The 144,179-nt window shown below is 39.0% G+C and overlaps 5 protein-coding genes across 15 annotated transcripts; 1 reads left to right on the top strand and 4 right to left on the bottom strand.

Moving 5' to 3' along the window:
- Window positions 1-51,121: 51,121 nt before the first annotated feature.
- On the bottom strand, window positions 51,122-81,765 carry opa1 (OPA1 mitochondrial dynamin like GTPase). Of its 7 annotated transcripts, none has more exons than XM_044129613.1 (31): window positions 81,534-81,765; window positions 79,651-79,975; window positions 79,405-79,501; window positions 79,172-79,279; window positions 78,229-78,279; window positions 77,092-77,174; window positions 74,734-74,880; window positions 72,492-72,545; window positions 72,308-72,412; window positions 72,053-72,139; window positions 71,651-71,764; window positions 71,490-71,570; window positions 71,322-71,396; window positions 71,157-71,228; window positions 70,666-70,765; window positions 70,372-70,502; window positions 69,640-69,712; window positions 69,477-69,549; window positions 69,277-69,392; window positions 68,393-68,457; window positions 68,145-68,221; window positions 65,878-66,043; window positions 65,141-65,293; window positions 64,800-64,908; window positions 63,697-63,776; window positions 63,403-63,543; window positions 63,207-63,323; window positions 63,021-63,114; window positions 62,497-62,607; window positions 52,684-52,757; window positions 51,122-52,569 (listed from the first exon to the last, which is right to left on the bottom strand). In XM_044129613.1, the coding sequence occupies exons 1-30, from the start codon at window positions 81,560-81,562 to the stop codon at window positions 52,693-52,695; spliced, it is 3,099 nt and encodes a 1,032-aa protein (XP_043985548.1). In that variant the 5' UTR covers window positions 81,563-81,765; the 3' UTR covers window positions 51,122-52,569; window positions 52,684-52,692. The 7 variants fall into 7 exon arrangements, with proteins under 7 accessions (XP_043985548.1, XP_043985549.1, XP_043985552.1 ...); XM_044129614.1 differs by having other exon boundaries at window positions 74,734-74,877; XM_044129617.1 differs by lacking the exon at window positions 81,534-81,765 and adding an exon at window positions 81,260-81,449.
- Window positions 81,766-84,230: 2,465 nt separating this feature from the next.
- atp13a3 (ATPase 13A3) lies at window positions 84,231-115,014 on the bottom strand. 3 transcript variants are annotated; one of them, XM_044129610.1, is made up of 34 exons: window positions 114,767-115,014; window positions 106,538-106,618; window positions 103,704-103,790; window positions 102,986-103,159; window positions 101,672-101,899; window positions 100,501-100,571; window positions 100,221-100,304; window positions 99,503-99,572; window positions 98,894-99,028; window positions 98,170-98,242; window positions 97,746-97,877; window positions 97,499-97,678; window positions 96,975-97,132; window positions 96,472-96,660; window positions 96,314-96,375; window positions 95,934-96,084; window positions 94,944-95,063; window positions 94,749-94,766; window positions 94,309-94,462; window positions 93,954-94,074; window positions 93,680-93,804; window positions 93,362-93,522; window positions 92,911-93,039; window positions 92,713-92,792; window positions 92,521-92,563; window positions 92,314-92,423; window positions 91,370-91,466; window positions 91,205-91,277; window positions 90,940-91,117; window positions 90,661-90,839; window positions 90,487-90,575; window positions 90,098-90,178; window positions 89,257-89,349; window positions 84,231-87,778 (listed from the first exon to the last, which is right to left on the bottom strand). In XM_044129610.1, exons 3-34 carry the CDS (start codon window positions 103,752-103,754, stop codon window positions 87,584-87,586), a joined length of 3,804 nt encoding a protein of 1,267 aa, XP_043985545.1. In that variant the 5' UTR covers window positions 103,755-103,790; window positions 106,538-106,618; window positions 114,767-115,014; the 3' UTR covers window positions 84,231-87,583. The 3 variants fall into 3 exon arrangements, with proteins under 3 accessions (XP_043985545.1, XP_043985546.1, XP_043985547.1); XM_044129611.1 differs by lacking the exon at window positions 114,767-115,014 and adding an exon at window positions 109,184-109,265; XM_044129612.1 differs by lacking the exon at window positions 89,257-89,349.
- Window positions 115,015-117,034: 2,020 nt separating this feature from the next.
- Window positions 117,035-126,133, bottom strand: tmem44 (transmembrane protein 44). Of its 3 annotated transcripts, none has more exons than XM_044129607.1 (10): window positions 125,811-126,133; window positions 125,604-125,730; window positions 125,424-125,514; window positions 124,999-125,180; window positions 124,429-124,515; window positions 124,178-124,348; window positions 123,894-124,046; window positions 123,106-123,195; window positions 122,843-122,977; window positions 117,035-117,607 (listed from the first exon to the last, which is right to left on the bottom strand). In XM_044129607.1, the coding sequence occupies exons 1-10, from the start codon at window positions 125,993-125,995 to the stop codon at window positions 117,422-117,424; spliced, it is 1,407 nt and encodes a 468-aa protein (XP_043985542.1). In that variant the 5' UTR covers window positions 125,996-126,133; the 3' UTR covers window positions 117,035-117,421. The 3 variants fall into 3 exon arrangements, with proteins under 3 accessions (XP_043985542.1, XP_043985544.1, XP_043985543.1); XM_044129609.1 differs by having other exon boundaries at window positions 122,912-122,977; XM_044129608.1 differs by having other exon boundaries at window positions 123,106-123,168.
- Window positions 126,134-126,407: 274 nt separating this feature from the next.
- Window positions 126,408-131,855, bottom strand: lsg1 (large 60S subunit nuclear export GTPase 1). Its single transcript, XM_044129605.1, has 14 exons — window positions 131,601-131,855; window positions 131,305-131,431; window positions 131,009-131,129; window positions 130,842-130,928; window positions 130,583-130,669; window positions 129,220-129,280; window positions 128,800-128,976; window positions 128,365-128,682; window positions 128,151-128,252; window positions 127,927-128,070; window positions 127,728-127,851; window positions 127,557-127,636; window positions 127,154-127,327; window positions 126,408-127,057 (listed from the first exon to the last, which is right to left on the bottom strand). The coding sequence occupies exons 1-14, from the start codon at window positions 131,697-131,699 to the stop codon at window positions 126,878-126,880; spliced, it is 1,881 nt and encodes a 626-aa protein (XP_043985540.1). The 5' UTR covers window positions 131,700-131,855; the 3' UTR covers window positions 126,408-126,877.
- A 1,345-nt stretch (window positions 131,856-133,200) lies between these two features.
- fam43a (family with sequence similarity 43 member A) lies at window positions 133,201-135,412 on the top strand. The gene is made up of 2 exons (XM_044129604.1): window positions 133,201-133,282; window positions 133,400-135,412. Coding segments are annotated over exons 1-2 (1,062 nt in total). The 5' UTR covers window positions 133,201-133,281; the 3' UTR covers window positions 134,461-135,412.
- Window positions 135,413-144,179: the final 8,767 nt, after the last annotated feature.

The raw sequence follows: 144,179 nt of genomic DNA, 5'->3' as shown, positions 1-144,179 counted from the left end.
CAAAGACATTTATGAAGTTAGAATCTTTGAAAACAGGCAGGTACTGAACAAACATATGTCACTGTGTGAGGAAATATTTCATACACATAAAGCAGGCATGTTGCAAGCGGAAACACCACTGAATTTTATTGATGATAAAATTCAGTGTAGTAAACTTCAACAATAGCTGTTTTGATTAAGTCCTAAAGTTAATTGAAAAGACAGATTCAATCAGTTGATTGTTTTCCATAGTTCACAAAGTTTATATTTAATTTGGGCTGATAAACAGGACAGCAATAGACATACAATCTGCATTAAATGTGCGAAAACAACAAAAGGTGATCAGAATGGCAGAAGCTGGACACACAAATTTACCTACAATGACAATATAACATTAGATTTCATGTTAGCCACACCTCCAGCAATCTGCATGATTGCAATGTGCTCAGTCTATTTCTTAAAACCACAGCCTGTTTTCTTCTGGGTGACTTGCAAAGCAGTAGCCATCGAAGGCTATTGAAAATATTTTACAAACCTGAGGTTGTGAAATTGTATTTCACCCTTTGCAACTATGCGTAGAAGAAAAAAAGGAATGTCTTTCAGCCACAGATTCCTGTCTTTAAGTTTTGAAGTTTTAAATGATATTCTAGCTCCATTTCAAAATGGCTTTTTTGCACTCATCCAAAAGCCTGACGTAGCTGTACATCCATCCATCTCCATACGTTGGCACATACATGAAGGCTGACAACTCTTTGCCTGTGGGCCAAGGATGAAGAAGAAAGTGGTGACCTGGGTTTACTTGATGACTGATGCCCCACAACCAATCGATTTGCCAGAGATGGTTGGAGATAAGAAGCTGGACCTTTTGGTCAGCAGAGGTCTCTGACCCCTCAACCATCCATCTCTGTCCCCATCTCTTACTGCAGAACTTTTGGCTCTCTGCTCCTCCATTAGATTCTCTTTTGCTGACAAAGCAGGCAGATGCAGGCATCAGTTTGTCCAGATTGGCCCATTAGGAGAAAATACAGACCCACCTCCTCTCTCTCTCTGTTTCTCTCTCACTCTCTTTCTGCAGCTTGGATACTATGACCCTTGAGGGACATTGTACCAACTTCTTTATAAGGGCAGGTGCCTGAGCTAAACTTCTCCAAAGATGAGTAATGGGATCTACTGGCCCACACTGAAAATGCTTCAAAGATGGTCAACAAGGTTTTTAAGTTAATACAAAGGCCAATTTCATAGTAGGGTAAACGAAAGGGAAATCTGGTGAAGCCCACTTGTCCCAGAGGAAAGGCACTCCCTTAAAAATTTTAGCCATTCACTGAGAAATAAGCAGCAAAAGAAGACCATTAACCTAAAACTAAATTTCTGACCATACTCGAGGGGAGATTAGTCACAGAAACATGTTTACAAAACAAAGAATATTCCTTAAAATAAACTAATGCTGTTTATATTTGATACATATTTTCTTTCTATATGTTCAGGCTATTTGAAATGCAGTACTACATGATCAGTGTGTAGTAAAGGAGCAGCTATGCAATGTACATGAATTGATTGGCAACTAAATTATTTATGTAATGGGGGGTGTTAATTTTGAGGTACATTTAATTTTTCTCAATTTTGCCAGCAAACATGTATCCTTTTCATTCTGATTTAACATTTTTGCACAACTTTGTGTAAGTCCTTCACATTAATTTGTAAGAATATACATAAAATTTTGTGGTTCAAACTGACATTTTAGATAGGAATGCTGTTGTGAAACATTTGCAGCCTTTGTATCATAAAACTAATGTCCCAACATTCATCTATGATACATTTCCGTCTGAATCCTTATCTATATATGAAACCTCTAACACACCAGCTGGTATGTATAAACCTTCAATGTGGGAAGTTGTAAATCCCTCTTTCAAGAAGCCATCTTGTGTAAATTTAGGTGCGCTTTATCCAGGTGCTCATCTTTCTCACGGTGTTCTGTAATGCAAACGCTCCCAGATGTAATTCACTCTGCCTTTATGTAGGCCCAAACACACGCCGCTCGCTCCCCAAACAAACGATTTGCCTAAGCCGCCTGTCAGTTGGATGCATTTGTGTGCACTGAAAGTTTATCTCCACAGGGTATGGAAGATGTTAATTGCGTTAGCTTGGAGGGGGTTCATCAGGTGTATTTAGTTTGGCCAGAAGGGTGTGGGCTTCTGTATGAATGCAACAGTATGCCTGTAGTTTACACAGAGCTTGGCAGGGAATTGCTTGTACACTTTTTTTATTGACTGGTGCTCAGTGGTCCAGGTATCCTGCGGAGTCTTAGATGAATTGGTCTAATGTTTGTAATTATGCAAACAGTGTGAAGCTCAAGCAATTAATGCAGTGGCAAAGACAGAGGGCCGGATCTTCATCATGAGTCTGGATTTGGGCATTTATGGAGCAGGATATGACAATGTAAAGAAACTTAAAAGAAGAAAATAAAGGTCTATACATGCAGATTGCAGTGGTAATAAGTGATATCTGACTCTGGGACTTCGATTGAGCAACTCCAGGTCAATTTAACTCCTGGTTTCCCCATTTGTACATTCATTTTGCAACTACATGCAGTCATTTTGTTGATTTCTTGTTTAAGTTTGTACCTGTAAATAAATCATTTCATATGTTAACTGTATTTAATTGTCAAAAGTATTCTCTCACCAATTCAAATAGCTGAATGTTGCTGTTCCAGTCACTTCCTTGGCATCAGTGCAGCACTGAAGAATGCCGACTGGTTCTGCACACATTAGTGAAAGAATTTGTCACCTTCAGGATCTCAGTGAATTTCAATGTGATACTCTGATAGGATGAATCAAAAACTCCTGTCCTGAAATTTCCTCACCGCTAAATATCCCACAGTCAATTCTGAGTGATATTATGTCAAAGTGGAAGAGATTAGGAATGACAACGACTTAAAACCACAAGATGGTTGTGGTAATTACAGACCTACAAACTTCATGTGGTTTACAGGTGAACAGTGTGAAGAATGGAGTGGAATGGGTTTCCATAATCAATCACCTTCAGCTAAGCCTTATGTCGCCAGGAGCAATGCAAAGTATTGGGCACAGTTGTGTATAGCAAGCTACCTCTAGACTAGAACAGCGGATGTGACGAATCATGCTTCTCTGTCTGGCAAACAAAACAGACAAGTCTGGATTTGGCAGTTGCCAGGAGAACAGTACTCGTCTTACAACAATGTGTCAAGCTTATTGAAAACGGGATCACTGTGTGGGTCTGTTATTTTTCAGACGTTGTAATCAGCCCCTTAGCTTAAGTGAAATGAAATCTTAATACCCCAGCATGGCAAAACCTTTTTGGCAGTTTTATGTTCCCAACTTTGTGGAAAGAGTTTGTAGATTGTGCATTCCAGTTCCATCATGACTGTGGACCAGTGCACAGAGAAAGGTCTATAAATGCATGGATGAGAGCACTGGTGTTAGAAATCCACTGGGCATTACATAAACTTGACCTTAAAACAATAGAACGTCAGAGATACATTAAAGCAGTGACAAGTCGCCTCGTCAAACATATGTGTCTGACCTCACAGTCGTGCTGCTGGAAGTCCTTCAAAACTTCCTATAAACACACACTCCTAAATCTTGTGGGAAGCCTTCCTAGAAAAAGAGAAGGTGGTATAGCACCAAAGGATGGGCTGACATCACCCAAAGGATTAATAATGGGATGCCACTCTGGTTCATGTCTGTGTGAAGGCTGAGCAAATCATTTTGAATATAGTATAACTTCAAAAGTTATTGGGTGTTAAATGTTAAATCCCCTATTATATAATTTTATACAATCATTTTCTGAAAACAACAACAAATAAACTACAGTGACCTTGTTCTCTCAGACATTATTTAACAGTCATATATTTGACATTAGATTAAATGTAAAATTTAGAAAATTTCTTTAATTTATTGGTCCTCAAAGTAGATGTGAAATACTCTTCTAATGGGTGATGGTCAGTACAAAACGTCCCGAGGCAGGCAGTTACATTTTGTATCCCAAAATGTCTGGTATTAAATTAGCAAAACCACAAAGGTACAACATGTTGCTGGGGTGAAATGACCACCTACCTTCTTTAACGATCCAAGTGTTTACCTTGTCCCATGCATTGCAGCTTTCAGCCAACTTTAACGCACAATCTGTGTTAGAAGTCAAACACACATATAAAGGCATTTGTGACTTGATATGAAAAATCTGCTTTTCTTAGATTCAGTCAGATATGAATACAATCTTTCCTGCAATGGCCAAAATCAGCCGTTAGAGTGGTCAGCGTGGATAATTCGGTGTGCTCCATCATTCTGATGGCTGTGTCCAATTGCTTTATGCAAGAGCAGCATGTAGCCCTGGCTGGCAGGGTCACAGCTCTAGTGGCCTTGCCCCATTGGCCCAAGGGCTCCGGCCAAGGTTCACGGGTCAGGGCCTCTTCCGGACACAGGCTTGGCTCTTGGCCAATGGATCAGCAATGGGGAGCAGCGCTGGCTGTACAAATGATTTATAGACGCTGGATGAAGGGAATGCTAAGAGACTGCACCTAAATCTGGCCACAGTTTTTGTTTATATCCCAAAAGGCACAATATGTTCATGTTTTTCTCATTTCAAGCCACAAATGTTTGACTTGAAGTTTCAGAATTTTTAAGATTTTCATTATACATTTAGTGTAAAAAGGATCAGATGCCATTGAGTCATCTTTTATTTTTCTTTTGCATCTTTCTTTTGGAGCGTTCGGCTAATGGGCACAACATGGGCAAGATCATATCTTTAGAAATGTGGTTTCTATACCAAGTGTTGCCAAAAGTAAAATCTGTCATCTTGTCGCAAACTGTTAATCGCTTGCCAACATATTTAAGTAATTCCATCAAGCCAAGACATTTCAGAAATAAGTTTAAAGACTCCAAGGTTTTGTGCTTGTGGAAGACAGGGAAGCCTTGTATGCCCTGAAGGGCCTTTTGTTCTTGTTAGAGTATTATGAACATATGGACCTCTACCAAATCAAAGATGGCATTTGTTTTCTCATGTTGCATGATTTTAGGGCTGCAGAGACAAAGCAAACAAATCCCTTTTTAAAGATGATCTCACAAAAATCAAATCAAGAGGGACAGTATGATACCCAGGATTTGCTGATGACTCACTCTAGTCTCATTTAGCTAAACCAAAAGAAAGTCAGTAGGAAAAGTTAGAAATGCTCAACATGACAGTTAGATCTGCTTTGTATCATCACACAAAATAAACCATGACGCCATATAGCATCAGTGGAAACAGCTGCATGGCCCATACAACAAATAATGTAAACCATGAAAGGAACAAACTGCCTGACTCTATATGATCACAAAGACAAACTACTGGGCAACATTTTCTATCTCCAGTAAGTCATAAACCATCTTGTGAATGGCCCTGCATGTGGTTCATTTTTAAGGGACACGCTTAAAGGTCAGGCACTAGTCCACGGGAGTCTGCGCATGTGTTCTCCGGCCAGAATCAACAGCTGCCATCTGAACGTGGGTGGACATTTTGTCTAAGACCTGAAGCCTGTGGCCATGAAACCTTGCTGCCCTTTCAGCTAATTGTTTGTGGGTTGCTTTTAGACTTTTTGACAGTCTTAGTGATATAGTACTTCCATTGTGTCCTCACGCTATTGTGAAGAGCATTAACTAAGGTTCCTGCTTCTCAGTTCCTGTGCTCTGTGGCTGACCAAGAGGCCAGAGAGCAGCATGGTGCCCAGCGGGGGCGCCCTCTCCGTGGGCAGGAGGGTAGACCTTTACAGGTGCCCTGGCTTCTCTCTTAGCAACGCCCTGCTGCTGGAAATTTGTTGCCACCCTGTGGGTATCTTTCTGAAAGTGTCAGCCATGGGGCCCCTGATGGGAGATTTTCTGGTATGATAACTTGGTTAGGCTCCAGGATGGATGACATTGTGGCAGAGAGCAAGTCTGCAGCTCCCCGGGAGGTGCTGAGACTTCTGCTTAACCTCTCCTCAGGAGAGCAGCATTTTGAACGAGTCAACTATGTGGCTCCCAAAAGCTCTCTCTTAGATCCTAGTAATCAGCGTTGCAGGCACAAGAACAGTTTGGTAACTGAGAAAAGAATCCCAAACCTTCTGCAATTAAGATAATTTAAAAGACTTCAGACAAAAGAGAACTCAGTAATTAAGCAAAGTTCCAGATTAAATGGATTTCTCTTTCGCCTCGTATTCCTTGTTTTCCAGGTTCCGTCTCCCCAATTAACACAAAATTTGCTTGATTTTCACCCAAACTTGGCACCAGATATTGGCATGCAGCTTAAACTGCTTCTAATGATGATGTTATAGACTCAGTAAATTACTAATTAATTTTAAGCCATCAAAGCACATGTCTTTTGGTTGCTCAGAGAGGGATATGGAATGAATCCCAGGTAGCTGAGCGGGTATTATTCAGTAAGACACTAAGAATACACCAATGTGCTCCCAACAATGCTCCTCTTTTGGAATAATCTCTGCTCAGTGGTGTCAGCATGGGCTGCATTATGAACTCTTTTTACCCGGTAGTTAGGTTGGAGCCTCAAGGTGGATTTATATCAAAAGACCAGCTCTTCCTCTGTGAGGCGGGTAAAAGCTCTGGCATATCCACTCAGGTGAAGCACGGTCAATCGGGAACCTCCTGAGAGTTAATTAAAGATAAAGTGCATGCTAATAGAAAGGCTTTGTTTCACTCCCACATCCCATCAAACACTAAAATACACAGTTTCTTTACTTGCAAAGCACCTTAGATTTGTAAGTAAATATATGCATAACACACTGTGCAGAAGTTCTGGGTTATACCTCATTTCTTTAAATTGTGAACCAGATTTTCCTTTAGTCCTTTATTTTTAGGAGGTAATTTAATAACGTGTGTTTAAGTTCTTTACAAGTCTTTTAAAGTTTTTCACATTTTCAGTCCCAAACCTTGAACATTTTGTTGGTTAATATCTGTGAACTATTTAACACTCAGGTCCAAAAACATCTGAAACCGTTTTGTTTCTTCATACAGGAGCCAATTTTAAATGTAATGTTAGGCAGTTTTTTTTTTATAAGCAGCCAAAGAGCTAATTTATTATTCATTTCTATTAAAAGTAGGAAATCTGCTAAAAACAAGGTTTGTCACATAAAATTATATAGTAGTACCAGCAAGATAATTCCCAACAAACTTCAAGATGAAACACAGTAGATGATCAGCTTTGGATGATGCATCTGCCAAATCTGTTAGCTTTTCTCCCTCTTTCTTAAAACCATGACTTTGATTTTCGTAAGCCCTGACACTTTGTTTATCTTCCACATTACTCTTTCGGCACACATTGGCCAATATGTTGTTTTCATGAGGCCTAAGGACTGGACAGTCAGTACTTCAAATAAAAAGGTAGCCAAAATCTGAAGAAAAATATGGCGTACTGACAGAAAGGCTTGGTTCCAAAAACGACATCACATGTGCATTCTGTTTGATAGGCTTCCAAGCACTCTGAAATGATATCAGACCTTCACATGATCCACTTCTTCTGGTCTGGGTTGCTGCTCCTAACTCTTAAGATCAATATTTCACACATCATCCTCCTTCCTCATCCCAGTTTTACTGACCAAACAAAGCAATACATTTGGCCTCCGGTAAAATGGAGCAGAGTGACAGATCATCACCGCTGAACCACAGCTAGAAGGCCAAAAAGTGAATGTCGATTACAAGACAAAAGCATTGCTTCCCACTCAGAACTCTCATTTACCCTGGATGTTATAATGTGAGGATCTCCATCATTTGAAAGGTTGACAATGTTGAGCAGAGTGTACCATGCTCTTACTTAGATGCTAAGAGTGAAAGAAAAGCTTCAGAGCAGAGATTTTTCTCAATAAAACTATAACAAGTGATTCTGTCATTGGTACTACAGTTTATAGCTTGCATAGTCATTATAAACTCCATGGCAAGGAGTAGCTCTAACACATTTTAACTGGATTGTGCAGACAGGAACTTCTGTGTTCTCTCGCTTTTTAAACGACTGCAGGGGAGAAATAAAGGATAAGGACTACTATTGGGGTTAAAACATGTAATGATTCCCAAAGCTTTAAAATTGAGTTAATCAAAGAAGTTGTTAACATTCATCTATGTAGCACCCAACCCCAGTAGCTACATAGTAACCCTTGGTCATGGTCATGGTACTCTGGATGGGGTCCTTGGAACGTCTCATTAATAAACAATTACTGGTAAACAGGAGAAACAAATTTTAGTCAGTTTTTAACCTCCTACATTTATTTCTGATTTTTTAAATATGGTGGTGCCTCCAATAAACTAAAAAGAGCTACTTTATTTTAAAATATCTAAGACTAAAGAATATTATACCTGTAGCAATAAAATTAAGACAACTCAGAAAACGTTAAACATCAAAAGTGGAATTTAGAAAATAAAATATATTATTAGGACATACAGTAAAAAATATAGATATCAAGGACTATTATTAAAAACAAAAACACGGAATATTACAGTCCAATAAAATGGCTCCGCTTTAAATTCAGTAAATAACTTTACCATTTGAACAATAAAGCATTTCACTGACATAACCAAACTGGCTGCAGCTTTTATAGTAGCTCGTGCTTGTTGTGACCCAAAAACACAAACGGTCACTTCCCTTGAAAGCAAGCAGAAAAGAAATGCTCCTGCTTTAGTTTACTCACAAATCCTTTGGGTTTGCCTCTGTGAGGGGTGGATGAGGCCTTGTCCGTGACCGTTGGTAGCACTCAACAGCTGAGTGGGAATTTGCTTCACCACCAGCTACATTGAGTTCACTGGCAAAACTCAACCATTCAGTACACAGCAGAAGAGTTCAGAGAATTCCTCTCGGTCCACTGTGTGATAAAAGTCTCTGTTTAGCTTAATATGTCTGGCTAAGGGTTCTCTCCGGGTTCTCTGGCTTCCTCCCACAGTCCAAAAACATGACTGTCAGGTTAATTGGTCTCTCTAAATTCTCCCTAGGTGTGAGTGTGTGTGTGTGAATGGCTGTGTGTCCTGTCTGTCTCTGTCTCTGCCCTGCAACAGACTGGCGACCTGTCCAGGGTGAACCCCGCCTCTCACCCGGAACATAGCTGGCGATAGACACCAGCAACCCTCCCGACCCCATTAGGGACAAGGGTGAACAGAAAATGGATGGATGGATGGATGGGATGTCTGGCTAAGGTTAATACACTAATAGAGTTACCAATAGCTCGTGCAAAAATGCTAAATGCTAGCTCCTGATTAGCATAATCTATTCATGCACTTCCAGCACTTCATTTAGGCACAGAAATCACTTACAGGTGGTACTCACTCATTTGAAGATTAAATAGTCCAAAACAAGAATGTAGACTCTGGATAGATAGATAGATGGATAAATAGATTTCCTTGTACTTTTTACCCAAGTTACAGCATTTACCCAAGTTAATACAATTATTAATACATCAACACTCCAATAACAGTAGTCATATTTAAGCCTTCTTAGTCTGAAATAAATATTTTAGACAGTGCTACATCTATAAACAGAACCTCAGAGACAGGAGCATTAAAAACATTTCATTTGTAAACTCATGCACATACATTTTTATCTTTTGGAACTTTGCTAGATTTGTTCTATGCTGCCTTTCCATACTCTAATAACTACATATGTGACTGATTTTCTTATTTCAAATAACAATAATCACTGAATAATACATGGTATGATAAAGAACATTGCAAGGTACCTAAACTTACTCCATTTGACTCCCTAAATATAATCAGCATTTCATTTACACTTTGTAAAGATGTATGGGTGATGAAGCAGCCAAACCAACTATTGCTTGCAAAATTAATTAATATATATATATATAAAAAAAAAAATAGGTTAAATCAGTTTGCAGGGATACCTTAGTGAATAAGTTTATGTTAATCACAATTGTCTTTTTTTTCCTCAATCAATTTCTCTTATGTATTGAGGCTTTGGGTGAGCCAGAAAGATGGTGTCAGTGAATGGCTGATTCAAGCAGTGGCTCCAGTCTAGCAGTCAGAATTTCACACTGAAAAAGGATAAATGAGTATTCAACAACAAAAAGACAAAAGAATAGGGGTAGTGATTAATTACTTACCCACAACAATGGATTTTAAACCCCCATCAGAGGAATAAAACATTTATAGATACTTCTTCCACTCTTAGGTAAAGTCTTGAACTCCCTATCTCTAGAAGATACATGTGGTCTACACATAACTGGAAATTGCTATTCATAGAGATAGTGACCATCTTGGTCTGAAAAAACAACAATATATTGATTTCTGAGGTTGACCTCTGCCACTGAAAGCAGGCAAACATCAGACAATGACTGGTTAATGTGTGCCTGCTGTCAAAGGTCAGTAATCGGGTACAACCATTATAAAGAAGTTAGAGAAACTTATTTGTAAATTTATGTTGTCGTAAAGTTTCCAGATACATTTCAGAATACGCATTTGTACATTTAATACACCAAAAAAACAGGTAAGAACTGAGGAGGAATGGGTGAAGGTCTGCTGAACATCAACAACAGTAAAAACATTCAAGATAGACTAAAGGAACAAAAAAGAGAGTAAAAACTGGAAGATTGATTGTCCTTGGCTTCAGCTTCTATGCAGAAATCTTCCAACATGTGTAATAAAACACCAACTTACTTCACAATGATAAAAAGCACTGTCCTCCTACCTCACACTACAACACCTTCTGGTGTTTTCACACAATCACAACACTTTGGTTTGCCGTGTTAGAAGTGACGCAAAGAGGAACGTCGTCATTCAGCAGCAGACTTTAAAGACAAGATGACTCAAAACATTTGTTATCTGGCATATTTACATAAAAAGAGCAGTGTTACAATGGAGCCTCACCTCGGAGATGATGGAAGCAAAAATGTACAAAACTGACCTAGAGAGGGGTCTACTTCTCAAGACTCAAGTGAAAAGTTTAAAATTACTTATATATATTAGATTTGATAAAAAGCTGAAGCAGCAAATTAGTATGAACTAACCATGTGCTACAGATTCGTCCTCATTTGTTCAGCTGAAACCAAACAACATTAATGAGTTTGGACACTCACTTATAAAGCCTCCATACACAACAAGCATTTCTGTGACTCTTACTGCTTTACAGTTTGTTTTATTAGAGTAAAATGATGTTTTGCATGTGTAAAAGCTGCATAACTTCACAGCATGAACTGTATCTTCTACAACTAGTATGCAGTTCATTGAGGCTGCAAGAAAAAGAGCAAAACTTTTAGTAGATAACAGGAAGACTGAAATTATTAAAGCCAAGTTTTTCTCTTTTTATTCCTTTGAGCTTGGAACCTCATAAAAAAATTCTGGATTTGAAAATATTGGTAGCCTGAAATCTCCACATTTACAGGGTAATACACAGACATTGCTGCTTTTAGTAAGTAATGTCACAGATGGAAATCACTGAGTAGTGGTACTGAACACTAATACTTTGAAAGTTAAATTTAGGAGAGCAGTATTTATTACCCTTGGAAGCTGACTTGATTTATCAAAGAGCCCAGAGTTGTCATAGGAAATGCACAACTTATTAAATGCCGGTACAAAAAGCCAGGCACACCAATAACTCTGATGTCAATGAGAGATTAAAGTACTGCAATCAGTGCAACCTACATTTATTACTGTAACTATCAATTTACTGTAGTAAAAAACTCACTGACAACATTTTATATCTAATGTCTTTCACCTTAGGTTTATGACCCAAGTGGAAGGTGAGAGCATCGATGGCTGGAACATCTTGTAGTCCGTCCTCATCCAGCAGAGATTGTCTCTGTGGTATTTGAGATACTTGTTAAAAGGCCCCTTTCTTCACATAAATCCTATTACGTTTATTTCTCTGCGTAATCAACCAGGCAACTTAGCAAATTCTATTGGAGTACATGTTTAAATGTTTAAATTGCAACTATCACACCTTATCATACTTTGATGTCCAGCTTTTAATTGGGCCCCTTTATAAAAAGCTCAACTTTACAAGGTTTTTGTTTTAAAATCATTCTCAATACATTCTCTGATTTCAGTCGTAATTCATCCAAATGTTAAAAATGAAAACATTTAAATTTGGAGACAAGCTTGTTGCAAACCAGTGACGCATTCACACTATCAACTCAGTTTGTAGGCTCAAGCAGTTTGGCACCAGAAGTAATGCATGACTTTACCACCATTCATCCTGCAGCAGCGAGCGGCTATTTCAACAAGTACTTCACAGACGTCAACACCTATGAGCGCATCTAACCCGTTTAACGCGCCATCATCACATAGTGCAAGTTACATGCAGTTTGTGGTTAAATATTGCCTTCAGATAACACGAGAATGAAGAACGTGAAAATTCTGAATTTCTTCTCCCACAGCAGTAAATACATGCAAGTTTGTTATGCACATCATCTGACACTGGAAATGCACCATTAAGAGATTTTTATCACTGATGTACAGTCACTGGTTTTCTAAAGTTCTTCTCATTTCTCCTTCAGAAACATAAATGACAAAACAAGTTTTTTTCTCCTTTCTATATTAATTCAAATTCTAACCATCGTAACAAATTAAAAATTTATTTTTGTGGCAAAATAAAATAAATGGCAAAAGTCCCACTGCTGGCTCTTTCCGAGAGGTATACATTAATAAAAAATAAAAAAAATTAAAAGAGTTACAGGATATCTCCTTTACTCCATCATAAGACAGATCATGGATTTCTGAATTTTTGTAAAGTGTACCACATCACAAGGTATTCTGTGTATCCTACAAGATTGGTTCACAATCTGTATGAGCATTTATCATCATTGATAGGGTTTGCCTCACTAACAAGTCCAAAAACTGCCAATATTTCCTAATTCACAGTTATTCATAGCAAACAGAATCAAACTCTTCAAAACAGATAAAAAATAAAACAGAGAAAGATGTTCGGCTTCCTGTTATCTGCGAATGTCCATCTGCTTGTTGAAGCAGTTTGAATGAACAGACACGTCTCTGCAGGAAATACAGTTTGCTTCCCAGAGGTAATTTTTGATTTCTTATGCCAACTCTCATTTCATTACACCTAAGGAACTCTGAAAAAAGGAAGCTTCTTCACATTGTAACAACGTCCACACTGAAAACAGTTTTTGCTAACATGACCTCCTTATACTAATGTGTAACTCACCGACTGGAACGAGATTGGATTTTTAGTTTCGGGCAATCTGGACTGACACCAGTCACGATCAGTCCAGTATAAAATCAGCCCATTCTCATCATCAGCTGATTTTTAGGTGCATCTCTTTTTGAGAAAGTCCTTTATTTTGTATGTTATTCTAGATCTGTCACAACAATGGCTCAGAGATTCTGTAAAATTGAATTTAAGCCCTAAACACCCGTGAGCTTTGTTGCTTTCAAATGTTGAGAAACCCTAACATCTGGCGCTAACTACAACCCATGGACTTTCTGGTGGAATATAATGTGCGTATGTGTTATGAAGATCTAATCTTTTTCCTCCCCTCTGGCCTGGAAATGCCACAGGATGCCTCTCCGGGAGGCCCTGGATAGCGGCACAGCTTGGGAGGAGGACGTCTCCACTAATCCACTGAAATCCCAACTGCACGAAGTTGGTGCAGATGGAATCAATGGAGGCATTTTCATAATCAGTGTAAATCAATGTGGACAGGGCATCCTTTCAGTGTTCAGTCTGTGTAGGTTATGAGAAAGAAAGTGAGCTCCTGTAAGTGCTTCAGATTCCGGAGTTCAGTGTTACCGGGGGAATCCGTTTTTCATGTATTTCTCACATAGGTAGGCAGAAAGATCCAAATCCATTGTTTGCTGAGGAAGATTGTGTCTCAAGGTGCAGCAGTGTAAAACTTCTTTGAGACAATGCATTAAAAAAATCGTAGCCATGTCCCCTTTCATGATCCCTGTTATTAATGGCACCAGAATGAAGCATTTCAGCTCTGCATTAAAGACTTCTGCTATTAATAACATCTATCAAAGACGTTTCAGAAGTGGGCTGGCTCGTATTTAGACTTCAGATGGCAGAAACTGCACTGACACCAAACAAGTTAATCACACACAGACTATAACACATTTCCCTCCGTTGCCGCTTTAAAGGAACCCGTCATACTCAAAGAACCCAACAATGCAGAATGGTAAATCTGTTGCAAATGTTTCTATGATATTTAGATTGGAAAAAACCAAAAACAAAAAAAAACAACCTTTCATTCCTTTAGAGGAAGTCACACTAAGATTATTTACCAAAATCAAATTTCTCATGAAACAAATAAAATAGCTGCCTTTACCCAAGTGATGGCTTTTCCTCTGGGCGCATCCCAAATGAGGGGGGGTCAGACAAGTTAAGGCTTGTCCCAAAACGGACACATGTTCTCCATTGTCAAGCCAACCTCTTTCCCAGCCAGGAGATCAATGTGAGCTGTCAGAAGTCACCCACTTGCTGTCAGAGCTCAGAGTGATGCTTTTAGAGGAGCTGGGGTTAGCAGCGGGGGGAGGAGGTTGGCAAATTATGTGGAGGAATCTCTTGGGGCTGAGTGCATTTCTGCATTTTAATTTCAGGGGAGGTGTTAAGGGGTAATGTTTAAGAATTGAGCCCCCCAGGTAACACAGATTGGGGTCAGAGATGGGGTGGCAGATGTGACAGATGCTGTTTGCTGTGTATCTGTCCCTGTTCAAGAGTTCAACTCATGAGCAGGGATATGACAGTTCAGCTCTGGTTAGTTTTAGGTGGCACAGTTGAGTTCAACCAGTTCAGGTCTGAGAATTCAGGCCCTCATTTTGCATTCAAATGAGGCGGGAGTTTGTTTGGGTGCAGCGAGTCTGATGGACAGCTGCCCTTCCTCACGTCCCGGTCATCGCACCTGCTTCGTTTGTCAGCTGGGCTGACTCATGTTCCTCTTTGTGGCCTCATGCAGTTTCCTCACAGCCAGACTTGAGGAGGGCATGAACATGCAAACACACTCAGGGCTCTCACTTTATGCTGTTGACTGATCAACAGATAGGACATGGCTGAAGGAGCAAAGATGGCGTAAGAAATGTTGAGAGATTTGGAAGAGTTAAAAGAAAACAGTAGACAGAGGTACGGTCTAGTAAAGGTACTTATGGAGCAAGTCAAACAGCAACACTTAGGAGAGTTCAGCAGGCAAGCAGACTGAGTGGGTGGAGAAAAAGCTAAGTAGTACATCATCTGTCAACTCTACAGGCCCCTAACAGATGAGCAAAGCTGGAACAGAGAGGGCTGACTGGAGGCCAGAGGGGGCAGTGGGTGGGCAGCTGTCTGTCACCCAGTCAGGCAAAACCTGGGGCACACCTGTGTGCCTTTTCAACTGGTTGAATGGCTGCTTTAATAAGGGGTTGATACACAATAGTCTGTTGAGTAAAGCAGAATGAAAGAGCATATCAAAGAGGAGAGGGTACTCACTTTAGTGACAGAACAGGTCTGTGAATCAGAGGCAGACCTTTTGCATTTTGTGACTTTTATTGTGTCAACAGTTCATATACAAGAGAATCACCTCCTCTGGATGCTGTAAAGTTCTCCAGAGTCCTGCTCAGGCCCTCATTTTTTGACTCGGGTGTGTTGAAGCAGATACACTTTTAAAAGTTACAGGAGAATGTAACTTTGAAATGTTCAGCTCTAGTCTCCCTCAACAACTGGAACTGAATACCCCTGATCTATACATGTGATGTAGTTAAAGATGATGTCATGATTTGTGCTAGTAGAGGTTTGGACCCAAAAGCAGAAAAATGGAGGCAGCATCTGAGGATAATGATTTCATGAGGAAATCCAGTGCAGTACAATGTCCAGGCAGCACAGGAGCACAATGAAGCTAGGAGCTCAGACACTGGTGGCACTGGCAAATCTCTAGAGAAAACAGTCTACTAGGCAGCACAGGACCGACAACAAAGAGACTCAATTAACAGAAAACAACACAGAAACCTAAATCCTTACAGATGAATATGTTTTTAAAAGTAGTCATGCTTTTAAACTAGTACTTAGCTGCCTCTTCAGATTCACTGCCGTCAAGACTGAAACTGATCAGGGAGCGTGCCAAAAAAGACTGACAACAACAATTTCAGGAAAGCGCCAGCAGTGTACCACATGTGTCCAACAAGCTTATGTTTTCCATTATGTCTCCAATAGGAAGTAGGGCTGCAAGACAGAAGCCTTTCCCATCTGAAGAAAATATCCAGGCCTGGTCAAAATGTCCATAAGTGCTGTAGGATATTCAAACATTAAGAAACCCGACTTAGACTTCTTTTTATGCTTGGTGCAAAAACAACTCTGCAACTAAAGAGGAAAACACCTGCAGCGCAACAGAGGCTGAAATACCAGTCAGTTTGGACCCAAAATGTATATTAATAGAGAGCTGGAAATAGTTTCTGTTTTCAGCACAAGAGAGCTCCTTCTGACAGACTTGAAGAACTGGGAGAGAAATTGGGAAAATATGGGAAGGACTGAGAAATCCTTGATGAAGGCCACAAGCCGAAATGTGTTTGTTGGTATATTAAGCTGATTTCTCAGCACTTCAAGTGTTGCTGAAATCATCTCATTACCAAATATGGCAGAATCAAGCTGTGACAGGATGCACTCTGTGTTCCTTTTGGCCAGCTGTGATTATTACCTCCCATGGATCCCAGTGTCTTTGTCATTCTTCATGAACACTGATCTTGGCTGAGGGAAGTGAAGTGTGATGTGTTTTAGATGTTCTGGTTACATTTGTGACCTCCTGGCTGAGCAGCATCTGCACTCAGAGTACTTTTGGTACGGAAAGGTTGAACTCTGGTTGAGGTTTTTTTCAATTTGTGAATAACAATTATCACTGGAGTTCAAATGCTGTAGAGTGGCTTTGTGGCCATTTACTGATCGCTGTCTCTCATCTTTTCTTCAATTTCTTTAGATTGGGGTACAATCTGTCATTTTCTAAGATCTTTTAGCTTACTTTATGTTATCTGGTCATTTTTATTTAAGTGTTTTCTTGATTCTGCAGGTCAGGCAGCCATGAGTGTGGATAGTGAAATTGAACTGGACTGTCCAATAAATGTCTATTACCGCAGTTAATTCCTGATTTTTCAGATTTACATTTTAGCTTGAATGCATTTTTGTTCAAAGATCTTCAAAATTATTATTATTATTTTGTATTTAAACAGATTGATGGTGTTTGTTTGTTTTATCCATTTGAACTGTACATGATCTGTCAAATTAAAAGTGGCCAATATGTAGTTATGGATGGTTTCATGTTTTTGTGCATTATTAAAATCTGTCATTTTAACATCAGTGTACACATTTTACATTTCCACATAGAGTTGTTGCCCACAATCTAAAGAAGGATGATATAAAAAGACCTGCATAATGACACAAAACTGATCCAAATTAATAACGCTCTCTAAATGCAGTGCTTGTAACTCATTTTGAGTAACATCGTGTAGACAGTAAACACTTCCCCTCATGTGGGATCTTACTGAACAAAAGGAGCTCATTCAGCCGTCAGCGAGTGCTGAAGAACAACTGTACGACAGGGGGAGGTGTGGGAACGTGACCCGTCCATCCAGTACTCATCATCAGCAGATTTCCTCCCCCCACAGTTAAGGCAGCTGTTGCACGGGAACCTCTGCCGTGCAGCTCCCTCGTCGGTCAGAGCACTTTCCCCATTGTTAGGATGAAAAGCGCCGCAGCGGTGGTGGCCCCAGTTCTCAGGAGCAATGCCTGGCTGGAGATTATTATGGTTGGGCTTGCCCAAATAAACACACCGGGACCTCGCAGCCGCAGCTGTGGGCCTCTCCCTGGCTGACCTCCTCTCCTGTGAGTCCTCCCGCTCACACAGAGAAGCAAAGGGAAAACAAGTGAGGAGGAAAAGAGACAACTTGCCCGAGCCAAAGCTTGCAGAGGTTAGAGGGGCCAAATGCTGCTTATTATCAGAGTCAGGTCTTTCCCACGCCTGCGGGCCTGCAGCCGGCAGCGTGCCCGCTTGCCAGAAAACTGTTTAGCTAACTCATCTACAGCCATACTCCCACCTACAGAGGGGGAGGAGGGTTGGTTTTCTTGCTGCTGAGCGGAGTTGAAAGTTTATTCAGCAAGTTTCTGTACCAAGAAGTAAAACTTAGAGGGACAGAGGAATGCAAAAGGCCAGTCTTCCTTAACCTCCCTGCTCTCACAATGGAAGAGAATGTGAATTTGCAGTTTGACAGCTGAATAAATTGGACTAATGGGCTGAGCATACTGGTACTGGAATGAAGGTCACGGCTTGGCTGTTCCTACAGCCTCGCTTATGGGAATAACGCTATAAAGTTGCTCGTTTACTGAAGTAGACGAAGGCATGCTGACGAAACTCACTCCCCAAGGTGGCATCTAAATAATATGAAGAGTTCATCCAAAAAATATCCCACAGCTAAATTTTTCTTCTACTGGGGTAGAAACCTGACATCAGAACAGACACACAAACTTGCCTTGGAGGTTTTCCATTTTTCAAACGCAAGTTGAGGTTGCTATACATATTGTTCCCTTCAGGTACAAATAATTGCGCATGTTTTACATGCACATAAACACTGCAGAGATGACAAATAACTGATTCCTTAAACATTCAAACCTATTTATCCTTTCAAATGTTTGTTTCGAAAAAGTAACTCAATCTAAACTGGCATTAGACAAGGTATTTCATTCATTTTCACTTTTTAAGTAGTACAAAAGCAGTCCCTCATTCTATGCTTCACTTTGTACAGAAGGTCTGACCTGGACTATTGAGAAACTATGGCTTCCTGCAGTCATGGAGTCTGTTGAGGTTTTAAATTATTAGATCTGTTTTTACTCAATTGCTAACACTTAGCCGTGACGTATGTAATGCACCAGCTCGATTGTGAAAGAAGCTGTAAAGCATAAAGTTCATTGGAAATTTCATGCACTGTAAACAATCATTCCTGAGGGAAGTAGGATATCCATCCATCCATCCATCCATCCATCCATCCATCCATCCATCCATCCATCCATCGATGGATGGACCCCCCCCAGATCCCACTAGGGACAACACCCTTGTCCCTTGTGGAATCTGGAGGGGTGGTGGTGCCTATCTCCAGTGAGACATTTCGGGTGAAAGGTGGGCTACACCCTGGACAGGTTGCCAGTACATCGCAGGGAAGTATGAGAAATGAAATAAAAAATTTTACTTTAAAGGACTTTGATAAACTTGTGGCAAACGGATATAGAAACAGATTTAGCCAGGAAGTCCCAGAGAATAAGTGCTACTAATTACAGATTTCAATGATTAGCAATAATAAAAAGAGGTTATAGCTAATGTTATAAACACTTTGGTGAAATGTTGTAACTTTGCCTTGAAAATCTATATTTAACATCCAAATTTTGTCATGGTTGGTTATTTTAGGACGTTATGAGGAAAACACTCACTGCCACCCACTGAATTCCACCTGCATTCAAACCCACACGCACCTTCACACTCCTACGCAGTGATCCACCTACATGCATACAAACACCCACGCACACACACGCACCCATCCATCAGCACTGATGAATGCCTCAATCTCCCACCAAGTCACTCCCACACACACACCGACTCATTCCCTTACAAAAACAACAGCGGCCATCCTGGAGATCCACACAGACACGCATACACTCTTCAACCCCCTGCCTTGCTTCGTTTGCCCTGTCGGGCTGAGTCAGCGGTCCCCCGCTACTTTGCATGCGTGGAAGGCTCCAGAGGAGAGGAGGGACTCCCCTATAGCGCACGGAGGGGACAGATGGGCAGAGGGAGCTCCTGGGCAGGTAGTCATCTGTAGAATGTGGGGGCGTCTGAGGGGGTCTGGCCAGGGGCTGAATAGCCTTTAAATGCTCTCCTCCAACACCCACAGAGAGCAAACAGACAGAGGGGCAGAGAGATTGTCACTAAAGACTCCCCCACTTCCATTCTGCATGTAAGTCACAGAGAGATCGCCGCCCACAAACTCACCTGCAGGAAAACACCAACATAAATGTGAAACACAAAAGAATCTGAATTAATCTGACCTCCATGACGGGTTCTGCTAAACTGCAAAGACCACATGAACTTTTACAACTGTTTTAAAAGCTGCCATATAAAACATTTACAAAAAAATTATGTTTTTTTACATATTTATTAAAACTGTCACTGTTAATTGGTGAAAAAAGTTGAGCTCTGATGCCTTCTCCTATAGAAATAAACCCGAGGTCAGAAACAATCAGGAAGAGAATCTTTGCGCTGTCAAGCAAGCTTGTGTATGCACTACTCACACCTGCCGCCTTGCTCTCTGTTATGCAACAGCTGGTTCACCACAAGATAGTCTGCAATGGTTGCTGAGGCTGGTTACCATGGCCACCAACGATGGCAGATAAGCGGTCTTCGTGGAACTGCGAGTTGTTTCTCCGCCATTAGTACACTGAGTAGCGCGAGGTTGATTAACAGTGCTAAGATGTTTATTCTGGCTCTAATTGATTGCTTTAGACCTAGAGAGGTGTATTTCTGCAAATTGCAATAGTAGTTCAGTCTGAAGGTTGAGGAGCTCAATCGTTTCACATATTACATGTCTCGTGTTTCACTGTGACAACATGGTGACAGTTTGGATAAAAATAATAATAATAATAAACCCATATTTTTGTAAAAGCTACATTCTGCAACTTTATTTCTTGTTAGATTTGCTCTTCACCCAGAAATTTGTGTAAGTTGTCCAGAAAATAATCTCATCCAGAGACAAAGTTCCCTTATAGAGCAGGAAAAAAAAGGTTCAGAAGATAAGGAGAAAGTTTGGCCATTAAAGCTCCAGTTCCTGTTCTGTCAGCACAGGCAGAACCGTAGATCCATGTCAAAAATTACACATTAGTTCCAGCTAGGAAGCAATTACTGAATTGAGCCTGTAGCAGAGGCTCGTGTTGGTCTGACTGGCACTCTCCTCACCGATGAAGAAGAATTTACAGAATTAGAAAAAGAAAAACAACTAGAGACCAGGGCTGGCTCTCTTTCTTGTTTCTCATGGTCATAATGAAACTAAATACTATCATTCCGACCTACATTTCTAGTTAATGGCTGCGGTTGAACTCAGCCAGTGAGTGATAGACTCGGAGGAAAGGAACAAGCAACAGGAAGGGTGAGAAACCGAGAGAAATCAGAGGGAAGAGATAATAGTCAGAACTTGCCAGAGACTCCGTCTGGGCTCAGTGGCGCGCCTGATGGCACTGTGTCAGCATCATTACGTGGGCGTGCAGTTCAGGAGCAGTTTCACTCCAGACGGACGTGACATACACACTCAAACGCGTGTCATGAGGCCACCCACGCCTGACACGGGGACACTGCCAGGCCCTGACACATGAAGCGTGGTGAGGCGACAAGTTCGTCAGGAGACGGTTTGGTGCCTCCTTGCCACATGTCAGTCATGTCTCACTCTCATGCTTTTCCACACTTCGCCCTCCTTCCATCATGTGAACATACATGCATGCATACATGCACCCCCTAATATTGGGATTTTTGTATTGTGTTCAAGTCATTTTTTTTTAGAGAGAAACAACTGAAATCATTTAATGAGGATATTCTCCACACAGGCTTAGAATTGCTCAAACAGGATCAAATAGAAACATCTTCCCTCACAAAATCTGGGTTAAATTAGCAAGTTATAGGGAATTCTTAACTTCAGATGTTAACAGGTTATCAGAAATTATAGGACTCATTTAAATTGCCTGTTTTCCTAACTCAGCCGTGACTTTTATGCACCGCTGGCTTTATCCGTTTCGATGTGTGTTTGGGATTTCAACTATCTGACCCGAATTGTCACCTTCAAGGAACAGGAAATTGGTTGAGATCTTCTGGTCCTAGTAAGAGTCCAGCCTTAAAGTGGAAGATGGTTGAGCACTGATACTACTGTCCACAGTTATGAGTTTAACAACAACGTCTTCAATTGATACCTTCAATTTAGGTTGAAATAAGACGCTGCCATGTGGACATGCCAAATACCTTCTGAAAACATTTTCTACACAAAGGAGACACAAATTCAGCTACATGGCCACAATAAAGGGGAAGTAGATTTCGAGGAGTCCAGGCAATAAACATTATGGCTTGAAGGAAATCTCTAAAATGTTGATTTTACATAATATTGTCTCTTTAAGAAGTATAAATCAAATGCAGAGAAAACTATAGTTCAAGAGTTTTTTAATAGGTTGATTTTTTTCCATCCGTTCTGTCACAGCTGGTTCTTTCAGGACATTCATGATCTTGATGTGGCCCAGAATGAAAATGAGTTTGACACCTCTTAGTTAAACGATTTAAGTTGTTAGTTGAATAATCATCCCACTCTTACAAAAAAAAAAAAAAAAAAAAAAACAACAAAACAAAATAAACCATTCCAATAAATCACCAGAGGTTCCAAACGAAAAACATTCTTGCGTATATGTACATTTCTGACTGGGGCTGTTAGCAATCATTTATGTTTAGTGTATCTTCAATGGAATAAAATGAACATTATGTGACCTACTCAGAGTATCATTTTATGCTCCAAATCGAGATGATAGAAGGCTCATGTTGCACAATATGTCACTATGCATAATTTACCGTAACATCACGAGCAGAACTCATTTTTCAGATGAAATAATACGAGACAAGTCCCAGATGTGGACACAGGGCCAGCAGATGATAGCGCCAAGTGTTAGTAATTTTTTCACTCCTCGTGTAAGATTCCCTCAATTCAAAAGTGCTCGTGACTGTGGACTGAAACAAATTTCAACTTTGCGGTGTCTGTTGGGTTCTGTAGTGAAAACGTTAATTTTGAATCAGCTCACCTGATTATTTGTTCCAACTAGTAAAGCAAACAAAAGGCACACTCGGGCAGGCGTCTTAAACAAGCCAAGGAGTGGAGGAGGTTTCCAGAAATAAACCAGAGCATGCTGTAAAGTTCTTACCGAGGGAGGGTCAACTGTGCTGGATTTCAAAGGGAGCCCATAAAAAGAAACAATCTGCTTTTCACATTTCCACCAAAGAAGCGAATGTGGGTGAGATATCACGCTGCCCGCCAGCTCTTACAGTAACTTGATCTCTGTTCATGTGTGGTAATTGACTATGTTTAAAACAGCAGGACGAAAGGAGCTAAAAAAATAATTAAGGTTACAGTCACCAATTTCATACACTTTTGAAACTGCTGGTTCACAATTTTTGTTTTGTTTGACCTTTATTTATACAAGATCTCAATGAGACAACAGAAATCTCTTTTGATAAAACAAACACCAAATTACAATCACAGCAACAAAACAAGTAATTACTAAATATGAATAAGCTAATAAAATATGAGTTAAAGACAAGACGAAGTTTCATGATATTTCTCTTTTTGAATTAAATTTGCTTTCAAAGAAGAAAGTTTCTGTAGCACCAAGAAGCCCTTCGGTCACCTCTCATCTCCTAGAAATACCTGCTAACTTTTTTCCCTCACAAAGAGGGAAAGAGTTATGAGACCTCCACTCCTGAACTGACACACCGATGGGGATAATCCCTTGTCAACATGTTGCTGATCCCAGGATTGGGATGCCCTGATCTCCCTGGTGCCTACCTCTTCCCCTCATCACCGTGTTTCTTGGGCTGACATGGCTGACAAAGCCTTAATCCATCACCTCCTGTCAGGGAAGGCTGCATTGCAACACCCCCCACTCCTCTACCCTGGCCTATATTAGCCTAATCCACTGGTTCTGGCTTCCATAAGAATGCAGCGGCCACATGGCCTCACCCCGGTCCTGTTTACTCGTCCCATTTGAGTCAACAAGCCCCCCTGCCCAGGAGGACACACGCCACAGAGAAGACGGACACCATGGAGTCTGAGTCTGTCTTGAACCTTCTGCACCAATCAGAAGAAGAAGCTTTACCTCGGGCGATGATGCAGGCCTCTGCTGTGGTAATGCAATCACTCTCCTGGCTACTGAATGCTCTATACCTGCTCACTACAGTGATACATGATGAAAGTCAGAGTTAGGTAGTAAATGTAAATGTAAATGTAAATATATATTTATATTTACATTTACCTGAGTAACCTTCGGGGAAAAAAAATTTACTTTTAGGAGAGTTATTTTTTGTCTTTTTTTTTACTGTGCAGTGCTTTTTACTTTTACTTGAGTAATTTTAGTATAAAGTATAGCTACTCTTACTTGAGTAAAATGTCTGGATACTCACTTCACTGAATGAAGAACAGGTTTGTTTAACCAAAAATTCACTTTTGTCAAAGTTTCATAAGGTTATATTGAATAAAACTGATTTGAAAGAAATTTTCTTTTGCCTGTTTTTGTTATTTTTATAAATAATTTTCATGTTGGCTCTTAAAATTCCAAAATCTACACATATATATTTTGACTATGTAATTTTTAAATAGGAAACGATTGATGTTTTGATCATTTACTTGAATCCTTCTTAACAAATACATTTTTACTCTTATTTAAGTAATTTCTTGAATGGCTTTTTTTACTTTTACTTTTACTTGAGTAAAAATATGTTGAAGTAGAGCTGCTCTTACTTGAGTACAACTTTTGGTTATTCTCCTCACCTCTGGTTATAGTCAGGAAACACTTTCAAACTTCATCTTGTGTGAGCTGCTCCCAACACAAACTCAGTAAAACCAAGACTCATTAAACTCTTTATTTATCCGACAGAAAACAGTTTCAGCCAATAATATGTGTAACCGGAAGACATGAAAAAGAAAAAAAAAACATGAATGAATAAAAGAATTCAGCTCTCAGGCTCACCAGGTGTGAGCAATTTCACTAAGTGCCTGCGTCATATTAACTGTTTATAATGTTTGGCATGTTATTATCCGCAATAAAGCACGCGTGCTTGTTGGAAAGACGCTGCCATCAGTCTTTATCGAAGTAAGCATTCAGAGCCAACACTTCCCTCTAGTGGTGGAGGCGGGAACAGCAGTCACCAGTATTCAAAGTAAAGTCTACTCCTGCTGTTATCCTTATAAAAATGTATAATTGTAGCACTACTAATATATATAAAATTTCTCACCTTGAAAATGTTGCAAAGTTTTTTTGTTTTGTTTTGTTTTGTTTTTTTCATAATTAGCATGTAAAAATAAACAAGTTAGGGTCAGCCTGAAGTATAAGCAAAGTTTGCACCGGCTGGTTAGTGGGCCTCAAAAAGGACTTGAGTTCAGCTCAGGTTGAAAAATGCAACATTATTCACATACTGTTGAAATCTTCCATGTTACGGTCACTGTATCTGAACTGTGGTCAGTAATAAAAAACAAAACAAAACAATATTAACAGCTGATGAAAATATACCATGATGCTTAGAAAAGCTTTAATTCACCTTTCACTTACAGAAAAGGACATGCTACTATGGTTAGCACCGTTGCCTTTCAAGAAAAGGTCCCAGGTTTGAATCCCAGACTCTTTCTGCATGGAGATTGCATGTTCTCTCTGTGGCTATCTGAGCTCTCTCTGGGTACTCCTGTTTCCCCCAGTCCAAAAATGACAACTTTTGGGTTTATTGGTTTCTTTAAACTGATATAAAGTGTAACATACAAAATCTAGTTGCTATTAAAAGGAAGGCAGACAGATTAGAAGCTAAACAGGAGAGTCAAACTGACAATATGAAAGAAGAGACAGACAGAGCAATGTTTGAAAAAGCCCAGAAGCAGATGACACAAGCTGGACTGATGGTATGGTGGACACAGATAATAACACTTCAGAGTAACAAAGAGAACAGGTAGAAGGAATAGTATTTGACTGAATAGTGTTGATGTGTGAAGTTGTTAGCACTGTATGTTCCTGGTTTCAAATCCTGGCTGGAGCCTCTCGGTATGGAGTTTGTTCTCCTGAATTTGACAATGAATACTCAAGTATTAAATGTTAAAAATGAGCGGTTTATGAACAATTTTCTCAAATTAAGTGGCTTCATACTGTTACACGTTCTCTACAGGAGGAAAACTCACACCCGAGCCAGGAGGTGTGGGAGCCACGTGCAGAGGGAACTGTGCTCAGGTCTTATTTTCCTTGACAGAAAGCCTCTGGATGTCTCTCTCCATGCTTGAATTACCTTCCTTTCTAACATTGCCCACCCCTCCCTCCTCCTCATCCCAAACCAGTGAGATGAGGAAACGTCCCTCTGGGCACATCTGCATGGAGTTTCACATTCTCTCAAAATCACATACTGTCTGGTCCGAGATGAACAGACAAGGAATTCTTGCAGGAAAAAGGGGGTTTTGCTGCCTGAAGCCAGAAGAAGGAGGTGGTAGTCGAATATTTTAGGATCTCCCGTGGCTTTGTTGGCATCCCACACGGCTTTGTTACCGGCTCCAGTTGGGAGTTAACGGATATTTGAGGAGAATACTGGGCTGGGAGAGGGGAGGCTAAGGCTTGGCAGTGAGCTACACAGAAAATGTGTGTTTGATATTTTGTTGAATACTCAGGAAGGCTACATTTACAGGGGGAAAAATATACATCTGCTTAACACTTTTGCTGATAATATTATCAAGATAATCTGAATTTATATGATTCTACAAGTATGGAAACAAGCATCTTTCATGACTCACAGCAGGTGTGTTCATCATCTTGGGACTAGAGTCATACACCTGCTTTAGGAAGCTCTCTGTCCGGTGGACAAAGCAGGCGATACTAGAAGCATCGTCTTCGTTGGTTTTCCCAATGCATTTGGCAGATTTCAGCCTGAAAAATTGTGAAAGAAACTCCTGAAAATTCTGAGAGAGTAATTTTGCTTATTGACAAACACACCACAGCTTGTGAGACCAAAGAGTTGGTCAGCAGCACAGGAGCACCACAGGGGACTGTACTCTCACTATACTCTTTCTTTTCATTCAGTACATCATCTGCAGAAATATGAAGACCCTGGAGTCATCCGGTGTATCAGAGACCTTGAGGATATAGAGCAGGTGAATTGCTTCGTGGCATGGTGTGGGAATAATCATCTCATGCTGAATATGGACAAGACAAAGAAGACGACTGTGGATATTAGGACAAACAGGAATGAGGTCAAACTCAATTTTGTCATTGGAAAAAAACACCTATTTGTGGTCATACTCCACTACATGTTTATCAAACATAAACATGTATTTAAAACCTCAACAGGAGCTTAAGTCAGAACTGTGGGCTTTGGTTAGGCGGGCCTCAAACTGAGCTTTTTGGTAATAAATAAGCAATTATTTTTGCAAAATTTGAATCAGAACACATTTACCTTTGTTGCTCATCTTCTTTGAATGCATGACCTAGTGGTTTTTGTACAACAGAAAAACGCTTGAACAACAACCAGCTGGAGAGCAGAGCCGCTCCCAGGCAAGAAAACTCAGAAGCTAGATCTTTGATTTAATTAATGAACTGATAAAAGACAGGTAATTAATCACCAACGTGAAACCCAAGAAGCAAAAATCAGCACAATGGACAAGCAAGTAGTTCAGTAAAATAAAAGTCAAGCAAGTGCCAGCACAAAATGAAACAAAAGGTTGGCAAACATTCACACAAGTTCGACTATATATACAAAAAAAGAAATAAAAATAATGAATGACCTATGGAGCCTCTTCCTTCCAGCACTTTCACCTGTGAAGTGAAGGCACCTGGGATGATTTGGGATCACCTTGCATCGCCTGCAGCTTCTCTGAACACCCAGCATCAACTGTAATGTAATGTAACATCTAACAGTGTGTGTGGCAATGTGCAGATGGTAGAGGGGCTGTGTGTGTGCTTGGAAAAAAATTTGTGTGCATAACTCAATCTTCTCCTTCAAAGTGCCGCTTTGATCTGAGGGTATTGGGGATAATGTCCAGCCTCCCTTTTCTCTGTCATTCACAGGAATTTTCCCATTAAAAAACTTGCTCGCTGAGCTGCTCTTGTCCTTACTTTAATCTAGCCTTTAAAGTCTCTAATCGTTAGTATGGTACTCTTTGCGCACAATGAGAGCAATAGAAACGTAAAGCCTCTCTCAGCAAGCAAGCACAACACTCCAGGACAGAACCCACTCCGGCCATTGTTGGCTCCTGAATTATAGATTCATTTTTGCTGGACGTGTGGTCAAACTCGTCCCTGGGAAAAGCCCTCGGTGTTCCCCTCTTTCATCCTCATCTCATTTTCAGAGTATCTAATGGTCATAATCGAAGCGGCCATGCTGGGTGAGTTTGAAGGAGCGGTCAAGGAGCCACTAATCCTCCCTGTGCCCCGTTTGTAGTGGTGGTCCACAACACAAGAGCTGATTTTTGTTGCCGCACATAGACAGAGAAAGCAGGGGGGGAGTTATACACCCACACGTCTGCAGAGACACAAATACACATGCAGGAATTTCACAGATGAAAATAAAACTCCAACAAAAGGATATATTAACTTTTACTAATAACACTCTTAATTGAATCAGATTTTATTTGTTAGATATTTCATCAGACAGCAGTTTCATATAAGGTCTCTGCAGAATAATTGTGTATTAATAATTATACAGTGCCTGTATGATGTTGAAACCCCTTGAACATTTTCAACTGCTGTCATGTTTCGACTTCAAAACAAGTCTGTTTTCCTAAGACACGGAGTGGTGTATAATTGTGGAGTGGAAAGAATGAGATACAGTGATCTCAAACAGTTTCATTGATGAAACTCTGAAAAGTGTTTGTGGTATTTCCCCACCAGCTTTGCAAACTCAGAGACTTTATTTCCTTCATTCTTTGCAAAACAGGTCAATTGCTTACGTGTACTGTTGTCATCTCAGTCACAGAGAATGAAAAACACTAGACAGCTTTTTTTTTTTTACGGCATTGTCCTGTATTTTGCTCCATTCTACTTAACACCAACACTGCTCAGCTTCTCTGTCCCTGCTGAAGAAAAACTCCCTCATCATGACACCACCACCTCCTTGTTTCACCGTACGGGAGACATGCTCAGAAAGGTTTATGTTTCTTTTTTATCTACTCATTTGCAAATACTAGATCTATGAGATGTAAGACTAATATGTGTCCCGTTTAGAGATATTCTCTCCTCAGATGTGAAACTCTGCTGCTCCTCCTGAGTTACCATTGACCTCTTGGCTGCTTCTCTATTAATGCTCTGCTTATCTAGCCATTTATTGGTAGATTCACAGTCACATACTGTACACAAACTCCAGGGGTAAAAATATTTAAAACCACTACTCCTTCTCTCTCTCCACTTCAGAACTAAATACTGCTATTTGTTGGCTTATTGCAAGCAGCAACTAACCATAAAACAACAGAGTGAAAGTGTGGTTATGATGTGCCAAACGTGTACAACTACAATATGAAGGCTACTTGCATAAATGAAAAGAGTTACAATATCATGTTATGAATTCATGTCTTTAAGCATTTAGCTGATTATCAGGCCAGTTGGTCAGTTTTCACCCCTGAGCTCCTCTCTTCTCCCAGTGTGTGTGTGTGTGTGTGTGAGAGAGAGAGAGAGAGAGAGAGAGAGAGAGAGAGAGAGAGAGAGAGAGAGAGAAAGAGAGGACCCTCACTGCTGAAAACCTGTGGGGCCTCTTCAGACTGATAGCGGCAGGGTGTCTGCCTCCTAACTCTCACCTGTGGTGATCAAGTTCACCTTCTTCAAAAACATCTGGACAACCTGCCACTCACATCACAAAGGAAAGGAAAGGAAAGGAAAACAAGAGAAGAGAGCAGCTCCTCTTCCTGTAAATCTGCTCATTCTCAGCTCTCCCTCGTTTCCTCCTGTACTCCCATGCCTGCCCGTCCCGTGGGGCTGCTGGTTTCTGGTCCAGCAGACTGGGACAAGGCCACCATTAACTGCACGGCTGTGCAGAGGGCACGTGGGACAAAAGGCCCAACACGCCGTCCCTGCCCTCAGACAAGGCCTGAAACAAATGTTACAGGTCTGGCACAGAATGGAATCATCCGGCCGGTGTCACTGAATACATTTACCTACCTCAGAGCTCTTTCAGCCCCACGCTTTGTTTTAGCCCAGAAAGAAGGGTGGGCGTGAATGGAGGGGCGGGAGGAGGAGGAAGAGGAGGGAGCTCAGGGGATGTCAGCATTTGTCTGTGTGCATGCGAGGAGGGATGAAGGGGGGGCATGAAGGCATGAAATAAACGAAAGAAGCTCCAGGTTTCCACAGTGATGGCTCGAGCCCTGAAAACACCAGAGTTTTGTAAAGCATTGGAGGAGGAGGAGTAGGAGGTGTGTGTGTGTCTGTGCGTGTGCGGGTGTGCGTGTGCGTGTGTGTGTGTGTGTGTGCCTGTGTGTATGCGTGTCCTCCCCCACAAGGATGCCAGGAGGTCCTGTTGATTGTTGTGTTTTGTTTTGCTTTTGGCCTTCTTTGTTTCTCCTTTTGTCTCTCCTTCCCTTACCAGCTTCTCTTTAGGCTAATTGGAGACCTGGAGAGCAGAGCAAACTCAAGACGAGACGTCCTCTAAGCTCCTCGACGGCAGCTTGGCCAAATAATTACCAGCCAGAGAGCGGCATTCTCTGGAAAGAGGTGGAAGTCAGAAAGTCAGATTGGAGGTCTGAGTGGCTTGCTGTTGTTCCTCTGAAAGTCTTTCACTTGAGTTTGGATTCCTCACAAGCAGAACAGAACTGGAGCACTCCAGCAGATTCCAGTCAGGAGCTTTACAATAAAGAGCTATATTTAAAGCAGCATTCATTTCATAAATACAGTGAAAGACATGCAAGGTTTGTTTTTCCTCCACTGTTTGTTCCACAATTAATGTCAGTAAATTTGATATCTTGTAAAAAAATCAACCATTAGCTCCACCCTTCATAAATCTAGTCTTTATGGAAGAGTGGCAAAAAGCCTCTATCCCTTTCATGGAAAATGGTGGTGGCAGCGTCATGCTGCGGGGAGGCCTTTCATCAGCTGATGGATGGATCCGAATCCAAGGCAGTTGGCGTTTTATGCTTTACACCAATAAAAATATAATGAAGTTTGAGGTGAGAAAATGTGGAAACATTCAAGGGTCAACGACTAAGGCATCCATACAAGGGTTGTGCTTTATCCTGGCGCCACCGTCACACCCCAGATTGACTTTTTTTTTTAAAAGAAACATTTTTTTGCATCAGCTTTAAAACTCCTCTATAATGTAAAACAATAACTTGCTAAGGAGCTTGGACTCTGCTTTGGGTCTCCTAAGTGCATTAAATGAAATGATTGTGAAAAATTGCATCTAAAGCATTTCCCAAAATGTTCCCACCTCCCTTTTGGAAAACCCTTTTCACTCAAAAATCCACCGCACCCCAAGAGAAAGTAATTTGTGTGTCATTTCTCCTATAATCCCTTCAGCTAATCTCCTCCAATCCACTGGGTTTGATTCAGTCATCTTTTCTCTCATATTCTAATCCATTTTGCCTTTGAGTTTTTGTGCGGGTCGCAGTGCGCGGCCCTGTTCACAAAGAGCAGTCACTGAGCTATGACATTAAAGGTATTGTTGAGCGGGGTTTGGCCCAGCAGTTCCCTTATATGGGCTCACTGTGCAAGGAAGCACGTGTTTTCATCCCTGTTGTCATGACAATGGACACACACACTGACAGCAAATAACCAGCTCCTCCCCGAACTGATTTCAACGGACATAAATTCATTCCTTTGCGTAAAGCAGGCCTCCTCATCTCCAACCGTGTAGCTGCTTTCAGCACCTGAACCCTGAAATATGAACCAGGAAACTTTTTGTCATACAAGGCAGATGGGAGGGGTGGGCGATGAAATATGCTTTATGATGCTGCGGGGGCCTCAGAATGAGAAGAAAGGCTTGAGTATAACTCAGCCCGTGCCACCGGATCCGACTCCACACTATTTATCAGGCTTTCAAAGGAGTCACGGAGTCCAGATGAGAAACAGAGCTGACTGCATTACACGGTTAAACTTGACCTCCTCAAAGCACCGTCTGTGAGTGTGAATTATCTGTGAAGTGTGCATGTGAGCATGTGGTGCAGCATGCATTCACCAAACATCACTGAACGAGCGTGAATGTGAGGAAACAGTGGTATTGTTTTCACGAGACGTTACAGCGTTTGAAGAATTTTGCTCACATCAAATAATATTCGGTTTCAAAATAATCCGATTTTATCACATGTAATACACGTAGAGGAAAAAACAGGAAGAAACAATTTTGCAAAAACAACTGTCAAAATCTAAAAGGAGATCATTTGACATAAATGGGAAATTTTGTATAAGTTTTGGTTTGTAACAAGAGAAATTCAGAAGTTAAATATTTCCAAGATGCATTAAAATATTTGCTTTAAAAAAATCATTGCGTTACATATCCACCCATCTGTCTGTCCATCCATCTTCTGAAAATGTTTTTGAATGATTTATTTTTCAGGATTTTGTAGTGTCTAATTGTCCACTAATTCTCAAACTCCCCGTAAACAGAATGAAGACAGTTTTATGTAGCAAGAAAACAAAATCATGACTTTCAAGTCATTTGGACACAATGACCAGAAATATACAATTGCAATTATTTAGGCTTCAAATGACAAAAATACAGATTAAATTTAACATCAATTAAACGTTGCTGTGTTAAGAAATGTATTTCCTTTCATTAGATTTGATTGATTTTAATTGAACTAAAATAATTTGTTTGTCTCTGCTGTTGCTGTCACTTCACTTTCCTGCCTCCTGTCTCTCCCTCTCACAGAGTCAAGCTGTTTCAGAACCAAAAAAAGATATGTTTACCACGCATCCACTGTGGCCGTGTGTCAAATAGAGGCTCTATAGATGCATGAGACACCTCCTTCAGACCTCTGTGCCGGCTAATTGAGTGTGTCTATGAAGCATTCATTCACTGTCAGAGAGGAGAGCCAAGTCTCCCCCTCGTCAATCTTTCCCAAAAAGTCAACACAGGGCCAGACGTGCTCACACATGCACTGAAAGCACACCCTACAATGCAGCGCCGAGGGGTCTGGGACATCCCGCAGACAGCATCCTGTTCCCACTGAATGGCTCTTGTACCACAAAGGACAATTTGGCTTCTCCCTGACGCAGCTACCTGCGTGGGATCTGAGTGGCTCTCCGGCTGACTTCCAACCTCAGGTTTTTGTATTTTGCTTTGGGAACATCTCACCCTTCTTCCCTCGCTGGTCTTCTTTTTTTACGCTCTTGTTTTTCTCTTCATCTCAAGTGGTCTGCAGAGAGGTGTCCTGGGAACCTGGCCGGATGCCCCGCTGACAGAGCTACAAACCCAGACACCCTTCCCATGAGGATAGACGGCTGAATTAACCTCCATTTGTTATTGTGCCTTAAATATACACAATAACATGTAAAAAACAGGACCATTAACATGCATAGTGACAAACCAACATGCAAAATCCCAGCAATGACAAAGTTTTAATTAGCAGTTTTCCAGATTCGGTCCAAAAGGGATGGGAAGAGAACAGTCTGTCTAAGTGTCCCAAATAAAACAATCAGACACAAATATAACTTGTCTTTCTTTTCCTCTGTGGGATTGAAGAATGATTTCAAACGCTCCTGTTTTATTGGTTTACTTGATGTGGAAAATATCAAACGTCTTAGTTTTAAGCTTAAAGAAGAACTCGTGATATTTAGACTCACAAGCTTCAGTTTTTGGAGGTTGTTTCTCTTCAGCAATACATCCAGCCTCATACATAGCTGTACAGAAATGATTTTCACATTGGATACTGGTCATTTTCACCACTTAACAGTTTTCGTCATTTCCCATTTGGAGTTCTGCACAAGTGAGCATAAAACGTTTCATGGAAGCTTGTAGCTGTAGGTGGAGAGGCGAATTTAACTTCATTAGTCGTACGAAGGCCTAATTGATGGCACATTGGCAGAAAAAAGACGTTCCTTAAACATAATCTGACTGACAACATGAAATAGACTTAAAGATCCCAAAAAGCAACACATCATGCCCTCAATTGAGCAACAATAGATACAAAACAAAGTCATAAATATCTATCTGTGCTGAGCGGATTAAAAAGCCATGTCTATGGTCAGCGCTCAGGATTCAACATTAAGAAAGAGAATAGCCAAAAAGATATCAGAGATAAGAAAGAGTCAAATCAATAACATTTTTATGATCCTGAAGACTTATTGTAAAATATTCTCTAGACTATTATAATCAGCATAACACAAATGTTGCTTTTCATTTAAGCAACACCAGACCAACATACTGATTACAGTGCGACAGTCTGGAACTCTTCTGCCGCTTCAGATGCTTTGCTGTAATTGACAGTACAATGAATTGTGTTCTCTGCCAGAAAATCCTGAAGAAGAATGTCCAACCATCAGCTTGATTTCAACAAATCCATATGAGTAAAGATCTAAGTAAAGCCTCTGGTGGAGCCACAGCATTTTGTTCAGATTTAAATATGAACAAGATGCTGTGAGATGACCTTAAACAAGCTGTTCATTCTGTAGGAAAACCTTCTGGGAGTCTTCTTTTGAAATTTGAGATTCGGATTTATCGCTTATCTCAGTTGTTTTTGTGACACTTAACATATTTTCACTCTTTCTGAATCAGGAATCTGATGTGTTGTGGGTCCAGAGATGTTATTGTGTTGGTTTTAAAAAGCAGTGAGGCGACTGCTGCTTTCCTATTATCTCAAATAAGTCTGCCAAATCTCCAGATCTCTAACGTCAAAAGGTTAGAGTTTTTCCTTCCACAAACTGTCACTCACTAAACACCAAGATATGAGTGCGTGTGGGCGTGTGCGTGTGTGTGTGTGTGTAAACCTCAGCGGGTCGGCCGTTTCATCATAGTCACTCAGAAACCGTGCCATGTTCAAAGTCACATAAAGCCCTTTTCTCCTCATTCTGATGGAGCAACTCAGCAACTCATCTTTGCCAAGTTGCTGCAAAGGGATTGGTTGATTTGCTACACGAGTTAACAAGAAATTGAACAGTTGTTTCTAATAAAGTCCCAGTTTACAACAAAGGTCATCTCATACCTGTCTTTTATTCCATCCATCCAAGACAGAATTAGTAATGGATGATTGTATTACCCTATATTAGCACAGTTATATAGGCCTGCTAACACACAGCAGCTGTTTATTTGAGACCGCCGGGACTACCTGCTCACATTTGTTCCACTGTCTGCATGTTTTACTGTTTTACTGTGTCTGTATCTGTAAGCGGAGGAGAACGTGGCAGCAGTCCCTCCCGAGACTCCTCGCTCATTACCCAGAGGTCACAGCCCACGCCTGACCACTTCCTGCCTGACCTCCCAGTGGACAGCAGAGCATGCTGGGCTGTGCATTACACGTGCTGATCACAAACAATCCTACTTCCTGCACCGGATCAGCAGAGAGGAGCAGAGACAAACAGAGCGGGAGAGAGGGTCCTGGCTTCTTTCAGCCACTTGCTGTTTTCACTTCCTCCACTCTCACGCTCTCTCAGCATCTTGCTCTCTTTCATTAGCCATCTGACTATTCACCCCGGCCCAGCTCAGCCCGTCCCCGGCACTGGGAACAAAATACTCACTCCCCATCTCGTTCCAAACTTCCTCCCACACTCCTCCGTTTAAAGGCATGAGTCACATCGGCCTGGATCACGCATGAAAGGGGAGATTTGTTCATCGGGGACGTTCTCAACGCACTGAAGAAAATTTGTGAACTGTTTTAGTTGGCATCGTTTGATGTTAGCTCTGGAGTAGGACGCAGCCTGGCGACGGATCACTCGTTACAAGCCAAAGCTGAGATCTAGGTTTGACGTTGAAGATGCTGGGATAGTTCAGATTTTCAGGGAAAACCACGATAAAGGCTAGAACACAATAAAAACAATGGTACTAAAATTTAAAGAGTCTGTACACCTTGTCATAGACGTTCCAGCTAACAAATGGGAAAAACAAAAAACATTGAGTTTTTCAATGATGTCACCTGATTTTGAGTCAATATCTGCTAATCCTAAAAAGAATCAGAGTGGCTTCAGTATGTGTGCACGCTCAGTGTTTTAAACATTTAAAATATGTATTCAGCCCCCTTTACTCTAATGCTCCAGTAAAAACCAATTTGAATTGCCAAAAAAAGAAAGAACATAAGTTCACTGAGTGCACATATGTGTGATTTGACCTCAATAAAGCCTCTCTGTGAATACTGAGGTTTGTTTGAGAACAGTATCGAGCAAACAGATTCACAAAATCCAAGGAACACAGCAGACAGGTGAGGGATAAAGCTGTGGAGAAAGAAAGCAGGATTAGATTATGAAATATTTTTAGTTTACCAAAGGCCACGTAAGGTACACAACCATCAACAAAAGCTCAACCAGGTTTTGACAAATCTTTTCTTTCCTCAGTCATATCAGTATAAGATTTTAAATCTAGACAATTGATGCATTTAGCTCAAAATAATAGCAGAGTACTGCAGATTCATAAAGGAGAAATAAATGTGCTGCATAACCTTTCAGAACATCCTATTAATGACAGATGGGCTTTTTGAAAACTAGTGTGAACCCCAAGAAAGAGACCTTAGAAAAACATTATTGTTAATGTGGCATCTGTGGCTTACATACCACCATCCTGCAAATTAGGCTTCATCGGCAGGGGTGCGGCTAAACCCTAGCTTTAACTCTCCTTCGGCCCCTGTGACTTGACCACAAACCCTTTGTCATTGGCTACTGGCCGCTACAATGAGCCGCCAGGAGACTGACCCCCTGACTCACCGCAGGGAATCCAGCCAGCCCTGAGCAGGGTCAGACCAGTAGAGGCTGGGTGCCAGAGGGCACAGCACTGGTGTGGAGGTCACCCCAGGGTTGTTGACTCTGGTACCTGACCCTGGCTTGCAGCGTCCCTTGCAGGTCAGGCCAGGCGCTCAGAGAGCTGAGGTTGCCTGCAGAGACCAGGGGATGAGCAACCATTCAGCGCAGCTGATCGAGACACAGTGTCCCGTTCTGAGCTGACCACCTGGGACCGAGCAGGTCAAACCAACAAGACTCCTGCTGGTGGCCACAGAACAGAGAGTGAATGGAGCCATGCTCGTTAGTGAAGGTATTCTGCACCAGAGATATGTGTGAAAAGTCCCAATTAGCTGGAATTAGGTTGCATGGGGCAATGACTGACTAACTCAAATATGGATCAGAGATTCAAATAGAGAACAGTCCTATTCCAAAAGATCTACAACTTAGTGGCACAGGGAAGCTACACTACGAAGCCTCCAACTACCATATGAAAGCTTTAAAACATGTAAATTGTTGTAACTTGACAAAGAGAAATTCTCCACAACACACAGTATCCATATCTTTTAAAAAAATTTTTTTGGTTTTTTACATGTTTGACGTCACAATCATAAACGTCAATGCATTTTATGGGGAGTTTAATTGATAGATCAACAAAAACCAGCTTAAGTTCATATTGACTTGACAAAGACCCGCTGTCAACATTAATATTAAAATAACTACCATAGACATTAGATAGGTTTTATGCCTTAAGAAATTGAAGGCTGAGCTTATCTGACAGAGCGTAAATATCATGTCCAGAGCATGACTGGTTACAATAAATCTATCAATCAAGTTTATCTGTACATTTCAAAAGGAACTCCAAACAACTTCACGTAACACCAAACAGGACTTTTTGCTTCTTGGCCTGCTTAATGATCACCTTCCTGATCAGTCAGTTTAGGTGGAAGGCCATATTTATCAGACATTTAAAGATTGCAATATTGTTAAATAACTTAACTGTGCGTTAAATTTGTCTAAAGTGTATTAGATTGTATTTATCGGTATCACAGTTTGGGGATTTAAGAAACACTGTCCTTCTTCTGTCTACTTTACAATAATGCAGTAATTTGGGTTGATTTGTCATCAAAGAACTTTGAGTTTGTTGTATTGAGGGAAAATCTGAAAAATGTTAAGGAATATGAATACTTTTGAACCTTGGAATTATTATGCTTTTTAGTATTTCATTGTGATTTCTTTTAGAAACATTTCAGTCTGGATTGTGGCTGACGGATTGACCACGGCCTTTGCAGTTGTTTTGTCAGTGAGCCTAAAAATACCCAGACTAACATAAATGGCTCCACCTAGTCAAACTCTGCATCTCAGGAGGGATGGAAAAGAGTGCAGGGGTCATGAGGTCAACTGATAACACTCAAGGACAGGCTGTGTCTTGTTCCTGAAGACACCTTCACGTCTGTCTAGCCCTCATCCATCCATCCATCCACCCACCTACACATCCATCTCTCTCTGTCGACACTTTGTGACTGGGCTCGGGCTGGGAGAGGAAGCCCCTGTCAAGACAGAGTTTTTATCATGACCAGGGCGAACCTCCCCTACCCCTCCAACTCATCTCTGTTCCCCTTCATCCATCAGGCAGCCGGCCACCTGGACGACTACTGACCCTCACCCCGAGCTGATTGGACAGCCGGTCAGAGGGTAAGAGATAAGGTAGATAATAAGACAGTGCATTCTTCTTTCTTGGCTTACTTTCTTAATTTCAGAGGAAAAGTTAAGGACTTGGACTTTTTATCTGTTTCAGACGGGATATGCTGAAATTTTCAAACAAATGACAGTTTAAAACAACCCCTGAGATATAAATTCAGGCTGTTTAAATTATTTCAGCCTGCTTTTAGATGCCCTGAATGGTACTTTCTTGACCCATGGAGATCTCCTCGCAGATATCCATGTTCCTTTCGTGCTCTTCACCTCCTCCTCCTTTTCTGTTTATTGTGCTTCTATAAGAACCCTGTAGGACCGAATTATGGATCAAAGGAGGAACATTCATCTTTATCGCGCCTTAGTCCCCAGCTCATGCTAAAATAAGTGGCCAATTAACTTGGTGGTGACCATGCACGCTTGTCCCCATCTGACTGTAGATTAATGACCAGCCAACGCTTTCCCTCTCCAGACCCATTTATCAGAACCAGCAACCAGGTCGGCCGATGATTAAACATCCGGACTGCCAGAGCCCCCTGGGGCCAAGGTGCCAGGATTACCACAGGCTTCGATTGGACTTAATTGCTCTCTTTTTCTCCTTGCGTAGGGAAAAGAGACAATTTTCATTGGCAGGTCCCATTAGCCTTTGAGGGGACCAGACTGTAGGAGTGTGGGATGTCGCGTTTCCTGAGAGGCTTTGCTTGAAGAGAGCTTATCAGTCCTGGAGTACTTCATTAAAATGCTCTCATTTAGGGTAACTGGACCTTCCACAGACTCTTCATGTCACTGTCTCAGCTCAAGAGTTGACCTCCTTCCCAGAGTTGGTGCTGTAGGAAGAGGTCGGTTGATGAGAGGGCTGCTTTTCAGACTTTATTAGAAACAGTCTCACTTTTGCAGTTATTTTTCCACCATATATAACATGCAAATGGGAATGTTAGCTACTGATATTGGGCTTTCAGGTCATGCAGGTTTTTAGGATTTCCTTCTTTCGTCTCTGGAATATTGTCAAAATTAGAAATGTCCTGTCTGGGAGTGATGCCGAAGAACAAATCCATGCATTTGTTGCATGTTTTTTTCCAAGAAGGCAAGAGGCACACTCAGAGCGAATACAAAGCCAAACCTGCTTTGAAATTGTTTAGAATAAAGCATGTTCATGTTTTAAAATGTCCAAGTTAAAGTCCACAACTCAATCCAATTAAAAATCTGCTGCAAGACTCACATTGACTTTCAAAGATTCCTTCCATTTAATGAGAAAGTCTGACAAATTTTTTCAAAGATTTAGGAAAAACGTCCGATTGTCGACATTCAGAGCAAGTAGAGGCTGCTAGCTGTAATTCCAACAAAAGGTTTTTCTATGAAGCTATGATGCAGGGGTGTTTAACACTAATGTACTTCACAATTTTCTGATTTTTATTAGAACTATCTGCCAATCTGTTTTGGCCTACAGTGTTTCTAGCCCTGAAGCACCCATCAGTGCCTTTGTCCTCCTGCTAACTCCACTGACTGCTGAATGGTGAAGGTGCCAAATGGATGCTTGATAAAATGAATGTGACGGATAGATCTCATAGAAGCAACTCGTGTGAGGCAGTCTCGTAACATTAGCTGCATTGTGAGTCAAAGTGACTCAGTGACTAGTAATGTGTTTTAATCAATTTAGAGTCAACATGGAGAGTCAACATGGAGAGTCAACATGAAGCGGAGGCATGTCTTGTTATGGGACGAGACATGCCTAATCTGAACACCATTTTGTCACCAAAAAAATAAAATTTTCAACTAAAAAAATTTAAAAAGAGCAAGAACAGCTTCTTGAAAGCTGAATACCACATCTGGCATTTATATGTTTCATAGTTTCAGCCATAATCTGCGCTTTAGACTGGACTCGTATGCATTTATCCATAGCTGGATGTTTGCCATGCAGAGCTGACCAAAGCGTAGGAGGGTACTGATGGCGCTTGAAAGGCGACGGAGCGCTGCAGCCAGTCTGACCCTGTGCTGCCCTGGCCTTTCAGACCCAGCAGCCCTTTCAGAGGCAGCCGGACAATGCCGACCGGCCTCCGGCTGGCCTCTGAGCCGATTAGGAACTGGACCTGCAGCAGCGGCCCGGAGCAGTGCTCCGACACCACCCACGTCCAGCGAAGAGAGGGAGGGGGTGCTCGGCATCAAGGTCAGCAGCTAGATTGACCTCTGATCTCCCGCCATGTTGGGAAACGTCCATGCACAAAGGTGCGGCTCGGACATGCTCATTAGAATATGTGGCGATGAAAGAGGGAAAGAGGGCTGCGAACTGTTGCAAGCAGTTGTTAGTTAGTGTGTATGTGCATGGTTGGCATGGCGACCTGGTCAGTGGCTGTCGGACCACCGGACCTTCCCTGCATCCCCACTTCCATCTCCTCCCCCAGATGTGCAGCTCTGGTCTCTTTGTTGGGGGCCAGGAGGGAGGAATTACACCAGGGATGATCCGGTATTACTGGGCCCGCCTGCCTTTCAGCTCCATTTTAAATTTGTTGGCTGGGCCTGTTTTCATTCTCCTCCCAGTGCTGCCGCCACTGAACTGACTCCTTTGATGTCCTTATACGCTGACCACCAGATTGCAACATTTCACATTTTTACGGTAGATAGTTTTCTTTTTTCAATCAGTGGGAAAGTGTAAGAAATGGTCAAAAAGTCAAACACAATGCAACAGATGCAAAGATAATGTGAAAAATGATTTTCTATACAGTTAAAAATAAAAGGATGCTCAAGAAAATCCAAATACTGTGGAATACTGTAACCATATACTTTTATTCTCCACTGCAAACCTATGCCTTCTTGCACCAATGCTTACTGAATATAAGATTTGTAAGTAAGAGTTGTGTTTGTTGGTGTTTTCTCTTTTTCTCTTTATGCCGTGAGAAGACAAATCATGACAGTCTGCTGCTGGATTTTTACATCTTCACATCAGAAGCTCTCAGTTCAGGAGAAGTGTCATCCATGGAGGAGAATATGTCCTATTGATTCAGACCTCATACTAATCCTGCACATTATACATGCACTGGAGGAATTTTGAACATGATAAAATACATTATGACCTCTTTGACCCACAGTTTAAAAAGCTAAGATGTAAGCTAAGATACCTTCAGTTTAAGAGATATTGTGCTGCATGTGTTCAACTAAAAAAGTACATAAATGAGTAATATATATTCATTGCACATAAATAAACAGTGCCTTGACTCGGATTTTTATAGAATATGAAGTGAGGTGGTCAGCTAAGATTGGTATTTTTTAAAATATTTTACACTTATTTTACACAAGTCAGCATATTTATGTGGGTGAGGTTAGGAGTAAAACATGAGCCTTAAGAGTTTTTAAAATTAGTTTTCAATTGTCCGACTCAATGGGACGTGTTTCACCCAGAGGTCCAAACCAAGCCCTCTGAATCTTTGCAGCTGTTTTGTCCATTTGAACTGTATTAACCTGCGACCCATCACTAACCCCTCACCTCCCAGCTGCAGTGTGAGAGCTTGTGTGTGTGGGCATGCGCGTGTGCATGCATGTATGGATATGCCTTGTCTGTGACCAGTGGTGCATTTTTACTGTTCAATTTATTTCATACAACAAGGGGGGAATGCGTGTATGTTGTTTTTTTTTGTGTGTGTGTGTGTGTGTGTGTGTGCATATATGTGTGACGCTGTAGAGCAATAATAGCAGAAGGTCTCGCTCTGATGGCCCTCTGTGTGTATTCATTCAGCACAGGGGTTGTGTGTCAGGGGTCAAAGGGTCTGTGGGGGGTGGGGCACCTGGTGGTCAGTGGTGAGTTGAGGCTGGGGAAGGGGGAGAGATGTGGCCTACATGCCTGAAGGTAGATAGACTATCTTAATTGTCCTTTGGAGACTTCAGAGAGTGTGTGGACGTGTGGACGCAGATAAAGCTGCTGCATCTCTGTGGATGTCAGATTAGAAAAGAGGGTGATGATGATGATGATGATGATTTATGCTTGGGACAATCAGTGGCAAAGTACAACAGATGTCAATGTGACGCAATTAACAAATTAAATAATTTCTTTGATACATCTCAGTGCAATAAAAATAATTTTTTGCTGCAGATATCGTTTTGTATATGGGTTTTTAAATGTTTAATCCACCAATAGAAGGGAAGGAACTGAAACAAGTGCATAAAGAAGGTCTTCTGATTTCATATTGTTTAAATTAACACCTCAAACGGAATGGATTGTTTTTAGCCCCCTTTAACTTAACACACATGAAGATATTAAATTAACAAAAAGTAGGAATGGTTCAGAAGTTAATTAAATACAAAAACCAAGCAACAAAGCAAAGAAAGCAGAGAGAAAGTTATGAAGTTTCTCTCTGCTTTAGTTTATATTCAAAGCTTCAAATATCAGATTTAATCCATCACACAAAACTCTATGAAGTTTAGTGTAACTGTAAACTGACAGGAGAGCATGAATCAGAAAAGCAGCTAGAGATCCATCTACAGATGGGATAATCAACAACTGCTAGTTGTGCACGTCACAAAACTGGCCTCTACTGAGGAGGTTCAAGAAGAAAGCAACACTCAAAAGAAAGCCATAAAAAGTCCCATTTGAAGTTTTCCTACAACCCACAAATTTTACACAGTAAATATGTGAAAGAAGCTGATTTGGACAGACTAAATGTCTTTGATCTTCATGCAAACTGGAGAAAACTGAAAGTCCACATCCCAGTCAACACACCGTCCACACTGTAGAAATGTGGTCTTGGTGATATTATGGTGAGGAAATGCTGGGCAGATAAACTTAAAAAATAAAACTGATCACATAAACAGATAGTGAGATTTTGACATTACAGTCTTAGATTAGCATGCTGATCTTTATGTCTTTGTGTCAAAGTTCATATACTGAACTATGATGAAAGATTAAAGTTGCTGATTTCACTTCAGTTTAATAAAAGACTAAATATGCATAATTGTTCTTTACTCCCTACAGCTTTTGTTCTCAGAGATCAATTGGCCCTTTAATGTGTGCCATTCCTCCGTGTTTGCCCAGGGACAGTCAGTCTTGTGCCTTACAAGCACATTATCCACCTATTAAAGTCCTTTATTTACCCTCCTTCTCTTGAAAGGACAGGCCGTGTCTAGCTGATGAAAGGCAGCCGAGTTTCTGCTCCTCTCAAAGCTGGAGAGACAACTACAGTCAGTGAATGTTGGCAGAGTAAACATTCCTGATCACACACTTCCACACGCGCAAACACACATTCCAGGGGAGGGAAAATACGTGCACACAACTCGACACACATAATGAAAACTCAGGAAACAAAATAAATCTGTCTCAGTTTTCTTCACAAGGCTTAAACAGGCCGTATGTATGTAACTGTCCTTTAAAACATTTGATTCGTTCACATCTGGAGAAACTAGAAGCATGAAAACTGTAGAAATACTCAGTTCTACTCACAAAAACTGACCAAGGCATACCTTGATGACAAAATAAAGTTAGCAGCCTGTTTTGGAAAAAGGAAAACTGCAAAATCAGCAAGTGGGGGCTATAGTAACATGTTGGGGGGGGGTTAGTTTATGTCAGCTATAATTGGCACCTTCCACAAACTCCTCCCACACATGAATAAGTTAAAGCTAAGGATATATGTGCTTTTTACAGGAATTGTATTTTATAAAACATTAAACACAATAACTGAATGGATACTTGAGATGGCTGCAACAAAACACTAACCGCAAGCTTTAAAAATGAATTTCGATTCAAACTGATGCAGTACGAGCTTTAACTCCCTGACATGAACATCATCAGGGACCTGCCCCAGCCTGCTGATGCACAGTGGCGGTAGAGCTGCTCTCCGGCAACAGCCAAACACTCAGTGGGCAGCAAAGAAGACTTGACTGACTGGTTCAATATTTGTCGGTCCAGAGAGTAGGCGTGTGGAGGCTGCAGGAGGTCAAAAGGTCGGTGGGTAGAAACTGTGGCCTTTCGACTCAGATGCGACTGACCAGCAGGTGAACAAACACTGAGGCAGCAGCGGCTGCAGCCAGATGACCTTAAGGGGGAGCTCATCAAGAAAGTTCAATTTTAGACTCACTGTGTCACATTAGGAGAATACAGTACTTTACAAAAGTATTCAAACCCCTTTCACTTTATCACATTTTGTCACTTTACAGCTACAAACCACAGCATATTTTAATTGGTTTTTAAGTGGAAGGAAAAAACATGTTTCTTGTTTTCAAATAGAAACTGACAAGTGTGATCTGCAAATTTATTCAGCCACCACAGTCAATGATTTCTATAACTGGAAATTAACTGCAAATTTGTCTGCACAAAAACTGCTGATGTGCAAAAAGTTGGATGTCACGTTCAAATGTTCATTGGACAAAGGGCATCTTATTCTTTTTTCAGCCAGCTTTAATTTTGTTGGAATAAAACACAACATGGTTTGGGTTTTCAGACAAAAATGGAAAATTCTGAAAACATTTTCTTTGTGGCAATTTGGATGGAAAAAAAAAAAGAAGTTTGTGGTTGCAGTGAGATGAAGTGTGGAATACCTTTCCAGGACACTGAACGCACTGAAATCCAAAAGAAGGAATAAAAAGTATTTCATAAAATTCAGGACTAGATGCTTCATAAAATGTCTCTCTGTCTGTGCTGTCACGCAATGACTTCAACATCTTCTTAACTCTTCTCGAATCTGTTTTCCAGCTCATTCTTTCAAAGGTCATGTGAAAAAACAACCTTAAGAGCATTTTCTGTGTGTCAAACAGAAGTGTGAGAATTCCTGAAAGCAGTGACCATGTAACATGGCAATTCTCTTGTCTTAATCTGGTTTGACGCCAAGCAGGTTGAAGTCCAAATGCTCTGGGAAAACACACCGAGCCATTCATGTAGCATAAGCCTGTTTTACTCTGCAACACATGTAAAACAGGCATACTTGCATATGCAGATCTAATTAAAAACATAAGCTCAGAGAAAATGAGATCAGGACTTCCTGAAAAGAGACAAAAGCTTTATCACTTTCTCAAATGTGTTGTCATTTCTACTCTTCTTTTCACCGATAACAGAGCCTCGCCTGGAACAATCACACTCGGCCTTGCTGTCTGTTTACTTTAGGTTTAGTGCCTGCTAAGATACTATTGATGGCCAGTCAAGTAATGTCGCCTGACTGTTTTTCGTCTGGCCTCAGTGTGGCACTTAGGCGATGAAAGCTGGGTCCTCAGAGTCCCACCAATCCGGCAACAAGTGCAGCCCCCTCTCCACGCTTCGCCATGAGAGGAAGCAGCTCAGCCTGACTGACGTGAGCGGCGTGGACGGATACAATTTCAGCCCGGCAACACAGCCAGGATTTAGCAACCCTCCTCTCTGTTTACCTAAAGGCTGAAGTCAGCTGAGCCCAGACCTCACCTGCTGGCCTCGCTGGTTGCCATGAGAGACCACATAATCTCTCTGAGTCCACGCAGGATCAGAGCCGCTTCTGGTGCAAAAAGCTCCACATCCCTCCCTCCACTTGATTCACAGTTTATGAGACGACTGTGTTTTTGTTTTGTTTTTTTATGCTGGTTTTGCATATATTTAGAAAAAGTTTGTTTAGAAAAACACACACAGCGATTTTATTTAATGTCTGTAACTCCCCAATTTCAGACTTCTTGCCTGTTTAGGCAACAATTTTAACTTATAGATGTCAGATCACACCAGTAAACACACTACAGTTGTTTTCCCCAACAGATAAAAAGGTAAATATGTTAACAAATCAAAGAGCTTTATGATTAAATCTAAACTCAAGTTTCATTTTTTTTTGTGTTTTTATTGCTTTGAAAGTTATCAATAGATTGAAGATGAATCAGGTCACATTATTAATTAAATTATTGCCATTCAGTCAGAGTAGCTCAGCTTATATCATAGCTTTCTTTCAACTCCAACATAAAGGCCAGATTTATAAATTGCACCAGGTTCAAATACATGAGCTACAGATTTATGCAGCTCCCCCAAAGTCGCCATGCACTTATTGCCAACTTCTCTGATTCATGCTTCCCTTGCCCAACCGGTCAGTCCAGAAGAGCGTCCATGTCTTAGTAGGTTTGCAGTGGTGCCAAACTTTATGTAACAGGAATGCTTTGAAGGATATGAATTATAAACCTTCTGTAGCTTTGTGATCCTCCTAAAAATATGATATTTTTATTAGAGGAGTCAATGCAGTATTTCCAAAGACTGAAATATTCACTAAATCAAAACTTTATGACATACTGCTGAATTTTCTTTAAAAAAAAATGTTCCTGAAAAAAATAGAATCAAATTGATGATAATTGAACAGTGGTTAAAAGATATTTTAACCACTGATTTAAAATATAGTTTTAATATATAGTTTTTCCTCTCCTGTTGCTAGTCCAGATGCGATGCAGAGTAGGAGTGAGGTAGAAAAACACATCTCATCCTTCAGGGATTTACCCTCGGCGGTCTGTTTGGCTCCACAATGGCCTGATTCACAGACGACGTCCTGAGATACAGCGATGCGGGACGATGAGGTCACTTTATGGATGGATGTCAGCCGTGAATGGTGAGAACGAGCCACACACAACACACTCATGGAGATACAGGACCACCGCAGGATTCACACGCTTTACCCTCCTTAAGATCCTAAACTTTAGCCGCTGCGATAATTTATAGCTCTCACGGCGTAAGAGCAGGGCTCCGCATGAATGTGTGTGTGCAGGACAGGGAAGGTCACTGACCTCAGTGACTCGGCTAAAATCCCCACGGGCCCAGTTCAGCATTGGAATGGACCCCACAGCGCAATGGGAAGATGGCTCCAACATAATGAGCACAAAGGCCAATTGTGAAGCTATTCTCTGCGGCACAGAAAGCAGCGGGCCCCGGGGACAGTACAACGTTTTGTCGGCTGAAACGGAGAAGGAAGCCTGTTGCCTTAACAAGTCTCTGATAACATTCAGCAGAGGTGATTCAACAGCAGCACTTTGTCTCCTGGGACACAAAGTGTTAGATTTACATCCACTGTATTTATCTGCACTTGGAGACAAAAGTGCTGATAAGTGACTCTGAAGGGCCAAATTAGTCTTATGAAGTTTATTTTGCACCAGCTTCAGTTACTATCTGTAATAACTGTTACATGCTGCCGGATTTTTGGCTTGTCTTTGGTAGAAATCTGAAATGGAATTACATATCTTATGCACACACATCAAAATGTTTAATTAACTTAGAAAATATCCCTTATTTAAAAATAAAGCCATCCCAAGTCACACAAGGAACATAGAACTTTATACTTATGCTTAGTTACATTTGCAAGTATTTGGAAAAAAATTAAGAGGCAACTAAAAATGATCAGTTTCTCCAATTTTACTTTTTTATATGTATATGTTTGAATAAAATGAATATTGTTACTTTATTCTATGAACTACTGACAACGTGTCTCCGAAATTCCAAGCAAAAAATGTTTATAAAAATGAGAAATGGTCAAAATAACGAAAAAGATTCAGTGCTTTCAGACGTCAAATTACGGTATGCAAAGAAAAAAGTTAATATTCATTTAGAACAATAATACTAAGGTTTTAACTGGGGTTCAGTGCAGTAGTCTCTTTTTTTTTCAAAACTGTTTATATTTATTGATTGATTGATTGATTGATTGATTGATTGATATCAGAGCAATTAAAAGAGAAATTCAAAGTCCATCAAACAATATAAGTTAGGTTTTTTTTACCTAAAAACGAAGCGTCAAAATTCTATTTTCAACTATGTCCACTGAAATGATGTGGTAATGTTTTCAACATGTATCCAAACAAGCTCCTTTCTCCTTTTTGTATTTGCTTGATGTCTTACATTTATTGGGAAAATCCCTGCATTCTGTTATTAATGACAAATAATGTAAATGTCTTGACCAATCTTTGACCACTTGGTGGACACTAGAGGATGTTTTTGGTTCTTGACAAGATCTGATCTGATGGTGACCACCACATTCATTTATCTGGCCGCCTCAGTTTCTGCCTCTGCTGTGATGTCAACCATCAGGATGTTAACAGAGGAGAACAACAAATCTGGTGACACGGACAAGGAGGCAAACAAATGCTAACACCGCCTCTTTTGCCAGAAAACGCCCATTCCTGCGACTTATTGCCTCTTTTCCAAGACTTATTCAAAGTTTTTGTCTTCTACCGACCCGCCACTCCCCCATGCCAAAAAATTCTCGGTCCGTATGATTAGGTGGAGGGGATAAAATAAAATGAAACAACAAAATAAGGCCTTTCTTTTCCTTCCGAAAGACTAGAAATGGTGCTTTGTGTGCGTCCGCTGTTGTGGCACATTTGACAGGTCTAGCTCGGCTGCTTTTGTGCAGCCAGAATAAAGGCGATTGACAGAAAACACAAACTGAGCCACTGTGCTGTTGTGAGCTGGCTATTAGTCAACGTGATGGCCTTTGCAGATGCTAATGGCTTATGGTGCATCCAGGTCCAGCCTCCTCCACATAGAGCGTGGCTATCTGATGGCACAAAGACCCTTTGCTCGAGGTTGACTTCTCCCCCCTGCTCTTTTCATCACTGATACAAAAGTCATTAGGCTAAAAAAAGTCATTTCTGAGAATCAGGGGGATATAATAGAAGCGCACAATGAAACAATTTCATAAGAAGCAGCTATGCTCATGGTTAAGGCCCCAGGTGATGAAGATGAGGCTTGTGAAGCCCCTCTGAGTAATGTGGAGCTGTGGTAACAGCCAGGCTCTTGTGAAAGCAGAGATGATGCCCGGGAGTGTCGGACCTCTGTACTCCCGACTTATTAATCAGCCAGACCCTCAGCTGCGTGCCTGAGGCTGCAGCGTGCCTTCAGCCTGCTCTGGGACCAGATAACATCTTGAAGACTTACATACTGGGAGGTTTTACCCAGACCTGGAGCAGAGGCCTCAGCTCATCAGCACACAGTTCACTGAGTCCTGCAGCAGCAGCAGCAGTGGGAGGATTGCAGCATCCTCTTCTGCAGGGCTGAGAGCAAACACATCAAAGATCATTCTCTGTCTATTTTTTTTATTTTTTTTACTCATTGTCCAATCAGTAATTTATTGCTGTGAAATCAAGATTTAATATGTTGGAAAAGTAAACATGCTGTCAACCTCTATCCTACAACTTGCCATCTCTTGGTACAGTCGAAATGTGACAAAATGAATCAAGTCTCAAAAGTTTGTCTCTTGTAATCTGTACCGGTTTTGTATCATGTATATCTAAGAAACTCATCATCTAGGGATGTCTGTGATCTATTTAGCTAGTTGGCTTAATAAGTCTTAGCTGTATTAGTCAGGAAATCGGCAGTTCCATAAATGGAGTAAACCTGTATCAGTTCAGACAGAGCATCTGCATGGTGCAGCATGAGATAAAGCCCTTTTAGGCTACTGTCAGAAAATCCACGCAAACTGTTTTGCTTATGTGCCTATTGATGCATATTTGACACATACCAAGAACTGTAATGGATTTTGCTGTCCTCTGTTGGTCAGAAACAGCCATAACAAGTTCTACTAACAAGTACTTCATTACTACTGCATCAATAATTTATTACATCACCGAAAAAATTCCTCAATCAGCTGGATCAGTGTGTATGAGCAGATTACTTACATAAATGATGAATACAGATTCTCCTGCAATAAATAAATAAAGAAGTTACATTCTTTTTATATAAAATATTTTAAACAGTTGTTGCACAAGAATATGTGAAAGACAAACCAAGTCATAGAAATACACAAAACATACACCTGATGTAATTTTTTATTTTTTTTTTATGTTGCAAAGGTTAATGAGTTCAGAGTCAACATCTCTGAACTCGATGTATTTTTTGAAAATTAGATTTAAAAATGGCAAATTAAGATGCAACAAAAGCTGTCATCTGTGAGATTGCTTCCTTTATTAATTACAGATACTTCACAAAGACAGTCAGTGTACGCAGGTTTATAGCAGCTTTGACCTGACAAAGTAATAAACAAAAGAATTACAGTAAGAGAATAGAGAATTAGAATAAGTTTGTTTTGTAGAGCATTCATTTTATATTCAGAATTCTTCACCTAAAGTTGAGCTTAACTACAATTAACAAGAATTAAGTTTTAAAACAACCTGAACTGGGACCAAAGTTCATCTCTCCACCAGTCAGTGAGAGGGATGACTGAGGACATAAAAAAAAAATACTTGGCATAAGCTACAGTAAACGGTGGCTTCAGCCAATAAAAACAATCATTAGATATTATCTACAAGACATCCAGCTGCTTGTGAGGCATGCTGTGTAAAAAGCCCTTTTCCTACCATCACAGATATAAATGTGAGGCCTTTGCTACTCTTTATCTTTAATTTGTCAAATCAGGATAAACACTGGTCTGATATGTAAAAGAAAAAAAAGTATGAATTTGACCAAAATCATTTAATTGCCACTATTAAGTGATTAACCAGTCGAAATATTAGTAGATTTCAAAATAACGTCTGATGGCATCTGTCGCACCACTGAAAATGGACCATCAAATTGATTCAAAACATGGTTATCAAACCAGCAGTGTTTCATTTCAGGTCGTTGATCTAAATCTAACAGAAAACCTGTCGGCTAAAACGAGGAGAGCATCAGAAACAATGCATTATTATCTCGAAATTCTACAGAAATGACTCGTTAAAGAACCTTCTGTTTGCTCAGATCTTGTGAAAATATTGACAGATGGGGCGCCATGGAGCAGCAGTGCTAATGGCAAAAGCAATTAGGTACAAAAATAGGTGACTATAAGTTTTAATTTAAGGAATTTGTTTTTTAGCCATGTCAAAATTAAAATGTGCTTTTTGTCCTGCAAAGTTTTGACCAGCAGATATTGGAATATCAGCAAACATTTGCAAACTGCAGAGACAAATCAGCCTCTACTGAAGTAAAGCAACAATAAAAGAACAAACTGACAACATAAAAAAAAAAATGAAATTTATTTATTGACGTCAATTTTATTTTCATTTCAACACAAATTAAATAAATAATGCACATCTGTAAGGGGGAACACCATGCACACATTACTTTCTACAACATAAAACAGCTTCTTAGCTTTCTGTTGCGCAGGTGTCTCACTCTGGATCCTGGTGCTGTACATGATAGCGGCTCCCCGACTGCCCACTCACTTTGTCTGTGCAGGAAGCACAGTCTGGATATTTATGTACACATACCCATATAAACACATCTGAGTGAATGAAGGAGTGAAGGAATATGGGTAACGTATTCTCACTCCTCCATGCAGGCAAATACAGAAAGAAGAGAGCAGGGTGTCGGTGACGTGAAGATTCTTAAAGGTTCAAATGAGGAAAAGGATGAGAATCTGGGGAGCGAGTAGAACAGTGAGTCCTGAACAGTGACTGGAACGAAAGAAATTGTAGTAAGGAAGATTTTCTATCATTTTTCCCACTTAGAAACTATTCATTCACAAAGGTAATTTTAAGTACAACAGCTTCTGTATCGCATACATCTAGGCCCACTGCAAATGGCTGACAAAAGATGAGAAACCTGGTGCAAATTCAAAAAACATCTGGAAGAAAACCCAGTCCATTTGTAAATGAGCCCACTGAATCAAACAGTATTGAGAATTAGATCAGCTTTTCTAACTGGCTCTAGAGGCAGAAAACTAACTATAGTGGGACAGACTCTAAAAATCTAATCATATTAAACTGCACAGGTGTTGAATGGGCATTTTTAAAACCTCAATGACAACTATTTCACTTTTTAAAAGACATTTTATAATTTGTTTCCTCTATTTAGCGTTTCAGTAAGAGAGCAAGAGTTACATTTGGGACATGTATGAAATTAAAATAAAATTGGTTGAGAAGTTTGTTGTGCACTTTTGGAACAACGAAACAGATGTCTTAATAAGGGAATAAATTGAATAAAAATAGATCTAGCTTTATGAGACGCGGACGCTCACGAGTAAGGACAGTGGAGAGTGTTGGTGAATGGAGAGCTGGACACTCAGATGAGCTTAAAAGTGGAATCAAGTGCTGTTAATCCTAAATGCAACTATTCAATATTTTAGAAGATAACTGGTTGTAATTTTTGGATGAGACAGAAACTCCAAAATATCAAAAAGAGCATAGGACATATCAACAGTCCTCAGCTATGGGGAACAAGCTTTGCATTTCTCCTTCAATCTCAGTATGGTTGGGTTGTTGTGCTCCTCTGGTGTCAAAGCAGCCAGAGGGATTTGAAAAAAAGGAAAAAGAAAAGGAACTGTTCTTCATTTGTGTTCATATCTATCGCTCCATCACTGTCTAAGAGTCACTGATAGTAAAACCAGGAAGCTGTGGAGATCGTGCCAGAAAGGGGCGATGGCGGAAATTTACAGATGTGCTGTCTTTGTTCAGTGCAATAATCTGTAGGAATAGAAGAAAAAATAGTAAACTGACATGTCAGGATGAAAATAAACACATCAACACCTTTCCTGACACTTTACATTTAATTACAAATGTCATCCTAGAGAGAAATACCTGGATCCGTTACTTCTCCTTGTGAAGAGCTTCAATGAAAGCTTCAAGTTTCTCTTGAATCTCACGGACTTTCTCTGCAAAGGTAACAAAAAAAAATGGCTTCAATTTCAAAATCAAATCAAAAATAGTTCAGCGTGAAAATAAAAAAATAACCAATAAAAAAAAAACAGGACTGTGCACAATGTTGCTGAAAAACAAATAAAACATTTTGTTAAATTATTTTTGTTGCTGAACAAATAAGACATAAGGAAAGATTTGAAAAGTTTTTAATGTATTCCCTGAGTTAAGAATACATTTTTGCTATAATCAAAATAATTCAGAATCATCATTAATATGATTATGGATTTATATACAAATAAATACATATTACCTATAATCCATGTGTATATTTAACTTCTTTATTAATCAATACATTTTGCATTTTTTGTAAATTATAATAAACATTAAATTGTGCAGAATATTATATTTATTAATGATTATTTGACTTACAATCTCTGATACTGAAATATTTTTGTTTTAGTAACACTAAGATTAGACTTGATGCATATCAACTTATCCTCTTTTCCAGGATGATTAGGAATAATTATTTCTGGGTGTTAAGTCTTGGGTGATGAAAGAGACACAAAAGTAATTAAACATAAGTAACTCCAGGATGTGTAATAATTTCTAATATATAATATCTATATACAGATTTTTTTCCTTTGACGTTTATTTCCAGATAAGAAATTTTAAAAAATCCCCCATATTTTCACACAAAAAAACCAAACAGCTCTCTTTGACAGTGACAGCCAAACCTCAAGGCAGACCTACTTTACACATTTGATGATGAAGACTTATGAACCCACATCAAAGCTCTCGCACTCTCCTTTTTATGGCAAGTACCTCCTGGGTATATTGCTAATGGACGGAAGGCGACACCTTATCATCATCTCAGAGGGGAATGGAGGGGGATGAAACCGGAGAGGAAAAAAAAAAACTCTCAATTTTTTAATATAATCACTATTGTCCAGAGAGCATAATACGATCAATCCTTTCACCAAACATGTAGCGTCACGCGAGATTAGCGAGCCGTCTAAAGCAGTCTTAATCACTGACTAAACAGTGGCTGAAGGAAGTCTGTGGGCCAACGATGGAAGGAGGGGAAAAAAACAAAAAACTAAACCGTAGCTCGCAATGCCAGCTGCACCTCCAGGGCCTGGCTGACTCTCCAGCTTCCCCGTCACCCTCGCTAATCTGTCTGTATCTCCTCCAAGCACAAACTCAAACACTGGCTTTGAAGAACAAACCAGCACCGCTCCATCTTGATCAATCAGCAGCAAGAGATACACAGGAGAACTATTGTCGATTCTGAAAGTTACACAACTAAGAGTAACTTTCAGGAACATAAATCATAAAGGTTTGGACTGAGAGCAGCACCGCCCAAAGCATCCATAATGTCAGTGAGGAGGTGATAACACGATGTTCCTTAGAGGGAAACTGAATATCATACTCGGGGGACTTCTGTGAAGCCCTCCTTTGATAGGCGCACTAAGGTATCTTTTTCTTGATAAATGGATGTTTAGAGAGGGAAAGCCACCCCGCCACCTGCCTCCTACAAAACTGGCGTAAGAACAAGAAACATGGTGGAGAGAACACAAGAACCGGTCCAAACCGAGTCAGAAACGCTGGCTGTGAACTCCTGTCCTACAAATCTGGGAGAGCTGTACAGTCATGCCACTTCCACCTCCTCTCACCCTCCAACATGTTCCCGACTGGCAGGTGGCAGGAAAAAAAATTCCCAGCCTTTGATACTCTTATAACGCACTCAGACAAAATGGCAGGGTGTAAGGAGGGGATTACTACACCTTATGGAGGTATTAAAGGGGCCTGTGGAGGGGGAACGCCGACAAGTCACACCAGCAGGTGTGCAGCTGAATGAAACATAAACCTGTGGTACGGCACTGCGACAGGCAGCCCACCGCAGGGCCCGGCTCAACGCAGCAAACAGATTAGGCGACGAGCCCCAACCACAGGGCAACATGACTCAATCCAGGACCAATAAGAACAGGATTACAGACATCTGCCTGACCTGGGGAGAAGAGCTGCGAGGCATTGGGGGTGTGGAGGCGGATGGTGTGACGGAAGGAGGGTACCGACTGTCAAATCGTGAAAACATGGGAAATCCCCTGGCTCAGGCTTCAAAGTTTGTTATTGGCTTTAGATGTGGATGTTGATAAAGTGGCTCGACTTGGATTTCAAATATAGAACGCTCAAAACTGGTCGGCCTTTAATGATCCTTCCAATGGAGGGCACAGAGTGAGCTTAGAGGTTGAGTTAAGAAGCGAGAAAGACACAGCTTGGACAGGTTGTAAAGAGTTACAAAGGAGGATCTTTCAGGAAACTCGAGGTGCATCACCAATCCAATCCTGTCATACACAACGACTTCCTCAACGTCCTACCACATTAGTTTTTCCCCTAAAGTTTCAGAAAAAGTGTTTTCTATTGATTCATCTTAAAATGTGCAGAGGTCATCACAATCAGCCAATTGTTAGCTTGCTTGGTTGTGAAAAATGAGTGGCTTGGTGGGAGCTCAAGGAAAACAGCCACAAAATTCTGACTTCTGTTTGTTGTTTTATGTTACAATAGATGAAACTGAGAAAGGTAGAAACAGAACAAAGTATCACTTTTGCCTATTTCAACCCTAACTGAAGGATAAATCCATCAGGACTTGGCTCAGTCTAGGTGGGGATCCACTTTTGGAGTCCAACTGACCACCATGATGAGTTGTGGTATACAGGTTTTACCTTTGAGTCACAACATCTTGCAGAACAATCTTTGATACGAAAAATATCTCAATTAGTCTTAGACTACATGTAGTCTAGACTGTAATCACAGTGCGGTGTATATATCTTGTTTATGAATCGCCATTCCCCTCTTCTGTTATATTTATTGTTTGTGAATGAATGCACTTATTAATTAAATAAAAATATAGTTTCTCAGGAGCCCGGAGGTTGTGGCCAAGTATGAAGTGCTATCTGAAGAATAGAAAATGTGAAAGACTGATATTTCTTTCCCCCTAACAGCATCTGTTTGCGACCAAAAGACTGAAGCATGATAAAGAAGAGGCCATAAAGGGCCTTTCTTTTCACCGTCCTGTGGAAATGAAACAAACAAACAAAAAAAAATGATCAGTGGTCAGAGTCACTGCTGCCCGTTTCTCACTGTGCAAAAAGGGAGTAGCGGTTTAAGACTCCATTTAGGCTCCTGTTTACTTAAGAGATGAGCCCCAAAACAGTCATTCAGCCGCTCACCCCTTTATCTGGTCATGAATATTCCCATAATCCTCAACCCTCAATCCCAGAGGCCCTTTCTTTCAGATGGTTGGGTGTGTGTGTGTGTGCGAGAGAGTTGCAAAGGGTGGAGAGAAGAAAAGTGGGAAGCCTTTCCCCAAATCCTTTCTTTTAAGGCCTTTTCTCTGCTGATCTCCACATGAAATGATATTTCATTCACTGCCCCATAAGTCTGCAGCAGCCGGAGGAGCACTGGCAGAAAGAACGCGGGGCCAAAGAGCATTTAATTGACCAGTAATTAGACGACGCAGTCCTGCTGGACAAGTGACCAACACAAAATAAAGAAAAAGAGGCGAGAAAAAAAAAAGAAAAAAGAGGGAGGTCTGCAAACTAATCCTTCTTAACTGAAGATGGACAATCTTCCTCAGAGGATGTAGAAAGAATTGAAGACGAAGAAGTTGTTGAGAAAAAAGCCGCAGTTCGCAGAACAAGGAGCAATTTCTTGCCCAAACCCGTCATGATTCACGAAGAAACTTTATCTCCCATCTCTGCCAAGGTCAAACTAAACCATCACTGAAACCGGATCTTTTAATGTAACAAGCAGAAAAGCTTTTCCCCCCAGCGTGCTGCTTGATTCTTTACTAAATCTGGATCATTGTGCCATAAAATCTAAGCCACAGGAGAGGTGGATGCAGGGAAAGTGAGTCTGTCAGCAGCCAGAATACCATGTCAGTGGCAGAGCAATGAATCAGCCCCAGCACTCAGGGGTCTTATCTAGAAAACAGATGCCTGGGAGTGACGGGTCTGACCCAGGGAGAGGGACGCATAGGTCTGAATGGGTCAGCGCCTGGGGTCAGCCAAAGGTCGGACCAAAGGAAAACACCAACATTTATGGTGAAATTTTTTTTTTTGAGAAGAACCAGATGATTTAACTGGTTGTATTGACAAACATTGTTTATAGCTCCAAAGCGTTAGATGGCAAAACTTTAGTTGGGGTTGCAGATGGTGATGGTCGGAGGGTCATCTGGATGTAGCTGAACTCTGTCCAGTTTTAAGGAATTATCTTAAATCAAACATGTGTAAGCGACACCCAGACAGACCGGTTTTCTGTTTTTGGAAGGTGATTGAAGGTGCAGAGGTCAGCCTGTGACTCACAGTCGACGCTACAGAGGATCTGGGCTCTGAAGTTGCTCCTCTTGAGTCCCAAATGATCCTGGTAATAATCCACTTTTATTACTCAGAGGAACTCCTCTTTCCTTTGTACAAGTGTGTGAAAAAAAAATTAATTGATGATCTTTTGCAAAACATCGACATGAAACAAGGAACATGTGCTGGGACTGTGTGAACAGGAACCTGGATGAGTTTCCCTTCTGATTGCTCCTCATCATTTGTCTTTCCCACCCTTGACCTTCCTGTTTCCCTCTGCAGGAACGGAGAAGGCTTCAATATTTCTTAGATCAGTGTTTCCCAACCCTGGTCCTCAAGGCACACTGTCCTACATGTTTTAGAGGTTTCCCTGCTTTAATGTGCCTGATTCAACTGATTGCAGTTCAACAAATGCCTGTTAATCAGTCATCAATTGAAATCAGCTGCACTGAAGCAAAGAAATACCTAAAACATGCAGGGCAGTGTGCCTTGACACTGTCTTAGATGGTTTTATTCCAATTTCACCACCTTAGTCGTCACCTTTTAATGGCTCGTCATACAAAATACAAGCTACCCCAAGTCCACCCAAGTCTCTTTTTTCTGAAATGATTAACTATTCATGTGCATGTGTTGTTATAACACACTGTATTGCTGCAAGAGAAAGATGTTCCTAGATCATGACACCAGAGTCAGGATGGAGGGGATGAAGAAACAAGGGTCTGGGGAATAAAGGAGAAGAGACAGATGATGGAAACGATGGAAAGAGAAGCAGCTCAGGACTTTAGTAAATTCCAGCAGCCGGCCAGTCAGCACTCTGATGATGGAGGGCAGAGAGTGATAAATACAAGAAAATCTTAAATTGGTAAAGAAGTTCAAGAATGTGGTTAACAAACACAAATATAACTAAAAGCTCTTTCATGCTTTTATTTGAGAACTACTCTACCCAGTAGATAGTCACCTTGCAATTGGAAGTTTGTGGGTCTGATTCCAGCTTTCCATTGACACGTGTTGAAGTGCCCCTGGGCAAGACTTGATCTGTGTATAAATGTGTGCGCAGTAGAGAGTGTGGATGGATGTAAAGTGCTTTGAGTGGTCAGTATGACTAGAAAAGTGCTCTGTAAATTCAGTATATTTACCATAGAAGCATGTGAAAAGTGGAAAACAATACAAATATGGTAAATTTTTACAATTTTCAAAACAAAAACTGTGTATTAGTTCAGGTATACCTCAGACTGATCCAGATTGATCAAAACACAGTAATGCGGAAAACGGACAGTTTAAGAGCAGAAACTAATAAAGGCTCAATAAATGAGCCTGGAGTGCTCGCCTGCAAAAATTGCAAAAATTATTTTTGCAATTTTTAGCTGTAAACACTTTTGTGGCATCCGCAGAGATTCAATTTGGCGGTTTTGGTCCACGTGGCAAAAGGTCAGAGTAAACGTTAACACTCTCTGCTTCCATCTATCCTGCTCTCAGGAAGATGTTAACCACATCATACGTTAAGATCATGCGTCACCCCTAAAGCTGGGGCAGAACAGAGGAGCACTTCTCCTTGAGCCCTCACTAATCACTGTGAAGGAAGCTGCTCAAAGGAGGCGGCGCAGGGGGAGGAGATGAAAGGAGACAAAGTGAGCGTGAGGCTGAGAGGGCATTCCGCTGAGCAAGCCCAGACAACCACAGCTTTATTGTGTCCTGCTTCCACACCAGCAAACGGAGAAAGTTACTGCACGCACAGACAAGCCAAGCACTTCACACATTATTTCCATTTTTTTTTTTTTTTTAAAGGAACCTCTGTTGACACCTCTTGTTCCCTAACCCTCAGATAACCCCGCTTCACGTAAACTCAAATCCATGATTCTCCACAAATCGCTGCATTAATCAGTTCCAACAAGCACCCAGTCAAGATTGTGGGATTATGGTGAGAGGTTGTGCAGTGGCCAGGTGTTCTTCTGAATCAACTCTTGTGAGTTGTGCCAAAAACCCAACTGTGATACTAATTTTTGAGGTGTGAAAATGCAAGAAGCATAAAATCCTTAATTTAAACTGCTAAAATGATTGTACTTTATAATGATTCATATGCAAATATATTAAAATGTGAAAATACTGTTAAACAAATTGATTAGTCATTCTGTCCTACTTGAATCAGCCTTATTGTTAATTAGTTGAGATATTTATACCCAGCTTCTAAATGTCTGAGGAGGTACAGCAGCATTAAGAGCATATTGTTCATATGCCCGAAACATTTATGACGAGAGCATTTGTATTTCTTCTGAAAATACAAATGCTTTCTCATGTTCTTCTTTGATACATTTCCAGAGCTGGAAAAATTAAAAACAAGATTTTCCAGACTGCATGGAAACCCTGAACTTAAAGGATCGCAAGAAGATGAAATAATATCTGGCTGATCAGCTTTCATCCAGTAATAAATGTCACAGATAGCTCTTGGACATATTAATGAAAGCTATTCCACCAGGTTATGCAGTATAATTCTCTTAATATTATTAAATCTTGTTGTTTTGTCTTCGTTTATCTGCTCTATTTATTCTAGTGATTGTTTCTGTGAAAGGATCACAAGCTCAATTTTTAAATTAAAGCAGAGAAAACAATAAAATTTAAGAAATTGAGAAGAAAATAGGTTGTTCTTGTTCACACACAGTCAAATTTAGGTGACTGATAAGTAACATATTAGGAAGTTCATAAGCAAAGTGAATGGAAGCAAAAGGTCAAAATGAACACACAAAATAGTTGAAATGACAATACCTACAGGTAATGTGTTCTATCAGTAATACTTTGCGCTCTGTCACATCAGGCACAGTAAAAGTCACTGAAATCAAACCACACAAACACACAAAGGACAGTTTCTAAATTTGGGCAAAGGAAGCAGCAGCAGTGATTTCTGCTCTGGGTTTGTACATCACACCTGGGCTTTGCTCCAGAGGCGGCGCTGTGCCACGCAGTCCGTCTGGCACATGCTGACCGTCACACACATACGCACACACACCTCTCTGCAGCATACACTGTTCCTCATTCATTAAAAGGTGCCTTCACACTCCCTCAGTGACGCACGCACCTGACCTCTATTTGTAACCTGAGCAGTGTTGAGGCTGTCTGTGAGCAGGCAAACAGAGTTTAACAGGAGCCTGCCCCCGGGAGAATATTTCTGCCTTTGTTAAGTGTGTTTATCCTTTCCCCTCTGTCTCATATCTCTCCGTCTTTCTCCTTCTTTGCTCCATCCTTTTTTCTAACAGAAAGAGAAGTCAGGTGAAGGTATCCTTTCCGATATCCTACTCTTTCTGTCTAATTCTGTCAAGAGACGAAACAGAATCTAAGAGTTGCTGAAATAATGAAGGAGAATGTGGGGAGATAGTGTGAGTTAAAAAAAAAAAAAGAAAAAGAAAAAAAAAAAAGACACCTGGATTAAGTAACCCTTTGTGTTAACCTGCTGACCTGTGGGGGTGAAGCCATAGTTTGAGCTCTAGGCAAAGTGACCTGCTGTCTTTAAACAGAGAGATAAGCAACATTTCTGAGGAGAGGTGATTTCATAATGCCGGGAAAGCAGTTGCTTCTCAGACAGAGAAAGTCTCCTTTCCCGAAGAGCTGAGCTCACCTCAGAAGGTGTGGTTGTAAGTCCCGTCAAGGGCTCTTAACCCCGGATCTGAATAAACACCAAAAAACCACTGCTGTGGTTAATCTGGTAGCAGATCCAATGTCCGCTAACAGCTGACAATAAAACACTGACATTAGAGAGTAGAGAAGCCATGTGATGCAAATTTAAACCAGATGTATTTTGGTAAAATTAAGAATTCATATTTTATCTTACTTTTCATTTTAAATCTTAAATCTTAACACTAACAGACTCCTTTAGTAATTAGGCCACTTGTAAAAGGAATTGGTAGCTCTCAATTAGTTAATTTTCAAATCCTTAATTTTGGTTGTTACGTGTCAGAGCTTTAGTGAGAGACTGTAAGAAAGTACAGAGTTTGCGCTAAGGTGTGCTTCCATCTCATAAGGTTCCATGACAGAATCAAACCAAATTCCCACATCTATTAGACACAAGAGGCTTTGGTGGAGGGAAGTGGGAAAGCCACGCCTGTTTGGAAAAGTTTGGGATTGGCTTGTCTTTTAGGGTTTACAAGGCCAGGCAGGTTTAGGGGGTTTTACACGCAGTGTGGTACAGACACAGGACTGTGTGTGCTTGTTCTCTCCTTCTACTCAAATCCCTCCAAAGGAAAAACAATGACAATATAAATACTAGAATCTGTCTACATTATTTACACACAACTTTATGAGGCTGGAGAACAACTTGTTATTTTGGTTGTGCCATATTTTCTGAAATATGTTATGGGCTGATTTATAAACATATGAGTTGAGTTATAAAAAGGCTAAACATGTTACTGTGGAACTACAACTGTTCCACGTGAAAACATGGCAGCCAGAGAAAGACATGAAATGTGTGCAAATACAGCATTTGTCTCATTTGATAGATTTTTAAAACTAAATGGATAAAGCCATGACTGTTTAAGGAGTTACATTGTGAAAACATAATAGCTTTCTTAACCCATCACTCCTAATTTCTCTTGTATGAGAAGTAATAATTTTAACATTTCTATTTTTAATTAGGCTTTAAAATATTAGTTTAAATAATGACATGCATTTTTATGTAACCATTTTGATGTAACCAACATGAAACAATTAATATTTACTTTGAGTTGAAAAACACAATGAGAATCTCATTCAACACACAATTATTAAAATGTCAACATTTAAACCAAGTTTTCTGAAAGCAGTTAACCACATATAAAGCAGTAAGTACCATCAGTGATACTGTTAAGATACGAGTAACTTCTTTATATAATATGCAGCAATAAAAGCCTCCAACTATAAAACAGAAACTCACCTTCACATGTAATAAGCATGTTCATCACAGACATGTGAAGGTATTTTTAGTTTTAATTATACCCACTAGTTTGATATTTTGAAAATGTGCCTAATTTGAGGTGGTTGTGGCATATCAGAGATCAACCAAGAACCTGAAAGGACATCGAAGCAAACGCTCTTTAAAAAGCAACTGTCTATTTGAAACTGACTGCACTGTCAGCTGTAACTACCGTAGGATAATTCAGGAGAACTTATCTGATACACTACTGCCCCCTTCTGACCACTGAAAGAACTAAATTTTTTTATAGGGGTCTCAAAAACCAGTCCTCAAGAGTCAATCTTGCTACTTTTACATCCTCAGCATTTTAAAGGTTTGATACTCAGTCCATTATTTGATTTAGGTGTGTTGGAACAAGGATGCATCTAAAAACTTTTATTCGTGCGTTTAACAAAATTATAAAAAGGGAAGCAGAAATATTCCATTTTAACTGAACTGTTTACTGTGTGGTTTTTATCTTACTGAGATCCTCAGCCAGCTGGACTCTGCGGCCAGTGATGAGTTGAGTCTTTTTCTCCAAGTCTTCTCCAAAGTCATCCAAGACCTCTTTTACATTTTTCTCCAACCGCCGCACTGCAAACAACCAACAAACCTCACATAAAACCAATGCTAATTTAGACTTTTTAGGAGTGTTCCTTTTTAAAGACATTCTATTAATTAAAAAAAGGAGACAGGAAGGGTTTATTTGAACATATTGAGTCCAAAATCAATATTATTACTAAAGGAAAGAGTTTCAAGCTGCAGGCCTGATTTGGCTGCATACTTTTCCTTTTTATAATGTGTGTACAATGTAAATTTGTTCCGATAAATATAAAGCACTTCAATAGAAATAAACTACAATTTCCAAATAGTAAAAAACAAGAAACCATGTTTCTAGAAAATATCCAACACAAATAGATATTTACTGTCAATCAGTTTTTTTCCACTTTAAACCTTTTCTGATGAGTGATATTTTAGAGCCACTCTCGGTTATAAACCATCCTCACCCTCAGTATTGGTAAGCTGCTGCCGGAGTGTGTTAGCGGTGATGACCAACATCCTCTGGATCCTCCAAAACAACACCACATCATTGCACTCCAGCTAAGATGAAAAAGTACAAAAACACATGGATGTATTAAAGGTGTGAGCATAAAACAAAGGCAGGTACATTATCATTCACTGTCCCTACTGACCTCAGAGTCAACAAAGTGTCTCTGGTAGTAGTAGAAACCTCTCTTGCAGAGGCTGCAGTGAGTCAGTGCTTTCTGCAAGAAGTGTCTGCGATAAAGCTGATGCCACGTGTCTTTGATCTGAACAGGTAGGAAATATTCCAGTAGTTATAGATAATATGCACCTAAACTTGGTTAGATCATTTGTCTTGGATCCTACCAGCACTGGGTCCACTTCAACCCCCCGTCCCTCCAGGTTCTTCCTCACTGTGGTGACCTCATCACTGGCCAGGTAAGCAGTGTGGTCATCGTGCAGCTTCAGCAAGCGATCCAGCTCATTTTTTGTTTCATTACGAATGTGCTGCAAGACCAGAAATCATTTCATCATGATGCTGAAACTTGTTTAGAAATAGACAAAGTAATTGTGAAACTCTGGATCTGGATATTATAGGGCCCATTACAACTTTTCATGTTTCCAGCATCACATCTGTTTAAAACAACACATGGTTCTTACCTGCTCTGGCGTCCGGTTCACCCACTTTAGCCACCTCTCTTTCCAGTCAGGCCCCACCATGTCTCTGATCACAGATTCATCTTAAAGAGGAATAGCAAATAAAATATGAAGATACATGAAAAACAAATTGAGATCTTAATGCATGTTACAAAAACTCTTTAGTCAAAGGCAGGTACATTCTGACCTTGTCTTTGACTTTTCAAAGGAAAGGTTAGGACTAAAGTCCTAAAGAGTTTTTGTGCTAAATACCAGAATGTGCTGATTTTCATTTGGATAAAAATCAATCTAAAAATTGATTTTCAGATATGAAATCAATTAAAATTTTCAAAATTCTATCTTCAGCAAACACTGGTTTGTACTTGTAACAACACTCTTCAGTGTTAAAGTTGTTACTGAGGGAACAAGACTCAGTTATCCATTTTTACCATCAGTGAGGTTTTTAAAAATTAGGTTGATTAAAAAAATTTTCTCTTTTCACACACACCTTCTGTGAAGTAGCTTCATCATCTAATATAAGTAACTGACCATCTATAAAAATGCTGCTACAATAAATATATGAAACAGCAGTTTGTTATTGACCATCAGTGAATCCAATAGTATTTTTCCTCATATTAAACTGAGAAAAAAGCCATTATTTTAATTGGACATTGTTGAAAAATATTAAACGTCACCAAATACTAATCAATTTGTATGTTTCGATGTGTGCATAGAAAGTTAATCAGATTTATGAAGGAGATGCGTCGCAGCATAGAGAGAGCTGTTCAATAATCTGGAGGAGTGAACTCTATTTATAGATTTCCAGTGATGCAGAAGGAGACAGATATATCCTGATACAATACAGAAAGTAAACTAATCCTATGTAACAGCAATAATCAGTGGGGGGAAATAATCACATTTAAAGCATGAATAAATTATACTGGCTTAGAACAGTTTTCTGACTTTAAAGTATGTGGAGATTATAATTTGTTCTGTAGTTTCAGTTTCTTGCAGTATGAGGTTCAGGAAGCACTGACTGTTCTAAACTGAATTATGTGTAACCTTCCACAATCTATACAGATCTCTAAAACAGTGGTTCTGACAGAAGGACGTTGCGGCTAACATACTGTCTTTGAGGCGTGACTGCAGCGTTTCCTCCATGAACTGGATGGCAGCATCCCACTGAGGTTTGTCGGTGATGGATCGGTCTTCTAAGGTGTTGTGCTGGATCACCCTCTGACAAGTAGCAAGAAATATAAATACATTACAAAATGGGATGAAAAGTATTACAGTTTAAATATATATTTAGTGCTATATGTGGCCTTAGTCAGAATAGATCACGGCTATAAAGACCATCTTTCTTTAACAAATGCCGATTATCACAAATGAGTTTGATTTGAGAAGTTAAATCGAGAAGCGTGGGAGTTTCTGCATTGCTGCACCCTGGATGAGTTGACTTTCTGTTTACCAGACTGTCCATGGCTCTCTCATTCCACTTGTGCCTCTTGATGCTCTCGTCCTTCACTGCCTCCTTCAACTTGTCAAAGATGTCGTCCTGGTCTTTGCCTTTGTATTCAGCCATAAAGCGAGCAAACTCCTCCTGCAAAGTCTCCCAGGCAACCTGAAGGGGGGAGATTTGGCAAAGTATGATGGAAGAAAAGGCTGGGTCTGTCTGCAACCAATGCATTTAATGCTTCCTACAAAGTGCCAAAAGTGATCAGCATTAACTACGCAGTAGTAATTAAAGAAACAGGAGGGAAGGCTTGGAATTAAGACAAAGGAAGTTAACCAATCAATCGGCTACCAATTGAAGATAGTCAATTTTTTCTTGGATCAGCAATTGACTGATCAAAATCAAAAGTAAATGCATCAACCAACAGTAGTTCTATATTAGAACATCTTTTGATGGGAAGATATTGGTAAAAACTGCGATGATTATAAGATTTGTAATATATGTTCATTTTCTTTTTTCTCTGCTTCTCATTTGTGTCTTAAAAACTAGAAAAAAGGTTCAAATCAGATTTTCCCAGTCAGACCACTAAGAAAATCGGACAACAGCATTTGCAACAGCAAAAAAAACTTACATTTTTCCAAACTTAAGTATTAAATCAGGCTCAGAAACCCAACTACAAATATCAGATGAACAGCTATCAAGAATCAAAGAAGACTTTTTGCATTTATGTAGGTTTTATTTTAATATTTTACCTCCAGTGCCTTATGTGGAAGCTGCTTGTCAGTCCACTGCTTCAGCTTGATGTCTATAGTTGTGTTAAATGTCCCGGAGTCCATTGTTTGGGCAGCAGGCAGATAGATGTTCTCGATGACATGAGTGGAAACACGTTCCCAAAGCTTTTTCTGCAGAATAGACTCCCTGTGTGGAGCAAAAACATGGAACGCATTATTACTGAGCTAAATAACAGCTGATTTGTAACACAGTTCTTATGGCTGTTCCAGTCTCAATTTTCTGCTTAAACCATGTTAACATTTTCAAGATCTGAACTGTTCTTTTTAGTTGCATTTAGTAGCATTGATCCAACATAAATGTGCCAATCAAAAACCTGTATGTTTCCTGTACAACTCAGTAAAGTAACCCACTGGGACAGAAAGACAACAACAATAGAGAGATAACCCACAGCTGGGATGCTTTTATTTTTGTAGCCAGAACTACAATGACTCTGTTAGCAGCATAAAGTATCGCAACTTTCCTTTATGGCATGGCGACTCAGGAATAAAACTGAGTCTCCCTGTAACCACAGCAGTTTTGCTCGTTTTCTCATTAATCATAAACATTTCCTCATATTTCATGCCGTATCCCCTTTGTTCCAGCTGGCTCTGCTCTCTGTCAATAAATGCTATCTTCAATTGTGCTGGCTGGCTAACAGGGCCACCCCTGCTCCTGTCCACGGGCCATTCATCAGATTATTGATCAAAGTAAACGGAGGCACGCACACAGGGGATGGTCATAGCACAATGCATACATCTCATTAAAGGAAGCTTTTTCCTCATACTAGATTAGATTAGCTGTACAGTCATACAGAATGTATACACAAAGATAAATGACCAGTGGTGTATTTTAAAAGAAATCTAAAAAACATGAGATCTCCTTATGTGGGATAAATAACTTTCAACTTTGCTATTAGGAAGAATTTTGAATAAATGAGAGTCTATGAAGGGAGAAATAAATGCTAGGAGCAACGCAAGAGATGATAACCAGAATATAAATAAATGTAAAATATGTTTAAAAAGTAAAAGATAGTTTAATCATTCAGCTAACAAAGTGAAATTCTCAAAGTACAAGTCTTCACAATAATAGGAAGTTACATGAGAGTAGAAGAAACAATTTTAATGTAGAAATACAGAAAATTTAATATAGTCAACAGACTGAAAAGTGTCATCAGGTGCTGTATGGAAGAGGCTCTGGCCCAGCCTCTACAATAAACTGCTGGCTCTGGTATCTGCCATTTTTGTTTTGACAGTAATCCATTGATTCTCTGTGGGATTGGGTGAGTGGAGCTTTCTGGCCAATTAGGCAGACTGATAAAAAGATCACTGAACCAGCAATTGGTACCTTCAGCAGTGAGGGAGACTGCAAAGAAATACCAGGAAATGAAATCAGCACCTCTAAAACGTTTGTCAGCAGAAGCCTAAAGATTTCCTTGTAGATGGCTGCAACGAAATTGGACTTGATAAAACATAGTGGACCAACACCAGCAGATAACATGGATGAAAAATCATCTCGTAATGTGAAGACCTTAAGGAGCTTGGATTCTGTGCCTCCTCCCCGTTTGTCCAGTCTCCGAGACCTTGATTTCCCCAGAAAATGTACTTTAGGCTGAAAAGAGAACTCAGGACCACTGAGCAATAGCCCAGTCTTTTTAGACCAAGTCAGATGGTTCTGACCTTGTATACGGTTCATGAGTGGTTTAACAAGGGATGGCTGTTTTAGCCCAGGCACCTGCTATGTCTGTGTGGTTCTTGAGGCGGTGACTCCAGCTGTTGTCCACTCCATGTCCAAACTCTAAAATGGGATTTGTTTCACCATCCTCTCAAAACTGCAGTTATCCCTGTTACTGGTGCACCTTAATTTCAACCTGACTTTTTCCTTTCACTCAACATTCTATAACATACCAGGATGTAGCTGAGCAACCAGCTTAATTAACAATGATCTTTTGTGGCTGATTCTCCTGGTAGACGGTGTCTGGGACTGTCTGCTAGATAACTGCAAGTCAGCAAGCTTCTCAATGTGTGGCCATGACATAACAGGTATGTATTAAAAATATTTGTTGGTCTAATATTATTATAGAATTATGACTTTTCTTGGAAATTGTATCATGGTGTTTCATTAGTTGTGAGTCATATGTAACATGTTTCACATTTTTGATTGAATTTCTCAGATCCATTTTTGTTTGAGGAATATACCCATTCACATTTCACTATAAAAGAACGATAGCATAACTTTATCAACAACTTACCAGAGTTGGGGCGTCACTTGACTCAAACTAATGACTTCATCCAAAATTTCATTTTTTGCTTTTTCAAAGAGTTCATTCTGCAAAAAGACAAAAGACCATGAGGAAACACATTTCAGAAAGAAATCTGAGACCACTTTTTCGAGAATATTAACAGGGCAAATAACCAATAAAATGAGTTTTAAGATAAGTTTACCAAGAAGCTTTTGTATGAGAGAGCCATAGAGAAACATGGACTGTGTTCGCCCTACCCTGTCAAGTTCTCTCAGACGAGGATAGTTGTTCTTCCATTCAGTCTCCAGGTTGAATCGTGATGCTGTGGAAAGATGGGACTGTTATAAAGATTACCTGATATTTATCACTAAATGATGATTTCAAGATGAGTTGACATATATACCCTAATAAAGAACTTCCTCCAGTCATAAAAGGATTGACAGCCATTTAATAGCGTTCTAATTTTAGCTGCTCCGATGTATCAAACAGTAGATTTCCACAATCAACAAGCAATAACCATCGGCACACACAGCTCATTTTATTTCCACGTAGTGTGATGTAAAAGACACTTTCAGGTTGCTAATGGTGTCCATCCTTTAACAAGAGAGGCTGAGGACACTTTGCACACTCTTTCCTAACTGGTCCCTCAGGAGGTAAAGCAATGGGGCCAGTAGCCTACGCTTCATCAAAAGTCAGAGTTTTAGCTCTAACGTATGCACAAAGACACTCACACACACTCGCGCGCACACACAGGTGGAGCAAGCCTGGTGCCTTTTCCCTCAGCTCCCTATCCACACTGCAGATTAGTCTAATTGCAGCTTTGTGGCGCCAAGAATGGAGGATGAAAGCCGGCTGCATGTGATTTGATAGGATATAGATCGATATGCAACACAATGGGTCTATGGGAACTTTAGTCTCACAGCTATAAATCTCCTCTGCTGTTAGCAATGGCTTGTGATTGTCTAGACTAATTGAAGCAGGCAGAAGGGAGGGACCGGGAAAGTGTGGCAGGGTGGGCTGAGAAAGACCTGGAGACAGAAGACTCTTAGGGTGAAGAGGAAGCATTGTCTGGTTCATTTACAATTACTGCCTCAGAACCTTTGGTCGAGACAAACATTTAGCAAATGTCAGGCGAGCATACCTTTGAAAACATCAGCTTGCTGCTCCACAGACTCCCTGACCATCTTCCAGAAGCAGTCAGAGACAGCCAGACTCAAGTTCTTTGTGGTGACCTGATGAGCCTTCAGCATACCGTCCCTTTTGGCACAAAAACGTTACTTTCAATTTCACAATTATTCACATTAACAGACATGAAAGTTTGTTTGTTGTAGTTTAACTTGCCTCAGCAATCTGGAGTTCTGGAAAAAATCCTCTTCGTAATCTTTAATTGCATCTATGCTCTCCCCGGAGCTCCCTTTGAAAAGGGACATAAACAGTCAGTAAAAATCAGTGAAAAAATAGAAAATAAACACAGCAAGCCACAAAACTCTGGATGAATTTTTACCTTTTCCTGTTACCACAGCAAAATAACCAAGAGCTTTCATGGGAAACAGCCTTCCTTCAACAATTTGCTGAATCTAAAAGAGATTTTTTTTTTCAGAAAGTATTTTAAAAGGCACAGATCAAGCTGTAAGAAACTCCAACTTAGATTATAAAGTTCACTATACATAAACACTGTATAAGATCAGGTCTAGTGAATAACACTAATTATCTCATCATTGCATATGTTTGTGGGTCGTGAGGCAAAAAGGGAACCTTTTATACCCAAACCTGGTGAGTTAGAAGAAGGAAAAATGGGCAAGTGTGAAGATTTAAACAAATCTGCAATGCCTAAATTTTGATGGTTGGACACCTGGGCCAAAACATCTAAGTGGCTCAAAGATGGAGCAACTGTGAACCAATGGTAGCAAAAAGTAAACTAATACCCTATCAAAAAGGTGGTCATAAAGTTATGCCTGATTGGTGTACGGGCCATTAAAAGAGATTGAACTCCCCCTAGTGGATCACCTGGATGTAGAACAATATTGGTGACTTAACATTTTACTGGCTTAATAAGTGAAAATGCAGCATCAGCATCATTATCTTTAATTGAAGCAGATCAATAAGAGAGTGACTGCAAGGTTGGATGGGTGCCTCCACCGGGAAATGAAACCAAAATCAAAAATATTTACAGTTAGTCAGAGCATAATTATAAGTATAAAGCAGCACATGTGTAGGAACGGCACAGATCTCTTACTCTGCCTGGACTGGCCAGGTTCTTTTCAGCCAAGTCCACTTTAGTTAGAACAAAGATGGTCCTTCTGCCCTGAGGGTCCATCTGGCTGACCAGGTCTGTTACGATGCTGCGCTCTGCATCCACACTGCCGTCTGGGAACAAATAGATCAAAAACTAATCTAACAAACCTGGAGTCCAGCTTTTTGTTTCTTGTAGAAATCTCAAGATTCTTCCACAAATAATGTTCCTAGTTATTAAATTATGTTCCCACTACATCAGGCAATGGAAAAGCAAATTATCACAGTCATGTCTCACCTTGAATACAAAGAATGATAGCATTAGGGTTTTGCATGTAGGCCTTGCTCATGCTGAAGATGGTTTCCTTAGTGTCTGATGCCATGCCCGTCGTCACCGTCTAGAAGGTAGTTTAATTACATTAATTACATAAAATCTGTTTTATTAAAAAAACATGTATCTTAACTCTAGGGTTCCTACACATTTTCTTGGAAAATGTTCATCTTGCACCTTCAAACCCATATATACACACACATATGTTCATATATAAAAGTTGGGATCTTTTGCTTGTTGGTTCAATAAGTCATGAAACATGATAATGCAATTGGCTTTTAATTCGTCACTGGGATAAAAGGAAATTGGTTATTTAGATTTTTTTGGGCAAATGAAACCAGTTTTACCTTAAAAATCAACTGATTAGTAAAATGCTTTAAAGCACAGTTCATAAGAGTTCAAGTTTATCATGATTAAATAATATATCAGCGTCTATCTGAGAAAGTTTTATTACTCACACTGATGACACCAGGTAAGTCAACAAGAACCATCCTCTGAATACCCGGTCCTTTAACGTTCAAAGAGATTGTCTGTTGTGGAACAAATAAAAGTATTTTATCAAATGTTCTAAATATAAATAAGAGAATATTTTTGTTAACAATCCAGATGTAATTTTGTCCAACCTCAGAGCTGACCGTCTGTCCCTCCTTCACACTCTTCCTCATCCTCAGCTCAATCTCATGCCTCAGAGCAGCCAACTGCACACAAACCAAGAAGAGAAACATACATGTGTGAAAAAGCAACTAGTTTACAGTTAATCTTTAAATAAATCAGATGCATGTATGACCTACATCCTCCTCCTTACTAAGGTCGAACTCTCTGCCACTGTCTTTGAACATGGCCACATGATGGGGACCTTCGCTTAATGTTACCTATAAGGACAATATAGAGGTTATTCTAAAGAAAAGAAGGAATCGAATCCAGACATAAAACCACTCTGTCCTTCACCCACCTTCACAGGAGAGCGTGTCATCATCTCTCCTGATCCCCTGGGGAAGATCCTGGCCTGGGCGATCATCTCAAGCACGCTGGTCTTCCCAGCACTCTGATCGCCAACCACAACCACCTGAAGGACAGAGAGCAGGAGAGACGTTGGATAAACAACAAATTAGTTAGGAATTACATGATACAAATGACATCAGCTAAATACAATAAGACTGAAAAGAGAAACATGGGGAACTAATATTTAGTGTTTTAGTGATATAAATTACAAACAAAAAGCTAGTTCATAACTTTCAGGAGTATAAAATGCTAACATTATTCAACTAATAAGGAAATTTAACAAAAAAGGACCAACGTGTTACTAAAGAAATAATCAGAATTTTTTCTGAGGATTACAAATTGTGCACCTCACCCTGGGTAAATGGTCCTGGGTGTTGTAGTTGGAATCATAATCAGACAAGATGTCGAGGACTTCAGAATAGAGGTCAATAAGGGATTTCTGCAAAACAAATTTATTAAAAAAAAAAACCCTTTAAATGGCATTAATAGTGACAAATTTAACAGGTTCACAACTAAACAAACAACAGCCACACAACAGGCAGAGATGGAAACCTTAAAATATTGTCAGTATTGAAGTGTTTAAGGTTTGTGTCAATAAATGACTCACCTTCACCTTCCGTTGATGAATCCCCTTATCATCTTTTTGCAGCACCACTTTCCTTAACTCTTTGTTTTCCTTTTCCAGTCTTTCCAGCATGCGCTGATACTTTAACTGAGAAATAAATAATCATATTAGCAGGCATATCACAAGGGCTTTTTATTATTTTTGTTTGACTTTGAAGATGCACTACCTGAGTTCGAAGAAGCTCCTCTTGGAGCTGGTCAACCTTTTCTCTGTCTGATGACTGAAAGTCACAGCACAAACAAAGACAAACAAGAGAAATGGGTAAAATTTGTACTTCCTTTTAGCTTTTGGATTATAGCTTTCCATTATGCTCAGAGTATTATTTCAGGAGAGAAAACTCCCACCATCACCGCAAAGGTTCAATACATGCAAACTATATTACATAAAGAATCAAAAAGGAAAGTCATGTTAGTACATAAAGATCCAAACATTTCAAGCAGACAGTCCACATATGACTAGTATAAACCAACTTTAATTTCAGGGATCCACACATAGGCAGAAAGTAAAGAGTGAATCCTGTAAAAATCAAGCTAGGTTTATTTACAAAATCATTTTGTTCAAAAAGACTTGATTTTGTTAAACACCATTAGATTATAGTGTTATCTCTGCATGAGAGGCAAGAGAGAAACAGAAGACAGGAAACAAGAAGAAATGGAACTGGGAGAAGGTAAAATTAACTTAAAAGACACAGACACAGCAAACTACATGAGCAGAACTACTTCTTCACTAAAAAACTATTTTGAGATATTTTCCAGCAATATGCAGAAAAGTTTACAGCAACAAACCAGTTCCTTTTGAACTAATGGCTTCAATCTTGACTTAAACTTCAGTTCATCCCAGAGATTTTCAAAGAGGTCAGCTCACACCATGCAGCTGGTTGCCACAAAGGTTCATGCTGTGCTCCCAAATATTAAATGAGACAGTTGATGATCATCCAGCTACATCTGTGGTCATGAGAAACTAAATCTGCTGTAATTGTTTTAGAACTAGGCAGTAAAAGATTCATGCATGCCACGCAAAAATTACTGGAAAATCTAGGTGGTACGCATTTAGTCAAACGTGGAAACTGTTGTCAAGTGTTTCAGAGAAGGCTAATATGTCGAGATACAGCACCTTGCACAACTATTCATACTCATTTTACTGTTCAAATTTCTCACATTACAGCACCGAACTTCAACATATTTACTCGGATCTTATGTAATAGAAAGGATTGCGAAAACTGAAAATGAAAGGAAAATAAAGCACACATTTCAAATTTCTTCACAATTAAAACTCTGAAAGGCGTGGCATGCATTTGTAATGAGCCAGCTTGAGTCGAGTGACAGCTTCACTTTGCAATCACTGCTGCAGGTTTCTGCAGACAAACCTTTCTATTAAAGGTTTGTCCAATCTAACCCTAACCCTAACCCTAACCAATCTGACTCAAGCTGAGTCAGATTGGAAATATAAAATAGAAATTTGCAGAAGGTTATTGATTTAGTTCTGAACTTTAACTGGGAACACATTCTATTGTAGCTCTGGCCTCATCTTTACTGTTACAGCTTTGGTTTTTCACCATTATGGTCCTCTATTTTGCTCAATCCTTTTTTGCTTGCAGTTCTAGTTTTCTGCCATACAAAGAATGCTGCAATATATCGATAACAACCTTCTTCCAAAGAGGTCAGACTTGTGGAGCGTACAACAAATCGTTGTCATGTCGACGGATTCTTCCACCTGAACCTTGGATCTCTAAAGCAGCTCCAGAGCTCTGTGATGTGTTCTTAGTTTGAGATATGGCTTGGAAAAAACCTCCACACCTTCATCTCTGACCTGTCTGCTGTTATCTCTGGTCTCTGATAAACTTATTCAGCCTTTAATGAACCACTGGGTTTATACTGAGATAAAGTTAGGATGCCAATAATTGATTTCTTGAGTTCAAAAATCAACTACTAGATTAGTTACATGGTTTTAATCTTTTAGTTAAAAGAGACTAAAACCATATAAATGCCACATTTTTAAATAATTCCAATAAAATACACTTGAAAAGTATGGTTGTAATGTGAAAAGGTTTAAAGATATGAATATGTTTGCAAGGCACTCCAGGTTTGTGTCATCACTTCTATAACTATAACAAAAAAGGATAAAGTATCTTTTTTTTCATGAGACATGAAATAAATATCTAATCTGCCAGGATTAAAACCTTCCAGTTACAATGTTTGTTTTGGATGACAAAAGCAATGATTTATTTTTTTTTTTTCAATAAACACTGTTGAAAGTTTCTACATTTAAGCAACCAATCTATACAAAGCTTGGCTCCAGTCAAATTAATTTCACTTCACTTGAACCAAATTGTCCCTCCTCTGTCCTTTAGCTGGACGTTTTCGGGAGTTGTTGGTGGGATTGGGATCAAAGTGAGGGGGGACCTTCACCTGGCGTGTCTGTGTCGAGGGGTTGTGGTTCGCAGCACGCTCTTGGGGTGACGTACGCGCACTATTGGCTGCAGCGGCCCGCTGGACCTCCTCCTCGTGCCGCTGGATCTGCTGCTGAATAAAAATCAGCTCTCCGAGCAGACCCTGCTGGGTGCGTCAAAGAGACGTGAGAGAGAGGAAGGAGGAGGAAAATAATAATAAAAACCCAAGAACAACAACCGGCCACCGGGTTGATCCATGCCATGTGGACCGATGCTTGCATCCCACTGCAGGAAACCCAGCCGGGGCAGCTGGCACTGGCGTTGTTCAGGTGGAAGAATCAGAATTCAGTCAGGATTTGTTTGAAAGAATCAAGAAGAATCTTTCACTTTCAGACTCTTGCCACCATCATCAGTAAATAAAACAAAGTCTGTCTCGGTTCAAAACAAACTTTGCCAGACTGAGGGCAGAAAAGGCAACTAATACCACAATCAGTGCCTTCCAGCAAGCGGCAGCAACAGTGACTAGTGCTCCTTAAGCACTTTAGTAGATTAAGGACAACATCAGAATTGTAACTATTCTCTTTAGGTGTTTATGTATTAAAACAAAACGTTAAAGCGGTTTTAACTCACCTGATCTGTGAATGCTTAAAATGAAAACTAAATCTACAAAGCAAACATTAAAATCTATTGAGACGAAGCAAAAAGCAGGTGGGATCTGTCTAGTTTCAAAGATCCCCATCATGAAACACAGAGTTTGTCTCATTTTAGAGCTCTAGCTTTTGCATTTGGAGTAAGGCATAAAATCTAAAAGTTGTGTTCATGTTGGAGACTCCGATTGTAGGTAGAAAGAGGGAAACCGGCAGAAAAGTTTATTAAACCTCCCGCGGTCTTAAGAGATGGGGTCATTTGAACAGGTTTTTACTCTGTCACACCAACTCCACGTGAGCTTTTACGAGTCTGACACACTCCGCTTTCCGACCGTCATCGGCAGCGCTCCTCCTAAGACCGCGGGAGGGTTAAAATGCACCTTTTCCTAATTCATAGATTTTCAGGTTGTTTTTATTCGTTTTAACTTTGCACAGTTAACAAAAGACAGAAAAAGATAGAAAATGGTGACACTAAAACAAAACATGAGAAGGTGGGAAGGAAGACAGGAGGAATGAATACATACAAAAATAATATTTTTTTGCAGAGAGAAATAAAGGATTAAAATTCAAAAGACTAACCAAAATCAAGTATCATGTATAAATTACCAAGATGTTTTTTTTAAATTCACAATCAGAGTTAAATAGGTATGAATAAGCAATGGTAAAAAATCCTATTAGTGTTTTCCATCTCTCAGTAAGATTGATACCAAATCTAAGTGGTATGTTGTATAATTTCTGGAAAATGTAAAAATAATATCAGATTTTAGAAAGTGCTAAAAGAATAAGGACGTCACATCAAATAAACTGGATGAACCGAAAAACAGAAATTTTACTATTTGAGGCCCATTTTGAATTCAATGTGCAATATTCTAAGCACAATGTCTGAAAGTATTATTATAAAGTAACTTATTATAAAGAAACTTTTAAAAAATTTATATTCATGTATCTTTGATGGCCATTTGATTGAACTAACTATGGTTGAAATGGTGACAGACTGCAAACAGAAGTTAAAGGGTCTATATCATCATATTTCAGAGTCACAAAGGTCACAAATTTCAAAAGGATAAAAAATAAAAATCACAGTATGCTTCTCCATTGGTTTCTAAAAGAGCAAATACATTTAAAACTTCCTCTTCTGATACAACAGTCTTCTTAGCCACAGCTGCTAAAATAGGAACATGCTAGTATGATGATTTGTTGCCTGGAATTGGGATATGTATAATATGAGGCCACTAACTGGCAACAATGAAAAAATTACAATAGCAAACATTTTTACTAGTGTAGTTTTAAAGAAAGAGTCAACCAAAAGATGAAGTAAGAAAACGGAACACAGCTGATGACCAAAAGCTTGAGCAGAGGCAGCTGCCAGGCCACTGAACAACCAAGTTTTAAACAAGTCATCATTCATCTCTGTGGTGAACTACAGGCAGACAGGGCTCAACACCAAGAGCTTTTAAATCTCTCTTTAGGGTGTTTGTGTGTTAGGTCTCAAACCCTCTGCTCTCAGATTCCACACCAGTTAAGTCTTAAAAATCCACGCTCGACTCAATTGGGATTTGACTTCAGTCATCAAAATAAAAAAATTGGTAATGAGATATAAGCTTGCAGACAAATAATGATAAAAAATATATGTAAAAATGATGATACAGGCCCTTTAAATGATAGAGAGTGGTGCTGGGATTGAGAGAGCATAAAAGCTGTGAATTGTAAAACAGATTTTAAACACTTGCCTTTTTGTACTGCTTGTCACTGGCATCATGTGCAGCTCCAGTTGAAGAATCTGTAGCTTTTAGAGCAGGATCACCTGAACTTTCTAACAGAGGCAAAAAACACAAGACATAAAGAGGTAGTGACAAAAAAAGACATGATAATGCTAAAAGACTTAAAGGGGTGCTTGATTTAAAAAGCTCACAAATTTGTGATTAAGTTTTAATCTTTGAAACATTTTGCTGAAATCCTTGTGTTTGTAGTTAAGAAAAACAAACTTTCTAAGGTAAAATATGCATTAATTAGTCTAGATATCCTAATGACAACACCGATTTGTTTATTGCTGATTAAATAGTTTATTAAAGAGACAAAATATATGTATATCTAAATAAGCTTCCTCTGAAAGAAAACTGAAATCTTGAAAACCATATCTTGGGTTTATATTTAGATTAATATTATTTGACTTTAGATTAATATTAGTTTTGTGGTGCAATACTGTTCAAATCACACTTTGCTTAAAATAAAAAAAATAACTGACACTGAATTTTTTTTGGTTGAATGACTAAATCATTTTTAAATCTTAAAAGTTAACACTTTGCTTATCAACATAAGAAAAGTGTTTAAAACCCAGAATGTAAAATTAGTGCAAGTTACATAAGATATATTTATGAACCCATTGATAGCTATAACAACAATTAAGAGATAATAATAATTGCAAGGGACGCTGCTTTGTTTTTCTATGACTCATGACTAAGGTGTGGTCGGATTTGCCCTGGCTTCATAAATGAGTCATAAAATTCAAATTAAAACTAAATCTTTCAGAAATTTGAGTGTCAGAAACCAGAGACAGAGGAAGACTGCTGAAAGGTTAGTAATGAGCATGTAGTTAAAAGAAAACCACATAGGCCAGGTGAGAGGAGGGCTTGAAGTCAAAGGAGGCAAACGCCTAAAAAGGTTGGACAATATTCAGCTAGAGAGGCAAGTAGAAGATAGAGTAAGAAAGGAGGAGAAATACAGATAAAGAGAGTCTTTTAAAGTCCTTTTGAGAGAACTAAAGGAAGAAACAAATTCCTTCTGCACATTGAAGTCACATGTCATTAAAGAGTGACAGAAAGAAAAAGGGGTACGGACGGTTCTACTAGCATACGGGGTTTACACACCTAACAGATGCAGGCCAGAGGCTCCTTTGACTTCACTACCCAAACTCACACCTGTGAAGAATGTGGAGGACAGGAGAAGAGGAGAAACGAAGAACACAAGATGTAAATCATGAAGCAGACAGGCAGAGGGATGGTTGTCAAACCAGGAATTCAGCACAATAATGATGAGTAATGAAAAGTTGTGGATGAGCAGAAGCTTTAGTTGAAAAAGTCACTCAAGAAACCGATAAAAGAGTTAAATCCTGAACTGGACCTGATTTCTGACTGACCATTTTTTTGTTTACTACAAATAAAGTATGTCATTCAAAGTATTTGTGAACTCACAAAAGTCTGTGGAAAGCATCTGTGAATATTAAAGAAGTACCAATCAATTACATAATAATCTTCTTAAATGGCTCAGATCAGTAATTAGTTGGTCAAGAATATATTTTTATTTCCCCATTCTGATAAATGCATCAAAACTAAAGTCTTTACAAAAACATCAAAACTACTCCCTAATGTTTTTCAGTGACTCTGTAAATTTGAGCAAAAGCATTTGAAACAAGAAATCTGGAGTCTAATGACAAAGAAAACTTTGCAACACTACAAACATACAGTGATGCAAAAGAAAATTCAACATAGTGAGAGAATGAACAGTGAACTATTTGGTTTCATGTCAGTCTGTCAAACACAGCAGCAGTACATAAACACAGACTCTAGTAAGAAAAACAGCAGAGAGAAAGTTATTCAGGAAACAGGCTGAATAACATGTTTGTAATACTGAATGTAGATCAAAATATTCCCTTGAAGGCACCCAAAGCTAGGTGATAAATCAAACATTAAATTAAAATATCAACTAAAATATAGACAGCAATCTTCCTCTGGAAATTCAAATTCATCCCAAATGTGGCCATGAATTTATTTTCTTATTTTGCAGCATCCAGCTAATGTTCAGTTTACTCACCGGAGGAAAGAAGCCCTTTAAGAAAAGTGAAGTTCTCTCCAATCTTCTCAAAGTCAGGTAGAAGTTTAGCGATTTCTTCCATCTCTGGTAACGCCTTCGCCAGTTTATCTTAAATGCAAAAATGTCGGTGAGGTATGAAAATCTGACATGTGATTGAAGAACAACATCTTAAAATAAATTGATCCATTTACAATTTTGATAACAGAGATTACTGATAAAAACATTAAACTTACCAAGATCAATATGTTCACTCAGTTCCCACACAAAGTCAGGGATGACCCAGTTGTACTCACTGAAATCAGGCAGCATGTCTTTCCATTCTTCATAGGTCTAAGAATTAAAAGATACTTTTTATTTAAATTACCTACTGTCTGTTTACAAATATGCACCAAAATAAAATCAATAATGAAGGATTTTTGCTTCATTATCCAGAGAATGGACTTTGACACAACATAGTGATAATAATAATTAGCACTGACCTTCTTAGCTGTGTAACCTCCTCCAACTGCTGTTCCCAGCAGGATGTATCGGAGCCTCAGCAGCCGGGCTGCCAGGCGGGCCACCCAGAAGTTGCGCTGCTGGTGGTGCCTGTGACCGCCAGACCCCGGAGGGGGCTTCAAAGGCCGCATGGGCAACCGGGACATGGAGGTAAAATATCGCGCTGCTGTGCGATGAGGAGTCCGATGAGGGTTATTGTTTCCAGAGTAACGATGGTGAATGGCACGAGACAGAGGATGAAGTTTCTGCAATGGGATCCGGAATTTCACCCCCATATTGTTTGAGACGAGGCTCCTACAAGCCACACTGAAATAACAGAGGAATATGGCATAAAAAACAAAAAAAAGAAACAAGCAGCGTTTGTTTCCATTTTATGAGTCTATAATTTTGGAACTTTTATTATGACCACCTGCACCAACTGTAAAGACAACTTCTGATTTATCTTCTTAATAAACAACAGAAGAGGGATTATATTCACAACCACATTTACTCTTAACAAGTAGTAGTATTTGTGTACAAGTCTGCAGTGCAAAGAAAATCTAACAACTAAGTTGAAAATTGTTACAACTGTCAAAATAGTGCAAGACGCAGCAACATATAGGCCCCTGATTGTCAAGTCAATCCATGTCATTATATACTGAAACTGGAGTGAGGAAGATGAAGAAGTGTAAATGAGAACAGGATCTTGCTCAGTCAAAGTTCTCTCTTATAGCACTTATTATTTACAATATTAATTTGTTATCTTAAAAATTCTACTGTATATCCATTAGGCACATTGATTCACAAATGATCACAAATATTTCTTAGTAAAGAAATCAATACATAAAAAACTGTGACTGATTATTATTATGTGTTCATTAATGCTGTTGCACTGTTTTACTTTATGTGTTCATTAATGCTGTTGCACTGTTTTACAGTCAGAGGAGTTTGGTGTTGGCTGATTTATTCCTTACCGGCTGCCTTATTCAACCCCAATAATGCTGTTGGTTTTACTTTTTGTTAAAAACAAACATGTCTGGTGCCTGGGTGTCCTTACAGAAAGTAACAGCACTTATTTCTGTGCATTGCATAAAATCATTTAGACATTAATAGTTGATTATTATTTTTAGTTCAATTTTGCAGATTCTCTCAGTAATAAACTTTCTACATTACATTATTATAGTTAAAGTGTAATTACAGGTAGTTTCATAGTTGATTTGTTGATAGTGTATTCGTACAGCACATCTCAAATTCTTACAGTTCTGTTCTTTCAGATGAAATCATTTGTTCCAACATGAAACCCTTACAACTTAGCATGCTGATTATGGAAAAAGAGAATTATTACAAAAATAGATCGGCTACAATTACAAGAAAAAACGATTAATAGGAGAAGTATTTGGTAAAAGATTCTGATGCCTAATATACACAATACATTATCATAAGCCGTGCAACGCTAGCAACATACAATTACACATAACACTTAGCTACAGTAAGCAAAGAGACAATGTATACAAGTCATACTAGTGTATACTGAATAGGTCCATGAACAGGTCAGTTTAGTATAAAGTAACAGTAGGTTATTGAAGTCAGATTAAACAGAAATACACTCACCAACCATTCGGGTTAGCTGCTTACAGTCGGCTAGCAGTTAAATAAACTCAGCACCAACAGAACCAGATGGAAATTCGGTTTAAAGCACATTTAGCATAATACACAGCCGGTAAATCCGTGGGATTTCAGGCGTACATCTATTTAAACCAGGACATTAGTTACCAGTCTGAAAACAGATCTAACTATAATGCCATCAGCTGTCAGAGGACCCCCTCCGCTTCATTTTACCCAAGCTAGCTTGTGCTACCGTTACCTTCAGGAAAACTGGACTCACCAGGCGGCTGAGCTCCCGACACGCAACATGGCGCTGCTAACAAGTAAACGTAGCTCTCTGTCAGATTTTATCTCCCGTAACAAATCAATACATCTTTCCAATCAGGACACATTTGCCTGCCTCTAATGGCAACTCACAAGCCCGCTAGCTAACAAGGACACAAGCAGTGTGACAGTTCCACTTCTGGTGAGTGGTACTACCTCCAAATGTGCCCTGACAGCCACCGTAGTCCTATAGTTCCGGTGTATTAACGTATTTATTTGAGAAAAGCTATAACAAATTGGAGAACATAAGGGTCTCTGAATAAAAACAATTCTGACTTTAATTCCGACTTCTCAATGGAAAAAAATCAATTAAATTTAATATACACCTCCAAAAAGAGTTCTCCTCCTACACAACTCTCATCTTTGTCTTTGAAGCCTGTTTCTCCATGATGTCCACCTTTATTAAAGTAAGAATTCTGAAATGCTTAAAATACCTGTGTGTAATGATTTTATACAGGTTTCACTTTTCGAATTAAATTACTGGAATAAAATTACTTTTATTGATATTAGCCTCTGTCTTCCAGATAATATATCTTAATTTATTTAAATGTCTTAATATTTTTAAGTCCCATAAAACCTTCAAGTGCATTTTTGTGTGCACTCACGTCTATTGAACTTTGAAGTTAATTGGTTATTATTTAAAGTTTGTTAAAACTATATGGGTTTTAATGTCAAAACTTCTGATACAAGGACAACTTCTGTGCAAACCAAAGAAGCTCTAGTTAAACTTGCAAGGGCTAAACACTTTTCTGAAACTGGACATTTAAATGTGAAACACTGATAACACAACTGGTAGTAGTAATTTGAATAAACAGGTGCACTTCAGGTTGTTAAGGGCAAGCTACTAACAGAAGCACAAAACTGTCATGAAAATGTGTTGGTAGTTACAAGTTAATTTCATCACCTTGTTATAGGAAGAAGTTGACACTTATTGCATAAAGTAACAGGGGAAGTCTAAACTGTTTTCCAAGACCTCTGTTACAGTATATTTGGTGATGAAAGTCTTGCTTATCAATAGCAAACTTGTATCTAAAAAAAAATAATTAATTGGTGAAAAAAATGTGGGGTTCTTCAAATGTTAAGACCAACATAGGTGTGATTGATCTGACTCTTGACTGCCAATGACTCCAGTTTCATAAATTATATGGCTGATATTTCTTCTATACTCATTCAAGAAATCTGTGGTTTGTCTGAGTCTATTTTCAAGAATAAACCTAAACCTTCTCTTTTTGATTAGGATACAGAAAGACTGGTGAAAGGTCCTGAACCAGTTATGCTGCTGCGGAGTTCAGTTTCTGAAGGATGCACAGATGTGTCTGAAATTAGAATATTACTGAAAACTTCATTTCAGTAACTCAACCCACTGAGGGAAACATTTTACTATTTCAAGCTTTTATTTCTGTATTAATCTTTTTCCCCTCCCTGATATAAAACATTACTGGACCAGTTGAGGAGCTTTTTTTTTTTTCTTTTCTCCCAACTGTCAGTTTCTTGAGGCTAATTGTATTTAATACAGGTCAAGCTCACACTTGTGAACTAGAAATGTATATAAACATTGCCATATACAAAAAGTATATATTTCTGCACAACCATCTCATAAATACATTACATTAAAAGTTGATGGAAAAACTTAGATAAAAAAAAGTTGCTTGTAGAACATTTATTGTAAAGAAAAACAAATCAACATAAAGTTATAACACAATCTTCAGAGGGAAAAAAAAATCAAAATAAATACAAATAAATTATAAAATAGAAAATTGTCAAAATATTATACATCTCTGCCAATAAAAAAATACATATATCCCAGGCAAGGAAGCTGAAAATAATGAGCACAGAAAATAAATTATGAACTAAGTTGCAGGCAGACTGGTTAAAAAGATATAATTAACAGCATTTGTCTGGGTGAAGCATTAAGTCCAATTTATTTACTTCTAACATACAAGTGAATGCCAGGAGAAAACATGTTTTAACATTATTCTAATATGAACCCAATAGTGAAGGTGCTCAGAAGTTTCTGTTGAAGGTCAGTTGAATTAAAAAGAAAAAATGCAAAAGTAGCATTTACAAATTTATTATTTATTCTAAATAAATGGTGCAGATATGACACAGATGAGTGAATAATTTTGCTCCTAGCAGCAGTGTGATGCAACAAGATGATAAACAGCAATGGGCATTTTATTTGCCAGCTACATTTCACATGGAAGCAAAATAATGTGTTTGTTTTACATATTTCAGAGACAATGTTAAGACACATTGGATGATTAAACTAGAAATATGAAGCGGTTTGAATTCCCTTCTGGTTGGCTTTTTTCTTTTTATTAGTTAGAAAACTTAAAGAAAAAGAAAAGGGCAAACTAGACAAAAATCTGTTCAGACTTTTGGAACCTGCAGGAGCTAATTATTCAGGTTTGATTTATTTTATCTAGACCTCGAAAACAGACATTCGCTGCAATTTGTTTATCCAAGTGTTCTAACCAGACTGAAGTAAATGCCCAGGTTTGATACCCAATTAGAGAACATAGACAGTATAGTTACATTACACAAGTTAAAACACAAAACAGTCCAGAATAAAAAAAAAAAATCAAAGATTGACAGCTGATTGTGACAGTACCAAAAAGTAGAGAATAAAGCAAAAAATAAAACACACCAGCCCTTTTATAATTCAAAATCCATATACCTTTATAATTAAATCTTTAAACTCTTCCACAGACAAGAGAAATGTACACCTATATATACAAAAACAAAACCTAGTATTATTTTAACCACTTAATGTCTACTTGATGTGCTCCACCAAATCTCATTTGACACACCTGAAAACTGGTTAAAAATCTAACTTTTCTTCTCTCTCATTCACTCTTTTTTAATTTTAAGCAACCAGTAAACATATGAAGAAATATCTTTGGAAATAAAAATCAGTAATTGTGGTTTTGCATTTTGTTCTCAAATACATTCAGTCTTAGAAAAATAATGAATTTTCTAACTCATGGAGGACTCTTAATAGGGTTAGTGGCCAATATCTGGTCACAATAAATACTTTATATAGATTAAACAAAGGTATTGGGTATGAGCAATCTGCTTATTTGAACATGTCATTGTGGCAGCAAATCCATTTTTATTGAAAACTATTTCAAAACGTTACAAATAAAATATAAATATGTTTTCCAATCACAAAAATGGTCACAATTAAGCTCCTACTGCTGTTTTTTTATTTAACATGTTGAATAAAGAGCACTGAACCCAACATATAGCCCTTAACTCTATGCATGGAGGATATGTTATGGACATGGAGGGAGCCATTTAATCAGGCTTCATCATTCATAAATATTTTTTTTAGGGGAGAAGAAAAAAACAGGAGCAGCACACAGAAGAGACGCACAATTCTTTACCCTTTCACTAATTTCAACTGTAATCAATCTTCCACAGGAAGAAATGTTGCTTAAAAAAGCCGTACTTGTGATTTCAGGAACGTATCCAAAGATGCAGGAAGCTTTAAGTCATCTAGTCTCATGCTTTTGGTTAACATTTTATAATAACCAACCAGATGCATGCTGTTTCTGGGACTTTTGTACTATTATTTACGTCTCTAATATAGGATGTAAGATGATAAATGTTTCAATTCCTAGAGTTATGCCACATGCTTGAAGTTAAATGGCAGCTGGCTTCATGCAGGTCTCTGAATGCTGAAGAGCGTTTTCACCACCAAGCAAGCACCAGTTCAGTCTGCAAAGAGATCACTGCATACTAAACTGATGAAGGAAATGTTGAACCAGAAATGCTTTTCATTTTAGTTAAAGGGTAAACCGTTATTCTGTCAGAAGCACACAAAGTCACCATTTTAGCACTAAAAGTGTAAGAAATGACATACAGATTAATGTTATCGGTTGTTGGTTTAAAGATGCTTTCAAAATCTACGGAAAAATGCTGGGAAGCTATAATAGTTTGTGCTAAATTTGACATTTCTTGATCAATTATTCAATATTGTGGACAGAAGGCGGCCGATGTGGACATAGAATAAATAAAAGCTCTTTTACTCCCGTGTTTTCATTGCTCAGAGTTAAACTCCTACAAATAAACATTAACAATTACAGTGGACACCATGCCACAAGAAGGAGCCGAAATACTCAAACAGTTTGAAACTGTTATTAGAGAAATCTAGGAGAAATACCACACAAAGTGAATCCTGTTATTTATCTGCAATTGTTAAAGATAACATTGTTCAGTTTAGAGAGTAGGTAATTTTCTTAAAGCAAGAAGCATTTTTTCCATTCTCCAAGGAATTTAAATTAACTTTGCGCTCACACAAAATTAGTAGGCATTTGAGAGCAAGTATACAGTTCGTAAATCAGCTTTGTCAGCTCAAACTATTTTCTTTCCTCAAACAAGTTGTGGCATTTTAAAACCTTTCCAAATCTACACACTATGCCTTTTAAAGACAGGGGAAAAAACAATCTATTTTTCAACTGGCTAAAGAGTACAGGCTTTATGCTGGTCTAGAAGGAGATCATTCTGCACAAACAAATCACTTGCTGTAATGTCAAAGTACTTTTTCTTTACCTCATTCTAATAACGACTCAACGTGTCACTAAGCTAATGCATAAATTAGTTAGCATGTATTTTTTGGATATACATGTATTTTAGGGCTGCTTTGAGAAGTTAACAGGTGATCATTGTGCCAATTTTAGGCTCTCTACATCTAGTCTGAAACTCAGATTGGAGTTTTTTTCAATTGGTATGCACACTATACTTAAGAGCCAACAAGTGGCGCTCTAGCGCTTTAGAATGGAAGTTCTAATAGTGAAAAGAACAAGTGAAAAATTAAGGAAATTTGTATTTGGTTGATTATTTCTTTGTGGTAACACCATTTCTGAACATTTAATCCTCTACTGTTAGAAAGTCTGCTTATTTGCCCATGAATGGTGACATATTTGAATAATTCATTTTCGATTTAACAATGTATTCCCTCACCACAGAGGGCCCTATAACAACCAAATAAAGCCACAATCCCCACTTCCACTTCACAAGTTCCTTGTGGGCATAATTCTGCTGTGCTCCCTACAAATGACTTATAATATATTTAAATGTGTCTGTATGTAATGAGAAATAAATGGGCATTTCAACAGTATAAGACATACTGCCAAGATACACACTTGTATAAAAGGAAATATTCAGCCAAATAAAATAATTTCTAATTTTTTTATATAGTAGTTGTTGATGACAGTTACGCAATAGTAATCAGAGCCCATAATAATCAAATTACTTTAGTACATCTTCTAAAAAGAGATGAACCATTTTATAACAAGTCAATCAATAGTTTCATCCATTAACTTAATCTTTTTTAAAGTGCATTTCATTTCTTCTATTCTACAAACATTTCAACTACAACCTTTTTATAAAATCAATATTTTTATTCAGAAAAGGGTAAATCTGAAAGCCTCGTTCTTAGGGCAAAATGTCGTCAAACCATGCTGCACAGCTTCACTCAGTGTTTATCTGTACTTTTAAAGATTTTCACAGTTTCTGTCAATCACATATCGGTTATTAAAGTGTAAAATAGAACCTGACGTTTATAACAATCTTATGAAACATGTTTTATATTTGCGAGTGAATACACATTTCTGAGGTGACCTTTCACATGGTTTTCCTCAGACAAACTGACAGGAGGTTTAACCTACACCACAAGATGTCACCGCACAACTTTCACTTTGATTGCAAGTCTTTGTTGAATGCTACTCTGCTTTTATGAGTGAAAGAGCAATAATGTTTTTACAGAAATGTCAAATAATAATGAGACCTGAGAGCATTAATATGGAGTGTGACGGAGAAAGCAGGAGTAGTTTGAAAGTTATGAAGGTACTTGTTTTGGTATTTGTGATAAATTATGGAGTTTTTGCATGAAGAGTGAAGGTGATGGAGAGAATGAGAATGGGCACTTCCCTTAGTACTCCTCATGTGCAAGTTTCCTATGAGAGAGCTGGGGACTCCATAGTGTTTGGGAGCGTGGCTATGCTAGGAGTTGATTATGATATCATAGACAGAGCCGTTTTCAGGGCCAGGCTTGGCTTCTGTGGTAGTGGTCGGCTTTGGGGGCCAGTCTGGGTCCAAACTCAATTCCTGGGCAAGATGCATGTATCGAGCTTTGGGCGTCGTCTTACGTGGACACAACCTGAACAGACACTTGTATGCCCGCATGTCAATCACCCCCTAAAAATCCAAAGGTTGTAAAAAAAAATAAAATAGATGCATTAAAAGGAAAAAAAGAAGAAAAAGAAAAGGGCATTAATGCATGTTGAGTTGATCTAAACATCTGTGGATCAGGTGTTTGTAGCTTAACACATTTATTGCATGCCAAACATCAAACTCAGGGATCCAGTTCTGTGATAAATAGGTAAAATCCATACATGCATGTTTTTCAAACCAAAACTTAGCATGAACTTTAAGGAACTGGTTGTCAACAGTTGAAAAGGTTGAGCGAACTCCTTAAAACAAGCTCATGGAGACTGAACAAAGATCTTTAAAGATGGCCACAAAGACACACTTTAAAGATGCAAGCAAAGAGTATTTTCACGAGCTCTATAATGACAAAGGGTCAGGCTTTTTTGTTTGTTTTAAATCAGGACATTCCTGAGGTCATACACTGATAGTGGTGACTGACATGCTTGGCTGGAATCTAAGAGAAACTAGAATAGGTGCAGCAAACAAGCTTTAGATCTTCAAACAAGAAGCTGGCAGCACAGCAGAAGGGAAGAACAGAAGCAAGCATGAAAGGATACTCAAGTCTGGCAACAAATTAAGATATTATTTAAATATAAAACAGCCTTTCTCACAAAAAGTTTTGAAGTTAAATAATGAAAAAAGAACACAACTATTTGAACAGAATTTAAATCCATGTTTGGCTAAAAACTTTTAAAATGTTGACACTGAACATGAATTTTTGTGCAGTACAAAGTTTCCTCTGCAACCACAGATACTATAAGATGTCAAATCACATCTGACCAATCATATCCTTACTGGCCTCTGGGTAAAGCCCTTCAAACATTCCCCATATTTTTACATTTTTTACATTGCTGTTACAATTTAAAATGTTTGTTATTCTGTCAACATTTTGTCAATTAAACTGTTATCTATTCCAAATCATCATAATCCTATTGTTTTATGATACATAGGACTGTTACTATTTATTTTTAGAAAACAAGGCTGTAATAAAAATAAACAAGTCTCCATCCAATAAGTTTTCTCTGCAATGTGTACATCTGCATGGAACTTTTTAAAGGTGATGTATATTACTGAGTCACAGAAATAGACAGAGCACTAATTCAGGCTTTATAGTGCATTGTGGTGCAATGCGTGTCACCTCCTAAATGGTTCAATTCACAGAGGAAAAAAAAACACTTTATAGAGCACAATGCTAGGAGTTCAAACTCCTGCATCCTCCTAGTTTGTATAGAAACTTGGAGAAATAATGCAATATTTGCACTATTTGACTGAACTTGTATAATATTTCCTAGACAGACTGTCCACAAGGAGGTAATAACATTGGGGTTGCTCTCATGCATGTCTCAGGTAGCAGTTATATATGAAAGACGCGCTTCGTGACAAAGAAGACGATAGGACAGAAAGAGGAAACACCACACATGAGCAACAAGAAAGGGCTAGAGAAGAAGGTGTCAGATTTTCCCAACCTGTGGTGTCGGGGCGGCAGGGGTGACGCCATAGTTGGCCTGTTTGTCTCTGCTGAACGCAAGCTTCCATAAGATGATGTCAAGGATGAAGGTCTAAGGAATAACAGCGCATTGGGCAGGGAAAGGATTAAAGAGAGGCGAATTTGACTCCCCACTGCTCCTGCTTTTATTTTGGCACAAAGGTCTTCAAGCTGATCTTGCAACAGAACTTTAAGGGATCATGTATTTGTAAAGATGAATTCTCCAAAGGCTGCGAGACAGTAATTAAGTTCGGAATAAAAAGATTATGTGAGAAGGAAGCATATGTAGGGATTCTTCAGTGTTAGAGAAACTGAAAACATCTGATTATGCAAAGTCAGTAAAGCTTTATTAGTTAATTCGCTTCAAAGATCAATAGAATTTGCACTGGTAGCTCAGAGACGGGGAAATCTGAGATGTTTGCTAAGCAGTGCGTTTTTTGAGGGCAGCCATCTAAAGGGAAAGTGAGAAACTATGATGCTGCTCAGGGCAGGTTAGCATAAACTACTGATCACTGACTAAACTTTCTTCTATTTCTAAAAAGCCTCTACCAATGATTGAAACAATATTTACTCTAGATGTAAAATCCTGGGGGGAAAAAATGGATGGTCTGAAATGAACCACATTTATCACAAAAAGTCAAAGGGACAATTTTCCATTTCTAAAAACATTTTCTCATCACAACAAAAGATTGATCCAGCTGTAAGGTTGCATAAGACAAAGATGAGCACATTGCATGAAAAAATGAAAACCGAACATGGCAAAAACATCTATAACTGCAAGTGTTGGGGTGTGTGTGCGTGTGTGTGTGTGTGTACCTTACCTCCACCACAACAGACACAGCAGCATTGACTATGATTATCAGGAAAAGCTTTAGCCTCCATTCAAAAGGGACACAAACAATCTGCACGGAACAAAAATAATAAACTGATGAAAATATTTATGTGCAGAAAAGTTAACAGTTCAAATTACACATGTGACGAGTACATACAAATATGACTCCAATACTTGAAGAGAGTTTCAAAAAGACTTTAAAATAAATATTTTATTGCAGTAGAAAACTCTCACACTGAAAAAAGCATCTTTAATTTGATTACATTTATTTAATAAGGGAATAAATGCAGTGTGTATGAAGTATGAAGAGAAAATAAAAGTTGGCTTGCTAAAGCAGTCTGTACCAGAACTGAGAACCTAATATCCATCTTCACTTACCTCCAGAAACTCATCAATGCCTTCAACAGGATGAAACATGATGAACAGCAGAAAGGAATACAAACTCACAGCAGACAGAACAAAAGGCCCTGTTGAAAAGACATTCAGTCATCTACTAGAATATCTAAATGCTAAATATTACAGCAAAGCAGGACTGAGAAGACCGGTCCTCACAGTTCTTGTAGCTCGGTTGCCTGAAGGGTTTTCCTTTGGAGAAAACGATGGCGACAATGAGATACTGGAAGGAGGAGACATAGAAGAGACTGGTGTTCTCAAAGTTTTGGATGTTGTGTTCATCCACTTCTGTGTTGTTGAATTCGGACACGTTCAGGTGATTCGAGTGATTGCAGACGCTGGGAGTGGAGAGAAATATATCAAACAGTGTCATTAGAAACCCCTGACAGGAGCGATGTAGCATTATTCCTGATGAGCCGGTCTACGCTGGACACTTACTTTGTAGCAGGCGTCCAACGCTCGAACCACGGCTGCTGTTGGACCCAAAGAAACGTAATGGTCTGGAAGCCCAAGCAGATGAGGATTTGGGTCAGCACAGAGAACAGCAGAGGCCCTGAGATTAGTCCTGATGGGGGGCGACGTGACACCAGTTCTTTCCAAGCTGGGTTCAAACTCACTGAAGAGACAGGAGAAATATTAAGTACAAAGTTTATGTTTTTAAGGAAAAGTCAAGCTTTTTCTGAAATAATTTTCCAAAACTTACTGGTGAAAACAATTAGGAGGATGATAGCAATGTCAATAAAGAGGAACTGGAAATCTCCAAGGTTACTTAATACCTAAGACACAGAACAAACATGGATTGGTAAATATTTAGAATTTCTCCTGGTTTTCACCGTTGTCTTGTAACTGAGGCAGCCACACTACTTACTGAGTACAGGAGAGTGACGCTGATGTACTGGATGATGCTGTAGAGAGCCATAAACTTGAACACACAGAAGGAGGTGATCAGAGCAGCGCGTCCTTCCCTGTAAAGACAAAACAAACAATGTCCATCTATCCAGTACATTAAAAAAATGCTTCATTTCCCACAGAGCAGTATTTAATAATATAACTGAATTAAGAGAAAATTCTTCAATAGAGGAATAACGAAACATCAGCAGATTGTATTGTGGGTTTTCATGTAATTACTACATACATGTTGCTAAAATACTGCAAAGTAGTATTTCTTTTGGTGTTGTTCAGATTTGGGGTGGTGAACAAAAGCAGCCCAAAGCATGATGCTACCATCACCATGTTTCACAGTTTAGATAGTGGGTTCAGGATGATGTGAAGTTTCTTTTGCCACATATTTCATTTTACAAGCTTTGCTCTCATTTAGAAAATGCTAAACCAGCATGTTATTATATCTATTCTTAAAAACATTAGTTGTTTTTAAAAAATATATTATTAGATAAAGATATAAAAAGTCATTGTGGAAGCTCCTAAGAGACACCTGTGAATCTGGAGCTGCAGGTTGCAGCCCTCTGCTTTGCACAATGATTTTCCTTTTTCCAACCTCTCATGAAAACTACACTAGTGGTGTGTGCAGGACTTAATGTGTAACAGTAGATCTCTGCAGCAACATAAGTGGGCTCCATTTAATATTTTTATATGCCTTTTGAATGCAGCGGGTTCCAATGGGCTTCATTCAGAGGTATCAGAGTAAAAAGTGTGCCCTACTTTGTCTTTTAATCAGCAAAATCATTCATCCTCTTCTTTCAGTTATGCAGTACTAGAAAACTTTTGCAATAAAATATATTAAAGATTGTAGTTAGAATGTGCATGCTGAGAAATGACTTCCATGAGGCACTGTAGAAGGGAACAAACAGAAACCTGATCAGGCTCGGGACGCAGGAGATGTTGGGGGTCTTGGAGGTGAAGGGGGAAGCCACTGAGGCCTCCAGCTCTGACAGAGAGATCCCACTATGTGCCCTCTTCAGCGCCTATTGTTGAAGAGAAAAACTGCTTAGACGTGTTGAATTACAGGTAGAGCTATACCCAAGTTGCTGTTATAAATAGAACTCAGTCAGTCTTACGTACCCCACAGTCATTTGCACCATCTCCACACATTCCCACAAAGTAGCTGGCAGCAAATGATAGAGTCACTGGTTAGTATCAAAAAGCTGATGCAAAAAATCTAACACCATGATTTTAATCTAAAGAAATTTGCTCATTTAATCCAGATTCTGGCACCCGTGTTGTCATAATTCAGTGTAAAATTTTAAGACTCACTCTACTCCCTGTAGTGTCTCGACAAGCTGGGTTTTCTGGTCCGGCGCCATTCTGGCAAACACTGTCCCGTGCAGCACAAGCTGCAAACAATAACACAAGGCTCAACGTTCATGAAAAGTTGGGATCGGTTTCAACATTCCTGCGTCTTTTGCAATAAATACACACTGGATTTCCAGTTTAGCAGAAGATTTGTCGTACCTTCTGAAGTATGTCTGGAAAATGCTCAGCGATTATAGCGAATGATTTTCCATTCATTGCAAAGTGGTAGAGTGGTTGTGTCTTGGGCTCCTCAGCATGATCTTCATCCTCCAGGCTGATGTTAATTTCCTGTTGAAAGTCAGCGAGGGTGGATTAGTCACAACAGACACATTTCAGAAATACTAGGAAAAAAACTACATGTAACCCTTCACTTACATAAACCCTGACTAGAATGTTCTGCTAATGACAAAGATTTGGGAAATAAGCGGCATACTGTTACCACATGCATTAAAAGTAGCTCTAATTAAAAATCCAAGATGGTAATTAATTTCCCCTCAATTAATTTCATTTCAATAACAACTGCACACAACTAAAAGGCCATTTTCACAGAGTTTTAATTGAAGATGAAACTTTAGTCTTGATCTCAGTGGAGAGTTCTTTTTTTCTTGACCTCGAGTCGTGTGGTTGTCCTGGGCCTGTCAGCGTATCTCCATGTGATTTTGGCGGCTTGTCCATCGTGAGGAGGGAGGGCATCAGCAATGATGACCATGTCACCGGGAGGGATCATTCCACAGTCACGGGCCACAGAGACTGCCGTCAACATGTTGTCGCCTGAAAAGTGGAAGAAAAAAAAAAAACATTCACAAAACTCGAGATGTGTTTCTCATATTATCAAGCAGATATTAAGACAAAACCAAAGACTTGAACTAGTTTTCTATTGATTATGTGTTTTTTGTAATATTTTAAGATTTTTTTTTTCTGCTCTCACCAGTAACCATGACGGTTCGAATGTTTGCTCGATGGAGGTCTTGCAGCACTCCTGGAGTTTCAGCCTTCAGTTTGTTCTGCATGATGATGAGTCCCAGAAACTCCATGTTAGCCTCTATGTAATCCCTGGTAGCAAAACAACAACAAAAATTATACAACAAAATATCTAAATAAATACAAAATAAACTATGTTGCATCAAAAACTTAAACTTTTTGATGCATTTATGAGCATCTGATCTTAAATCCTTCACAAGTTGCATAATGTTTTTAACTACCTGTTGACGTTTTGGACTTTGTGCCAGTTAAGTTTTGATCCGAGTCGCCGATGAGCCAGAGCGATCACTCTGAATCCCTGCTTAGTGTAACCCTCCAAAACCTCTGCAAAGTTTTCCGGAACTGGGAAAAATGTTTGGTTAGACAGTGAATTCAAAGGAAATGCATCGCATTCTTTAGCACTATTTTATTGCAATGCTGCAAACATTATAAAAATGTACAGAAGTTGTATGAAAACAAATATTCAAAGAGTTATCAAAATCATTTCAAGTGTGTCTTTTTGTGGGAACTGTGTTATTTTCACAGCTTCATGATTTAATTCGACTCCTTAGCAGAAACTCATGTTGGTCACCTCACCTGTTTCTCTCTTGCAGAGACTGGCCACCACCTCTGGTGCTCCCTTCATGTAGGCATCCATGCACTTCTCCCCCAGAGTACGAGACACAACGCTCATCCTCTGAAGCGCCGAGGAAAAAGGAAACTGCCGCACGATACCGATCTCGTATAATGACTGCAGACAATCAGATACACATGTAGAAAAGTATCTGATTTATTCAGTATTTATGAGTAGAGGACATTTACACAGTTTTATGTATGTATTAAGGTATTAATGGTCAATTATTGTTTTTAGGCCGGGTGTTTAAAAAAAACAAAAAAAAAAAAACAACTATAAAACCTGACCAAGAGAAAAGCCTCAATTTTCAATTATTTAAATAATCCTGAAGAATCACTTAAATTCAGAGGAAAATGATTATATATAGGGATCGAACATTTCAAAATGTGTAGACACTACTTACTGAAAGCTCAGCGAGTTCCTATAAAACAAAAAAACAAGAGAAAATTAATTTCAAAGTCAGAAAGTTTGACTGCTGTCATTTTTATGGATAAGTTTGCAAATTTGGACATATTTTCTGAGATCTTCTCTATTCAGCAAGTTATTGATACATAACTGACTCGGCTCAGCTGTTGAAGTGTTAAGTTTCTGTACGTACCATGTCCTGCTCGGCCGATTCATCGGGCTGGGAGGGCAGCAGCTGCTTTGGTGGACGGACGACGGTGGGCATGATGCGGTTATGGAGAGCAGTTTCCTCCTCAGTGGCTTCCTCCAGGATCTGGAGAAGATGAAGTTAAAGAAAAATAAATATTTATACATTGATTGAGTGCTCATTTTCACATTCCAAACATAAGGCTAATTCATTTTTAGCAATAAAGTTGTTTTCATATGGACCTGAGCATTAAGGTTCCAATAATCATCATTCCTGGGTTGTGCCAAACAAAGCATCAACATTAAATGTTATGGTCACATGGTGCCAAAAAATAATAATAATAATATAAAAAGGATGGCACCTGGATTTAACTAGGCAAACAGATATAACAGATATATTATTGGATAATTACTGCACGGGTGATTATCTTCCAGGCGACAAAAAGTTGTTCAACCAACTTTTGCAATAAGTAGCTTTTCATTTGTGAAACAAGAACTTCAAAAGACACATATCTTAGTTGAGGAAAAGGATGTTAACCTGTTTAGTAAAGGTCACATCATTGGTATAAATCAAGCAGATAAAACATGTAAATATGCTCCCATCATCAATACAAGATTTTGGTGAAAAGTGAATGCAACATTGGAAGAAAATTTTGCAGCTTATTGAAACAATGTCCCAGAAGATTTGATCTACAATCAAAGTTAATGAGGTCCAATGAAATATTAAAAATATGACCTTTTTGTTTGGAGGTGACTTTTTTCTGATCAGGCACTATAAAAGCCCCTGTGGAAGGATTGCAGAGGTATCTCAGAGCAATTCTGGTCATTCGGCATTCAAAGGGGTTTGTTTTATGTTTTAATTTACACATAAACATAACCTCATCTAATCAAGTGAAATTGAAGTTGTAGTTCTTACTGACTCTCACACTGCAAGCTTTCAAATGGAGGAGGATTCTGGATCAACACAGTGTTACTGGATATACTCAGAGCAACTCACCCAGCCAGTAGCCTCAAACATTTTGAGGTCCAGTGGATCTCCAGACAGCTGGCCTTCTATTTTGGTTAGCGAGTGGCAGGTGGCCATGCAGGCCACAAACTGGGACTTGACAAGATTCTCCTTGTGGGCACTTTCCTCTGATAGGTGAAAACTGATCAAGGAAGAAAACGTGGTTATGGGAGAGGAAAGGCAACAACACTCTTATTAGCATTCTTGATTGTGACTTTCACTTCTGATTTGTGGCCCAGAAATACTCTCTCTTGAGCAAATATCAGAATGTGCCTAGGCTTTTACAACTGTTTTCAAACTAATCACAGAACAAATGGAATTTGGACTCAGGTCTCAGATTTTTCCATATTTCATAAATCAAAGCCACATACCGGCCTCCTTCAACTCTCTGAACTCCCCACATGTCCAATCCATCTTCTGTTAAAGTTCCCGTCTTAAAGAAGAAAAATGTAAAAATATATATTTTCCAGTCTAGCAACGGTTCATGCTGTTGTATTTTTGTTTTTCAGTGTTGTCTAAGAAGACTTACTTTATCAAAGCAAACCAGATTAATCTGTCCACAGATGTTGATCCTCTGTGGGCTGATACAGAAAATGCCGATCTTTTTAAGACGCCGCTGGGCGTATACAATCCCAGCTGTCATGGCTGCTGGCAGCGCTGGTGGCACCGTGATGGTTATGATGTCCAGAGACTCAATGATGATGGTTTTCACTGCCGTCTGGAATAGGAAAAAATGCAAAAGATTTAAGTTTATCCTGTTGGAGCAGATACTGACGATCATGCCAATCAAATTTAAATTTCATGTTTTAGTAACAAACAAAATGTTTTATAATTAGGAAAAAAGAATGGAAATTAATTGATTTGTTACATTGGTTTTGCTATTTAGATCAGTTTAAAGCTCAGACAAAGAACTGGTCAACTATTAGACTGAAATACTCTCACTTGTAGACCTGCTAGTAAAAAGACCTTTTCATAAGGAATTGTTTGAGAACCAAGAAAACAGCTTGCTCTGCTGGTTTCCCTGTGCATTACCCCTTTCATGACACTGAGGATGATTGAGTAAATGAAGCCGATTCCAGCCACGGCCACCAGACACAGCAGAAAGAGGTAGGCGTCACGATACAGCTTGAAGTCGGTGGGTTTGGGATAAAGGATGGAGCGCACCAGTTGGCCTTTGGCTGTGCTGAAACCTGCAAGAAAAACAATATATTTGTAATTATTCTAAATATTTTTTTCATTTAGATTTGCTTAAGAGAAAATGTACTGATGACACTATAATTTACAAAGTATATTGTGACTCATAGATTTAGAAAACTCAGGTAATATTTTGGAAACCAGAATTAAAAAGGTTTTCTTTAACGTTGAGCAGTAGTGTGCACCACTTGTGCTGCAAGCTAACATTTAAATTGTCTTTAGGAATAAAGATAAGTCAGTAGAGTTACATCTGAATGAATAGTATATCATTAAGTTATTTTTTAAAATAATTGATATTATTTACTCTGTATTACAGAGTAACAGCAAAAACATTCAGAAAACAATCAAGTTCCCCTGCTGACCTGTGCGGACCACCACGGCTTTGACCAGTTCTCCTGTGTAGAAGCGGGTTTGGATGACATTGGTGCCGCAGAACAGTGAGTGTCTCTTATGCTCCTCGGTGTTGTAGGCACTGTCTGCCCCCTCCCGCTCTCCTGATAGTGGGTTCGGGAGGTTGGTCTTTGTCACAGGAACACTCTCACCTGATGAAGGGAATCCTGTTATTGTGCTGTACGGAACAATGCACCTTGCTGTTAGACAAGAGTTTACCTGTGAGCATGCTTTCATTGACGATGCAGGTGCCGCTGATCAGCACTGTGTCACAAGGCATGATGGTCCCGTTGCTTGGAATGACCACCACATCACCAGGTACCAGATCAGTAGACAATATCTCTTCAACCTCTGCCAGGAGAAGCAGGAGTTAGAAAAAAAACACATTCAACTGCAACGCGAATAAAGTTTGGAGCATGAACAAAAAGTGAGCATGAGGATGCACAGAGGTGGTTAATCTGCATATTTGCTGATCATCCATAGAAATACTTTATTTACATCAAAACTAAAATTAAATTAAACAAAGGCATTTTAATTTCCAACATATGGGGTTGTTCTGGTTTGAATAAATCTATTTAAGAGGGCAATAAATAGATAAAAGTGTACAAAACCCATAAAAAGACAATATAACTTATTGACATACCATTATTGGCTCGGCAAACAGACACACGGACAATACTGTGAGCTGCCACCATATCATGAAGCATGATGTATTGCTGGAGAAAGGAGAAATTAACAGTAATAAAAACAATTAATTTGCTGCTTCTTTGTTTTGAAATGATGAGTAAAAAGACTTAATATTGTTAATTTATGTCATGTTGGAGTTGTTTCTTGTACCCACATGAAACTTATTAACTTAATGGATCTTTGATTTATTTAAGGCATGCTATAAATGTCTAATTTGGGCTTTTAAAATGTCTAAAGAAAATTAAAAAAATTAACATTTAAATCAGTTCAAGTGAAAACTTAATCAATAGATTAACACTAAAAGAAGAAAAATCTAACCTTTCTGACTAATTTTATAGAAACTAGAAGTCTAATGTAGAGAGATAAACAAATAATTCTGACTTTTGGCAGAGATACAAGAAATATAGGTGGATACAAAACTCCTAAATCCTCCTATCATTATGCGTTAATATTATGTAGAAGAAAACCTGACAAAAACTTTAGTAATAATTAGTGCTACAGAATTTGAAAATAAACAGGGCAAAATTCAAGATTACTTTCAATCATACATCATTAAGTTATTAGATGTTTTAAACTTTAAGCATTAGTATCTCCTGTGTGATTTCATAGTTGCATATTTACACACCAATTTGTAGAACACATCTAAACTGCATTTAGACAAGTTAATTAGTAAGTCTTACCTTTTTGATGGTGTACAGAGAGGTAGCTATGGATATAACCGACATGAAAACAATGGCCACAGCATAGTAGTAATACTCATCGACACTCCACAGGATTACGCTGAAGAGCTGGAAGATGTAAAAAGGGTTGAGGACCTGCAGGTGGAGATAGAGAAGAAGAGTTGCATCTCAACCTGAAAACAAAGACATCCTGCATGAAAAAGACCAAAAATGTATGTTTCATGGAATAAGAAAATAACTGGGGTTTCTACAGTCTCCTGACATCCAAGTTACTCAAGAGTAATCCACCATTTGATCCTCATTTAATCAATTGATTTCATGTTTATTAAAATAAATTGAAAAGAATAGAAGATATAGAGATAAGGTTGTTTCATGAGGTGGTCTTAAAGTAATAAAGAGGGAGAACAAAGAGAAAAGGTCCAGACTCTGAAGAGGATCACATATTCAGGATTTAAAGTCCAAATGTACTAAACTGCATGTCACTAGTAAAAACTGGTTTACCATTGTGCTGACTCTGCCAGTCAAGTTTTACACACAGTGAGAATAAATGGAAATTCAGACTAATTTTAAAAAAACATGCAGGTTATGTTGACTGAAACTGGTTTTTACCTCTTTGATAAGCAGCTTGAAAACAGAAGGCACTTTCACTGCGATTTCATTCACTCCGAAGAACAGTCTCCTAACAAAAGGAGAGAGAAACAATGAGTTCAGCCACACCTACGAGTTTAAAGCAACATACACAAAACGCAGCAGAGTGATGCAAATAATATACCAAAGAGCAGTTTTTATTGGGGTTTGCTACAGAAAGTAAAATATATCACAATATTTTCACTAGTTTGGGAATCCATAAATATAAGCAATTATTTTTGTGAGCTCAAAACCCTCAAATTAACTAATTCTCCAAAAATATTCGGTCTCCCTTTGAACCAAAGATTTCTCCAGGCTAAATACTTGAAGTGAAGTTCAAGTCTTTCAAATTAATTTCAAAATATACAAAAAATAAAAGTGCATTATGGACCAACAGGAGACGTTTCCTGAGTGTAAATGGTTTAAAAATAGCATAAGAATAAAACTGAAGCTGGAAGGACACGAGGAAGAATAAAGTGAATTATTTCAAGAAGGAAAGAATGACAAGAAAAGGAGGAAGCAGAGAGGGAGACTGGATGAAGGAATGACAAAAAAACATAAGAGAAAGAAGGTAAAAAAGACACGAACACAAGGAACAAATGAAAGATGCAAAGAAAGTAATAGAATAAAGAAAAGACATAAAGAAGGAAAGGAGGAAGAGTGGAGGTAAAGAATCCTCCTATGATTTGATCTGTTTTACCTGTACTCCTGCTGGTTCCTGGTCAGGCCTGCACTGTGCTCTGAGTGGATGGAAGAGCAACTGACTTCAAGATCCTCCAGGCCGCTAAATAATGCGTGGCCCAAAACAAAACAAAATAAAAACGGAGACAAAGTTGACACATTACACATAGGAGAACAGATGATAGAAGTTTCAAATGGCTGCGAGCAAAGCATTTGATAAATTTTCAGTTATGATTATCACAAACTGGATTCCAGCTTATTTAATACGATTGAGGTAGATTGTAAAAAAAATGTCTTACGTTAAAACTTTAAAGTTCTGCATCTCATCATTCCAGTAATACTTTGTGCTATGGAAGGTGAAATATCGAATCTAAGAGAGAAAAGGGAACAAAGGAAAACAAAATAAAGATGAGTTACTAGTAGCCACACACCCAAAGTGGGGAAAAACTTGCAAATTAATTACTTCCTTATTATGAGCTCATCACAATATGTTATGTAGTGAACAGAAAAACAACTGAGTGGATGATGGATAATTTAGGGTTAAATATGAACTTCAAGTTCAAAGTTGTGATATAAAATCTGCATCATAAAACAAATATCCACATGATTAAAATATCGTAAAACATCCCTGATAGACACTGGAAACCAAACACAAATGTGCGGTCAACATCACTGGCGCCTGATTGTGGTTTAGAGTGGCGGAGCAAAGTCGAACAGGAGAGAATCACTCCACCCATTAAAAAAGTTCATCAAAACTTATCTGATTGGAATACTGCTATTGTTTATGTAACATTAATGCACTTGCATCCAGCATTATGTATCTTCCACTGCCAACCTAATATTTCTGGATGCAATAGTGGCTTTTAATGCCAAAAATTCTGTGCCTGATCACTTGCCTATTTCCACAGAGCTCTTCCTGGGAGCTGCAGTCTCCAGTTGAGCTCCTTCCCCACACCTTCCCCACTCAGCTCCACTAGACTAGCGGCAGTGGTGGAACTGCGCATCTGATCAGCTTAAATAACTACTTCTCAGAATGTAAATGTAAAGAACGACTGGATACATGGCACCTAAATAATAAGTTGACATTTATTGCAAATTCCTGGACAATATGCATGTTGCAAACATCAGGATGCTTTGACATAGCATCTTCTCTGTGTCATTTAGAACCCTTCTAAGTGTTATTGCAGACCACACACATCTTTTCATGGCTGTGGCCTCTTTCAACAGGATTATGCACCCTGTCACAGAGCAGGAATAGTTCAGGAATGATTACAGCAACAAGTTTGAGCTATCGACTTGGCCGCTCCTCGCCTATTGGGTCTGCTGCTAACGTCTTGGTGCCAGATACCACAGCAAACCCTCAGGGTGAAAAAACTGTGGGAGCAGTGAGGGGCTCCTTTGCTCTATGTTCAACATCAGCTTCAAGTTCAGTTGGTCTTGTTAACCTGTTGCGATGAGAGATTTAGCTACCTGTGTGGGCTGGTAGTAAGAAAATCTTCTAATGAGCTCCTGAGCAGGGCTGCCATCGGAGGGGTGAGGTATGTGTCCGTTGGCCAGAGGTGAAGGGGTGGGGCTAGAGAAGGGGCAGGAAGGGGAGGAGGGAGGGGAGGTGGTCTGGGTCTCCAGGCTGTGGAAGGGGTTGCTCCCCGGAGCAAGCATCACTCGTACCCTGGCCAGGAACCAGCGCCGGAACTCATCCTGGTCAACAGCAGCAAGGAGAATCAGCAGTCAGTAAATACACCAACACAACATCTCACACACAAACACACACACACCGGAAAATAAAACTGATCGAACAGAAATAGGACTGAAAACACACAATTTATGTTGCATCTGTGATTGTGTAATAAACAGTTGGTCTCAATGAATCCACTCATCTGAAACTTGATTTCAGCCATCCTTTATCAGGCTGTAAGCCTATGGGCCTCAAGAATCAACTAATTAGGTGGAGGAAAAATTTGCGATTTAAATACCTGACATCCAACATATTACAAGAATCAAATAGTAGCAATTTAATCATTATTTTGCTGTGATGTTTTAGGTTGCAACCTTTGAGCAGTGGGTGTGTCAATACCATCAAAATGGCAACCCACACATATGAGGTAACAGGCTTTATCGTACATGACTCAGTGATTATCTCCAATTTTATCTTCAGTTGATTGAGTCAAATTATATTAGAGTCATTATTACTACTTTAGTTTTAATAAAACATAGTTTTTTTTAAATGTACTCCTCTGTCTGTGTTTTTATTTTTCCAGTAAACCCTTCCTGTCTTCTTAATCCCCAGCTGGTTGCAGAAGAAAAGCCTTCATCCTGAGGCTGGTACTGCTTCAGGTTTCTTCCTGTTAAACACCAGCTGTTCTGCTCCACTGTCACCACATGTTTGCTCAGTAGGAGGAGCATCAAATAGATGCATTGGGACAGCCTTCATTGAAGAGGTGACATTTTACTAAAAATATAAATAAAAAAAATAAAAAAAATCACCCCAGTAATATCATCTGATGATCCATTAGATCATCAACTGAATATGACTGTATTATATTATAAGTTAGGACTGAAATAGACTGGATACATTGCATTGCAATGAGCTGGATTAATCTGAAATTACTTTGTGGTGAATTGTGACTTTATAAATAAACTGAATAAAACTGATTTGATTCAGGATTCCTGGATCTCTCAGCACATGCCCATGCAAAAGCACATATGAGAAGGTGGCAAACAGTATAACAGTCACTGGATAGATAGATGAAAGATGAAATAGCACAGCACAAACTCGCTTCCTACCGTGGAGCGCAGCAACACCACTTCGGCATCACGGGCTGTGGTACGGGTGCAGGTGGACTTGACGCACCATTCTGGCATCCAGTAGAGCAGCAGGAGAAGGAAGCCTCCAGTACAAAGTACACCGAAGCCTACAAGGGCCAGTCGCCAACGGCAGAGACGGTAGCCTTGCAGCTCCTATGTAAAGACATGGGAAAGTTTGTAATGTGGAGAGAGGAAATTCTGGTATAGACAGTAACCATGTTGCCATCAAGATTTGTTTATGTGCATTTTGAAGTATCACATTAGACCTGCTTGATGGAAACAGTAAAATCTGAAATGATAAAAAAGGTTTCATGCTTGCTTGAAGTGATTTTTGGCTTTTTTGAAAAAGAATTAATGTGCTAAAGGGAAGACGGAAATATATTTGCCAAATAAGTTCTGTAAAAACTTTCCCATCCACTGGTAGATGTGTACCATGGCAGTTAGGTCTGTCCCTGTTTCTCAAATGTGCGGTTCATCTACTTTGAAACCTTTACTTCCTGTTTATTACAGCCATGCGTTTGTCAGTTGCACCAGCATCTGACAGAATTACACTCTGCATAGCCTGGTTGATTTTCTCCAGACAAGAATATCAAAACACACCTAACTCACATTTTTTTTGTTTTTTAAAAGTTCACTGAAAATTTGCATGACAATTGGATGGAAATATAGCTAGTGAAGTTAAATCAGATGGGCGTACCATCTCCTCCTCTTCCCCCTTGTTGAGGATCTTCATCTCACCCTTCTCCATGTTGCAGAACAGTTTGTCAAGCCCCTTCCTTAGTCACTAGAAGCAGCCAGAAAGATCAGAGATATCAGTAAAAAGCAACATTTCAGTTCCACTTGTTTGCTACTATAGAACTAATGATGACTGAAAAGAGGATGGACAGATGGCTCTTTAGAAAGTCCTTCAGGCACTGATTTTCTGATTTAAATAAAAAACACATATGGATGTTCATCAAAATTGTCATTAAAACCTTAAACAGTAATCAGGCAGATTATAAGTAATAAATACCACTAAACCATTGAAGGAAACAGAGAACAATAAATTACAAATTATGATATACAAAAATTTAATTTCACTTTCATTTGCTTGTTTACATAATCCTTTGAAATGATTCAAAGGATTATATGAAAACAATGGTATCAGCTATTTAAAAAAACTAATTAAATATCGACAATTGAAAAAACACTGAGTCTTGGAAAAAACTAGTAAGATAACAAATAATCGGGTGATGTTTCCTGTACCTCTGTGTTGTTCAAAAGCTGCACTGTGTTATATGAAACCTAGAATTAAAGAGTTTAACTCCCAGGAACTAACACTGGAGGAAGTTTATCCATAAAGTCCAAGCATGCCACAGCAGAAAAGCAGGAAATAAATAAGATTCAAATCAGCTTCTTGCTTCTTTGTTCACACACAAACTTTTCTGTGGCTCAAGACTGAAATGATAAAAAACTTCCTGCATTGATGTAATTGATATTACGTCAATGCAAAACGAAAAAGAACAAAACAAAAACCTGATAACAAATAAGAGTGAAGTTACAAGATAATAAAAGTTAAATGTAATGAAAGGAAAACACGGAAAGTCCTGGCACCGTCACCCATTGTAAGGCAGCAAAGGTTCTCCATGTCATATCTGGACATGTTTGCTACACGGTGACCACTCACTGTCCTCCACTCCCCCTTTAAAAACACCCAGAAATCCTGTGATTGGACTAAAACTCAGATCTTATCAGGCAGCTACACCCAGGAGAACCTTTTCAGTGGCATACTCTGGGATATTTTACTAAGGACCAAGCCCTTCCTTGTATTTTTCAATGACAGCCCTCCCCCTGGCCGGTGCTATGTGGTGGGTGCAACACAATCTCCACATTCCTTCCCAAAGTACTGCAATGAGTGGAAATACCAACAACAGTGCATCACCGATTAAGTCATTTGCAAAGTTTCTATCCAGGAATAGTGACTCAGAAAAGACTTCAAAACTGAATTTCAAAATATCAAGGAGTTATGGGCTGGTTGGTGGTATAAATGGAAATGAAGGTCATGAACTCACACTTTACATGCTATTTAATATTCAGATTGTTAAATGGAGTCTAACTGAAGCAAATCCTCACACTTGACAAAGTTGACAGGGAAAAAAAATACTAAAAGTTTGAGTATCTAAGACTACTGTTACTGTAGCCTCAGATACAGGTAGTAATTATAGAAAGTATTAATCTGTAAATATCGCATCTGTTTTGGTTCCCTAACATCATCCCATCCTAGCTGTCTATAAACTGAGGCGGCTTGGATCACAGAGGGATGGAAGCTGCATGCCTGATGGCTCACTGCTGGGACAGACCGCCCCTGGAAATACCTTCATTAACAGTAAGTTACATGTTAACTCAAGCTAAAGTTCACAGGTTCGCATTACTAGCAGAACAGTTCTTAGAAACCCTGAGCACATCTATCTATCTATCTATATATATATATATATATATATATATATCATAAAACTAGTAAGAATTAGTCATATTTGTTAATTTGCTCTAATAAAGCAAACAGTAAAAAACATGGCAAGTGCAGAGTGGAAAAAAAGCATGTTTGACTGTTTGACGTTAAAGCCCTTTTCAGACACACTGACGTCCATAACAATCACTCTGGTCTTTCACACAATTGTGTTTTACTCCAACAAAGACAAATTTTGAATAGAGTCACAGTGCACAAAAATTACTTTACAAGTTTATTAGGGAGTAATATATTATGACCAGTTAACTCATCACTGCTCATCTTCACTTTTAATGTTACTTTAGTAAATAAAAATTACTGCAAACACTAACACAGATCTGTGATTTCATAGATCTCTCACCTATTCACAGATTGTTCTGTAGAATGCAGCTACAAATTATTTGTCAAAATAGGCCTTTTCATAGAGTTTTTCATAAAGCATGTGTAAAACATAAAATTTTAAAAAGTACATTTAGGATAGCTGAAGTAGTTCAGCTACTTCTGAGTTTTTATTAATGTAAAGCACCTTGAACGGCCTTGCTGCTGAAATATGCTATATAAATAAACTTCACTGATTGACTGAGTACATGCTATTGGATGGCGTTTGCCAATCCAGGAGCTCCATTTTTACAGCACAAAATCAAGAGGATCAAATTATTTCATAATAGGTTAAAGTTTCTCATTGGATTGTTTGGATTTGTCAAAGATTGACCAGCATGGTTCTTTTCTGTGACTGATGCTGACTAAACTGAGTGCCAGGCAGCCCTTTGCTATATCAGTATTGCAATATTTTTTTTTCACTCAAGTTTATATTTTCCTCTATAAACTGAATAAAATCCTAAATGTCGGCACCACAGACAAGATGTATTTATACTACACATATTCTGTTCTGACCACATTGGACATTTTTTTTCAGTTCAGTCATTCTAGACTTATAAACTAACCATTTTACAAAGTAAACTATTAGAGGCTACTTATGTTAAAATGATGAATAACTGGCATGATTATTGGACCAACTCGATACTCGGTCTAAGACTCCCTCCTACCTTGAGAACAAGGGACACGATGCCCCAGGCAGTCCACCTCCCCACAGGTAGCTTGCTCTCTCACAACACCAACCTGGAACCCTGAGAGGGGAGCCACACAAGAGAATAAAGTGATTTTATTAAGGTTTCTTAACATTTCAGTAATAGAATTACATTTTCCATAGGCTTGAGTTTGACGTGAGATTTTCCTTAAACAGTAACAGACCAATCAGTGATTTATTGAGTAGTCACAAAACCTTTTTTAAACTAACAAGGCAACCTCAAAGCAGATACCACGGTGTCACGAATACATCTGAACAAGTGTTTTGTATGATCTGAAATTCAACTAGAGTTCAGTTAACTTCATTTTTGTCTTGACTGGTTAAAGTTAACAGGTTTTGAAAACCCAAAGTACTGTATGTCCTGCATGTCAAATTGGTTTAATCTATTGAACATTTATAAAACATTAACAGGAATGGGTGACAGTTTGAACAACTCTCTATCAAAAGTTAGTGTTTATCAACCTTTACCGTATTCGAGGAGTCAGACCCGACACCAAGTCTGACTCTGATCTAAAGTAAAAGTGATCATATCCACATACTTTTTACATTAGAGGCAAAAGACTTTTATTTCAGGCCCTATTGCAGAATTTCTAGTGTATGAAAATCTAATGAGATTAATGCAAAAACAAACAAAATTGTATAACATAACGTTTCAATTTATATAGAAATAAACAAGCGACAACCATTTATGAATAAAAATGAATGAATTACAAAAAACTTATTTTAATTTTATATGGTGCATAATGTTATGTCTTTGGAAATGTATTCTTTTAGAATAACTCTAGGAGAGCAAACGGCTGTCACAAGCAGATAATTTGTCAGGCTATCTGCTGTCTGTAGTCATCTGCTTAGCAGACAGCTGGTTAGCAGGTTGTCAAATGTAATTTGAAAAGGTGTTTCTTTAATAAGAGCGGAGTGTGTAACTCTAGTTTTCAGACGACTGTATTTTGTTTTAATTTTCTTTCTTGTAACTGGAAGAAAAGTGGAGCAGAATCAGTTGGCAGCAACAAGTTGAGGAGCAGCTGCTGTGCACCATTATATGCTGCAACAATCACAGAAAACCCATGCCATAAAGCAATAGAAAACTTGTTCGAAGCATACCTGGAAGATAAGTTAGATTTTTAATTTGGTGCTTGATAATTAAGAATAATCCCAATGATGACACTGCATATATTATTTTGTTCCACAGCAGAATAAATCCCAACATACTGATGTATTAAATAAACTAAGGTAGAAGTTTAGCTTTACATTCCGAACCCAGTACTCACCAATCAGGAGAACCTATTGATTGTGACCAAATGTGATTTAAAACATAGCAATAACACAAACGCAGCGTTACTTATAATGGTTCATTTTCTTTGTACTGGGTTATTTGGCTTCCCTGCTGGAAATGCACCAAGAACAAGCGTGTAAGCAGCCGTGTGGCTGCATTCCAATCAAACACATTGGAATGCATTAAATTAACAAAAGAAATTGTTAACAGCTTGTGTTGTGAATGTAGGAAGAATATAACATTAGGCAATCAATGCTAGTTTTACAATGAAATTAAAGAAATATGGAAAAAAAATTTATAGCTATTGTTTTTTTCTTCCCAAAACAAGATGACTGAAGTGCGCTGAAATCCTCTTTAAAATCCTCTTATACTTAGACTTGGTAACTTTTGTTTGTTTTCGTCCAATCGTTACCTAATATTAAACAGAGGTCGTATTTCCAGTGATTATTTCCCTAAAGGGTAAAATGAAATTATCTGCAATGTAGTTGCCAAGACGATGAAAGCTGCCCTAAGACCATAATCATGGGGCAGCAATAACGTGACAAAGGAAACTGTCAGGTGATTTAGCCCAAATAAGCCTTACAGTTGCTGTCTCACCACAACGCTACTGACATATTACAGAAATTTTATTGTCCTGCAAAGAAAGTCATCCATAAATAAGCTTTATATTCTACAGAAAAGACCAGCAGAAAAAAATCACAGCTTTTACTGGAACTGGAGGCGCCTGTTTTAGGTCTATAGGAGTCAGTGTGACCTTTCTGTTATTTATAGAGTCCTGCAGGCCAGCCTAAGGCTACATTGTTGCCTCTTGTTTGATTAGTCTACTACTGTATTAATAAGCAATGCTGGCCTGATGGAAATTTAGAAATAGACAGCTGTTTATAATTTGTCAAACACGATTCTTATCACTTTTCCTGAAAAGGGGAAAAACACCCACTACATGCAATCAGAGAAACTATCTGCTGAATATCAAACTTTTTGAGTTTGCAGGTTTTCGAAACCTTTACAAAAGATGAGATTAAATCAATAAAAACAATTAATTAGCAAAGACTGTGATGTCATTACCCTGATCTTTAAATCAACAAATGCCCACCACCATATTGTCAGCAATATATCTGGTCATTAAAGACCAAGTATATTCTCCTTTCCTTTAACTTAAAGACAAAAAAGGGAAAAAGTAAACAATGAGTTACTTTAACCAATGACAGAGGTCTATAATTCATGGAAGCATTTGGAGGAAAGTGTTTTGTTGCCATCATACTCTGCACTCAATGTGCTTTCTTTATCGCTTCCCATCTCGCTCATAGACTATTGCAGCCAAGCTTTGTTTACCTCCATGAACCAGTGAGGTTGTGATTTTCATCTCTGTTGCCTCTGAACTTCCTTAAAAGTTTCTGATCATCTGCCTTTTTACCATTGGCTACTGAGAAACTCTAACGGCTTAAACAGAAACAATAGACTGATGGGATTTTTCTCCAATTAACAAAAAAAAACATTACTTTTCGAAAGTAAACAATATATATATATATATATATATACACAATATCCCCTAGAGTTAATACTAAACAGTGCATTTGTTTATGAAATGCAACAAAACCTACTTTTGCAAACACATAATAAAGAGTTTACTTTGAAGCTCATGCAGTAAGAAGCTGAAAAGAAACTCACACATGTCCCTTAATGAAGCAGCACACTTTTTTTTTTTTATTCCAAAATAGGGATTTTAATTAATGGTTTTCAAACATTAAAGGGAGAATGTTAACGTCTCAAAATTTGACACCTTGAGAAAAAAACTGAAGGGAACGGTTTGGGAAAAAATTTTAATCCCACTGATCAAAACCTTTAAGTCTGACCACATGCTTTTGGATTAACAGAGAAAGTGCTGGACGATCTGTAAAAATCTGCTTTTCCCACTCTGTGAAAGATTAAACATGTTTTGATTTTTTAAAAAAGGGGTTTCCTGATGAAAGCCGATCTTGAGTGAGAGGTGCCAAGTCTATAACCAAAGCTTACTAAAATGTCTGGAGGTTTTAGCATTCAACAACCAGAAAATAATCATTAATCTAAATAAGACACTGTTTGAAAGGTCTGAAAATAAAGTTTGTCAGATATCTGGCCTTGTTCCTCTGCCAGAGAACAGTTACTGAATGCAGAGATCTATGAGGTGCAAACAGATTTGCACCTGCAAAACATCCCTGTAACTTCACTGCTAAGTACTTGACTACTATCCTATCTTTTTCCTCTACGCTGCTGGGTGGGTGCAGACAAAGAGTAGGCTTTTCCCCTTCAGTAAGATAACGGATGCACTGCAGTGGGAAATATCAGTAAAGCAAAAATCTAAAAACAAATACGGACTGCAAAGAATGATTACTAGTTGGTAAAACTTGTTAACTGCTTTAAGAAATAAAAAGGTTACCTCAACTTCAAAAATATGCAATAAAGTCTCAGGACTCATATGAAGCCCCAAATGTTAATCGACTTGCAATTTTTTATAAACATCGTTTCTTTGTCATTTGCAAAGAAACGCCATTTTTACTACTTTTAGGGCTTAAAATAAAGAAAACAAACTACCAACATTTTCTTGCATGTTGGCATTTGTGGAAAATTATCTAAAAATAAAGTGCATCGTTTTCAACCTAACAACAAGAAAAATAAATCTAAAAAATATTACTGGTAATTTTAGTGTCATACTCTTGTGAAAATTTAATGCAAGTATTAATTGAAAACAAAAACAGAAAATCTGCTACAGTGTGCACTGATTTTCACAGTTATATTTAAAAACACTATTAAACATATGTTGTAGCATTTATTAGTCAAAGTTCTGAAGAGCCATTATGGAAGGTTCAAAGAGCCGCTCTCTGCTCTGGAATCACAGGTTGCAGTTGCTGATGTAGTTTATACAGCCAGCTGACAGGCAGTATGCAGGGATGGGCAACACTGAACTAGTTATTTAATGTATTTTAAACCCTAGGGAACAGTGTAAGGAATTTTTTTTTTTTTTTACTTTTTAGGGAGACCAACTTTTAAATAGCTCTGTATTACTTGATACCAGTGGCTGGTCCATCCCTGCAGTGATGTAAATATCACTCCTTTAGCGCAGAAACTAGTAAGAAGCAGAAGGTTCCAAAAGAGGTGGCACATAGCAAAAAAAAAATACTAAAGGGACAATTGCCAACATCAAGCAAAAATGAGCTTTATTAAAACAATTAGCGAGTGAGGATGGTATTGAGTTTGAATCTCAGTCTGCCTGCAAACTTTCAGAGTAAAAAGTCTGCAACTTTTAAACATCAGGCTACACAAAGCCATAAAACTCTTTTACAACCCTGGAGTTATCTTTATACAGAGCTGTTACTTTTTGCAGCTGTTTGAGTTTTTATTGAATGTGTTTTTACTTTCACTGATGAGGCCCTCTGGGTTGTCCTGTGGAGGCAAACTGTGATACCAGCTCCAGAAAGATGTGTTGTTCTATCACCCTGCTCTGGGGCTCCCACATCAAAAACTGCCAGGTTGTCAAGAGGGCTTCTGTCATGTCAGGATATTTCTCATCTCTACTCTGAATCCACCTGGCAGATCTTCCCTCACAGGCTGATATGTTTGAGCTCAACTGAGAAAAGTCTTAAAGCGTTGGCCAAAAGGCCAGAGGCATATCGATGCCACAATTGTTAAACTGAGAAAACTGTTTCCAAATGCCTCTTGTGAAAATATGACAGCTCTCACAAGAAACTAGATCAAGTGTTAAAAAAAAAAAGTAATTTCAGCCTTTTAATCTTAATCTGTCTCTATTTCAGATAAGATAATAAAAACTATGTTGTAGCAGACAGTGTTCAGAAAGACCACAGGATACACTATGTGAAATATGAGAAGTTTAAATATCCTTAGGAAGACATCTTACCTACTGCTGTGCAGGCACAACTTGAGATAAATTGTATTTATGTAATTAGAGGCAGCAAGGGTGTAATATCTGGTTTCTAAATTGTCAAAAGACTTCAGAGACATGAAAGGTACTGGAAAAAAAAAATACAATAAAAAAAATTAATAAATGTAGATGTTGCAGTAACAATAACCTATCAGAGGTAAAACAACAATGTATATCTGAATCTAAGAACAATCAGGACAAGGAAACAACAAACCTACTAACTGGATCTATAAAGAGGTACAAAGTAAAAATGAGGGGAAATTCAAATTTTTAAACAGAATTTTGTCTGACATTTTTTTAATTTATTGTATTTCTATATAAACATGTTTGTAGCAATTTTTAATAAACAGTTAATTAAAATGGTATAGTCATCTTTCAGTGTTGCTTGCCTTTTGTGACAAATAATCAAATAAGTAGCCAAATGTATTACAGTTGAGATGCAGGATATTAGAAAACAAGCAATAATGTTGATAAATGTTGCAATAACACTGATTTGCGATCAACAAGCAAAGGCTAATCTGTTATGGGTTCGTTGCAAACATAAGACTCCAGCTACTGAGAAAAAAAACACTATTATTTCAATTTCAAGCTGTTTATGGCCCACACCTGTTTTGGAACTGAAACAACTTAGATGAAGTATTTTTAATGACTAAAATCACCTAACTACCAGCTAATCTTCTAAATCTGTTTGTGCTGCACTAAAGAAAACAAATTTATTACAAATATAGTGGCTGAGTGCATCGTAGCAGCAAACAATCAGTTAACGCTCATTTTAGTTCAGGCAGTACCCCGAAATATGTATATTTTTACAGTGATGTTGCAGTAAAAATACATTTTTAATATTTTTGATGTTACAGTCAAGCAGTCCTTTGTAACTGTGATGGTCCATAGACTGGCAGTGAAAGAATCCTTTTCACAATTGTCCCATTTAATCTTTTATTATTGCAATACAGGGTGGTTCAGTTATTTTGAGACCATTTTCAAGTAATATATCGAATATGTCAGTAGCTGCACTAAAATGAGAGCAAATCTCTCAGAATAACTTGGTCCTTTTTATTAGAAGTTTAGATGTTTCTTATTTTCAGTAATCACTTCATCAATTATTAAGCATCTAAAATAATTGTGATTATTAACCAAAATAATGGTGTTTACAATGTTTTTCCATAATGGACCAGCCTAAGTGGACTTAGTGAATCAAGTCCACTTAGGCCACTTAGTGGAATCAAAGTTCTAAATGGTTTTAAGAAACAAATTTATCAAGTTTTATTCTCTATTTACTCCCTTTATAAATATGTAGCATGACACCAGGCAGGTGCATGTTGGCAGTGAATCATTACCACAAACCACTATGAGGTAGAAACCTGTCTCAGAATAAATTTGAACAGTGGTTCCAAAACTTGTAAACATCTGACCCACAAAGTAAGAACAGGAGAGACTCAAAACTTCAGCTAAACAAGTACTGTCAATAAGCCAAGTGAACAAGGGCAATACAGAGATCCAATTGAACTGCAATACTGGTTTTGTTCATTTATGGACACCGTTTAAATCTGCCATAACAGATATGATAAGTGGCTGGTATCTTTGTTTCAATCACTGGACTTGTGATTTCACAACCTGGCAGCTCCATCCCCACTGTGGTAGACTAGATGTTTTTCCTCCATTCAAAAACCTTTTATCTTAAATTCCTGTAGAACATGATCCTCTAATCACACATGCTTTGAAGCTCCAAGAAAAACTGACATCTTCATTTAGTGCCTTTCAGAGGCATTCCTATGCAAGGTTCGGACTGAGTTTAAAACACGACATTCTTACATGATCCCGATGACATTTAAAAGCCTTTTTCTTCCAACAATTTAAAAAAAATATTTGCTAGTATTTCTTACAAATCTAAAAATACAAAAGGACCTAAAGCTCTACAATGCTTCAATATCTTACAACAGATATGTTGCAATCAGAAATTCAATTAAAGCTGCCATCCACCTTTTAATCACTGGATTAGTTATTTTTGAACCCCATAACATTCCTTCAATAAAAAAAAAACAAGGAAGGAAAAAAAGCCTGATGGCTGATAAAGGGTTGACATGAGAAGAACTTTTTAAAATAACCTAACAATCGCTTTCATAATGTGGTCAAAATCAAATTCAGCAAAATAAAAATACTAAATGTGTCAGCAAATATATTTCTGACTCCAGAAAAAGCTGGTGTCCATGTCATAAGCACCCTATTACTATTGTTATATTTCTGCTTTTCAAGTCAAGTATTAAAATTGAACTGATTAATATTGATCCTACTCACTGATATTTTACATCCTTCAAAAAGCGTTTTAATATTAAAAGAAAGCTGCTGAGCATTTATCCATTACAGCTCTAAAAGAAAAGCGGCAATAAACTAGCCTAATATTCTAATTTGGGTCACAAATTTGTAGAACAATTTTATAAAGACTGAAATCATCAGAAATTTCCGAGTTTCAGAACGGCTGTCATTTTCTTCATTTTAACCAATTTACATGTTGTTATTAACATTCAGAAGCTTTAAAGTTCTTTTAAGTTGTTTACTAAAATACCTAATTACATTTACAACAAAAAATAAGCTCAAATGTTAGCTTTTTATCGGTCAAATTAAATTTGGGTGGGATTTTAAGATCCCAACTTGGCGTTTTATGGCCAACATTGGGGTCCTGATATCAACTTTGAGACTCACTGAACTGGAAGACACCGTGCTAGCTGGCTAATGCTAGCCAAGCTAAGATGTTAGCCCTCTACTTGGTCCATGTGTCTTCCATGCTTTTATTACTTCTCAGTTTCATTCTCTCATAAATGAAATACCGTTTCAGTAACACATGCTCTTCATCAACCAAACCAAGGGGATGAGACAGACACCTGAACACTCATCGATGAGCTAACATTGCCGCTTTAGCCTTAGCTGCGGTTCGGAGAAAATAACACATGGTGGTAATGCAGAAGGCAACCCGCGAACATATTTCAGATTAACACACTTACCCAGAACCACCTGGAAACTCTGAAGATCACCTTCGTGTCATAGTGAGAGGAGAGTATCTGTTATCTGGAGGAAACCGTTGCTGAAACGTGAAGCGGTCCGAGTTTAATAGAAGAATGTTTCCACAGCAGCAGAAAGCCAGCCGGAGTGGAGGAAGATAGCCGCGCCGTGTGTTGACAGCTCTCAGATAGATCCAAGCTCTTTACTACAGCAACGGCGAACTGGACTGAACTGGCTGCGTGACTGCAGGAAGTGACATATCCTGACATCACGCATAACCACGCAATCAGCGACCGAAAGTAAATATTAGTACAGTCGAAACAGGGGGATCATTCATTCACTGTAACATGCGTTACAATACTGGATAAAAAGGAGAAAATTATGCGTAGCATTTCAACATTGTTGTTGGAAAAAAATAAACTAACGAAGCTTTATTTGCGACTCTAATGCAAATATGCGCAAAAAATAGCAATTCAATTTAGATTGTTGTCTTTTTATTTTGTAACGCTTCTCGTTTTATGTGTAGATCAGCTCGAATCAATGCATGAAAAGGAAGAACTGTAAAGTGTACGAAGGATTTGTGGTTTTCAAACGTTTTACAAATAAAGATCTGAAAAGTGCGGCGTGTATTTGTTTTTTGTTTTTTCTAGAACCACCCTTGGGCTAAGTCTACTAGCTTTGCACATTTAGGGACTGAACTTTTTCCTCATTCTTCTTGGTAAAATAGCTTTGTAATTATTAAATTTCAAGTAAGGATTTCTGAAGAAACTTTGACTGGCCATTCTAACACATGGATTGTGCTTTGATCTAAATGTTGCACATCTAGCAGCAATACATGGTGTGGACTTGCTGGAAAGTGGTCCTCAACCTAGTCTTTCAGTAGATTTTCTTTCTTGGATTGGTATGAATTGTGCTCCATCCAGCTTCTCACCAACTCTAACTCACTTTTCTGGATGTGCTAAAGAAAACCAGAAAGTGTTCATCATTTTCTGGCAAACCTCTAAGTCATTCACAGGACTTTTTAGACTAAAATACACACAAGTTGGCATTCTTTAATTAGAAGGTGATTTCTGAAGACAATTGAATGCACTGAATTATTTCTACACATATGAGACTAAAGGGAGCTAAATACAAATGCACCCACTTTTTCAGATTTTTACTTGTGCATGTTTTTTGTGATTGCTGAACATAAAATAGTCTAAATTCTTACATAAGAGATCAAGGCCAGAGACATTTTAATTTAAAATCTTCCAGAGTCACTATTTAACTTTGCATCAGATTTTCATTTTCAACGTTTTTGACCAAAGTCTTAAAGCAACTCACCATTATATAACTGCATTCCGAGTTATTCAGCAACAGCTAAGTATTGATTCATGAGTACTTTGTTTCTGATTTGCTCAAGGTGGATTTTTTCCCAGGAATGGTGTGAGTTATGAACATCTTCCCAACGCCCTCCTCCTCTCCCAGCCAACATGCAAGGTGAACAAAATGTCCGGCAGGGTCAAATGAGCTCTGCATCTTCCACGTCCTCCTCAGTTGGATGAACAGTGACGCACGGGCCAAGAAAAACAGAGAGGCCTGCTCCCAGCTGCTCCTTAGAATGTGTTAATCCAGATCCTTCTCCATTTTTTTTTTGTTTTAGCCCCATCTCTGAGATGAGGTCCGGAGATTGAGGAATGTCTATTGATTTTGATGTGGGATCTCACTCCTTTGAGGTCCAATCTATGTTTTGATCTAGTTAAAATCACCCAGAAAAAAACTATTAAACTCCTAAGTAGATCTTAAAGCAGTGTTTCAATTATTTATGGACATCCAATAATCCTCAATATAGATTTTTCACCCAGTTCACCTTCTGGGTCATGTTTTTGAGAAGAACAAGGTGTTGGGTTACAATAGTATCTACTGCTGATATCAGCAATTACTTTGTTATGTCTAATTAGTTATTTTTTCCTAATACAGATAAGTTACTGTCAGAAATGTAACAGGGAGGGGTTATGTGTGGTTCCTACCTTTTCACTGCTCTTTGTATTGTGTAGTTATCAGCTCTTAATAAAGTCCCCTCAGTTATAAATGACCAAGTATGTTGTTTTCTCGTCTTTTAGAAAGCTTCTGAGCCTGGAGACAGACAGAAAGGGCGGATGAATAATGGAGAGGACGAACAAACTCTGGCCTTCCAGTCTTGTCCTTATCTGCTCTTTTCTCCAGTCCAGCCCTGATAACCCGGATGAATAGCAAAATACAGGATGTGACCCAATAACCTTACACTGCGGTAGGGGGGAGAGATATTATTTATTGGGGTGGTGTTCTCTGTAATCCTTCAAAGAAGATTAAAGTTCTCAGGAGCTCAAACCACAATTAAAAATAAGGGAAATAGACCGTTGAAATACATCCCTCTGTTTGTAATACTTCTAATTTTGATACTTGGATCAAATTACTGAAGTTCAGCTTTCCAGGATGAACCTGTGTGTTTATGAATGGGCCCAAGAACAAACACAGAAAGGTCTATGAAATGACAGAACTTGTTTGTATCGCATCTCAAAACAGGTCATGTGAAGTTGCTTTCCAAGTCGTACTGAATCATAAAACTGTCAATACCGTAGTTGCTTTTGTTTTTAATAATTCCAAACCAGTTATATCAGATGTGCCTGCACGGAAGTTCAGCTCACAGCAGAGCTGCTCTCATTTGCAGAACACTGACTCTTCTGCGGGAGTCCAGCCATCGAGCAAATGCAGACACTGAAGGGTTTGGGGTTTGTTGGCCAGTCTTGGAGCAGGAACTTGTCCCCCTCCTGTGGTTCTGCTGCTGGTTTACTCCACTGTGCAATTGCAGCTTCAAAGTCCCACTGGAAAACAGAGAATTACAGGAGAAGGGTTGTGTTATGTAATGTTCCTCCAAGTTAAAATGCAGTGTAATAAGTAACTGCAGTTCTTTGGTTGAACCTTTTGGCAATCATGACACGCCAATACAGTGTATAGAATATCTTCTTACATAACAAATAACAGAATAATTTTGCACCATGTCGTTTAACTTTGCCAAGGATTTATCAGACTTCGCTCCCAGTAAGACAGGCATTCTTGTAATCTTTTATACTGGTTTTGTTAAATACTTATTCAGGTTCACTGAAGGTCTCTGTGCATTTTGTCCTGCTTTTCCCAGTTTAATATCTGCCCATTTTCAGAGGAATATGTTTGAAATTCATTCAGGAATAATATGACTCATCCCAAATAGGCAATCCTGCATTGTGTCTACATACACATAACTGTTTTTGCCTCAATCTTGTCCTTTTTGAAAATGAATTTTAACCGTATAAAAACCATAGCCTGATTTTTTTTTGTATTTTAGTAGAAGTTTTCTTTAGCCATAACAGAAATATATATATATTCTAAAAAAAATATTCTCAAAAAGACATCACATATCCATTTTGTTGGTCATAATGGTTGTCACTAAAAGACAAAAGAGTATTGTGTATATTAAGGAAAATAAAAATACATAAAGTCATCACCCTACTAACCTTTTTCTGAATAAGCTTTCTAAAAGGTTTAGAAATGTGTTTATGAGAATTTTTAACCCTTATTTTCAGAATTGCACTTGTGGTGTCAGACACCGCCATGAGGCGAGGAGGATTAGAATGAAGTCTCTGCTCCAATTCATCCTAAAGATGTTTATGAGGTTGAGGTCAGGGAAAACTTGCTCATTTAAGTCAAAGCGGACATTGCTTTGTGCACAGGCATGCAGTCATTCTGGAACTGAAATGACCAAGCCAAAACTTTTCCCACAAAGCTGGGAGGAAGAAACATGTTTTAGGATGTCGAAGCATTAAAAGTTTCTTTCACCTGAACTCAGGCTGAGCCAACCTTCTGAAAAACAGACCTCCATAATCCCCTATTCACCAAAATTTGTACTCAACACAATGCACTCCAGCAAGTGGTGGTCTCCTGAGAACAGTCAAAGCCAGTCTTAATTATTTGGTTGCCAAAGAATAAGGCATGACTCATTACTCTTGGAATCCAATGCTTTATAATGTAATCGCTGAGGTAAAACTGGAACAAAGCTTCTCAGCCAGGACAACTCGTCATGAAGCTCTCAGTTACAAAACCACAAGTTTTAGTATCATGAAATAAAATAATGTTTTATTTAAGACACATTTCTGTATTTACATTAATATAGTCACAAAAATTGTGATTTTTATTTTATAAAAGGTTAGCAATGCAAAGACAATCAACAATTGTTTAATAATTTCCTTCAAAACTCAAACCGAAGATTTTACATCCATAATAGCTGTTAATCCATGTTACAAATATTTTATTCTCGCAAGGGTCTCATATTACACAGGGAAAGGCAAGATATTTCAGGTGGCTTATTGTTTATGGCTTGCAGGACACCATCAACAAATTTTCATATTTTCTTATTGCATATTTTCAATACGCTTCAACATGTCTCCTGCCCCCACAGTGGAATCTTGTGCAGTAAGCTTGCAAAGTAGGCTTTGCAATTACTGGTTAAGTACATCACTTATTGTTTCATGGAAAAAACAAATAATGTATTAACTCCATATTTTTCAAAACTCAGTGCAAATGACCCTAGACCAGTGGTGTCCAAAGTCAGTTTTCAAGGGCAGTTACTACTTCCACAGCATGTCTACGTTCTGCAGAGGCCTGCTAATGAGCCATCATCTGATCCAGGTGTCTTGAACGAGAGTTCGGGTGGAAAGAAAACACTAAGCCTCGATGGCTCAGAGCGAGCTCACTAAAACATTAGAATACAGAAGTATATATATCTACTGCTGTCAGTATATTTGGCAGAAATAAGGTTGCAAAAGGTCTTGAGAAAGCACTTTGTATTTACCCAACGGGAGATGTTTTTTTGTGCCATACACTGGCAGAAACTTCTTCATAGACTATAATTTAGGATTAACCAGCTGGCAGAAAGCTAACAGAGCTTGGTTGTTTTCTAAGCTCTAACAAATATCAGCTACTTTCTTTGCTTTCCACTTGAAACCTCATTTTTGATATGTGGTTATATTTTCATTATTTACTCCTTGTGCATTTCCACTTTATTAAGCATAGTTTAAAACAAACCTGTTTACTTACATTTCTTTCATTGAATTACTTGGGTTGCTGTGAACATCTGGAATGAATTCCATGTCAGTGGGACAATCGAAATACAATTTCCCCTTTTTCCAACTTGTGTCCAATTGCTGAACTAGATAATATGGTTATCTACAAAAAACCCTATAAAAAAGAAGCAGTTAAAGACTTGCACTCAATTAAACTGGCTGGTTTAATTTGAACTCTTGTGGGATGACTATTTTTTAAAATCTCATGCTCCTTTCATTTTTAAAGATTTGGGAAATAACATGTAATCTCATTGTGTGAAAATGGTCACATCATTCCAGGTTAAATATATTTCAGTTAATCTCTGAAAATGAGCTGAAACCTCAACTGCTTCTGTCAAGCTTTAAATAGGGAGTTTATCATATTTCATTAAAAAATAAAGTATTAGGTGAACACCTACAACATGGGAGGTCAAGTATTGTTCCCACACCGCTAAATTCCCAGACAGCAGGCATCAGAAAAGAGACCATAAACATCTCCCAAAATAGCAGGGGTAGCAGAGGCCCCCTATAGACAAGCCAACCATTCTGTACCACTTCCTAAGCAGACAGACCCAGCCCAGTGGTGGTCTTTAATCAAAGATTCATTACAGCAGAACAATTGGACCACATGGTAGATCTCAAACAATTCCACCCATCATTGAAGCCCCCAGCCTCACTCCCGCCAAGACGCAGCACTCAGCAGAAATGTGTACGAAACATTCAAGACAATAGAAATACCAAGCTGCTGGCAGTAGCGACAGACCGGTTTATAGAGCGATAAAAAAAAATGTTGTCGCCACTTTTTTTTTTTTTTAATAGAACTTAATGTTAAAGCATTGTAATGAAATTAAACAGTCTCTCTCTCTCCACTTTATTTGCATGAGGATTAAACAGACACAAAGTCAAACTGAATGGAAATTTCTTCTACATTATATCACCAAGTAAACCGTCTCTGTTAAGTTTAACCAGGAGCTGAAAGTTTTAAACAACAGGGCTGTACTCCGAATGCACTTCCACTATGAATCCACTTCCAGTACATTTTATTCAGAGAGCTAAGGGATTTTATATATATATATATATATATATATATATATATATATACACAGTCAGGATTCTTTTCAAGACACAATTTTATATTTTCTTCTAAATGTCTTGTCCTAAAAACAAGTAGATTTACTTGATATCTACAGCAGTAGGCCACTAGCACTGGAATCTATGTGTGTGCAGAAATGCATTAAGCACTCTTAAAAATATATTATGGACACTGTTAAGTCTCCCTCCATTTTTGAAAGTAAGACATAAGCTTAACCGTCCTGTTGTCCTCGGGTCAAAATGACCCGCCACTGTGTTGAAACTCCCCAAAGATTCACTAAATGTTAGCGGATCTTTGGGGAGTTTCACTAAAAGATCCACTAAATGTTATTTTAGGACGACAGGAGGGTTAAAAACATTCAAGTTATTTGCGTTTTTCCTGTTTGGCAAAAACCATCAACCCTCAATTGTTTGTGCTTGCCCAGTTTGCCTTTGTTTCTGGATAAACTGCCTCCTACATATTCCTGCAGAAGGACAAAAAAAAGGAGTCACTGTTTGTGGGGATTTAGCTGATATGAAAATCTTGACATTTCACTTCCTTTGCAGACTCTATGCAATTTAAAGAGAGACATGGTAAATTACATAAAAGTCAGCCATCTGACACAGGACTGGTTTCTGCCATGTTGCCAATAGCTGACCCTTTGGCATAATGATACTCTGCAGAGTACAGTTAAAACCCAAACCCTGTACTGATCTTTTCACCACAACCATGGAGTTCCATGTTTAAACATGCTGACCAATGTCTGCTTACAAGAAACTTTGATTATCGTCTGACTTACTTCCTCTAAAGTCACATGTCAAAGAAACAAAGCATGAGTGATACACACCATCTCTTAGTCTCATGAGCCCCTTAAACTAATCTTTTTCTAATAAAATAAATGACCAAAAACACTGTAAAGATTATGCAAAAGAAATCTAGCAGCACTGAAGATAACATCTGGATGTATAAATTGGTACAAAAAAAAAAAAAAATTAAAAAATCAAAGTTTGAACTTTTACGCTAAAGTTTTACTCAGAATTGAGTCAACAATAAGGTTTAATTGAGGTGACAAAATCATGAGCACTCTGACAACTATTACTTTCATCCATATTCAGCAGACATCATATTTCCAATATCCACAAGCTGTCACCACCTAGTGGTAAATTGTAAAACGTGCATTATATTGCCTAATGTTTAAATGGTTGTATTATTTTTTTAATGATGACTTGCAAATATTTACTTCCCTTAAACATTTCACATTTGCTACATAACAGCAAAGTTCAATATTTTTTTTTATTTAGTGTGACAGACAAACATAAGGTAGTGTTAAACTGCAAAGCAGACAGAAAAGAGGTCCACAGCTTTCAAAATCTATATATATTTTACTGCATAAAATTGAAAGATAGTCGAGGTACAGTGTCAAGAAGTCCTGTTTGTAGTAGAAGTCCTGTTTGCTACAAGGCAAGCGGGGAATACCTGGGAGAAGGCGCTCTGGCCAGATGAGACCAAAACTGAAGCTTTTAGCCTACAGTTCATGCAAAAGATTATATCATGTTTGGAAAAAGACTACAGCTGAACATCACCCGACACACACTATCGAATGGGGGACACATGATGGTGAAAGCATCGTGCAGTGGGTTTAGTCAGACTTTTGTAGGTGAGATGGTTGAAGTTAAATACAGGGTCATTCATGGAGTTTGGGTGAAACTCAGACAAAATACAGTTTGTGGTTGCAACATGAAATGTGGAAAGGTTTGAGGTGCATGTTTAATTTTGGCAGGGCACATTACTAAGTGAACAATGCACAATGAGGGTAAAAAAGGGGAAATATCTGTCCTGAACCATGTCTTAATTGTCTGCTTTGATTGGTTAGTTCATACAAGTTATTTTTGATCCAAATTTTCACCCACCTCCAGATCAGTGCTGTCTGACGAAGAGCTATAGGATGTATCAGAGGAACAAAGACCATCAACTCTCACCATCCTGTGAGGAGGTCCGACGTCTAATCCATCTTTAGTCAGTGTCACATCTTTAAGGGACAGCAGCTGAGAAAATAAAATAAAATAAAAATCCCACAGTAAAGAAGGAGTGTTGATTTAATCAACATTAAATCAGATTAGCTAAATCTGTGTTGCTATGGTTTTGAGTCTGGATCAATACATTATTTACATACTTTAGATGTCTTTTGACCACTGACGTCCATATATTGGCCCATCTCAATCGTCTTCTGTACATTCTTTGTCGTTGAAGAAAAGACTGAAAACTTTAATATTTAACACAATATGTGTAAAAAACAAATTAATGACACATGACAAAACGTTAATGATTCTAACAGCAAAACATCTGAAAGAAACTGCACTGCCATGTTGGTCAGGAAATTAGTAAATAAGTGACAACAAAATACTGAAGATGAGAGTGTAGTTCTTAATCTTGAGTAATTACAAAGATCTAAATTGTTGAAAGTAAACCTAGTTTATAGACAAAATATGTTTATATTTTTCAGTTAGATATGATAACTCTTTAAGACTGCATTTAACATGGGATTTATTTATTCCCACTCAAATAACCCTTACACCAAAATCAATTAGAAACTCTTACAGCAAGAAAAAAAGCCTAATTAGTGTAAAACAGGGGTGTCAAAGTCAAATGGACGGAGGGCCAAATAAAAAATTTAGCTACAAGCCGAGGGCCGGACTGATCGAATGGTCATTGAGATTTTTTTAAATGACGCATTTGGTCTAGTGCAGCGGACCGGCCCAAGCCTTCGAACGGGGGTGCTGCCAGAGGATCGAACGGGGTGCATCTCGCATATTTTCAGACGGGGTGCCGGCTTACTGCGGGCCGGTTCTAATAATAAATCAAGATCATCCCAGGGGCCGTAGAAAATCTTCTCGCGGGCCGGATGTGGCCCGCGGGCCTTGACTCTGACATATGTGGTGTAAAATAATTAAACAAACTTACTTTTGTTTGTGCTGATGGAGGTTTTTGCTGTTTTTTCTGCTGCTTCATGACAGCAGTATGTTCAGTGTTCATGCCTAAAAGTCCTTCTATATCTGGTGATAGTTTCATTGTCTTCTGCCTGGTTCCTATCTTGCACCAGTGGATCACTAAAATCTGTCATATCTGGGTTAAAAGTCAATATTTAAAACAAACATGCAAAACATGACACAAGGAGCAATTATAATTGTAATTTCTGTAAATGTAAAAATTGCAGACGGTATCAAGGTGCTTGCGCAAAAGGATACAAGCAGGTCCAGGATGACACAGCCAATCGATGACAGCAACCAAGGCATAACTCTGATAAGAAATCTGAACCGGACGTCATATAAGAGGATGGCTGCAGTGTAGAGGGCACCAGATATGGAGCACAAAAACCCAGAGACAATAAATGTCTGGGTCAGGTTCTGTCCTCGCCTCTGACAGAAACAAAAACAGTTTATAAAAGAAGCTGAGATTTAGGAACATGGCTCTGTGACGTTCTGGTGCTGTCTCTTACTGCTCTGCAGAGTGCAGGGAACCTGGAGGTCCAGGCAATGACAGAGGCCAGCAGGCCCAGAATGTAACCAAGGATTTCTTTGCTGTCCTGTGGAATTATGAGAAGAATTATTAGCATTTGAGCTTCACATAAAAGGCTCTTCAACTCCAAGGATGAAACAGTGTTTTGAATTTAAGTTACAGTATTAATTTAATTTGACTCAGAGAAAATAACAAATACATAATTTGTTCCCCATTGCTTTACCTAGGTCTATTAAAAATACCAAATATAATACAGCAAAAACACCACTCGTGCACCAAGAATGTGTTTCCCTAAGAAGTTTTCTTGGAAAACATAAACCAAGGACAGCGCTTCTCTCCAAATCTGTCAGTTCTTTACTGGAGTTTTTCATTGGCATTTCTTAAACAATCACAAACTTTTATGTGTTTAGTTAGGATTTTATGGAGCAGACCAGCATAAATTAAAGCCCAAAATAGAAGAAAAACAATGAGTGGTTTTCCAACATGTTCAAGAAATAAAATTATGAAGAATTAGTCATGCTTTTGTATTCAACCTGTACACCAACCTCACCATCATCAGTCTCCAGCTGGAGATTTGAATGGAGCTGTGCAGCAGCTTCCTTCCACTGACAGATCTAATCGTTATAGGTTCATCAACTCTGGACTTCAGGAACCCTCCTGCAACCACCATCAACACACCCACAGCCAGAAAATGCTGCCTCCTGCGCCTCTTCACCGCCCTCAGCCTCCGCTCTGCAGGAGAACACCAGAGAATTGTTCTTTAAGTAAAGGGAGACTGGAAACAAATTCTCCATTTACTCATTTGTGTGTTTATCTGGAGGTTTACTGATAAGTTTCCTTTTAGGTTTGCCTACATGGTTTGCCCTGCGTGAGGCCAACACTTTACACACCTGAGCTTCTATGCTGCACTTTGTTTTTTGCATACTGTGAACAGATCATATTGTTTGGAAACGATAGAACTTTATTTTAACTTACGAGTTTTGGAGTTCCAACACAGGAACACCGGAAGGCAGCACAAGATACAGTGCACACCATCCATTAAAGCAGCAAACGCAGCCATAGAAATCTACAGACATCACACATCATCAGGGATATCTTAAAACTTTATATTTTAAATCACATCTCAAAGTGTATTTTAAAATAAAACTATGTTACCTGTAGGTGAAACTGTCTAGCCAGAACTGCTCCCACAGTGCTGCACAGGTTACCCAGAAAACTGTAGAAGACTATCATGGTTTCCTTTGAATATTCTCCTCTTAATTTATACTTCCTACACACGATCCTGAAACGGTAACATTGGCTTTATTGTCATTTCTGCTTCTTTTAACCTCCGGATGGGAAAGGGGACCCCGGTGTACTTACAAGAGGTAAGAAAGGAGCAATAGGACAGCGGAAAGCAATGTGAGACCAGCGGGGACGCACAGATGGGCCGCGCCTGGAGACCCGCAGCTGGCGACCGAGTGAAGCCAAAAGGCACGGAGGCTGGTGATGAAATGATCAGAGCTTCCTCTGAGCTCATCCTCAGCGGTCGAGGCACCTCCATCCATTTCACCTGCAAACTTCTGCTCATTCCGCGAACAAACTAATCCATGCAGCTGAGACGCTCAACAGCAAACAGGAAGGATCAGCACTATTCTGAGGAGGGGCTTGGTTACCTGGGACTCAGCCGCACGTTAAGGTTTTCAGCCAATTACCGTAAAGCAGTGACGGTAGATGATTTTACCCCGACTTATATTGACGTATGCAAATGATATCGCACTTTATCAGCATTTTGGACAGTTTACTGCTAGGTTTTGCAAAGAAATTTGTAAATTAAGTTTGATTTACAAATACAGTCGTATGTTATTTCACATACCCAGCTAAATTAAAGTCTTCTAAATGTGTTTATTTATCTAATTCAACAAGCAATATACATTGAAAAAAGAAGAAAGAAATCAAATGAAGAGTTTCTGGCCAAGGTTGATGCAACTTATTTATTTCAAATCAATGTTTAGATGCAAGTCTTTCAGCAAGGACAAACATCTTTTCACAACATTTTAATGAGAGCTTCTCTTCATAGAAAAACATTAAGATATTGAATACCAATTTATGGAGGATCAACCTGGGGACATTAACTACCACTCTAGGTAAAAAAGGCTCCTATCCAGAGCAACTCAACTGTTTCATAAAGACTTGTATGGTTTGTAAGTAATTTTTTTCTCAATAATTGGTGCTTCGGCTTCTATAGTCATCATTATTCAGATCATGAATTCAGCTTTTACAATCTTCAGTTCAGAGCACTTAACCACTTAGATCAAAAGCCTCTCCACAGCCACAGATCCATCCATCCATCCACATCAGGGTCCTTTAGAATGACATACGAACTGCTCTTCAAGACATTTCATTTAATCTGAAATTATGTGGGTTTAAAAGAGTTTAGACAATCATCATCAACCATCCAGATGCTTTGTGACCCGTCGCAGTTTCTCCTTCTTGTTTCTGTTTCCGTGTTTTTTCCAGGGCTTGCCCTCCATTGCCTCCGACTCTGAGCTGCCTGGGCCGACTGGTCCGCTGCCTGGTTTGTAGCCCATGATGGACTTAACTCCTTTGGTGAGTGCTCGGACATTATCCTAAAAGGAAAAGTTCACCAAAGGCAAAGAGCTTTATCTCATGTAGTTTTTCAGAGAACCAGTGACGAGTACAAAGAGTTGTTGCACTTATTTTACCTGATGGAAGAAGTTTTTGTCAACAACATTTTCAATCCTTTTGATTTTCTGTGGTCTGTTTGTTACAGCAGAGACGTCCAAGGTGTCCAACGCCCTTTTCTGGAATTTGCTGTGCTGAGACTGAAAGTCTTCAGGATTAATGTGCGGAGGAGGATGGCAGAACAGGAGTTTACCCTGTGAGGAGAAAACACAGGGTAAGCACAGGGTAAGCTTGTGAAAGAGTAAACTCTTTCACAAGTATAAGATTTTGAAGAAACATAAACCACATTTCTTTAATTTCACAAGTAGCGGAGAAACTTCACAATATTGCGACTCGCATGGGTAAATGTGTTACCGAAAGTATTTGTTTATTTTTACTGCTTTTAATAAAAGTCCCTAAAATTGACCAGTTAGTAAAACTTACATTGACATAATCCTTGAGGATGTACCGAGCTGATCTGGGCTGATCAGGTTGGCCGTGCGACGTCATAAAACCTCTCATATCTGTAGCAACCAGAAAGATACAACTTTGTAAAATTCCTTTAAAAAGGACTAGAACAGGGAAAATAAAAGCAAGAATGTGTTGTGGTCTCACATCCATACGCCATCAGCAGCTCCTCAGAAGTGGGGGGCCTGTCAGGGTCTTCATCTTCCCGCGGTCTGATGATGTTGATGCCATACGTTCCTTCTAAAACATGTCGAGGGATTGTCTGACATATGTGACAAATCCATTAAGGACTAAAGACGCAGATGGCAATGCTATGACATTTTCTATAATGTTCTGGAAAGGATATGAGAGAGACTGCAGGTACATGATCCCTCATCTGGTCGATGGGTAAAATCCCAGAGCAGATCATCTCCGCTTTGGTAGAAACAAACGAGGGCATCACCAGACCGGGGCAGTCACACAGACACAGACCTGGCTCCACATACAGAGTCTGAGAGGAGGTACAAGTAGACTCACTTTAAGCTTTTTACAGCATATGAAATAAATGTAATGCCATGATTGGATTTATACCTGAAAGTGCTTAGTGTGTCCTGGTGTTGCTGAAACAGACACCTTCTTGTTTCGTAAAATAGTGTTGATGCTGGAGCTCTTTCCCACATTAGGATACCCGACCTGTCGAATCAAAATTATTAATCTACTTCACAGACTCATTATAGTACAAGCTGGAGAGTTCCTAAATGAGATCAAAGACTATGTCTAAATAGAAATTCAGCGTTTTACAAACCAGTCCTATTGTCAGTTGATCTTCTTTACACCTGGGTCCAATATGTGATGCTTTGAACATCTCTAACAGCTCATCTTTGTGCAGCAGTCGGCTGGAGTTATGGAAGGATTCACCCGAAGAACAGGCAGTCTCTCCTTCAGCTTCGTCCTCTTCCTCCTCCTCCGAGCAGGTCTGCCAGTCCTCTTCATCGACGTTTACATTGTCTTGCTGCTCTTCCTCAACACCAATCTTGTCTTCTTTGCTTAAGTCCAAACTGTGTGGCGATCCATCTGCTTCTGGATCACTTTCTACACTTTCTGGATCATCAACTTCCATTCCCTGAGAGAAAGACATACCAGGCTGCAGAGTTTACAGGAAGCAGGAATATGAATCCACCAGTTCATCTGATACATTTATGTTGCAGCATACTAAATGTATTCAATTATAGTTCCTCACCTTTTCTTCTGCATCCAGCCTGTTACTCTCAGCCAGAGCAGACCAAAAAACAGCCCTAACACCTTCCTTCTCAAAATACTTGGCCCAGACTTTCCTCTGCTCCCGGGTTAAAAGGTCTGCCTTGTTCACCAGAAGCATGTTCACCTTATTTTGCGACACTTCTTTCACATAAAGCTCCTGTTGGGAAAAAAGATTAATGTTTAATCCCAAACATCATAATCTAACCATGATGTCAGAGTTCAATTGATCTTACACTCATTTTTTACACTCAACAATTGGGTCAGATTGTTCATTGCATTACTTTACTTATTGTAAGAAAAAAAATCCTAATATGTTAAGATATTTTACATATGAACAACAGGTGAAAAGCTGTTTAGTTTCTTTTCTAACTGAATCTCTTGGGATTAAGTGGGGCCTCACCAGGTCAGGACATCTGAACAGCAGAGGATTCCTGGCATCAACAATCTGAACGACGATGTCACTGAAGGAAAACATAACCATGAATGCGACTTCATAAAGGGCAAAAATACTTTTCAAAAGTATCCATACCTCTTAATATGAATCAGCTACAACCACAAACTACAATGTATTTTATGGGGATTTTTGTGCGACCGGATCGCCACAAATTACTGCTTGATTGAAAAGGTAAAAAGAAACTGTGACATTACATAAAAATGTAAAAAGTGTGGCATACATCTGATATCTCTAACTAGAATCCAGTGAATCAAACAGGGCCAACATGTGGCAGGTCAGATAAGACCAAAAGTTTGCTTTTTCGGTTACATGCAAAAAGCTGTGAAGCACAAAGCTTGCTCTGCACACTACCCAGAAGACACCATTCTCTCTATGTCTGTGAAGTATGGCAGTGGCAGTATCATGCTGTTTTGTTCAGCAGCAAGAGTTAAGCTGAACAGAGTAATGGGAAGTTGAATGAAGCTTCAACTTCAACAGGGGTCAATCCTGGATCAGTCATTCCCCTTCCTGCAGGACAACATACAGCTATAGCTGCAGCAACCTGGGTTAGATCAAAGCATATTAAGCCCTATTCACATGGGATTAGTTTCACCAAGGGACCATATGCTACTTGTAATAATTGTGGAGATTGTCCGTGTTGTTAATCCCATGCAAATCATCCATGTTAGTAATTGGTAAAGTAAAAATTCCACCGCAAATGACCTACTATATTTTGCTGATCCCTGAGGTCCTGTGATAGTACTAATCCAATCTCTGTGATTTGGACAGCAAGGGGAGGAATCCGAAATATAATTAGGGGTTTTTTGTCTTCCTGGGAGCATTTTTATTTGCTTTTGGCTGAGAATGGAAGTTGCATTGAAAACCTTTTGGGTCCCGGGCCAGCGAAACTCTATCAACCCGGAAAGTATGGCATCAAAAAGAAAAATTTTAAGAGAAGGAGCAAAATCAGACGCATATGGCAGCTCGCACCATACATTGCACTGTGTGGTAAGAATAATTTCTTCTGTTTGTTGCCTTCAGTAACACAGCACATAGCCTGAAAGGTAGTCTTCAGTAGAATAAGTATAAATATCAGTCTCAGGCAAAGCTGAGAGAGGCATATCTCAATAGATATAAATGTAGTGGGGCTCTGTTCCCCAATACTTTGTGGAACCGAGCCCCAATGTATTCTGTCTACCCTCTGTGTCACATATAATCCCAATAAAATACACAGAAGTTTGTGGAGCACATTAGAAAAAGTTTAAGGAGTATAAATAGCTTTTCAGAGCACAGTATGTTTCATTGAACACATATATGAACTTAATTTTACCTTCTCTCAATGACTCTCCACAGCTGTCGCCAGAATTCAAGGTTCCTCTCAAAAGGGGTAAGAATTAACTTCTGTTCCTCCTCCAGTCTTTGGAAAATATCACAAGATTAGATTACAACCCAGGAGGTCTGACACAAACATAACAAGGTCCCGTGTCCACAAAACCTTTGAGTTCTGTAATATCCATTTGTTTAACATATTGCTTTACTAGTAGAGTCTAGTGTCAACACAATTTCTTAAGAAACAAATTACTGCATACTGAGCAAGTTCTCGTCTCCACTGCAAGAAGCTGTCTTTCTCTGCCTGCTGGAGTAAATCTGGGGTGGTGCTTTCATCCCAGTGAGGGCTGGAGACACACAGAGCAAAACACTGTTGAAAGCAAAATGTGGTCAAATATTCAGATTGGACCAGATATGTTCAGCTTACCGCCGAGGAATTCTGAGAAAATGTTTGTTTTCTTCGTGCAGCTTCTTTAACCTGCTTTTCTCCTCAGCTGTGAGCAGGCCTGCTCTGGCTTCAGCTGGAACAAACTTAATGTTGAGTTTCTCTGAGAAAACAGAAAATAAAAAAAATTATAGCAGAGGAGCTTATATTTTTTATCTTGTTTGCAGCAAATTCTTGTTTCTCAATAGAATGTTATTCGTTGCACTGAAGGTATCATTAAGAGTCAGACATACAGTCCTCTGACAAGAACTGTATGTGTGAACTGAGTTGTGTTATACCTGCAACAAACTCTGTTCCTGCCAGTTCAGCTGTGGCGAGGAAGTCATCCATAGAGCTCTGCTCTGTCACTGACTGCAGGTTCAAACGACCCCAGTCGTAGCCATCATTCAGTTCACTGGTGTGTAGCTGGAAATGTGTGACAAAACTTTTAATTCCAATCTTGACACGGTTTACATACCGCTCGACCCCAGTTAATCTCACTAATTTGCTGTCCTATACTTTTTCTTTAAGCCATGGTAAACTGCCTGACATCTTTTTCCACCAGTATATGCTGCTAACTGCCCTCATGTCTTACCCATGAGTCGACCCTCTTGTTTCCCCTGCTCGCTTGCAGTCTCTCCTTCATCAGAGCTCTGCCGAGTCCAGCTCCTCCTCCCGCTTTCTTCTTCCCCATAACAATGTCTGGAAACGTTCACACCGCAAAATACCGTAGAAATACAAAACCTAAGTGGGGGGAAAATAAGTTGTCTCCGTCACTTATAGCTGTGACACATGTGGACTGCCTTGTTGTCCTGAGCTGTGGAAGTGGAACCAACCAACAGAGTTACACTTCCGGTATTTACTTCCAAGCAATGGAAAATATTCCCAGTAAACTTTGTTTTAACACATAATTTTATTAGAAATTATACACACCTTAAAATGTTTTAATATTATTTAATAAATAATTTTGTCGTTGGAATACTTAATAGAGTGGTTCTTTCCGATGAGGTGTCCAGTTCTTAAATGTGCTCTGAAGAAACGGGAACTAAAATGATTATAGTTCCATCTGTGCATCAAGAAAAAGTAATACAAAAAATGTCCAATGTTGATCATATAGATACAAAATCATTTTTGGCATATGAACTTTTGAATAAGATTTGGATTACTTTATCTTAAAAAGTGTCGTAAATTATTTTCCCTAAAAACACTCATACACAAGCTCAGCAAACACTGTTCAAGGTAGAACCACTAGATGGAAGCATAAACCAGCACAGTAGGCCTCTTTGTCGAGAATTGTTTTTAGAATGTACTTGATGAGCTGGTACTTAAAACGGGTAATTGGTTTTCTTTAATTTATTGTTCATATTTTTTCCTACTTACGTCCTTCAGGCACGTCCCGTAAGTCTTGAAAGTATAGTTTCATTTAGGAGTACGAGGGTCTGGTTCTGCAGATGTGCTGTATTTTACGTATTGACAGAACATTTACTTGATACATTTGACACATCTATTTTTGTCATTTTTAAAATCCTGACTTAAAGTTATTGAAAACTTCATTCAGTCTGAGAAAAAATTTATTGTACAACATTGTAGGCAAAATGTACATTTTCAAAGATATTATGTGTTTTTCTCGTGTCTGAATTGGTTATTTTGGGGAAAAAAACGTATTTTATTCTGTAAAATAGTAGAATTTACACATAGTCACCTTTTTGTGTCTGATATACTTTTAAATAAATAAATCAGATGTTATGATGAAGTTACTCAGTACTAACCTATATGTCATACACTTTTTGACTCTGGAGTCAAAAAACTCCAGAGTTTTACATTTACATTTTTACTTTCACTTCAACAAAATCCAAGTAAAACTACATAAAATCATTTAATGTAATGTTAATTGTTTTTTTGTGTTTGTTTGTTTTTTTTTAATAGAAATTGTATTTTCTGTTTTCACAATTATCAAAGCTAAATGAATCCCAAGTGATTTAAGCAGAATGCAAAAGGGCGAAATCTGGTTTTCTTTCTACCTCAATGTAAAGATTTGTTGAACTATTCTTGTCAAGAATTTTTAAATTCTCAGTTTTTATACAAATTATACAGAAGCCCTGGGAATGAACATCTTTAAAATGGTCCAGTCCCTCCCCCTACCCTCATGCTGTAATGGTATGTCCCTGTATATAAGAGGTGAATCTGCTCTCTGCACAGCATTATATCCTTTGCAGTGAGCATTTCCATCGTTTCGCAGATAATGGACAGGGGCTCTTCGGGTGATGGTCAGATAAAGTACGTTGTCTTTGCGCTCAGCACTCCCAGAGTTGCTCATACATGCCCTGATAGGCTCCCCAAACGCTTCTAGCATTTTAGTAGTAACTTCAAGTATTTTTTTTCTTTCTCCCTCAGTGTTGCTGTTGAACGGGAACAGCGGTAAAATGTTGCCGTGGAAGAAGAACAAGTTCGATCTGATCGAGGAAGACAAGCAGTCCAAGCAGAAGGGCTATGCGGTGAGCCTCAACTACTCCGCGCTCACCTCCTTCGCCAAGTCCTGTCCCGAGAGCGCTCTCAACCGGGTGGGCAGCATGTTCAAGTCCAAGCGGAAAAAGGTGAAGATCACCAGCGAGGACCCCACGTACACGGTGCTGTATCTGGGCAACGCCACCACCATCCAGTCGAAGGGGGACGGCTGCACGGACATGGCGGTGAGCAAGATCTGGGGCAAGAGCGAGATGGGCAAGAACGGCACCAAGATGCGGCTGACCGTCAGCTCGCAGGGTATCCGGATGGTGCATGTGGACGATAAAGCCAAGAGGCCGGGACACCTGTACCTGCTGCACCGCATCACCTACTGCGTGGCGGACCCGCGGCTCCCCAAGATCTTCGCGTGGATTTACAGGCACGAGATGAAGCACAAAGCGGTGATGCTGCGCTGCCACGCCGTGCTGGTGTCCAAGCCCGAGAAAGCGAAGGCCATGGCACTGCTGCTGTACCAGACCTCCGCCACGGCTCTGGCGGAGTTCAAGAGACTGAAGCGAAGGGATGACGCCCGGCACCAGCAGCAGCAGCTCATCGGGGACCAGACCATCCCGCTGGTGCCGCTCAGGAAGCTGCTCAACGGACAGTGTTGCTACAAGCCCCCGGTGGAGCGCAGCCGGAGTGCGCCCAAGCTGGGCTCCATTACCGAGGATCTGGTGGGGGAGGAAGAGGAGGAGAAAGCGATGCACTTCGAGTGTGAAGACATTTTAGACTCGGACTGTGTCAACGAAAAACAGGAGTTAACTCAGATCATTAATGACTTAGGGGAGATGAGCATAGGGAACGACGTGCAGACTCTAAAGGCTGACCTCAGGGTCACCAGACTTCTCTCTGGGGAGAGCACAGGGAGCGAGTCTTCTATAGAAAGCAACCAGGAGCTCACTGGGCTCAGCAACGGGCTGGGGGAGGTCAAGGTGCTGGAAGTAGCCTGAATGACTATTGTCTGTGCCTCCTTGTGGCTTTGTTTTTCTGAGCCACATTTTCTCCTTGAGCAAGATTTGTAGAGATGCACCAATCAGACCTCTACCAGATTCCAGTTTTGACCAGTTCAGATTTTTCTGAGGAAAAAAAGTGCTGCAGGTTCTAACAGATAATAATGGAAATTAAAGAATTTTTTGCATTATTATGTTACTCTCTTGCTCATGTTCATGAAAGTATGATGTTGCATGATCCCTTCATAGGGAGTGGGAGTTTATGGTTTTAAGCGGCTGTTTACCTGCATATAATTTATGATTCCAATCAAAGGATGGATTGGTACATCTCTAAACATTTGTGCTCTTTGGTGGGGAGCTTTTGTCTGATATGTGCCTCAACAACCAAAGGAGAGAAGCTCACTGTAGGTTTTGGAACTACTGCCACACACAAACTCCAAATTAAGCTACTGAGTGACACTTTAAGATGTTATAAACACAGAAACAGTGGAAAAATGCATGCACATCCGAGAGATCATTCATAGTGTGTCTGAGGACGTCTGCACTAAATCATCCTCTTTTGTTTTAGAGGATTTCTTGTTGCAGCGGGCTTTTGTTCACTTAAAGTTTATTTCTCACTTGAAACATTGTGATCCAAAAATTCTGCATTCCATTTTTTCCATTTTCAGTGCTACTGTGGGTCTTAATAAGTCCCCCTCGTTTTCCTGTCAGGGCGCTTCTGTGAGATCCTGCTTTATTTTTGCACTGTTGTACATGTACATAATGTGTGCCGGTATGTTGTCTCTGACATAAATGTCATATCTTTGCTGTGCAAAAGAGGAAAGAAACATTTATGTACTAAGTTGTAAATTATGTTTTAGCTATTAAAAAATTGTATTTTTTAAAAAAATATATGAAATGTGGTTTGATATGTGAACCTCATGGAATTCTCAATAAAAAAAGAAAACATAAACCTGCTGCAATCGTTCTTTTTGTCATATTTGTATAAATATGAACGAGGACCTGCAAGAGCTTTGAGATCAGGTTGCCTCTGAGGAATAATTATGTAAAGAGCAAAATGCCATTTCTCCCTGGTATTTGTCAGGATTGCAAATGTGCAGTTCAGGTAAAAGGCTTCAATAAATCTTCATTTCTAGGCAACTGCCATCCAGGGAGGAGGATGGATAACATTTAGCTAAGCTTCTGGCTTAATGACCGTCCGGTCATTCAACCAGCCTCAGACCAAGCAAGCCACACACATCAGCACAAGCTCAGATTGCCAGAGCATCACAAGGATCTGCTAATATCAAACCAGGTGTGAAATCCCAGGTCGTCCTTAGCTGTTTAAACCCACATCCTGCAAGGTGGATTGCATTGAATAATTTACCTTTCGTAAGTCTGGTTGTTGATGTGTCGTCTGTTGCCATGACTACACAAAAAAAACATCACTAAAGATGGAAATGCCAACCATAAAATATGAACTCAGTTCCCTTTATGGGATATCACAACGTTGCGTTGAAGTGTGATATAACCACAGAGTTGCATCTCACGTCACCTCATGAGACCTTTGGTCAGAGGAGGGTGTGACTTCTGCAACTTCTGTCTCTAAATGTGGACGAGCTGTCACTTCCCTTTAACAGTGGACACCAAACGGAAACAGGCGTTCCGTAGTTCTTCAGACTTAATCTTTTTCTGCTGATGCACTGTTCACATTAGTGTTACAACTCTGTGAATGACATGACAGCTTGTCACCAAATTAAGTGGCAACATTTCTGTACTCACACACCTTGCACCTTTTCATTATTTATCACAGTAGAATCAGCCACTTCCATTCATTTTATTATGGGTTTTATGAGATAGATCAACAAAACTATTTCATAACTGAGTGAAAGGGGAAAAAAGTGATTCACAGAATTGTGACAAATACAATTGTGCAACATCTGTTTCATTTGTATTCAGACTCCCTGAGTCAATACTTTGTGGAACCTCCTTTCACTGAAAATACTGCCTGAAATCTTTTGGGGAATATTTCTTTTTATTCCTTCTTCATTCTTTCTGGCATATGCAAACTGGCAACAGTTTTCAAATCTCACCACAGATTCATAATTATCACACTTGAATCAAATAGCTGCATCACCTCCTAAGTGCAGTCAAGTTCTCCAGAGTCCTACTAATGACCTCATTATTTGACTCAGGTGTGTTGAAGTAAAGATACATCTAAACGTTGCAGGAGACCATCCCTCCAGGCCTGGAGTTGCCCACCCCTGTTCTAACATGTGTTCTTCTGTCAATCCCCCATATTTAGCTCTATCCCTCTTCCCAAAAACTCTGAACCACTTTCCTATTCTTGCGGGGAAAAAAAGTTGTTCCCACTAATGATATTGCTACCTTCTGGGTTTCTTCTAGTCAGTCTCCATAAAGTCCTGATTGATGGATTGTGTGAGTAATAGCTAACTAAAACTGGGGGCCTCTGCAGTTCCTCCAGAGTTACCATGACCCTCTTGGCTGCTTTTCTGACAAATTCCCTTCATGGCCTGTTAGTTAAGGTGGACAGCTATGATCATGTGCATTGATTGGCTAAAATGGTTCCACCGGATGCCATTGAAATCACCAACACTCTGAAACAAGAGTGGGTTTGTTTCAGCATGTTGAACACAGAAACCCACACTTACTTTCTCTTCCTCCTGCGGTGCATTTTCTTGTCTACACCAGCTGCAGCTTCTTGAAGTTCCCAAAACCTCAAACCACAGTAACTGTATGACATCATCAGCACAAGCCCATTTTAATGTGATTAGCAGAGAGAAAAAAGAAAGCAAGAGCCAGTGGCCCCTTGTGTGCTGTTCATGCCTCTTACAGCTGTTCGTTGCTTTTATAGATCCGTTTTTCTCCTGACCTACATTCTTACAAAGGATTTGTTGGGTCCCGTCTCTGCAGCGTCAGGGGTTAACTGGCTATCAGCCACTCGTGCAGCCAGCCCATTCGCACAACTAAATGTCTCAAAGTGTTTGCACAACACGTTTCAGGCTGTCAAGGTGAAGCACAGTTTTCCTGCTGATAGATGGGATTGACTAAATAGAGCTTTTGACTTTAACTTTTCACATCCAGTTTGAGACAAAACAAACACTCAGGTGTGTACTCAGCCTACTGAATGGGTGAGCCTTAGGTAAAGAGATCCTACGACTCAAGGAAATAATTTGTTCAAAAGTTAAACTACAGTGTCCTGCAAAAATAATGTCATGCTTTGAGCTTTGTCACATTTTGCAATGTTATAATTTTATAAGATAGACCAACACAACTCAGTGAAGAGTTTATTATGGTTGAATTTTTTTAATAAATAACAATCCATTCAGTCATTTTCAATTTTTCCACAGACTCAAACTTCCCCACAGCCTGTTGGTGCCTCCATCAGGTCTGTAATTTTTTGCATATAAATTTGAACAGCATATATAATTTTCCTCAACCTCACAAATATGCACTACTTTGTGTTTTCCATATAAAATCTCAATGAAATGTGTGATTGTACCTTTAAAAATATTTTGGCAGAAATATTCAAGGATGAACTAACTAACATCTAGTCCTCAAAACGAAGATGGATTGAGTTGATTTATTTTAAGGAAAGCAGAAACAAATAAAAGGGGCTCCTGTTACTGACAACAAGATTGATTCATACCACATGCATTACTGCATGTATATTCAGGGCAGAATCCTAAGTGAAATAATTTCTTAACGATCTACAGTGTCTAATCTGGAAAAAGAAAATCCGACTCTTGTTTCTTATTCATGGAGTAGCATTGTTACGATGATATACTGAAGGAGGAGTGTGGGGAAGGATAGGAGGTTGTTAAGAACCCAGCATGGTCAGACCAAAGTCAAACTCTCACCCTCTACATGATCCACTGAGGCAACTCCTGTTACAGTAGTACACGTGTTTTAGTACATGTGTGCTTTACAGCAGAATATAAAACATGGTGTTCAGGGCACAGAGGATCTAATATTACAAGTTCACAAGTTTGGAGAAAGAGTAAACAATGATTGACGAGCAGCAAAATCTCATTTTATTGACAGAACCCACAAGTTTGTCAATTACCTATTAATTCAGTTTTAAACATATATGGGCATGTTGAATCTTGAATGTGGAAATATTCTTTAAAAAGTAGACCTGCTGTGTGTTATAGCTATTTTACAGAAATCAATATTAAATCACACCACCATGCTCATAAAAAAGAAAGAAGAAAGGGCATGTGCACAAAGATAAACATTCACACTCTATAGGTCATATATATGGTAATAACTGCGTTCCTGCTGGCTGCTGTGTCAACACATGGAAACCATTTATCAAAGGTAACAACACTATGATTTTCAGAGGAAGTGGCTCTGAATACAGTGAAAGTAAACTCAGTTTTCCCACAGACAAACAGTAAATAGGCCAGTCTGACAGTCAGACTCTGACCTGACACAGGCACAAGAGTCGAGCTTTCTAATTAACCGCTCACTGAAAAAAGCCACAGGCGATCACTGTTCTAGATCAGCTCTACTGCCAGGCAGCCACACAGTTTAATTTCAAACCATTAAATCTTGTTGTCCATAATACATGAGAGGACCTGGGAAGGCACAAGGGCTTTCCGTGAGTGTTCCCAGCTCCGATTTCACCCGGAGCGCGAGAGACGTCAGAGGGGTTGAGTCACAGCGTGGAGGTGTGGTGACCTTTCCTTGGTGATGGAAAGAGATAGATGCATCTCATGTAAGCCTAGCACACAGCAACATGTCCCAGCATGCTCTTGGTTTGTAGATTCATAATTAGACACTGTATATAGAATTTACCTCAGAAATAAATGCAGATGAAGAGGATTTGGATGCACAACTCTGCAATTTGTGGTTCAAAAGTTTGTAATCATCATAATCCTCCATGATGGAAACCGCTGCTGAAGGTGATTTTTAGTGTAACCATACCATTACGTGGAGCACACTGTAGCCAATGTGGGAATGAACTCTGTGTGGAAGATGTGCTCCGCCGTGGTCTTCATGAGAAAAACATGTCACAGTGTAGGTGTGTTAGTCAATTCATGACAGTACCAGAATGACAGCTGAGGGAGTAAAGAGGAAAAAACAGGCAGAGAAATTCTGAGTAAGGTTGAATGTGACAGCTGTCCTCGGTATGTTGGGCATGTGCAAATATGACAGTTCATGAAACCTAAAGAATTGTCCAGATTAATGCAAAAACAAACAAACAAACAAAAAAAACACCATAATTTGAATTTGACTCTTAAAACATCAGCGTTATGATAAAAATATGTATGTACTTACTGTTTCAGGTGTTGGAATTTTTTTAGTATGACAGGGAGCCATCTAAAGCAGGACATCTTATAACAAGTGTGCATCAATTCGTACTCATCAGGGAAACGTTTCACAATCGGCTTCAAACAAAAACTCAAGTTAATGCAATTTTTTATTATCTACTTATAGTTCACAGTAAAAGATGTGTGGTTATGTGACTACAAAAAGTACAATATTCCAGCAGGAGGTTGCTTGGAGTTAACATGGGTTAATCAGAGGTCATAATCTGTCATGTTTTCTAAAATTTAACTGATCAGCACTACAATCAGAATAAGTTAGATGAATGGAAACAGAGTGCAATTAAGTTCAACTATATGTGAGACTTACTCCATAAATAAAAAAAGTATTGAACAACAAAAAATAGCCTCGTGGTTTAGAGAGAGGTGTGAATTTGAAGCAAAAAGGAGAGAAGTTTTAACACCTGGTTATGAAACAGTAATAAATTTAAATTGTGAGGCCTGTCAGCCCCAATCAAGTCTTTTCTGGCTGACACTGATTATCTGTTTCCACCTTGGTCCAACATGCTAATTTCAAATGACCTGATATTGTTTTCTTTTTCTTGGAATTTATACCAGAGAAAAAATATGCTTCAGCTTCTTTGATAGATTATTTCCAACACATACTACTATTAAAGTATTTTCATCTATGCATCAAACTAATTCTTCCAAACATTTATTTGTTGTTAAAACTGAATTAAAGTACATGTTGATCAATTTCTTTATAAACTGAAAATTACAGCAGTTCTTTGTTTTGATGCATTCAGAATGTTACCTGATGACATCCAAGCCAATTAGGGGAAAATTGCCCTATTCCGATTTTTGGTTGATTGATCATGACATCCTAATATTAAAATGTAGGAATAACACATGGCAGTCAACCACCAGCAACACCTCAATGGTTTGAACAGGTGATAATCTGGACATGTAAGAATGTTTTCCTCCTTGTGGAAAACAGCATAATTATATTTCATCAACTGTGTCAGCAGATGCCTGTGTACAAATAGGTAATAAAATGTCAAAAACATTACCATAAAACACACAAGGCACTTGCTACAACATAAAAACTATTAATTCACAAAAATCAACCAACTTCAACAATAGGACTGCTGATTGGCTCTGCGGTCACAGCAATAGGCTTTGAAATGTGCATTTGTTGTATGCATAAAAAAGTGAGGATTTATTTACAATTATTTTTCCTAAAACATACTGCTTCTAATAAATGATAATAAATCCTACACTGGCAACTGGATTCTTTGTTAAGCCAGACCATACGTTGACCTTCTTATCTCATATTAATGCATTTCAGTCATTCTTTTTTAGCATGAACCGTTAGATGGCAAAGCTGCAAAAATGTTATAGAGCATCCATTAATTTCCCAGTTAATCTCTCCATCCTCTCATCAGACATACTCTTTGCAGAGCCATTTCATCTGTGAATCCATTATTAAACTTCAGGCCAGACTGCAGCTCCCAGTTTCATCTGTAAAATACAGCTCATTGTCTCATGTGACACTTCTCAGTGGGACTCCAGACAGCCTGACCATTTAATGAGCCGTGTCTGTATCCATGGACCGAGCCGCATGAGGCCTTGAAACTGTAGCTCTCGTAGTGTCCCATTCAGCTGGCTCTGCTCTTGTTTTTTTACTTGCTCTGACACAAAAGCTTTGCCCCTGGAGAGCCGTAGATTTCAGCAGGGTTATTTTTGGTCTTCCCGTTCACACAGAGGAAACAGAAGAATAACAGAAGAGCGAGAGAAAATCATAATGTGAGCCCCAATCCTGACAGTCCAAGCAGAGGCCTGAAGTCAGTTTGCAAAGGCCTTTAATTGAAGAGAGGCGCAACGTTTTCAGACATTCACTAATGTGAAGAAATAAGGGTGCATGTGTGAATTTCCTATTTTTGACAGATGAAGACCTCATCTCGCTAACCTGAATGTTTTCATTTAAACTGCTGTAAAATATCCTCATTGAAAATGGCTTGTTATTTCAGTATCCAACATTTATTGTCAAACCCCAAAGACCGCTCTATGAGATTACATTGAAAAATCATTAGCTTATGCATTCTCTTTGGTTTTCTACAGCTTGACAGATTTTGCAAGGCAGATTTAGGGAGCTAGTAGTCATTGATTAGGCAAATCCAGCTTGAATTTTCCATTGGATTTGTGACCCATAAAGGGAAAAAAAGTGTTACAGCCCAACCTTTATGTATTGACCAATTCTGTGCATGTCTGTGTGTCACCGGGATCCAGCTAACATTTGCAGAGACCTGAGCAAGACCGTTTGGTGGATCTTCACAACATTTAACTCACAAAATCATCAATTGACATCTGAACATATTTTGCTTAATCTATATTGCTTTTATTTTGGATATAAAAATGAATTTTATGATGCATTCATCTACTTTGCAAGCATTGTCCTTAAACTGTGGTTGAAATTAATAGTGATAAACACAGGCAGGCCAGAAAACGGAAATGCGCACAAGACATATCTTAACCTATCATATCTTAAATCCATCATCTGAAAATGGAAAGAATATGACAACAACTGCAAACCCACCAAGACATAACTGCCAATGTACTATTAGATATAACAAATCCTGGTTGCAGTTTACCAAATTGGGCATGTTGTTGACTCAGCAAAGGAAGACAAAAAAATGTAATCTGGGAAATAAAATCTAAATTTTGCTTTTCAGTATAAATGAAAACTAATGTGCTTATCAGAAAACTAACACTGCATGTCACTCTGAAAACACTAAATGTATTCTGAAGCAGAGCAGCACCATGCTGAGAAGAGCAACAGATTTTTGTACAAGGCAATATGGTTGTTATGTCCAAAGAGTTGCATGCAGATTGGTATTTGTGTGTCTCTTCTTCTCATTGCAGGTTGTGACAAGCAAATGCGGCTGGAGTTATTAAGGTTCATCAGGAGGAGGAGCTTAAAGAGGAGCAGTTCCCTCAGGCAGAAGATAGATTGTTTAGATCAGGGGTGTCAAACTCCAGTCCTATTTTTTTGTCCTGCAACTTTTAGATGTGCCTCTACTGCACCACACCTGAATAGTATAATAAGGTCCTTAGCAAGGCTCTGGAGAACTGATCTATACAAGACGGAGATAATTAATCCATTTCATTCCAGTGTTTTGTACCTGTGGCACATCTAAAAACTGCAGGACAGCGGCCCTTGAGAACTGGAGTTTGACATCTGTGGTTTGGATTGATTGATAATCAGAGGCACGTCTTATCGCTACCAACGTTTCTAGAAGTTCTTGTGTTTAGTCCTTTGTTGTCTTCCTATCAGGAAAACACTTTCCCTGTTCAAGTTCAGTTCCTGGTTTCTGCCTCCAAATTAGAATCATTGGCAACAATTTGTACACTTTTATTTGTGGAAAAACTTAGAATACTCACAAATATAGTGGGTTTTACAAATCCAAAGAGTTCCCAAAGCTTCTTCCTGTAATGTCAAAAAAAGTGAACTAACCTCTTTAAAAGAGATTGCACTGTTATGCAGTCATGTTCTTGTCAGGCAATGGCTGCTGCTTCTCTTCAGCCTTTAGCATTGTTTGCTCGATGTCAGTTTAAACCATCCATCTCCCTGCAAAACTGTAGAGACATTTCTGTTCTGGTGCTTTGTAGAAATAACTGCTCGATGAAAATAAAACCAGCGTGAAACTTTGCCTCAGATAAAAGGAACAACGTTTAGGATGCCTACATGCAGTGTTGATTTTAAGCCCAAATCAGATGAAACACTGTGATCTTCTTTGAGGGTAGAAAAGGAAAACGGATGATTGACTCATTGAATGAGTGGCAGATTGGGTACAGGTTTGTGGCAGGTATAGATACTATAAAAAAAGAAGTCATGTTCATATACACAACATATGAAAAAGCTTCAGGAAGCATCACACTGCATAGGCGATGTCAACATATTTCCACCAAACATATGTGACTGGCTGTTGAGGATTTAGCCAGATGGTAGCTCATCCCTTCCAAGCCTGTTAAAGCCTCTTAAGACATTGACCATGAGCCGCAGCAGACAACAGAGCAACCTTGCTGGACTTCCACGCCCAGACTGTAATCTCACCGTGACCGCTCAACCCCACATGCTACGTTACCTCCATGGAGTTAACACATCATCAGGTCTCAGGAGACACACACAGTTAACCAAGTACACATTGTTCTTGGCTACTATCCCCACATTATCTGCTACCTTACCTGGAGGTAAGCCTTAAAGTGGCAGTGCATGATTTAATGGGTGTTTAATGGTGCTGAACACAGGCTTCATCGTAGCTGATTTATGCAGCAGTTTCCATAGATTCTCAGAGATATTTGTCTTTCCTCCAGGGTTTTTATTTTTTCAATTTGTTTTTCCATCTACAAAGAGATCCATTTTGTTCCATGCTGCAGATCCTAAGAACA

This window comes from Gambusia affinis, linkage group LG10, assembly GCF_019740435.1.
Source record: "Gambusia affinis linkage group LG10, SWU_Gaff_1.0, whole genome shotgun sequence".
NCBI lineage: Eukaryota > Metazoa > Chordata > Actinopteri > Cyprinodontiformes > Poeciliidae > Gambusia > Gambusia affinis.
The sequence above is the reverse complement of the archived record's forward strand: the minus strand, read 5'-3'. Positions and strand labels throughout refer to the sequence as shown.

Excerpts from the sequence above, each read along its gene's own strand:
- lsg1 (XM_044129605.1), bottom strand. The coding sequence starts at position 131,699 with ATGGGGAAGAAGAAAGCGGGAGGAGGAGCTGGACTCGGCAGAGCTCTG. Across the intron at positions 130,929-131,008 it reads TTTCTCAGAATTCCTCGGCG|CCCTCACTGGGATGAAAGCA; the intron begins GTAAGCTGAACA and ends GTGTGTCTCCAG. Across the intron at positions 129,281-130,582 it reads TGGAGAGTCATTGAGAGAAG|TGACATCGTCGTTCAGATTG; the intron begins GTAAAATTAAGT and ends GTTTTCCTTCAG.
- atp13a3 (XM_044129610.1), bottom strand. The coding sequence starts at position 103,754 with ATGGAGAAGGGTGAGATGAAGATCCTCAACAAGGGGGAAGAGGAGGAG. Across the intron at positions 96,376-96,471 it reads ATCTGGTTTGCTTTGATAAA|ACGGGAACTTTAACAGAAGA; the intron begins GTAAGTCTTCTT and ends TTCTTCTTTAAG. Across the intron at positions 94,075-94,308 it reads TCTCTGCAAGAGAGAAACAG|TTCCGGAAAACTTTGCAGAG; the intron begins GTGAGGTGACCA and ends CATTTTTCCCAG.
- tmem44 (XM_044129607.1), bottom strand. The coding sequence starts at position 125,995 with ATGGATGGAGGTGCCTCGACCGCTGAGGATGAGCTCAGAGGAAGCTCT. Across the intron at positions 125,731-125,810 it reads TTGCTCCTTTCTTACCTCTT|GATCGTGTGTAGGAAGTATA; the intron begins GTAAGTACACCG and ends TTACCGTTTCAG. Across the intron at positions 124,516-124,998 it reads CCAGCTGGAGACTGATGATG|GACAGCAAAGAAATCCTTGG; the intron begins GTGAGGTTGGTG and ends ATAATTCCACAG.
- opa1 (XM_044129613.1), bottom strand. The coding sequence starts at position 81,562 with ATGTTGCGTGTCGGGAGCTCAGCCGCCTG. Across the intron at positions 72,413-72,491 it reads AGGAGCTTCTTCGAACTCAG|TTAAAGTATCAGCGCATGCT; the intron begins GTAGTGCATCTT and ends TTTATTTCTCAG. Across the intron at positions 71,571-71,650 it reads TGACACGCTCTCCTGTGAAG|GTAACATTAAGCGAAGGTCC; the intron begins GTGGGTGAAGGA and ends TTGTCCTTATAG.